Source organism: Toxorhynchites rutilus, chromosome 2 (genome assembly GCF_029784135.1).
Source record: "Toxorhynchites rutilus septentrionalis strain SRP chromosome 2, ASM2978413v1, whole genome shotgun sequence".
Classification (NCBI taxonomy): domain Eukaryota; kingdom Metazoa; phylum Arthropoda; class Insecta; order Diptera; family Culicidae; genus Toxorhynchites; species Toxorhynchites rutilus.
The window spans coordinates 179572985-179717163 of NC_073745.1; the positions used below are offsets into that span (position 1 = coordinate 179572985).

Sequence of the window (144179 nt, forward strand, 5' to 3'; positions counted from 1 at the left end):
GAGCTAAATTTTCACTCCGGATTCATGAGTTCATATCATGAATTCATCTCCATGCAGGTTGATCCTTCTTCGTATATTCCCAACCGTGTTTGTTTCCCTGACTACATCAATTCCTCTGTGCATTTTGATCTGTCCTGAAGCAAGATATCCATGGATATTCAGATTACCAACGATCGAGGATCGCTCCAACGATCTTCGATGAAAAGTATGGGGGTATCAATTGTGATAATATGTACTTTACTGATGGGTCCACTATAAACGAGTCCACAGGATTAGGAGTGTTCAACGAATGTTTTAGCACCTCACACAGTCTTCAGAATCCTTGCTCAGTGTATATTGCTGAATTGGCAGCAATTCATTGGGCGTCGCCTCACGACCTGTTGAACACTATTACATTGTAACGGATAGTCTTAGCTCTGTCGAAGCTATCCGTTCAGTGAGGCCGGAAAAGCACTCGCCGTACTTCCTTGAGAGAATACGAGAAATTTTGAGTGCTTTATCCAGACGCTGTTATGTCATTACCTTTATCTGGGTCCCTTCACATTGCTCCATTCCGGGTAATGAGAGGGCTGACTCATTAGCAAAGGTAGGTGCAATTGAAGGCGATATTTATCAGCGTCAAATCGCCTTCAATGAATTTTATTCTTTAGTCCGCAAAAATACCATCGCTAACTGGCAACGCAAGTGGAATGAAGATGAATTGGGCCGGTGGTTTCACTCGATTATCCCTAAGGTTAGCCTCAAACCGTGGTTCAAAAGTCTGGACTTGAGTCGGGACTTTATTCGCACCTTCTCCCGACTCATGTCCAATCACTGTTCGTTAGATGCACTACTCTTCCGTTTCAATCTTGCCAGCAGCAATATCTGCGTTTGTGGCCAAGGTTATCACGACATCGAGCACATTGTTTGGTCGTGCGAGGTGTATCTGGTCGCCAGATCGAATTTAAAAAACTCCCTTCGGGCCCGAGGAAGACAGCCCAATGTGCCGGTGAGAGATATGTTGGCTCGGTTAGACCTTGATTACATGTCCCATATATATGTTTTCCTTAAAGCTATAGATCTTCGTGTGTGATTGCCCCTACATCCTTATACCCTCCTTTCCTTCCTTTGCGGGTAATTCGTCCCCTTGCTATAAATAGTAGAATAAGTTGAAATGTAAATACACTATAGATATACGAATAGATTTATAAATTGAGTGTTCATCAACATTGTTACAATTTCCTTATATCCCATCCTTCTCCTAAAAATATGTCACCCTCCTAAACTCGAGTACACCGCGAGTAATCGGTTTTCCACCTTACTAACCATAGATGTAAGAAAATTGTTTATATATATAGTTTTAAAATTATATTTAAGAATTCGGCTCCTTTAAACTTAAGTAACTGAGCCTGGAAAAATAAACGAACTGAAAAAAATTCTGGCTAGGTTCGCCTAGTTAAGAAGTGAGATAAGTCTGCCAAAAAAATATTCTCAAATGGGGATCAACACTAGGGTAGGAGCCTACCTGTTGGTCTCAAATGTTCCTATCTCACGCCTCCACGAAGATCATATGACGACATTTTTAGATCGGGCGTGAACTGGAAACACACACCTGGTCTTGGCTCCGAGAACGGGTGTCGAAAGTGGCTAAGTGAGGGGGTGCGAGCGAGTCAGAGCGCTATATCTCTCCCGGGGAAGGCCTCCCAGGTCATGGAGGCCTTGCCAACCCGCTGTCTCCCGGGCAAAGGAGATACACCCAGAAAATGGAGCTACGTTCACGAAGAATACTCAGAATGCGATCGCCCGAGGAGGGTCCCCGAACTGGAGCTGGTCCTGGAACGGGCGTAAGAGCGAGCGGCCAGCGGCTGGAGGGCGATGTGCAAGAGCGGGCCACCAGCCGGGTTCAACCCGAAGAGCTACCGCCACACGGAAACAGCAGCCATCGACATCACCAACGAAACGCTGCGCCTACGAGGCGTGTTGCGACTGTCAGACGACAGTCGTCCACACTTGTGGGTACTACTAGGCGACGGATCATGTGGACACACGAAATGAACGAATTCGTGATCCGCGCCTATTACATCTGCACTGCTTTGGAGACGGACATGAGCGGTCGCCCTCGAATACTCGCAATGTTCGAGGAAGCGTATCCAGAGTTCGTCGGGAGGCTTGACCAAAACGCGATGAACGCGAGGCGTAGAGCGATTGTACGCAACAATATGCTCTCCCAAACGCAAGTCGACGAGATCAAGCAGCAGGTGCAGAGAGAACTAAGCTCCAGAACAAGCAGAGCAAGCGATGTGTCGAGACGAAGTTCAGTACGGCTGAGCAATTCATTCGCGAGTGGGGCACGCGAATCAGCACCAGTGGAGGCCACAGTACAACAACCCTCTGAGCCGGAAGATCCACAGCCAGATCAACAACTACTACGCGATCTGGTCTTCCATTACGATGAGGCGATCTCACAGTTCCGCGACACGGACCCTTTGTCGCGCCCCAGGATCCCAAAGTTGCAGCATTCCCGCAGGCTGACAAGTGCAGTAAAGCTCATGAACGAGCACGTTCTTCCGCTGCACTTGGTTGATGCTGAGAACATGGAGGAGCTGCAACTGAAAGTTTACTGTGCTGCTGTGGCGACCGCCAAAAGTTTAGGATACCGTATTAGGCCAAGAGGCGGACTGCTCCAACATCTCCGTGAAAGGCGTGAGCCTCCATGGCGGAGGAGATTGGAGCAACGGATCCTAAACAAGCGCGCCGCAATTGGAAGACTGATGGCGTACAAAAGAGGCAGCAGATCGGTGAAATTATGTCGCCAAGTTGCTGTGATCGTGCGGCCTACTGAACTTCGCCAGCTGGGAGCTCACCAGCTGACGGAAAAACTCGACACACTGGTACAGCAATTGAGCGTCCTTACAAAACGGCTGAAACGTTACTCTGACTCTGCAAAGCGCCAGGAACAAAATCGGATGTTCAGAGATAACGAGAAAGCGTTCTACGACCACATTAGCGACTACCGCGAAGGTTTGCCAGATATTAGCGATGTGACGAACTTCTGGGCTGGTATTTGGGAGACCCCAGTAGAACATCGCGACGGGCAAATGTGGTTAAGACGGGAGGAGGAGAGTTGTGGTGAAATTGGAGAGATGCCAGCTATAATCGTCGGAGAGAACGATGTCCGCGAGGCCTCGCGGTACCTGAGGAACTGGGCAGCACCGGGCCCCGATGGTGTCCAGAACTTTTGGCACAAGAAGCTGACCGTCGCACATCCAAAGATAGCTGAGTGCTTCAACAAGGTGCTACGTGACCCACACAACCTTCCTGAATTCGCCACCCGTGGCGTCACCTTCCTCCTCCCGAAAGACAGCAACACATTGAACCCATCAAAGTACAGACCGATAACGTGCCTATCGAGTCTGTACAAAATACTGAGCAGCATAATTACCGCCAAAGTTTCTGCTCACTGCGAACAGCATCACATCATCGCAGAAGAGCAGAAAGGATGCAGGAAAAATACGCATGGCTGCAAAGACCAGGCCATCATCGACGCAGCCATAGTCGGCCAGGCGGTATATAACCAGCGGAACCTAAGTATGGCCTACATCGATTACAGGAAGGCTTATGACTCCATACCTCACTCGTTTCTCGTCCGGGCATTGTTACACGTACTGCGTGCTGGGTCGCGCAGTGAGAAATTGAACAAACTGTTGTGCTGTGCTGTGCTGGGGGGGGGGGGGGGGCTTTTCCAAAACATGCTACTTTGCATTCCAGGACATGGTGCACAGCTTATACCGCTAGCAGAGACACCTCGTTCGATCGGGGCAACTTGGGACACCGTAATCAGTACCAGTGCCGGGTGTGGGTCGGATTCCGATGGGGGGTGATCCGGGAACATATTTCTTGGACTTAGAATATTGTTCGGACTTAGAATTTTTTCGACTTATGACCTCGTTTCTGGGACTTAGCCGTAGAACCAGATGTAATGCGTGTTGCATAGTGCCTAAGTGCCTAAGGTGTTGGTTGTTTCAATAGTTGGTTACTTGTTTCAATAGTTAACATTTTTTGAATAGTTGAACTTTTTTCCAACAGTTTCAGTTTTCCCGTAGGTAAAGATGATGATGTGTGACCAATGTGTGAATGTGTTGTTTTTTTTTTTTCAATAGTCATGTACGCGCCGTTGTCGATGTAATACTGCGGGTGAGAAATAAAACAAACTGTTGTGCTGTGCTGTGCTTGATGTTGGCTTGGTGTTATTGTATTATCGAATTGGACTTAATACCAGTGCCGGGCCGATGCACACACTGCGTACTGCGAGTGCTGGCTCGCGCAGTGAGAAATTAAACAAACTGTTGCGCTGTTGTGTTGTGTGCGCTGTGTGGGGGAGACTTTTCATCACACTTGACACGCGCATTCTTACCCTCGATGTTGCCTTGGTGTTATTGTGTTATCGAATTGGGCTTAATACCAGTGCCGGACCGATGCACATACTGCGTACTGCGAGTGCTGGCTTGCGCAGTGACAAATTAAACAAACTTATGCGCTGTTGTGTTGTGTGCGCTGTGCGGGGGACTTTTCCAACACTTGACACTTTGCATTCCGGGACGTGGACGCTTTCCGGGTCTTGGTGTTATTGCCGACGGGGCAGCGTTATACACATTTCGTACTGCGAGTGCTGGCTTGCGCAGTGAGAAATTCAACAAACCGTTGCGCTGTTGTGTTGTGTGCGCTGTGCGGGGGACTTTTCCAACACTTGACACTTTGCATTCCGGGACGTGGACGCGTTCTGGGACTTAGTGTTATTGTCGGCGGGGCAGTGTTTTACACATTGCGTACTGCGGGGGTTGGCTCGCGCAGCGCTGTTGTGTGCTGTATGCTGGGGGGACTTGGACGCTTTCTGGGACTTAGTGTTATTGTCGGCGGGGCAGTGTTTTACACATTGCGTACTGCGGGGGTTGGCTCGCGCAGCGCTGTTGTGTGCTGTATGCTGGGGGACTTGGACGCTTTCTGGGACTTAGTGTTATTGTCGGCGGGGCAGTGTTTTACACATTGCGTACTGCGGGGGTTGGCTCGCGCAGTGCTGTTGTGTGCTGTATGCTGGGGAGACTTGGACGCTTTCTGGGACTTAGTGTTATTGTCGGCGGGGCAGTGTTTTACACATTGCGTACTGCGGGTGCTGGTGTGCGGGTGTTGTGCACTTGAGACTTGTCATTCCAGGACATGGAATGGTTTCACACACACACGCGGTTGCATACTACCAGGCGCAGGATGAAATAAAAAAAAAGGAAAGTAATATCCAGCGAGGGGAATGGCTTCACACACGCACTTGGTGTTATAGCATTATCGTACTTATCGCCGATGCTGCGTACTGCGGGCGTTGGCTCGCGCAGACTGTTGTGTGCTGTGTTGTGCTGGGGGACAACACTTGACAGTTGTTATTCCCGGCCATGGGATGATTTCACACACACGCACGATTGCATACTACCAGGCGCAATGCGATTTAATGAAAAAAGAGAGAAGCCGCCAGCGCGGGCAGCACTAAGCTACCACGGTGGGCCTTCTCTCTTACGGGACACGACGCACCCGCCCATCACATAGCGCATCGCAAGGGCAATACTGCACAAGCTACTGTGCCGCGCCGATGCTGATGGGGCATTGTTACACGTACTGCGTGCTGGGTCGCGCAGTGAGAAATTGAACAAACTGTTGTGCTGTGCTGTGCTGGGGGGGGGGGACTTTTCCAAAACATGCTACTTTGCATTCCAGGACATGGTGCACAGCTTATACCGCTAGCAGAGACACCTCGTTCGATCGGGGCAACTTGGGACACCGTAATCAGTACCAGTGCCGGGTGTGGGTCGGATTCCGATGGGGGGTGATCCGGGAACATATTTCTTGGACTTAGAATATTGTTCGGACTTAGAATTTTTTCGACTTATGACCTCGTTTCTGGGACTTAGCCGTAGAACCAGATGTAATGCGTGTTGCATAGTGCCTAAGTGCCTAAGGTGTTGGTTGTTTCAATAGTTGGTTACTTGTTTCAATAGTTAACATTTTTTGAATAGTTGAACTTTTTTCCAACAGTTTCAGTTTTCCCGTAGGTAAAGATGATGATGTGTGACCAATGTGTGAATGTGTTGTTTTTTTTTTTTCAATAGTCATGTACGCGCCGTTGTCGATGTAATACTGCGGGTGAGAAATAAAACAAACTGTTGTGCTGTGCTGTGCTTGATGTTGGCTTGGTGTTATTGTATTATCGAATTGGACTTAATACCAGTGCCGGGCCGATGCACACACTGCGTACTGCGAGTGCTGGCTCGCGCAGTGAGAAATTAAACAAACTGTTGCGCTGTTGTGTTGTGTGCGCTGTGTGGGGGAGACTTTTCATCACACTTGACACGCGCATTCTTACCCTCGATGTTGCCTTGGTGTTATTGTGTTATCGAATTGGGCTTAATACCAGTGCCGGACCGATGCACATACTGCGTACTGCGAGTGCTGGCTTGCGCAGTGACAAATTAAACAAACTTATGCGCTGTTGTGTTGTGTGCGCTGTGCGGGGGACTTTTCCAACACTTGACACTTTGCATTCCGGGACGTGGACGCTTTCCGGGTCTTGGTGTTATTGCCGACGGGGCAGCGTTATACACATTTCGTACTGCGAGTGCTGGCTTGCGCAGTGAGAAATTCAACAAACCGTTGCGCTGTTGTGTTGTGTGCGCTGTGCGGGGGACTTTTCCAACACTTGACACTTTGCATTCCGGGACGTGGACGCGTTCTGGGACTTAGTGTTATTGTCGGCGGGGCAGTGTTTTACACATTGCGTACTGCGGGGGTTGGCTCGCGCAGCGCTGTTGTGTGCTGTATGCTGGGGGGACTTGGACGCTTTCTGGGACTTAGTGTTATTGTCGGCAGGGCAGTGTTTTACACATTGCGTACTGCGGGGGTTGGCTCGCGCAGCGCTGTTGTGTGCTGTATGCTGGGGGGACTTGGACGCTTTCTGGGACTTAGTGTTATTGTCGGCGGGGCAGTGTTTTACACATTGCGTACTGCGGGGGTTGGCTCGCGCAGCGCTGTTGTGTGCTGTATGCTGGGGGACTTGGACGCTTTCTGGGACTTAGTGTTATTGTCGGCGGGGCAGTGTTTTACACATTGCGTACTGCGGGGGTTGGCTCGCGCAGTGCTGTTGTGTGCTGTATGCTGGGGAGACTTGGACGCTTTCTGGGACTTAGTGTTATTGTCGGCGGGGCAGTGTTTTACACATTGCGTACTGCGGGTGCTGGTGTGCGGGTGTTGTGCACTTGAGACTTGTCATTCCAGGACATGGAATGGTTTCACACACACACACGCGGTTGCATACTACCAGGCGCAGGATGAAATAAAAAAAAAGGAAAGTAATATCCAGCGAGGGGAATGGCTTCACACACGCACTTGGTGTTATAGCATTATCGTACTTATCGCCGATGCTGCGTACTGCGGGCGTTGGCTCGCGCAGACTGTTGTGTGCTGTGTTGTGCTGGGGGACAACACTTGACAGTTGTTATTCCCGGCCATGGGATGATTTCACACACACGCACGATTGCATACTACCAGGCGCAATGCGATTTAATGAAAAAAGAGAGAAGCCGCCAGCGCGGGCAGCACTAAGCTACCACGGTGGGACTTCTCTCTTACGGGACACGACGCACCCGCCCATCACATAGCGCATCGCAAGGGCAATACTGCACAAGCTACTGTGCCGCGCCGATGCTGATGGGGCATTGTTACACGTACTGCGTGCTGGGTCGCGCAGTGAGAAATTGAACAAACTGTTGTGCTGTGCTGTGCTGGGGGGGGGGGACTTTTCCAAAACATGCTACTTTGCATTCCAGGACATGGTGCACAGCTTATACCGCTAGCAGAGACACCTCGTTCGATCGGGGCAACTTGGGACACCGTAATCAGTACCAGTGCCGGGTGTGGGTCGGATTCCGATGGGGGGTGATCCGGGAACATATTTCTTGGACTTAGAATATTGTTCGGACTTAGAATTTTTTCGACTTATGACCTCGTTTCTGGGACTTAGCCGTAGAACCAGATGTAATGAGTGTTGCATAGATTAAGGCGCAGGGGAATTTAATAAAAAAGAGAGAAGCCCCACACATTAAGGGGGGCTTCTCTCTTTTTTATTGGACGATACACAACACATAACATACATGACATAACACTGACCTAGAAGCAGTATTTACCACCGTATTTTATGACCCGCTTCCACCTCGCAGGTAGGGAATCTATGCCTCTGGCATAGAACGTAGGAGGCTTGCTATCGAAGAACTCTTTTAGGAATGCGCTCATCTCATCCTTAGTCCTGAAGAGTTTATTCCTAAGCTTATTACTCAATGACCTGAATAAATGGTAGTCCGATGGACTGATGTCTGGTGAGTAAGGAGGATGGTTCAATATGTTAAATCCCAGGCTCCTCGCCTTATCTATCGTTTCATGTGCCCTATGGCACGGAGCGTTATCGTGTAGTAGGGGTACCGGCCTATGTTTACTCACTCCCAGTATACCAGCCACCTTTTCCAGCTGCTTCTGATATCCTTTACGGTTAACAGATACACCCTTGTCTAGCAATTCCCAGTGTATAATGCCTCGTCGATCCCAAAACACACAGAGCATGTTCCACTTGCGATTCATCCTGTCTTTGGCGATTGTCTTCGGCATGGCGCCTTTTACGATCCAATGTATGCCTCTGTGAGGCGCAAACATGGGTATCTTAGATTCATCACAAGTGACCAAATTATCGAGCATACCCTGGTCTCGTTCACTTTGTCTGAGTAGTCGTTGGGCTAGTTTCACCCGCTTTGCAAGGTTGACTGGGTCTAGCTTGTGTGGGTGGTATCCCATTCTTTTTGGCACATAGTTTAGTTTATGCAACGTTCGCATAACAGTCGCTGCCGAACAGTTGTATTTCTGGGCCATAGACCTCGTAGATTGCTGGCTGTTTTGTTTCACATCAGCAAGCAGTGTTGCTGTGTTATCGATTGCCTTCGGACGGCCTTTGCGTGGACGATCCGCGCAGTTCCTGTCGGTATCGAACCTTTTGTACCACATCGTAACCGCTCTACGAGTAACAGTTTGTCCATATGTGGAATTCAATGCCAAGAGGGTGTCCGACACTGAATCACCCATGTCGTAGTGGTGCAAGATGAACATTCTTGTTTCAGTTCTAGATAGTCTTATGGTTTGTATATCATATTGACTAGCATCTATCGGCTCTAGGACAACTCTGAGTTCTTTCAGAGAGTCTAATTGGATCGTCTGCTGTGTATCAAACGACTCTATGTCTACAGAAGGGGACTGGGGTAGTTGCTCTAGCATCACTCTGGATGACGATGCTAGTGGTTCCCATGATACTGATAAGGGTGGCGTTGCTAAGGGGTGGTCAGACCATTGCTGCTCACTATTCGATTCCATGTGTAGTGGGTCTTGTGTCATTTCGGATGACGATGGCGATGCTAATGGGTGGTCAGACCATTGCTGCTCGCTCTTCGATTCTTCGTACAGTGGGTCTTGTGTCATTTCGGATGGCGATGACGGTGCTAATGGGTGGTCAGACCACTGCTGCTCGCTCTTCGATTCTTCATCCGGATTTATATCTATAACCGGAGAAGGGGATAGCGATGAGGACGAGGACGAGGACGAGGACGAGGACGATGATGATGAGGACGATGATGACGATGAGGACGACGATGCCACTGAGTTCACACAACAAGGACACTTCTTAGGGTGATGAATACGCTTCGATCTTCGCATTGGGTTGGTTTTGCTTTTCATGTGGTTCCCACGAGTCGCTAGGGAAAATATATGGTCGACTGTGGACTACCCTGCCATACCACAGCAAGGGCAACATTACTGTGAGGTTTGCCCCGGTACCCCACAGGGTCCGTTCGCGGCTTCATATTTGTATCGCCCCTTCCACCATTCAGCTATCGGCACGGATCGTATACACACCTTAAGCTTTGGGGCCCGAGTGCCCCCTTCTCTGTCTGCATACGACCTAAGGTCCCACCGAGGTTGGTTACTCGATCTTTCCGAAGGTTGCTCGTATCCCAGTCGGTACCACGGGGAGGTAGAGATAGGAGTTGCTGAATCATAGGCTACCATCATAAATGGATCATCATAATGAGTTATATGTTCGCTGTATTCAGTCATTTACCGACCACTGTTTAGTATATACATGTGGCCCCGAAAGCAGTGCATAAGTATTGATCCATCCTTTCCAAAACTTTTGCAACACACCAATATGGGAAAAAATCGACCCTAAAATTTCAAAAATTTACCCTATACAAAAAACACTCTATGCCAAATATCAGCTAAATCGGACTTAAGGGAGAGTGGCGCAAAGCGGTCAAAGTTTGAGTTTTTTGAAAATCGAAAAATCATCCAAGGGGGGAGTAAAAGAAATCGGGGTTTTCGAAAAAAAATTTGATGCCAAATGTCTTAAAATTGGAAGAAACGTTGAGCAACTGTCTTAATGCGCATGGCAGGAGAGCTTGCCCAAATATGTGTGGAGTAGCTGGTTGCCAGTATCGTCACCATCCACTGCTGCACTGCTTATCAGAACAACAACTTCTGTTTCGTATCCTACCAGCAACTATTCATGGACCACGACAATCAGTTACGGTTTACGCATTCCTGGACGACGGCTCGTCAATTACATTGGTGGAAGAGGCGTTGACGAAGGAGCTAGACCTCATAGGGGAGAAGGCGCCGCTGTGTTTGACGTGGACGGGTAAAGTGACACGTATGGAAACCGACTCTCAAAAGTTGCAATTGATAGTGTCACGTGTAGACAGCGCCAAGAAACAGGCTCTCCGCGACGTTCGTACGGTGAAAAAGCTAGCTTTACCGGGAAAATCATTGTGCGTCGAGGAGTATACTGAAAAATATCGCCACCTGAGAGGACTACCATTGGCGGGATATAAGAATGCGGTTCCACAACTTCTGATTGGTCTCATCAACCTTAACCTGACAGTACCTCTAAATGTCAAGAAAGGGAATAGCAGCAACCCAGTGGCTGTGAAAACTCGCTTAGGATGGTGTATTTATGGAGGATATGGAACCTCATCGGTGCATTCTGTAAAATTTCATGCACGCAGCTGCGGTAGTGACGAAAACCGTTGATTTAGTAATCCATTGTTTTTCTTCAATTAACAATAAACCCTATTCGCTATCCAACTCTTGACGAGTAAAGTTCAGTGTCGGTATTGTGCGTTGCCACTTTTGCTATTGTGCTATTGGTACGAGTGAAGGTCATTGCTGTCCGCTTTCGACCTGACCTTTTGTGAAGTGGAACGAAGGAACAAAGGAAGCAGCGCTCTTGCAGCGAGCCGGATTGCGGCTGTTGAATTGATTCGGCATAACGGGATCGCCATCGCGTGACTGTCGCAAACGGGATTCATCATCACGTGGCTGCGTAAGCTATTCTTGCGCTATTGTGTTGTCTCCGTAGCGCGTAGCCTCTGTCTCTCCCTGATTAGGGCAGTAGAGCGCATTATTGGAACAACTTATATATTAAGGTACACATATTTATTATTAATATTATTATTCAATTCATTTGTTCATTGTTTGATATTATTATCATAATTTTTTTTTTTAAGATTATTGTTAAAATCAATAATAATTTAGAAATAAGACAGAAATTTTTGTAAAATGGAGAATAGTGGAGGATCTCCAGAGATGGAGATCTCCGATAATGAATCTCATACAAGATCTGGGAAAAAACATAAACGAGTCCCTCATAAGGAAGATAATTCTTCTGGGGACGAATCCGCTCATCCTACCAAGCCCCCCTCTAAGAAAATTGCAAGCCTCCCTTCTCAACCCACTGTTACTTCCACTCCCCCTCTCCCATCATCGATTTCGCTTCCCCCTTCTGATGCTTCCGATCCAACCCAATCCTCGTCCTCGTCCTCATCCTCATCCTCGTCCTCGTCCTCGTCTTCCCCCTCTGTTGTCTCCGCTCCACGTGTCAGAGTTTATCCAGAAGATGCACCTGGAACTGGCCCTTGGGTTGTTTTCCTCCGGCCAAAACCGAAAGATCTGGCCAGATACACTTCTGTATCTGAAATTCACAGGGTTAGACCGAACAAATTGCGAGTTGTCGTGAATGAACGGAAACACGCAAACGAGATTGTTGCTGATCAACATTTCACTCTCGAATATCGAACATTTATACCCTCCCATAACGTAGAAATTGAGGGGGTGATAACTGAAACGGGTCTGACGAGCGAACAAATAAAAGCTGAAGGAAAAGGCAAGTTCAAGAAGCTCCCCTCAATGGAAGTGAAAATCTTGGACTGTCGCCAACTCGGGAAACTTTCCCATGATGGGGACCAAACTAAATTTACGCCGTCCGACTCGTTTCGAGTCACCTTTGCTGGTGCCGCCCTCCCTGACTACGTTATGGTGGACAAATTGAGACTACCTGTGCGACTCTTCGTGCCAAAGCCCATGACTTGCAACAAATGCAAGTCAGTTGGTCACACTTCGGATTATTGTGCCAACAAGGAGCGCTGTGCCACTTGCGGAGAGCAACATGAGGGGAAATCCTGCAGTGCGACTGAGCATAAATGTCCATATTGCGGGGGATCCCCACACGAGCTCTCAGTTTGTGAAAATTACAAGAGTCGCTGGGAGAAACAGAAGCGCTCTTTGAAGGAACGCTCGAAACGCACTTTTGCGGATATTTTAAAGGGCGCTTCTCCACTGGCCCAACAACAACAACCAATCAACACACAAAATGTCTTCGCCACGTTGCCCGTTGACGAAATAGAAGCGGACACAGCTAACGGGGGCATACCGTTCATTTTCCAAGGGAATCCCCGGCGCAAAAATGTGACCACTCCCAAAGTTCAAGGACAAGCCCCTCCGGTGATAAGGGGGGTTAGCATGCCTAAAAAATCGAGTGCAGCGGACAAGCAAAATCAGGTTCCTCCTGGTTTCCGTGGGAATAATTCACCTTCGAATGGCCCAGCACTCGAGGGGATATCAAAAACCCCAACTGTCCCTGTTATTCCGTCCAGTTCAACTTCCCAATCGGGATTTATAAAGTTGTCTGACCTTTTGGACCAAATCTTCAAGTGTTTTAATGTTTCCGACTCCATCAGAACCCTTGTCATCTCAATGCTTCCAGTATTAAAGACAATTTTGCAGCAATTGATGCAAACATGGCCCCTCCTTGCAATGATTATCTCTCTTGATGTCTAATTCAAATAGAGAGGTCGGAGATATCACTGTTTTACAGTGGAATTGTCGTAGTCTTATCCCTAAATTGAATACATTCAAAATTTTAATTCATAACTACAATTGTGATGTTTTTGCTCTGTCCGAAACTTGGCTTTCTTCGCGAGATGATATCTCTTTCCACGATTTTAATATTATACGCTTGGACCGTGATGATAGATACGGAGGGGTGCTTTTGGGGATCAATAAGTGCCACTCATTTTTTCGAATTGACCTTCCACCTATTGGAGGGATCGAAGCTGTTGCTTGTCATGCAAACATCAGAGGCAAAGACCTCTGTATTGTCAGCTTGTATTGGCCTCCGAGAGCTGCGGTTAGCCGCAAACAACTTGATGACATGTGCTCACTCCTTCCTGAGCCACGATTGATCTTGGGAGACTTCAACTCTCACGGAACTGCCTGGGGGGAACAGTACGACGACAATCGTTCATCGTTGATATATGACCTTTGTAACAGCTTCAATATGACCGTTTTGAACACTGGGGAAACAACACGTGTACCTAAACCTCCTGCTAACCCAAGTGCTCTTGACCTCTCGCTTTGCTCGAATTCACTATCGTTAGGTTGCAAGTGGAATGTAATTCAGGATCCCAACGGTAGTGATCACATGCCAAACAAAATTTCCATCACCAATGGGTCAAATTCTTCTGAATCTATAAACATGGCATATGAACTCACAAGACACATTGACTGGAATAAATATTCGGACGCGATTGCTCTAGCCATCAGTTCCAGAGATGGTTTACCTCCATTGGAGGAGTATAACTTCCTTTCTCGTTTGATCTATGACAGCGCGGTTCGCGCTCAAACGAAACCCATCCCAGGTTCCACCATTTCCCGAAGGCCTCCCAATCTATGGTGGGATAGCCAATGTTCCAAGCTTTATGTAGAAAAATCGAATGCATTTAAAGCTTTTCGGAAACGTGAAACCCCTGAAAATTTTCAAACGTATTTAGCCCTTGAAGATCAATTTAAAAACTTAATCAAAGGGAAAAAACGTGCTTATTGGCGAAATTTCGTGGGAGGTTTGTCACGAGAAACGTCAATGAAAAACTTATGGAAAGTGGCTCGAAACATGAGAAATCGCTCTTCAACGAATGAAAGCGAAGAATATTCACATCGATGGATTTTTAATTTTGCACGGAAGGTTTGTCCTGATTCCGCTCCTGTGCAAAAAATTGTTCGAGATATACCACAAGGTAGGTGCGATCTTGATTCCGAGTTTTCGATGGTAGAATTCTCTCTTGCTCTGCTCTCATGTAACAATTCTGCTCCGGGATCGGATAGAATTAAGTTCAACTTGCTGAAAAACCTCCCTGATGTGGCGAAACATCGCTTGTTGAATTTATTCAATCGGTTTCTGGAGAATAATATTGTTCCAGATGATTGGAGACAAGTACGAGTTATAGCTATTCAAAAACCCGGAAAACCCGCGTCCGACTTTAATTCGTACCGCCCAATAGCAATGCTGTCTTGTATACGGAAATTGTTGGAGAAAATGATCTTGTTTCGCCTTGATCGATGGGTTGAACTTCTATGTAAGCGACATCGAGAATTGCCTTACACAAAATTGCAGCCTAAGACAACTTGCAGATGATGGAGTGGTGTCTGTCGTAGGACCAAACGAATCCGACCTGCAAGGACCCTTACAAGATACTATGAACAATTTTTCAACCTGGGTCATTGGGCTAGGGATCGAATTCTCCACGGAGAAAACAGAGATGGTGGTTTTTTCTAGGAAGCATAGACCAGCAAAACCAAAGCTTCAACTTTTGGGTAAACCGATCACTCATGCTATGTCATTCAAGTATCTTGGGGTCTGGTTCGACTCCAAATGTACTTACTTTGCCAACAAAGAATAAACTTTCTCCGTACAATTACCGGCACCTGGTGGGGAGCCCACCCAGAAGATCTTATAATGTTGTATCGAACAACTATTCTCTCAGTGTTGGAGTATGGCAGTTTCTGTTTTCAATCAGCTGCCAAAACACACCTCATAAACTCGAGCGAATTCAGTATCTTTGTCTCCGTATCGCGTTGGGATGTATGCCCTCAACGCATACCATGAGTCTCGAGGTTTTGGCAGGCCTACTCCCACTAAAAGATCGCTTCAATTTATTATCTCTTCGGTTCTTCATCCGGTGTAAGGTCATGAACCCATTGGTGATCGGAAATTTTGAGCAGCTGATCGAGCTAAATTTTCACTCCGGATTCATGAGTTCATATCATGAATTCATCTCCATGCAGGTTGATCCTTCTTCGTATATTCCCAACCGTGTTTGTTTCCCTGACTACATCAATTCCTCTGTGCATTTTGATCTGTCCTGAAGCAAGATATCCATGGATATTCAGATTACCAACGATCGAGGATCGCTCCAACGATCTTCGATGAAAAGTATGGGGGTATCAATTGTGATAATATGTACTTTACTGATGGGTCCACTATAAACGAGTCCACAGGATTAGGAGTGTTCAACGAATGTTTTAGCACCTCACACAGTCTTCAGAATCCTTGCTCAGTGTATATTGCTGAATTGGCAGCAATTCATTGGGCGTCGCCTCACGACCTGTTGAACACTATTACATTGTAACGGATAGTCTTAGCTCTGTCGAAGCTATCCGTTCAGTGAGGCCGGAAAAGCACTCGCCGTACTTCCTTGAGAGAATACGAGAAATTTTGAGTGCTTTATCCAGACGCTGTTATGTCATTACCTTTATCTGGGTCCCTTCACATTGCTCCATTCCGGGTAATGAGAGGGCTGACTCATTAGCAAAGGTAGGTGCAATTGAAGGCGATATTTATCAGCGTCAAATCGCCTTCAATGAATTTTATTCTTTAGTCCGCAAAAATACCATCGCTAACTGGCAACGCAAGTGGAATGAAGATGAATTGGGCCGGTGGTTTCACTCGATTATCCCTAAGGTTAGCCTCAAACCGTGGTTCAAAAGTCTGGACTTGAGTCGGGACTTTATTCGCACCTTCTCCCGACTCATGTCCAATCACTGTTCGTTAGATGCACTACTCTTCCGTTTCAATCTTGCCAGCAGCAATATCTGCGTTTGTGGCCAAGGTTATCACGACATCGAGCACATTGTTTGGTCGTGCGAGGTGTATCTGGTCGCCAGATCGAATTTAAAAAACTCCCTTCGGGCCCGAGGAAGACAGCCCAATGTGCCGGTGAGAGATATGTTGGCTCGGTTAGACCTTGATTACATGTCCCATATATATGTTTTCCTTAAAGCTATAGATCTTCGTGTGTGATTGCCCCTACATCCTTATACCCTCCTTTCCTTCCTTTGCGGGTAATTCGTCCCCTTGCTATAAATAGTAGAATAAGTTGAAATGTAAATACACTATAGATATACGAATAGATTTATAAATTGAGTGTTCATCAACATTGTTACAATTTCCTTATATCCCATCCTTCTCCTAAAAATATGTCACCCTCCTAAACTCGAGTACACCGCGAGTAATCGGTTTTCCACCTTACTAACCATAGATGTAAGAAAATTGTTTATATATATAGTTTTAAAATTATATTTAAGAATTCGGCTCCTTTAAACTTAAGTAACTGAGCCTGGAAAAATAAACGAACTGAAAAAAATTCTGGCTAGGTTCGCCTAGTTAAGAAGTGAGATAAGTCTGCCAAAAAAATATTCTCAAATGGGGATCAACACTAGGGTAGGAGCCTACCTGTTGGTCTCAAATGTTCCTATCTCACGCCTCCACGAAGATCATATGACGACATTTTTAGATCGGGCGTGAACTGGAAACACACACCTGGTCTTGGCTCCGAGAACGGGTGTCGAAAGTGGCTAAGTGAGGGGGTGCGAGCGAGTCAGAGCGCTATATCTCTCCCGGGGAAGGCCTCCCAGGTCATGGAGGCCTTGCCAACCCGCTGTCTCCCGGGCAAAGGAGATACACCCAGAAAATGGAGCTACGTTCACGAAGAATACTCAGAATGCGATCGCCCGAGGAGGGTCCCCGAACTGGAGCTGGTCCTGGAACGGGCGTAAGAGCGAGCGGCCAGCGGCTGGAGGGCGATGTGCAAGAGCGGGCCACCAGCCGGGTTCAACCCGAAGAGCTACCGCCACACGGAAACAGCAGCCATCGACATCACCAACGAAACGCTGCGCCTACGAGGCGTGTTGCGACTGTCAGACGACAGTCGTCCACACTTGTGGGTACTACTAGGCGACGGATCATGTGGACACACGAAATGAACGAATTCGTGATCCGCGCCTATTACATCTGCACTGCTTTGGAGACGGACATGAGCGGTCGCCCTCGAATACTCGCAATGTTCGAGGAAGCGTATCCAGAGTTCGTCGGGAGGCTTGACCAAAACGCGATGAACGCGAGGCGTAGAGCGATTGTACGCAACAATATGCTCTCCCAAACGCAAGTCGACGAGATCAAGCAGCAGGTGCAGAGAGAACTAAGCTCCAGAACAAGCAGAGCAAGCGATGTGTCGAGACGAAGTTCAGTACGGCTGAGCAATTCATTCGCGAGTGGGGCACGCGAATCAGCACCAGTGGAGGCCACAGTACAACAACCCTCTGAGCCGGAAGATCCACAGCCAGATCAACAACTACTACGCGATCTGGTCTTCCATTACGATGAGGCGATCTCACAGTTCCGCGACACGGACCCTTTGTCGCGCCCCAGGATCCCAAAGTTGCAGCATTCCCGCAGGCTGACAAGTGCAGTAAAGCTCATGAACGAGCACGTTCTTCCGCTGCACTTGGTTGATGCTGAGAACATGGAGGAGCTGCAACTGAAAGTTTACTGTGCTGCTGTGGCGACCGCCAAAAGTTTAGGATACCGTATTAGGCCAAGAGGCGGACTGCTCCAACATCTCCGTGAAAGGCGTGAGCCTCCATGGCGGAGGAGATTGGAGCAACGGATCCTAAACAAGCGCGCCGCAATTGGAAGACTGATGGCGTACAAAAGAGGCAGCAGATCGGTGAAATTATGTCGCCAAGTTGCTGTGATCGTGCGGCCTACTGAACTTCGCCAGCTGGGAGCTCACCAGCTGACGGAAAAACTCGACACACTGGTACAGCAATTGAGCGTCCTTACAAAACGGCTGAAACGTTACTCTGACTCTGCAAAGCGCCAGGAATAAAATCGGATGTTCAGAGATAACGAGAAAGCGTTCTACGACCACATTAGCGACTACCGCGAAGGTTTGCCAGATATTAGCGATGTGACGAACTTCTGGGCTGGTATTTGGGAGACCCCAGTAGAACATCGCGACGGGCAAATGTGGTTAAGACGGGAGGAGGAGAGTTGTGGTGAAATTGGAGAGATGCCAGCTATAATCGTCGGAGAGAACGATGTCCGCGAGGCCTCGCGGTACCTGAGGAACTGGGCAGCACCGGGCCCCGATGGTGTCCAGAACTTTTGGCACAAGAAGCTGACCGTCGCACATCCAAAGATAGCTGAGTGCTTCAACAAGGTGCTACGTGACCCACACAACCTTCCTGAATTCGCCACCCGTGGCGTCACCTTCCTCCTCCCGAAAGACAGCAACACATTGAACCCATCAAAGTACAGACCGATAACGTGCCTATCGAGTCTGTACAAAATACTGAGCAGCATAATTACCGCCAAAGTTTCTGCTCACTGCGAACAGCATCACATCATCGCAGAAGAGCAGAAAGGATGCAGGAAAAATACGCATGGCTGCAAAGACCAGGCCATCATCGACGCAGCCATAGTCGGCCAGGCGGTATATAACCAGCGGAACCTAAGTATGGCCTACATCGATTACAGGAAGGCTTATGACTCCATACCTCACTCGTTTCTCGTCCGGGTATTGGAGCTCTACAAAATTGATCCCGTCGTCGTTAGCTTCCTGCAGCATGCGATGAGGCAGTGGAGTACGTCTCTGCACCTCAGTGATGGGGAAAATGTGTTGCAGTCTAGAACGCTGCAGATAAAGTGGGGGATATTCCAAGGCGACTCTTTCAGCCCGCTTTGGTTTTGTCTGGCACTGAACCCCCTCAGTAGGACGCTCAATAGAAACGGTCATGGCTATAAAATAAGGTATGGCGACGGCGCCCACGAAGAAGTGACCCATACCTTCTACATGGATGATCTCAAGGTCTACGCTGATTCACGTCAGCGTCTAGGTGTAGCTATCCGGGTTGTCGAAGACATAAGCAGGGACATCTGCATGGAGTTCGGCCTTGACAAGTGCCGCTGTGTCCATCTGCTGAAAGGGCAGCTTACCGAATCCGGAGGTTACGAGGTCTATGACGGCGAGTTCATAAGAGACATGGTTCGTGGCGAATCCTATAAATATCTTGGATTCCGACAGCTCACCGGGATTCGCCACTCCGACATCAAGACGGAGCTGCGAGACAAGTTCTTGAGTCGAGTGAACTGTGTCCTGAGGACTTTCCTCAACGCGGGGAACAAGGTACGCGCGATCAACACATTCGCGGTTCCCCTGCTGACCTTCAGTTTTGGTGTAGTCAAATGGAGCAAAACTGACCTAGAGGACCTTGAGAGGAGGATGAGGAAAGCATTTAAAGAGGCCGGAATGCACCATCCTCAATCGGCACTGGAGAGAGTTTCACTGCCACGCAAAGAAGGGGGACTTGGAATAGTCGACATATCTGCACTGTGTGTTGCCCAGGTACGACAACTGCGCGAGTACTTCGCAGAACGCGCCAACCAAAACGCGCTATACCGGGCTGTCTGCGCCGCCGACAGAGGATACAGCGCTCTGCACTTGGCGCAAGCGGAGTACCAACTCAACTGCAATCTGCAGACAGTGGAGGAGAAGATTGCAGCTTGGAAGCAGAAGGCAGTGCATGGTGCCCACCCCCATCAACTGGATCGGCCACACGTCGACAAGGCCGCATCTAATCTGTGGCTAACGCGTGGTGAACTCTCTTCAGTAGTAGAAGCCGACATGATAGCCATCCAGGACAGGATAATGCCGACGAGAAACTGCAGGCGGTACGTCTGGCATCAAGACGTTGATGACATTTGCCGGATGTGCCATCAACCAGGTGAAAACATAGAGCACATTATGGGAGGCTGTCCCGTTTTGGCCAACGCAGCCTACACCGAGCGCCACAACAACGTGGCCCGTATTGTTCATCGACAACTGGCGCTCCAATGTGCTCTACTGGAAGACAACGTACCAAACTACCGGTACCTGCCTGCACCTGTCCTGGAAAATGACCGTTTCAAGCTGTACTGGGATCGCACTGTTCTGACCGACCTCTCAATCCACCACAACCGTCCAGATATAATGGTTTACGACAAGAGCGACCGCAAAGTCACCATCATCGATGTCGCTATTCCACTGAACCAGAATCTGGAGGAGACCCACGGTCGCAAAATCTGCAAGTACCGACCATTGGCCGTGGAGCTCAAGGAACTGTGGGGGCTAAGGGAGGTCCCAAGAATTGTTCCAGTCGTTCTCTCTGGAACTGGAATTGTCCCGAAGACACTTCTGGAAGCGCTAAAGGTGGAGAAGGAATTGGCCGGCATCCAAAAGTCGGTCATCCTTAGCACCTGCGCGATTGTCCGACCAATTTCTCGGTCAGGACTGAAACAGCACGAGCATGCAGATACGTGCATTCCGCAGAGCCTAGTCCCCCTTTGGCATTCAGAAGCCCGGGGGCAGGTGAAAATTCTGGCTAGGTTCGCCTAGTTAAGAAGTGAGATAAGTCTGCCAAAAAAAAAACAATGTTCCTCATTGGGTACGATATCATCGCTGCGGAGAACTATCTTTTTTGTGTATTGATTAAATTATTTATTAAACTAGTGAATGAATGAAACTATTTACGAATTCAATTGCAAACAAATCCCAATTTAAGTCAATTCACATAATCGAGCCAAAGCGTTGCATTTGTACTCGCTTTTGTAGACCGTGTTAGCAAAACGAATTTCGGAGTATAAAAATACATGAGGGTATAAAAGTATTGTCGACTTGAATGTATCTACAATTGCGATTTTCCCAATTTCTTGGTTTTGGAATCTGAATTGGGAAAACAAATTCCGGTTTGCAAAAATGCAAGCGAGTACAAAAGTGCCCGTAGTTTGCATCTATTTTGCAATGCCAATTTCCCCTGGCTCCATGGTTTTGAAGTCTGTATTAGGGAAACATTACGATTTGCAGAAACGCAAGCGAGTACAAAAGTACCCGAAGCTCGCATCTATTTTGTAATGTCGATTTCCCCAGTCTTCATGATTTTGAAGTCTGTGTTAGGGAGACATCTAACCATTCCAGCGATCATTTATTCGTTTTCAATAGCCTATTTTGAAAAAAAATAGTGATGGGTGCCCGAGCCACCACGGACCAGATTTTCACGATACGACAGGTTCTGCAGAAAAGTCGCGAGTTAAACGTAGCCTTTTCATCGACTTCAAATCAGCCTATGATACAGTCGATCGGGACAAGCTATGGCAAATTATGCACGAACACGGTTTTCCGGATAAACTGACACGAATGATCCAGGCGACGATGGACTGAGTAATGTGTGTGGTTCGAGTATCGGGGATCTTCTCGAGTCCCTTCGAATCTCGGAGAGGGCTACGGCAAGGTGATGGGCTTTCCTGTTTGCTATTTAATATCGCTTTAGAAGATGTGATCAGAAGAGCGGGGATAGACACGAGTGGCACGATTTTCCGAAAGTCAGTTCAGCTTTACGGCTTCGCAGACGACATTGACATTGTGACACGAAACTTTGAGACGATGAAGGAGACCTACATCAGACTGAAGACTGAGGCCAGTAGGATTGGACTTGTCATCAATACGTCGAAGACAAAATACATGCGAGGAAGAGGCTCCAAGGAGATAAATGTTAGCCTCCCACCAAGAGTTCAGATTGGCGGTGACGAAATCGAAGTGGTAGATGAATTCGTGTACTTGGGCTCACTGGTGACCGCCGATAATGACACCAGCAGAGAAATACAAAGACGCATTATGGCAGGAAATCGTGCTTACTTTGGACTCCGGAAGACGCGATGGTCGAGTAAAATTCGCCGCATCACGAAGCTAACCGTCTATAAAACACTGATTAGACCGGTAGTCCTCTACGGCCACGAGACGTGGGTTATGCTCGCGGAGCACCAGCGCGCCCTTAGTGTATTCAAACGGAAGGTGTTGCGCACCATCTACGGTGGAGTGCAGATGGATGACGGAATATGGAGAAGGCGAACAAACCATGAGCTGCACCAATTGCTGGGAGAACCACCCATCGATCATACCGCGAAAATCGGCCGGCTGCGTTGGGCTGGGCACGTCGTTAGAATGTCGGACGATAGCCCAGTGAAAATGGTCCTCGACAACGACCCAATAGGAACGAGGAGAAGAGGTGCGCGGGCAAGATGGCTCGGCCAAGTAGAAGCCGACTTGCGGATCCTACACAGACTGCATGGCTGGCGACAAACAGCTATGGACCGAGGTGAATGGAGACGACTTTTGTGTACAGCACAGGCCACTGGGGCCTTTTGCTGATTAAGTAAGTAAGTAAGTTTTGAAAGCAATTTTAGGCCTAGTGATACAAGTTTTTGGATCAAAAACTAACAAGCAAGCGTAGACATTTTATCTCTCGAATGAAGTGTTTATCATACCATTTCGTTCAGTTGTTTACGAGCTATTAACGCTCAAATTCTCGTTCTCCGGCGTAACGCTTTCGTTTTCGAAACTTTGAACTTACACCCCAGTATAGAAATGAAAGACGTAGTCCTACGTCAAAAAGAGCTAAATGTATGTGATGACGATGCACTCGTCTTTACCGCACTCGAAGGACTTCTTCGCTAGATGATACTAGCAACCGAAAAGCACGTAGTCCAAAGAACTTGTGCACAACGCACAATAGATCACACGCGAAAGGGACAATGTCCAGTGTCATCGACCGACCAACGAAATGAAGAGACCGTACTGTGATATTGAACGTATATTTGGTAAAAGAGGATCAAGCTTTACAAAGATGCTGCTTATATAGAGGACACTATCGGCTATCGGTCAGTTCTCGTTCTTCTGATTCTCTCTAGCTCTCAATCTCTAATCTATTGAATCTGGATTGAAGCATAAAATTCCAGTCCGTTTCATTTCGAACGGTATCACGGGAATTCAAATGAGGATTATTCTACAATTTTATGGCTAATTCTAACATTCCGGCCACCTTAAAATATGAGGTATTTCAACAAATCTTAATTCTATTATTTACAAAATTGCATTCGTTGTTTCTTTCGCTGTAACACTTCGTTCTCCGGGTGCCAAGGGTTCGGCAACGTGTGATTTGGATGACGTAATGGATCGCCATAATCCTCGTGTTGATTCAGCAGTGAATGTGGAATGGTGAACCTCGACGAAGACCGAGAAGCAAGAAAACACCAGGTAGATCTTTCAAGACAAATATATTACATTGGACTTGCAATTACCTGTGCAAAGCGCAGGTGCGCATCGAGCAAGTTCTCCCTTGAAGGGTTGCTCTACCTGGTTATGCGGATAATGTTGATTTCGATGACGGAAGTAGAGCGATTCGTGCCACGGGACGGACGACTTCTGTAGCTGATGCTGTGCGGAGTGTCACCACTCGAACAATGCCATCTTTTCCTGGATGAAGCTTGACGACTTTCCCCAGCGGCCAATTTGCTGGCGGAACGTTGTCCTCTTTGATGATGACGACGGCACCGATTTCGACGGTGACTGGAGGATTTCAACCCTTTGTTGCACGAGATTGAAGCTGTTGTAGGGTACTCAGGGTACTCAGACTCTGGGTACCAGCGGGACCAGATCACCTGCAGACGTTGCTGGGTCAGATCCCAATGATCCAAGCGATTATCGACAGTATCCTTCCAGTTAGGATCCGGAACTGCTTGTAGACTGCTTCCAACAAGAAAGTGTCCTGGCGTCAGGACTTCTAGGTCGGATGGGTCCTCAGGTATCGGAGTGAACGGGCGAGAATTGAGGCACATCTCGACTTGTGCCAACAATGTCAACAGGTCTTCGTAAGCGAGATTGACGTTTCCCACGGTCTTTAGAAGGTGCGTCTTCGCCGATTTGTCGGCAGCCTCCCAAAGACCACCGAAGTGTGGTGCTCGGGGCGGAATAAACTTCCAAACGATCTCATTTTCGGAGCACCAATCGAAAATTTGATCACGGTCAACAGCTTCCACCTTCAGCATACGGTAAATCCTGTTAAAGGCATGAGAAGCTCCTTTGAATGCAGTTGCATTGTCGGAATGGAGCTCGACAACTTTCCCTCGGCGAGCGACTAGACGACGGAGCGCAGCTAGGAACGCTGGAGTCGACAAATCGCTCACTAGCTCGATGTGGACAGCCTTGGTTGAAAAGCAGACGAATATGGCCACGTAGACTTTTGTAGGACCACGATTTCGAACTGCTGACTTGACGTAGAAAGGCCCACAGTAGTCGACACCGCACACGGAAAAAGGACGCGTTGGCGAAACTCGCGATACCAGGAGATCGGCTGTGCTCTGCTGGACTAGAGTGGACTTGGAACGGAAACAAGTGTGGCATTGGTGGAAGACGGCTTTTACTAGATTTCTACCGCCCAGAATCCAAAATTTCTGGCGGAGTGTGGCTAGCAGGAGTTGCGGACCTGCGTGCAGTAGCTTCAAGTGGTAACTGCTAGCCAACAGAGCAGACAGCGGGTGTTTAGAGGACAGTACGATCGGGTGTTTAATTGCATCGGACAATGCGGAGTTACCAATGCGACCACCGACCCGGAGGATTCCATATTGATCAACGAACGGATTCAGCCATTTGAGCGACGATGATTTTGAAACACGTTCGCCGTTTGCTAGATCGTTGAGCTCCTCAGTGAAAATCTGGCGCTGAGACAGGCAGCACAGTGATTGTTCGGCGTGTTGAAGCTCCTTGGTGGAAAGTCGTGGTATGGATGAGATATTATCTCCTTGAAGAACGATAAGTTCGGTGAACAGAGGATCGGATTTGCGTTGTTTGGAACGATCCTTCAAGTATTGTAGGTAGCGTATACAAAACGCTACGACTCGGCGTAGTTTCCCGTACATGGAATAGCGTGCGAACAAATTTTCGCTGAAATCAGTTTGTGTGATGAGTGGACAATGGAGCTACTTTTGACTTCGATGTCAACAAAAGTACTGTAATCCCTCTCTGCGATTCCGTGCGAACGTAGCAGCATGTGCCGTAGGCACTTGTCGAAGCATCGGCAAAGAAATGCAGCTGAATATTGCTGACTCCAGAAGCCAGCACCAACCGAGGAATACGGATATCGTCGAGAACGTGAAGAGTAGTGTGGAAGAGCTTCCACTCAGCTTGAAGTTTCTCTGATAGAGGTGAGTCCCATTCACAAGTAATACCATCGCGCTTCAATGTCCACAACCGTTGCATGAAAAGCTTCGCTTTGGTTGTCGTTGGACCCAACAGTCCCAATGGGTCGAATATTTGAGCGATGTATGACATCACTTTTCGCTTGGTGAGAATGGCAGCAGGGAGAGGCAATTCGACCTTGAATCGAAGCGAATCGGCGGTTGGTTCCCAAAGCAAGCCGAGTGTGGAAATTATCTGCTCATTCTGCAAATCGTGGAGAGGCTGAATGGCTCGATCTTCCGGTGGAACATCCTCTAGGACCACCTGGACGTTTGATGCCCACTTCTTGAACGTGAATCCAGCGGAGTTAAGCATAGCGGTGATTTCTTTTCGCAGGGTGATGGCAGATTCTACGTTCGATGCTCCTGACAGTAGATCGTCGACGTAGAAATCTTCAATAACAGCTTCGACAGCAGTCGGATATAAATGCTCGTGATCTTTCGCGATCTGCTGAAGTGTCTTCGTTGCCAAGTATGGAGCACTTGCTGTTCCGTAGGTGACGGTCTGTAGTTCGTAGGTGAGAATCGGATCGGTGAGATTCCTACGATACCGTATGCGAAGGAACGGTAAATCGGCAGAGTGATGCAATACTTGCCGATACATTTTTTCAACATCTGCTAAGGACCGTATCGTTAATTATGGGTACGCTCAAAACACAGCTTTATTTCAAATATTGCATTTATTTTTCAGTTCTGATATCAAAATATTGTATCTTATGAATGAAAGAAAGGAGTAACAGTAAAAAATAATCAAGATTCTGATTTTCGCGCCAATGATCGCACCTGCTTCTTGATGTCCCTCATTAGGTTCTGGACAACCGTCTCATCGACTTGTTTGCTCACATTTATCCAATCCTTTTTGAACTGCTCAAGGTCATCGGCTGCCTTGTCCTTCTTCCGCAGTCGTCCCTTCATCAAAGCCCAAAATTTTTCAATAGGTCTTATTTGCGGACAATTTGGAGGATTCATCTCCTTTTCCACAAAATCGACATTATTCTCCCGATACCAATCCAAGGTCAAACGTGCATAGTGGCATGATGCCAAATCAGGCCAAAATAGTGTCGGACCAGTGTGCTTTCGGATGAGCGGTAACACACGCTTTTGGAGACATTCTTTCCGGTAAATTTCACCATTCATATTCCCGAGAGTGAAGAAAGGAGATGATTTCATGCCACATTGACAAACAGCTTGCCAAACCAGCACTTTCTTACCGAATTTTTCGCAAAAAATTGACTTCTCCGCGTTCGGGACATCTGTTCCTTGCTTTACAGTGTAAAACTGTGCCCCAGGAAGAGTTTTGTAGTCCAGTTTGACGTAGGTTTCATCATCCATGACGATGCACAGTTCGCGTTTGCTTAAAATCCCATCGTAAAGCTTACGGGCACGGGTTTTCACGGAACTTGCCTGAATTTGGCTGCGTTTGGGACATTTTTGCTTTCTATATGCCTTCAGTGAGTTACGTTCTTTGGCACGTTGAACCATACCGATTGATGTTCCACACTTTTTTGCGCAATCCCGTATCGATAATTCCTTTTTTCTTTCAAATTGCCTGCAAATCTTTTTATCCAAGTTTGGCTTGGATGGCCCAGGTTTTCTGCCGCGACCGGGTAGATCCTTCAATGTATTATACATACCAAATCGCTTGATAGCGTTTTGGACCGCATGGACGCTTACTCCTTCCGCCTTCGCCAATTTTCTCATTGATATTCCTGTTTCGGAGCAGTATCTGGTCACAATGGATTTTCGTTTTTCTTCTGTTAGCCCTCTCATGATTGCACTTTTAGGAAAAAACGATCTTTTAACAATGCTAACTGAACGCTAACTGTGTCAACAACAGGAGAAAAATAAACAGCTGTCAAAACAAGCTATAGTCTTTTTCAGACGGAGACTCTAAGGCGTACCCATAAATAACGATACGGTCCTTACGATGGCGACAATTCTTGTCCGAAACCTCAAATATATTGAGTAGAGGTCTTGCTGAACCACGGGTCCAACAAGGAGCGTGTCGTTCAAAGAATATCCCGACGAAGTCTTGCATGACGCGTTGAATACTACCCTGATTTTTGTGGATGACTGGGATTCCTTCAATACGACGTGATGAGGAATGTAGCAGTGCTGAATATGATCATTTACAGGCTCTTTCACCTTCTGCATATGTCCAAGCAACAAACACTCCTCCATAAAACGGTGATTTGAGTCCTTGGTTGCAGGATCTCGTTCGAGGCGACGTTCCAAACTCAGGAATCGTCTGTCAGCAATTGATTTTGATTCTCCAAGGATGACTGAAGGATCTTCAACTCTCGGTAGACGCACGATGTACCTCCCAGACGAATCACGCGTTGTCGTTGCAGCATACAGCTCTTCGCAACGACTTTCTTCGGTGGAATGAACCGGAGCTGATGGAATTGTTTCCATTTCCCAGAATTTTCTTAATGTAGCCTCTAGTCGATCATCTGCCGTGGAAAGAAAACAGAACCGTGGAATACAGGTAGCCGTGCGAGATGCGGGACCAGTGACCGCCCAACCAAAAGATGTTTCGACTACCCAAGGAAGATTTTCGCCAAGATATATCTTCCTACCCGTGTGAAGTTCCCAGTAGCTTTCGCTGCCGATGACCATATCGACACTTCCAGGAACATTGAATAAAGGATCTGCTAGCATAACATTCGGCATCTTCCATGCCGAAATGTCAATCGGAATAGTTGGCAACTCGACTGAGGGCTGCTTCAGGACCAGAAATTGTAGTTTCATCGAGCATACTTGATCTTCTGACTCGATGGTTGCAGTAATTGCACTGTTGATTGGCTTCGATGTCCACCGATTCAAATGGTTTCTTGGCATCCCCTTCGAGTGATTGAATAAGATACTGCAATTTTGCAACGGTAGGAATGTCAGCATTTGCATGAACCATTGACGAAAATGTGTCCCGGAATGAAATCCAACGAGAGAAGTCACCGTTGAATTTTGGCAAATCTATTTGTGGTAGGCGGAGTTGAAAATTTGACGCGAATTGTTGTGGACCCTGCAACGAATTGTTCAAAGTTTCGTTCAGATCCCCTGTGCGCTTTGCAAGAAGAAACCCCTTCGTTTTACAGAACCGTTGTTCGAAGTCCACTCGTTCCTCAATGTGCTCATCAAGTGACTCCGGTTTGTCATATTTTTCGATGATATCCTGACATTCCATGAAATTAACATACAACCGATCTAGGGAATCCAACCATACACTCAGCTCACAAGCATCGCGCTCGTGATTATATTCACGCACAAATGTGTCCAACGCATTGCGAATCGCAATAAGTCCCTTATGCTGGACTAATCGCTCAGCTAACTGCTTCTCTGGTTTTGCGGACATCCCGAATGAAAGCGAAGCGGAAACGGCAGTAATCAGATGAAAGCGAAAATCCTTCCCAACGTGAACTAACCGTTTCTACGCGAAACCGTACCGGACGAGGGTGATACACAATCGAAACGTGTCAATCCTTCCCGAACCGGTGTATAAACCCCTTCGCGACGTATCAATCGAACGGAAGTGGGTCGTCTTAGTATCGAAATCGGACTCCTTCCCGTCGCGAACGTACCCACTTTACGCGGTTTCGCAAATCGAGGGCGCGAGCGGTTTTCCACTCGATATGCGACCGTCAACCACCAGCCACAATAGCCTTTGGCTACCCACTTTCTTACGTTCTAAGAATTGCTACTGCCAACCACAAATATATAACTTGGAACAAACTCACCGGGATCAATCCAATGGGATGAGTGCTTGTATAAAGGAACAGCGTATTGGCGTCAAGTTGTCCTAATGGCGTCCAGTTGGCGTGTAAGATGGCGTTCAGTTCTGTTCCAAGCCACGCCACCAAGCGTCCAAAATGGCAGCGGCGTCGTTCTTCAGAAAGGTCAATCACTTCACAACAATGGCTACTATCCGCGATGGCCAGTCACAATGGCTGTCTTCTCCATTTAACAGATTAACACCTGTCTTCGTGCAATCTCACGTGCGAAATTCTTGGCCACACAAAGTACACACACTAATTATTTGCCGACGGTGAATTTGTACCGTATTTCGAACGTAATGCTTACTATACCCGCGATCAAAATAATGGTAGCAGCGATAGTCACTATCGTTCACCCAGTTCACCGTCACACCAAGATCAGTAATTAATGATCTTATGATCGAATTTTGCTTCCCACGAATACCGGCATCCAGCAAAATGTCCAGCGGCAGCGAATGCTGGTTTAAGGTGGCATGTACAGTGAGTTGCTTCGGTATCGCGCCAGCAGCAAGGCGACTCCGAACTTGGTTGATATGCGAGCGTAGCATTCGGCGATCTTCGACCCACACGTTGTACATAACGTCTCCGATCTTCTCGACGACGACACCAGGAGCCCACTTCCAACCGGTACGACCATGTAGTTTGGCGTACACGGTCTCGTTTCGGTTGAAGGACCTCGGTTGCTTGCGGTCATCGTCGGTTGGCACTGGGACACGTACCGGTGGTGAACGCAGAAGCTCGAGTCACGTTCGGATTTTGCGACCAAACATGATCTCAGATGGCGACTTCTGATCCGGCAGAGCACGACTGGGCGTGCTTCGGTACGTCAGCAAGAAGACATCCAGTGCTTCTTCAATGGATCCTCTACCCTCTCGGATTTTCTTGACGGCTCGCTTGAAGGTATCCACGAATCGTTCCGCCTGGCTATTTGATTGTGGATGGAACGGTGCTGTCGTGAGGCGCTCAATGCCATTGGAAGCGCAGAAATCGACGAATTCGGCGCTGGTAAACTGGGTACCGTTGTCACTGACCAAGGTTACGGGCATACCCAGCCGTGCGAACAACCCACGCAAGATGCTGATGGTCGCAGCAGAGGTGATGCGGGTCGTTCGGATGATCCCGGGCCACCACTTAGAGAACGAATCGATAGCGAGCAGGTAGTAGTCGCCTTCGATTGGACCGGCGAAGTCGACGTGAACGCGTTGCCACGGAGCGGTCGATTTGGGCCACGGTACCGGTGGAGAGTGAGGAGGTGATCGAGCTACAAACGCACACTGCTGGCATGCCTTGACGAAGCTGACGATGTCGGCATCCAACGTAGGCCAGTACACGTAGCTCCTAGCGATGGCTTTCATTCGCTGCATGCCCGGATGGCCACGGTGCAGCTGTTCGAGGCACCGTTTCCGATGCAACGACGGGATGACGAGTCGTTCGGCAAACAAAATACACCCATCCACCACAGAGAGCGATTCCTGCCTTGATTGGAACCGGCGAGGTTCTGACCCATCGAGTGTTGACTGGGGCCAGCCGTTCTGAACGTAGCGGTGGACTTGACGGAGCAGCGGATCTACTTGGGTGCTTTGCGCAACGACTCTGAAATTGAGAGGCAACACTTTAACCGTATTAGTTACCACTGACCTAATATCCTCTTCCAGATTGAGACTCGCGATGCGTAGTCCTCTTCAGGCTTGATGTGCTGGTCGATCAACCGGGAGAGCAGGTCTGCGTTGCCGAACTTCTCAGTGGACACGTACTCGATCTCAAAGTCGTAGAGCAGCAAGTTGTTCCCTTCTTAGAGCCGAAGATACGAAGCAGCGGGCGATGATCGGTTTGCAAACGGAAGTGCCGTCCGAAGAGCATTTTGTGGAACTTCGTGACGGCGAAGATGATGGCCAGACCTTCGCGATCGGGCTGACTGTAGCCCTGTTCTGCCTTCGATTGTCGAGCGGGTAGCGTAGCATGCGCATGTTGGGGACGAACTTGCCGTAGTAGTTGATGGCCCCCAAAAACGATCGCACACCGGATACATCGGCTGGAGGCGGCAGCTTGGTGATCGTCTCGATTTTCGCCGGATCTGGTCGCAACCCGCGACTGTCGACGATGTGCCCCAAGTATCGGATTTGCTGCTTGCGAAACGAACACTTGTCAACACGAATCGTGAATCCGAAATCTTGGATTCGCTTCAGTACACCCCGTAGATTGAGGTCGTGCTCCTCTTCAGTTTCTCCGCCGACGATGACGTAATCGAGGTAGCCAGAAGTGCCCTTCAGTCCGGCTAACATTGTGTCGATGAGCTGCTGAAATGCGCCAGGCGCGATCTTCAAACCCGGCGGCAGACGGTTGTAGAGGTAGAGACCACGATGCGTATTGATCGTCAGCAAACTACGGTACTGCTCGTCAACTTCCACCTGTAAGAAGGCGTCGGACAAATCTATCTGGCTGAAGATCTTACACTTAGCCAGCTTGGCGAAGATGTCATCCGGAAGTGGAAGTGGATACTGCTGTGATTGGAGAGCTGCATTCAGACCCGTTGAGTAGTCTCCGCAAATCCTGATGGAGCCATTGGACTTGCGGACTACGACGAACGGAGCGGCCCACTCCGAATAATCGACCGGGGTGATGATGTCCAATTTCTCTAACCGGTCGAGCTCGCGATCAACGGTATCATACATAGCGTAAGCTACCGGACGCTTCGGACAGAAGACGGGTCGAACGTTTTCTTTCAACTCCAACTTCACTTTTGTTCTGGTGCACAAGCCGAGCTTCTCGCTGAAGACCTCTGGAAAAGACGACTTGAGTGCACCTGTCGACACTGGCGTTCCAGACACGTGGCAGCAGAAGGTGTCCATAGGGACGGCCCAAAGGTTGAAACTGTCGACCAAATCGAATCCGAGTAACTGCAGCTGCTTCTCGGTTACACGGATGAGCTCACGTCGTGTACTGCTTCTGATGGTGACGTCGCACTCGAACTCCCCATCGAGCGATAGTATGTTGCCAGATGCCGTCTTCGCCTTCACCGCTGCTGACGATAACGCAGGACTGCCAATGCTCCGCCAAATCTTCCTGCTAATGACGGTGATGTCTGAGGCGGTGTCAAGTTGCAGGCGAATCTTTGTTCCGGAAAAGCCCACGGAGACATATCTGCGTCGTTGCTGCACACTGCACACATCGATGACCACCACATTGGCGGACACTGGTTGCTTCCTGCGCCTCCTGAACGTAGTGGAATCCTCCGCAAAACCAACATGGCGAATTTGGTTACCTGTCGGTGTCACTGGAAGGACGTTTCGGTGACTCACGGTCACGCTTTTCGTACCGCTTCCCACCAAATTTTCTTATCGCTTGTACTTGGTCGTACGTGGACGGAGATTCGATCATGGCGCTGTCGTGCTTCAGGTTTTACAGCCGCTGGCACTCCTCCGAAAGTTGCTCCAACGTCACGTCATTTCTCTCTTCTATTTTCGTGAGGAGGCGGGTGCGAATTTCGACGTCGTTCTCCGATTTTAAACCACACACGTAGACCAAGCACATGAATTGCTCCTCCAAGAGCTTACCCAGCTCAAACTCCACGCAAGCCTTGTTTACGCGGCAAGCGAATGCCACATGGTCCTCTGCAGGATTTTTCGCTATCTGCAGGCATCGGTAGCGACGGCTGATCACCGATTCTTTTGCTCCGAACAGGCTCTTGAGCTTGGCCACTGTTTCCAGGAAGCTAAAATTTTTCGGAAGTTTAGGCAGAATGTAACTCACATACCGTTCGTGCTCCGATGCACCCAGCTTTCGCAAAAGAAGACGAACTTTTGCTTCACCGTCCAATCTAGCAGCATCCTTCTCGAAGAGATCGTCATATCTCGAGTACCAAGCCGCAAACGTCACGTTGGAGTCGGCCTCGAACCGGAATTCCTTGATGTTGCCGGCCAAAGAGTCAAGGATCTGTTCCGGATTCGGTGGTACCTGCACGTTGATTGACGATGCGATCGTACGGAGAAAGCGTTCATGCTTCTCATCACTTTGCTGCTGCTGTTGAATCAGCTGGGTCATAATCTCTCGGTGCTGCTGCTGTATCATTTGCAAAATTTGCACGAACACATCGCTACCGACCTGTGCTTGCGGTTGGTGGGGCGGGAAGGGCGCGTACTGCTGTTGCTGGGCGGCAGAGACGGGAATAAACTGCTGCTGATAGTGGACCGCCGGCACGGGGATAATCGGCTGGTTTTGTTGCCGTTGATTGTTTATCACACCCGTGGGGTCAACACTATTCTGCCCGTCGTCGTTGCTCGCCATCGCACTTTCACTCCACTTTCTTTTCTTACGCGCGGGGGGCGAAATGTTCAGTGTGTTTTTCCGACGGTGAAAAACAACACACACTCGCGATTACTCGTCGCCACTTTTGTACCGCGAAACCCTGGACTTGCACTGGGACAATATCACGACAGGGTTAATGAAACGCGCACGGTACAATAATTAAAAACGTTATTCCCGACATGACTAAACGATACATTTCACTATGGACGATAAACAATGACTCTGTCCACAACAATAACAATGTAAACAACAACAAGTGACAACCACATTAAAAACACATATATGCGCATCTCCAGCATCGCTCAGTGACAGTCATGCTGTCGCACGCGAGCCCTGCGGTCTGAGCTGCGTCGGATGAATAACGTATCCGAGCGCGGCAAAATAGGGTTGTCCACAACAAGGAGTATTAGGCAAAGGTTATGCACACCGGGCAACTGAGAAAGAGGAACATCAAGGAGATGTTCTATCAAATTTTGATTTCTCCTCGTGATCGATCGTTTCTCCTCGCAGCGTTTTTTTGTGGCGCGGCAACCCATCGGAAACATCCACAACTTTCCTGATGGACGTCGCTACATTCGGCTCGACAAGTTCACCAGCCTCAGCGCAATACGTAAAGAACAGGAACGCGAGCGAATTCGTTGGACTTTATCCTCGAGCGGTGGAGGCAATTCTGTCTAACCATTATGCGGACGATAATTTAGACAGCTTCCCGTCTACAGAAGAAGCTATCCAAGTATTGAAACAGGTAAGAATGATTCATTCAAAGGCTGGATTCGACCTAACAGCATGACAGTCGAATGTGCTGCGTGGCCTAGGTGAGAACGGAGCAACAATGAAGGAACATATTTTTCTCGACAAAACTAAGCAGTATGAACGTGTTCTCGGGATGCTTTGGCGAATTGAATTGAATTGAATTCGTTGCCAATGATGAACGTCCGACAAAAAGACAGGTTTTAAGGTACTTAATGAGCTTCTTTGATCCCCTGGTCTACTTAGTTGTTTGCTGATCCACGGCAATATTATACTGCAGGAAATATGGCGCGTTGGTATACAGTGGGATCAACAACTCACGACGGATACTTGGCAACGCTGGCGAAAATGGTTCGAGGCACTCAGGACTATCGACAGTATTCGCCTACCTCGATGTTACTTTCACGAAGCAAACAACCAACGCTATGATCACCTGGAGCTGCATATATTTGTCGACGCAAGCGAAGCTGCATACGCTGCTTTAGCGTACTTCCGCGTGGCTAATCCGGATGGACAGCACAGTGTACACTGGTTGCTGCTAAAACCAGGGTAGCACCACTCAAACCATTATCAATAACCAGACTAGAGTTACAGGCAGCGGTGTTAGGAGTACGCCGGATGCAATACGTATTGGTGAGTCATTCGGTCAATGTGTCACAACGCTACCTTTGGAGTGACTCGACGACGGTTCTAGCCTGGATCCACGCTGACCCACAGAAATATAAACAATATGTGGCCTGTAGAATCGGAGAAATTCTATCAGTTTCAGAAGTTAATGAGTGGAGATGGGTCCCATCGAAACTGAACCCAGCTGGTCTTGCTACCAAACAGTTTAAGAGTCTTCCTCTGAATGAAGAGAACATTTGGTTCAAAGGACCTTACTTCCTACGTCATAAGGTAGAATAATGCGAAAAATGATCAACGACATACGGAAGAGGAGCTACGAATGAATCCGATGCATAGTGATGTTCCAGTGGTTACACCTGTCGTTGATTTTGAACGTTTTTCACGGTACACCCGACTATTGCGAACATTCGCATTTGTCGTGCGTTTCATCAACAAATGCCGTAAGGAAAACGAAATTATATCCAGTAACTTAAATCAAATGGAGCTAATTCATGCGCAGAATTACTTGTTCAAAATGGTACAGTGGAATGCATATACGGAGGAAATGTTGACACTGTCTGGCCTGAAGCGACAGTCAAGTGAAATGCCGAGAGTGAGCGAACGAAGCACTCTATATCAACTTTGTCCCTTTTTGGACGAGAATGGCATATAACGCGTAGACGGGCGTATAGGGGCAGCGCCTCATACAGATATCGAGATGAAATTTCCGCTAATTCTCCCGAGGAAACATCGAATAACATATTTAATAATATAAGATTATCATAGGTCCCTGAAACACGGTAATATAGAGGCAGTGGTGAATGAAATCCGTCAGCGGTTTCACATTGAGCAGCTCCTGCCTGTCGTTAGACAAGGTCGGTAGGAGTAGTGTAAAGAGGTCGATCGCTCTCTTCACCTGTCTCACGATAAGAGCTGTACACTTGGAGGTCGCGTTCAATATGTCCACAGAGTCATGTATCAAGTGCGTTCGGAGATTCGTTTGCCGTCGAGGCTCACAGGTTGAAATTTATTTGGACAATGGTACTAATTTTGTCGGAGCGGGAAGGGATTTAACGTAGCAAATAGCAGAGGGTACAGCAGGCACGTTTACTGGAACGAATACTAAGTGGTTGTTCATCCCCCCAGCCACGCCACACATGGAAGACAGCGATGGAGGCTGCTTACAACAATGATCCAAAACCTAACGACGAAGGAAGGGAGCTCAAGTGGCGCCCGACAGCCTTCAGTGCCGGTCATAAACGAAACGCGCGCGTTGTCGAGCTCATGGAGTATGATTCAGCAGCAGCTGGATAAGTTCTGAAGACGTTGGATTGAGGATTTAGCTAAGGATTTCCCAACATTGACGAAACGGACAAAGTGATTTGCCGCTTGCTTCTGTGCAATAATGGTGCATAATGGTTGGAGTCGGATGTGATATACCGTTCCGTGGAAGTCGGCTTCCGATAGATGCCATATTTTAGAATATTGTCCTCTTTTCTTGTCACTATTAGGTCCAAGAAAGGGAGTTTTCCATGTGTTTTAATGTGTTTTTTGACGTAGAACTACGTCTTTCAGGAAAGGTGCCAAATCAGAAAACAGGCCACGTTTTTATGAAATAAAGTTAACGTTAATAACTATTCTCACTGTGAACGAATTTTCATGTTTGCATACCAATCGAATCGGAAATTCTCTAAGATTTGTTTGAACTGTTATACATTACAATTCGCTAATCTCCAAACGTTTTCAATTCATGAAAACTGGAAGAACATCCTTTTTTCTCATGCATTTGTTCTACCGATTTGTGTGCTGACCCTACCCGTATTTCGAATGCTTATAACTCGAACATTTCTTACCAGATCGGAAAGATGTTTGCATCAATTGATAGGAAAAATTTCTCTGTCTGTCACAATTAATAAAATATTATTTTTCATGAGATGAACAATTGAATAACTGTAAAATGTCAAGTGTTATTCAAACGCCCTAACTGCCAAGTTTTGATTGGCCCGATTCACACTTTCCCCAACACAGACTTTAAAATCGATGTACCTGTGGAAATCCGCTCTGCAAATATTCCCACCGAGCTGTGTTTCCCTAACACCGACTTCAAAATAAATGTGCCTGGGGGAATCCGCTTTGTCCAAATATGCAAGTCGGGGGTATTTTTTCCCACTGAGCTGTGTTTCCCTAACACGGATTTCAAAATTAATGTGCCTGGGGGAATCCGCTTTGCAAATACATGCAAGTCGGGGGTATTTTTGGTGTTGAGTACTTTTGTTCCCCTCTTGTCGTTGTACAGACCGGAATATTTTTGCTTAAAACGTACTTTTAAACTGAGAAGCCTGGGAAAATCGTCATTTCAGATACTAGAGGTGAATGAACTTTCACGGTTCGAGAACTACGTAAACATTAGATGTGTAATAATTTCAGAGGGGAATGTAAAATACAATGATATTTTGACAATTCTTCCGTTCACATATTTTGGTAGTCCTAGGCATCATATCAAACGTAAAAGGACGTTCATCAAATTTATTTGTAACGAAGAACATAATCTATTACAAAAATTTCGATACATTCTAAAATAATATTCGAAGGGGTAAACAAGTGGATTGCATAATATAAATGCGTAGTTCTACGTCGAAAATATGCGGTCGTGTCCTAGATACAACCCCTTACAATTTTGAATAGTGTAAGTTTTACCTTCCTTTGAAACAAGAGGAATAATCGTAACACGATATGTAACAAAAAACTTGCCGAAACTGGGAGTTAATACTTTTACTAAGTAACGGCTCGAAATCAAGCCGGAACTTAGTGAAAGTGTGGATAGCACCAATTACCGATGTTTCTTGCTTCAAGCTATATATCTATAGCTATAGATGGAATTATTCACGTGAAAAAAGGTGTAAACGGGTGAGAATAAATATGATACACTTATTCGAGGTATATATAACTTGAATAAATTCACCATATGTAAACGCTTGTGAATTTCTCACTGGAGAGAAATCACTAAATTTGGATGCAATTCTACTTCAGGTGAATAAATTCACCGAAAATATGAATATATTCATTATAGAAGTTCGCGCTAGTGTAAACGGTTGATGCGATTTCTATAATCTCATCATATTTCTTCACATGAATATATCACTAGTCTAAACCCACCCTAAGGCACGTATTTGCCATCGTTTACTATGTAATCCTGATTTAGAAAACGCCGAAGTCCAGAATCAAAATAATTGGTCTGTCTAACGACTTAAGGTAGTAGCCCGGTGTGACGACCGAAATTTCGACGTTTTTTCATATTTTTTTTCTAACAAGAAAATAAAATGCGAACGTTCTAAATTTTTGACATGTTTTTATTAGTGTTGTAAAATATGTTTTTTTGACGTAGGACTACGTCCAACCGGAAGATATAGGGGGTGAAATGGAAATCTAGGCACTGAACTAGTAGGAAAAAATGATTTGGAACGCTTATAACTCGAGCATTTCTCAATAGATCGCAAAGGTTTTTGCATCAATTGATAGGAAATATATCTACGCATCTATCATAACGAATAACATTTCATTTTTCTTGAGATAAATAATTGAATAATTGTGAAATATCAAGCATTGTCAAAATGCACTATGTGCCCATTTTTGATGGTATACAGTGCGTTGGTATACAGTGGGATCAACAACTCACGACGGATACTTGGCAACGCTGGCAAAAATGGTTCGAAGCACTCAGGACTATCGACAGTATTCGCCTACCTCGATGTTACTTTCACGAAGCAAACAACCAACGCTATGATCACCTGGAGCTGCATATATTTGTCGACGCAAGCGAAGCAGCATACGCTGCTTTAGCGTACTTCCGCGTGGCTAATCCGGATGGACAGCACAGTGTACACTGGTTGCTGCTAAAACCAGGGTAGCACCACTCAAACCATTATCAATAACCAGACTAGAGTTACAGGCAGCGGTGTTAGGAGTACGCCTGATGCAATACGTATTGGTGAGTCATTCGGTCAATGTGTCACAACGCTACCTTTGGAGTGACTCGACGACGGTTCTAGCCTGGATCCACGCTGACCCACAGAAATATAAACAATATGTGGCCTGTAGAATCGGAGAAATTATATCAGTTTCAGAAGTTAATGAGTGGAGATGGGTCCCATCGAAACTGAAGAAAATATAATGCGATCGTTCTAAATTTTTGACATGTTTTTATTAGTGTTGTAAAATATGCTTTCGACGTAGGACTACGTCTTTCATTTCTATACCGGGGTGTTAATTCAAAGTTTCGAAAACGAAAGCGTTACGCCGGAGACCGAGATTTTGAGTGTTAATAGTTCCTAAACAACTGAACGAAATGGTATGATAAACACTCCATTCGAAAGATAAAATGTCTACGCGTTCTATACTTTTTACTTTCTGATCCAAAAACTTGTTTCAATAGTCTTAAATTTGCTTTCAAAACAGACTATTGAAATCACCAATCGGTATATAAGCGAGCGCCGCTCGGAAATCCACTCAGTTCTAATTGAACAGCGATTGGAGCATGTTGTCGCTGTTGTGGTGAAGCTCTTCATTTATCATGAAAGCGCGGATGAACGGTGCCACCAAGAGCCTGTTTGTGCACCTTAGGCCAGAAGGGAATCCATCAGGAGGAGAGTGATGCCACAAACGGTTCCCCGGGAAGATCTCGAAGCAGCCGCTACACACACACACACACATACACGCGCGGAATTCTTTCCGTTTGGATGCCATTCAGCATCGAGAAAGATCCGGAAAATAATCTGCCAGTTCCTCTGGGAATTTAAAATTACATTCATGTGAAAGAGTTTATTTGAATGTTTTCTATCCATGTAACACTGTGACCAAATATTTTTCAATCAAGTGCTATTAACAGATGGTTATCGAGTTAGCATTAGCCACTGGTGGGTTTTGTGATGTTTGAATCAATCGCAATTAACAGGATAGCTTCTGAAGGTTATTGAAACGCAAGCAGTTTGTTTGAAACTGTGAGGAGCACAGAGAAGCCGATCCTTCAGGAGAAGAGAAGGTGACCATCGAAGCAGCCGCTACACACACACATACACGCACGGAATTCTTTCCGTTTGGATGCCATTCAGCATCGAGAAAGATCCGGAAAATAATCTGCCAGTTCCTCTAGGAATTTAAAATTACATTCATGTGAAAGAGTTTATTTGAATGTTTTCTATCCATGTAACACTGTGACCAAATACATTTGGTTTTGTGATTTTTCAATCAATCGCAATTAACAAGATAGCTTCTGAAGATTATTCTTCCCCATCAGTAGGATATTTCCGTATCCAATATTGGATGCATAAAACCTTGTGCCTCCAACGTAACGCTCTCGTTTTCGAAGTTCTCCAAATATTCATTCATTCAGAATGAATTCAGATTCAACTTCAAACAAATGATCTCTAAATCAACGGTAGTCCTACGTCACCCTTGCGGTTATACCATAGATATAACCCACTTCCTGTTTTTTGACGTAGGACTACGTCTAACCGGAAGATATAGGGGGTGAAATGGAAATCTAGGCACTGAACTAGTAGGAAAAAATGATTTGGAACGCTTATAACTCGAGCATTTCTCAATAGATCGCAAAGGTTTTTGCATCAATTGATAGGAAATATATCTACGCATCTATCATAACGAATAACATTTCATTTTTCTTGAGATAAATAATTGAATAATTGTGAAATATCAAGCATTGTCAAAATGCACTATGTGCCCATTTTTGATTGGTCCATTTTGTGCTCCTCAAATCGTACCGACCAAAACGGGCAACCAGAGCAGCAGCGAAATAGAATGAAGCACGATTGGAAAGGAAAAAGAAAAAAATGAACGAAACATTGGTCGCAGTCTCATACATGCGTAATTCTCGAGCCTGCTTAAAAATCCCCGCTCCGCTGCAGTAACGATCATTCTCATTCAAACCGTACACCACATCGGTTCGCATCCCAACACATTAACAAACCAACCCAAGCAGCCATGTCTGGACATGGTAAAGGAGGAAAAGTGAAGGGAAAGGCAAAATCCCGCTCGAACCGTGTTGATCTGGAGTTCCCCGCAAGGGTAGCTAGGCCGAGCGCATTAGTACCAGTGCACCAGTCCACCTAGCCGGCGTTATATAGTTTCGGCCGCCGAAGTGATCGAGTTAGCTGGCAAAGCTGCTCTCGACGATAAGAAAACCCGCATTCGGAACAGAACACATTCAGTTCGGTGGACATCAAGACATCAAGATGCAGCGAGTGGCTAGTGGCAAACGCAATCGCAAAACGGCATCAGGTAGCAGAAGAAAAAAGTTTGTTCTTTATACAAACTGCTTTGGTGGCAAATCCGGAACAAGGCGGCATCGAGGGCGTTCGAAATGGTTTTTTTTTCAAAACCACGAGTACTAAGTTTTCTAAATTGGAACCATTCCATAAAACAAGGCGCTTTTCAGGGCCATTAAACCTTCCAAAAAAGAGTTTAGGAAATACAGTTCAATGCTTTCTAAAACATTATACAAAATAATAATAAAACACAAGTTGGCAGCGCATGTGGAGTGGAGATGAGTTCGGTCGTTGGTTACACACGATTATCCCTAAGGTCTCGACGAGGGCATGGTTCAAGGGATGGAATGTAGGTCGTGATTTCATTCGCGTGATATCTCGGCTTATGTCCAATCACTACAACCTAAACGCGCATCTCTATCGCATTGGGCTCGCAGCAAACAATCTTTGTGATTGTGGCGATGGCTACCACGACATTGAGCATGTTGTCTGGTCGTGTATCCGGTTCCATGCTGCTCGCTCTCAGCTCTCTAGAGCACTGAGAGCACAAGGCAGACAATCGGATATCCCCGTCCGGGATATCTTAGGTAGCCGTGATCCTGATCTTCTGCTTCATCTATACCTGTTCCTCAGAAACGCCGATGTCAACGTTTAATGATGTTTCCTTCGTTGTGTCCCCGTTTCATATCCTTCCTATCCGATCGATAAACTTTTACTTAGTCGCGGCAATACATACACACACTCTTTACAGATACACGGGCCAAAGGTTGTGCAGTCCACTGAACATTCAACAAGAGCCAAAGGTTGTACCGCTCATGACAACTCTACACGAACTGAAGATTGCACCGGCTAGTGACCATTCTATCCTGGATTCCTCGAGTCGAGAAAGACGCACCACGCTAGATATGAGGTTAAGACTAGGGGGGCGTTGCTGATTAATGGTCAGCTGCATCCCAATAGGAAGTATCCCGTGTCGGGCACACGTACAGAGCATTGGAGACAGCAACATCCGAATTACGAAAACACTTGTAATACTAACCTCGAGCCAACCGCGAGTAATCGGTTACATATTACTAACATAGATAATAAGAAAATTTGTATTGAACTCCCGGCCCCGTGAGGCTAACGCCATATGAGCCTTTATAAAAATATATATTTTGGAAAAAAAAAAACACAAATTGATTTTTTCATAATTTGTTTGCCAGGATCTCATGAGTATGTGAATTTAACAGTTGTTCTGAGCTTATTGATAGTTGGGGACTGATTATTCAATTTTCACCAATTCTTAAATTGTTTCCAGATTGAAAGTACAGTAATTTACAATTAGTTCGACATTTAGCTAATTGGAAGGATATGTAATGCGACTTATTTAGTTGGACATTTTTGTAAACATAGAGTTCGGGGTCCAAATTATGACCCCACATTGAAAGTCGACACTGTACCACTGTCATCGCAAATGTTCAATTACAGGTTAAAATCGCCTCCAATGCGACACTGAGTGGCGCTTCGGCACGTCGCATTGAATGTAATTTACTGTACAACATGTCACAAAGCTGGATGGGAAGAAATTTTCCAACTGTGAAAGCTGTGGCGAGTGGCAACAAATCGTTAAACAGGAAGGTTTAGCCGAACAAGATGGGTATATCGAGTGATAACAAAACAATAAACTCTTTAGATTGAAGATAATTTTGTGATCCTGAAAAGGACCCTTTTTAGCCTGCATGTGAATCCAACGAGCGAACAAATCGTAATGAATGTATTTTTTTGCCATCGCTCCCTTTTAACGCTCATTCGTTCGTCTCGTTGGACTCGACCCTCTGGCTGAGTCTGCCGATTTGTCTCTATCCTGTGAGTGTGTACCGCTAGAGTATAAAACACGCGGACCCTAAAAAAATATCTTATTTTCTTTCAAACCGTAAACCCGTGTGGTTGTACGGTATCGGCATCGTGGACGTAACAAAGGATGACAAGTTAAGGGAAGGCAAAGTCCCACTCGAACTGTGCAGGTGTGCAGTTCACCGTAGGTGTATCCGCCAATTGCTCAGCAAGGGTAGCTAGGCCGAGCGCGTTAGTACCAGTGCACCAGCCCACCTAGCCAGCGTTATATAGTTTCGGCCGCCGAAGTGATCGAGTTGGCTGGTGAAGCTGCTCGCGACGATAAGAAAAACCCGCATTCAGAACAGAACACATCAAGACAACAACAGGCAGTTGCAACGAGTGGCGAGTGGCAAACGCAATCGCAAAACGGCATCAGGTAGCAGAAGAAAAAAGTTTGTTCTTGTCCAACTAAAGGGTGGGTCACATCAAATTGCATCACGGAAAAAACGCTGTAGAAATTCGCCCAGTAGACCGACCCTTTTGAAAATTTTAGACAGTAAAATAAAAACTATTAAACAACTTTTGGCATTTTCTTTTTATTCATACTTCGAGCCCAAGCCCGTATGCTCGCACCTTCCTCTTTACCCCGTCCATAAGGTTCTGTACAACGTCAGGTTGTAGTTTTTTTTGAACAGAAATCCATTTTCTCTTGAAGTCCGCCTCCGATTTGACAACTTTTGGGTTCTTCCGGAGGGCCTGCTTCATAATCGCCCAATATTTCTCCTTTTCATTTCCTTTGGCACGAAGGTGACCCCGTTGGCTTCGTTGGCTTTAACAAACTGCTTTGGTGGCAAATCCAGAACAAGGCGGCATCGAGGGCGTTCGAAATGGTTTTTTTTAAACCACGAGTACTAAGTTTTCTAAATTGGAACCATTCCATAAAACAAGGCGCTTTTCAGGGCCATGAAACCTTCCAAAAAAGAGTTTAGGAAATACAGTTCAATGCTTTCTAAAACAATATCCAAAATAATAATAAAACACAAATTGATTTTTTCATAATTTGTTTGCTAGGATATGATGAGTATGTGAATTTGGCAGTTGTTCTGAGCTTATTGATTTTCACCAATTCTTAAATTGCTTCTAGATTGAAAGTACAGTAATTTACACTTATCTCGACATTTAGCTAATTGGACGGACCTGTAATGCGACATATTTATTTAGTTGGACATTTTTGTAAACATAGAGTTCGGGGTCCAAATTAAGACCCCACATTGAAAGTCGACACTGTACCACTGTCATCGCAAATGTTCAATTACAGGTTAAAATTACCTCCAATCCGATACTGAGTGGTGGTAATGCGACGTGCCATTGAATGTAATTTACTGTAAAATATGTCACAAGCTGGATGGGAAGAAATTTTCCAACTTTGAAAGCTGTGGCGAGTGGCAAATGCAATCACTAAACAGAAAGGTTTAGCCGAACAAGATGGGGATATCGAGTGATAACAAAACAATAAACTCTTTAGATTGAAGATAATTTTGTGATCCTGAAAAGGACCCTTTTTAGCCTGCATGTGAATCCAACGAGCGAACAAATCGTAATGAATGTATTTTTTTGCCATCGCTCCCTTTAGCGCTCATTCGTTCGTCTCGTTGGACCCGCCCCTTTGGCTGAGTCTGCCGATTTGTCTCTATCCTGTGAGTGTGTACCGCTAGAGTATAAAACACGCGGACCCCAAAAAAATATCTTATTTTCTTTCAAACCGTAAACCCGTGTGGTTGTACTGCATCGGCATCGTGGACGTAACAAAGGAGGACAAGTTAAGGGAAAGGCAAAGTCTCACTCGAACCGTGCAGGTCTCAGTGCTCTAGAGAGCTGAGATCGAGCAGCATGGGACCGGATACACGACCAGACAACATGCTCGATGTCGTGGTAGCCATCGCCACAATCACAAAGATTGTTTGCTGCGAGCCCAATGCGATAGAGATGCGCGTTTAGGTTGTAGTGATTGGACATGAGCCGAGATATCACGCGAATGAAATCACGACCTACATTCAATCCCTTAAACCAAGCACTCGTCGAAACCTTAGGGATAATCGTGTGTAACCAACGACCGAACTCATCTTCACTCCACATGCGCTGCCAACTAACGAGTGTGTCCTGACGTGGAATGTGAAAAAATTCATTATAGGCAATTTTCCTTTCAAAAAGTGTGCCTTCTGAAGCGCCCACCTTAGCTAGCGAGTCCGCTTTCTCATTCCCCGGAATCGAGCAATGAGAGGGAACCCATGCTAAGGTAATCTTGAATAATTTTTCGACCAAAACACTCAATAGATGTCTTATTCTTGTTAGGAAATAAGATGAGCGTTTATCAACTTTCATTGAGCGTATTGCCTCTATTGAGCAGAGACTGTCTGAAAAAATAAAATAATGGTCGATGGGCAGTGTTTCAATGATCCCAAGAGTATAGTATATCGCACCCATTTCTGCGACATACACGGAACAAGGATCTTTGAGTTTGAAAGAGGCACTGGAATTTTCATTGAAGATGCCGAAGCCAGTGGACCCGTTTATGTATTATGTCAGTAAAGAACATTTTATCAGATCCAACTTTCCCATATTTTTCCGAAAATATCGACGGAATAACATTGGAGCGTAGGTGATCTGGTATTCCATGGATTTTTTGTCTCATGGACAGATCAAAAATGACAGAGGAATTGCAAAAGTATGGGAAGCAAACTTGGTTGGAGATGCCTGGTGAAGGGTGCACGTCGTGGGTAAGGTACTCATGGTATAAAGACATAAAACTTGACTGAGGAGTCAGTTGGAGTAGATTTTCGAAGTTATCAATCACCAATGGATTCATGATCTTGCAACGGATGAGAAATCTGTAGGATAATTCTGTGAACCGAAGAGTAAGCGGGGGTACTCCTGCCAAAACTTCGAGACTCATCGTATGTGTCGAATGCAAACACCCCATGGCTATACGCAAGCAACGATATTGTATCCTCTCCAGCTTGAGAATATGAATCTTGGCAGCTGATCGGAAGCAAAAACTGCCATATTCTAACACTGACAATATCGTTGTTTTGTACAACTGAATGAGGTCTCCTGGATGGGCACCCCACCATGTTCCGGTTATTGTTTGGAGAAAATTTATTCTTTGCTGGCATTTCTGTTTCAAATACGCAATGTGTCTCCCCCAGGTACATTTAAAATCAAAATATACACCCAGGTATTTGAAAAACATAGAGTGTTGGATCGTTTTGCCGGATAGGTAAAGCTGGAATTGGGCGGGTTCGTGCTTCCTAGAAAAAACGACCATTTCAGTTTTCTCCGTAGAGAATTCGATACCCAGCTTGAGGGCCCACGTGAACAGATTGTTCATGGTATCTTGCAACGACTTTTGCAGAGCGACGGGATTAGTACCCGTGATGGAAATAACTCCATCGTCTGCAAGTTGTCTCAGCGTGCAGTCTCTAGTTAGACAATCATCCATATCATTGACGTAAAAACTGTACAAGAGGGGGCTTAGGCAGGAGCCTTGCGGTAGGCCCATAAAACTGTAACGAGAAGATTTTGAGTTGCCATGAGAGAAATTCATGTGCTTTTCTGACAGAGCGCATGAATTTCTCTCATGGCAACTCAAAATCTTCTCGTTACAGTTTTATGGGCCTACCGCAAGGCTCCTGCCTAAGCCTAATTTGTTTTTAATATTTGACGTTAGAGTGGAGTCCTTGGAAAGAAGATGAGCTGGTTCGGGGAAGCACATAGCCTTCCGAAGTTATCTCAAATAAAAAATTCAAAAGATTATTATTCTGCACACTTTATTTTAATGAACTTACTTATAATATACATAAAACAAAAAAAAACAAAACAAAATGGCGGACTCGTGAAAAAGTTCTCAAAATCTATTTTTTTTGATGAATTGTTTAAGTAAAATAGTTTATTATTGAATGTTTCAAAGGTTACGTATTTAGATATGTGTGTCTAGAATAACGTGTAAAATTTTCAGCCAAATCGATTGAATAGTTCTGAGTCAGTGCTTCTCCGAAAACATGGTTTTGAGAAAAACGCGCGTTTAAAGTTTTGTCACACGCTTTCATACACACTACGGCGCGCTCTCTTATATTAGCTATAACTTTGAAAATATTTAAAATTTCGGTCTGAATTTTTTGAGTATATTTTTAAGATGTTTTTCTTCCGAAAAATGTAAAAAAAAAACGATTTTTTGAACCCGTCACACCGGGCTACTACCTTAAGTACTAAATAATCGATTGAAGCTAAATTATCTTCCGCTTTCCTCAGGCAGTAGCGTTATTCGCATACAAAAATATATACAGTAGGGTGACAATATGACAATAGCAGTGCTCCCATGGTCGAGTGGTTAGCGTCCCACATTATTATCACGACGGAGGTTCGGGTTCGACTAGTCGGGGGAATTTTTCGTCAAAGAAATTTCTTCCGACTTGCACTGTGGTCACGCGTTTGCCACTCAGAACACATGTAAGGCGTGTTGTTTGGCATAGAAATCTCAATTAATTACTCATAAAAATGAAGCCATAATACTACGCTGAGACGGCGAAGTTCCTCTAGGAACGTTAGTGCCATTTAAGAAGAAGAAGAAGAATAAACCGTACAGTGGGGCAGTCGATATGAGGTTTCCATCGTTGTGTTGTTAATAATAGCACAAATAGTCCGAAGTTTTTCTTCACAAGCAGTAGAGTATTTGTGGAATCTTCATCATTTGTAATTGTTGCGCGCACATAGTTATTATATAATAACACACAGAGATTATCAATTGAAAAACCGTATTGACGGGTTGAAACGTACACCCAAAAGAGCATCCAAATTTCGCTCTCTTCCTTTCTCTCTGTTTATTTACATTTCAGTTGCTGGATAGACAAACAATGTGAGGGAAAACAACATTATTCCCATCCACGAACGAGAAACTACTACTTTTTGCAGACTACATTACGTTTCCGTCTTACCCTCACCACAACTGTTCATTCCATTCGCATCATGAATAAATTTTCAAATTGTCGGTCTGAATTTGTTCCAGTAACAATATTGGAAACCCATTTTTTGTGATACATTTGACCGATTAATTCTAAAAACAGCATGTCGAATAACTCAAAAACTACATTAAAGATCCAGAAAACATGTTTTTCAAGATTGATGATTTCATTTCTTCTCAACCTGCCCATTCTACACTGAATAAAAAAATTGAATAACTTCGTTATGGAAAATACAAAGAGAAATCTAGGCGACCATATTTTCATCCAGATGTTTTTTTATAATACTGATGCTTCTTGTCTATGAAAATGATAGTTGTCAGTGTTACGTGAGATTAATCAGATGATCGGCGCAATTTTTTAGGTTTCCGATGTTCGTCACCGTCACCGTGATGGACCGACTTTTTTGTAATTCTGTTATATCAAATTAAAGTGATTGATAAGTTTTAAAAAATGTAGCAATACATATATGAGTAAATATTTGATCAAATTTACAAGCGAACTCCTAATAAAACCATCTGTATCGTGTGCTCCAAAAGTTACACTGGCATTCAACCTGAACTATTCAATTTTCTACTTTTTAAACATTCTCAATGAATACCCTATGATGATACTCTCTTTTTTTTCTTGACTTATGTTTCTGAAAATAATTTTGAACAATATCATATTGTATCAGAGATGCTAAGTCACAGGAAAACACCCTGTTCACATATCTAGCATAATTCAATGCTCAACAGATGATAGTGAGCATCAGGAGATTTCTCTCGCATAAATCTATGTGTACTCCTTATCAGATTATTGCGTTAAGTTCACAACAGGATCGAAGGGTAAATTGTTCGGTTGTCGGTTCATAGTGAATATATTTGCTAAATAACATATTCAGATTAGTGAACGTTTTGTTTTACATCGCACGTAAGTTTTATCAACCATTGGCAATTATCTAATATTATAAAAAAACATTTAAGATGAAAACAGTGAAAAGCTCATGTACACAGATCCACTCAGTGACCCGTGTAATAGTATTTACAGGGGAATGTGTATTTCATGTTCGCTTTGTATCGAAAAAGATATCCTTATTCGCTAAGGATCCATATCAATGCTCCGCATATTTTCTACTTTTGGCTTGCAAAAGAAAAACGCCCACTGAAATTTTCTTTGTCCTGTTTGTTGTTCACACAGTTCGGATTTTCAGCGTGACTGTCAGTATCAGCATCTGTAGTTCACTTTCCCGCGAGTGAAATGATACTGGTTCGTGTGAAAGACACGCGATGTTTCCTGAAAACTGAATTCGCCTTTCACTGCAATGTTCTCGAAAATGTTTAGCAGATTTTTTAGCTTTGCCGCAAAAATATATGAATTGAAATAAAAAGTCAATTATTTAATTGGTAGCTGCCCTATTCGGATTTTTTTGTTTATATTTTTTTAGTATGATATTGCCGTTCTGTTAATTTACAATCTACATCCTCTATTTTCAGAAAACCTGCCGTCGAGTCGAATATTATTCACATGTTTTCTTAAGTGAGCAAATGTAGATTTTTCTGACGGTATCAACCGACATTCAGTCGACGCGAAATCTGAAGCTAAAGTAAGCGAAAGATATATCAAGTTTTCGAGTATTAAACGGTGACCAGTCAAGCACCTGTTGGAATGGATGGTGCTGTTGTAAGTCCCATGCCGGAAGCTCCTCTGGCAAGAATTAATTTTGAGAAAACACCACCTGAGAGTCCAAACAATTATGATGGACTTCCACCGCTTGCTGAAAAGTAAGTAGGAAACATTTTAAAACACAAGAAATCATTCGAACATATATAAGCTTTCAAAGAACGCTGGAAAAGTGAATGAGGCGTTTTCTTATTTTCTAATAATTACTGTTGCTATATGGTAGACGTAGGACTACGTCTATTTTTGAAGGGGTGACTACTCCATCGACGGTTGATGCGGCCACATTGGTAATGGTTGTGTGAAATTGACAAAGTTGGAATAAATGGCAATAATGATGTGAATCCGTTTTTTTTTTGTTCGCACGTTATCACTAGTTAAAAGAAGGTATTTGGCATTCATGATGATGTTGCAAGGTGCTCTGAATAATTGAATCACTAATGTACGATGTCGACATCTCAAAGGTTTTAATATTTTTGACGTAGGATTACGTCTATCATTTCTGTGCCGGGTATAAGTTTAAAATTTCGAAGCCTAGAACATTACACTTGGAATGCACGGTTTTGAACGTTAATACCTCTTTGCAGGCTGAACAGAGTGGTATGATAATCACTTCATCCAAAAGATAAAATGTCTAAGAGTTATATGCTTGTTACTTATTGACCAGAAAACTTGTTTCAATAGCGGAAATCGGTGTAGCAGATACATGCAAACCGGTGGGTAGTTTTGTACCTGCGTGTATTTTTGCGAACTGCAATGTGTTTCTCCAACTCAGACTTCAAGACCAAGGAGCCTGGGGAAATCGTATTGCAAAATAAATGCAAACCGACGAGACTTATATACCCGCATGCATTTTTGCACTCCGGAATGTGTTTTCCTAACACGGACTACAAAAGCGGGTACGAATCCAACACTTTGACTCGGTTATTCAATACTGCATTGGAATATTCTAAGCACACCGTTTGATGATTGGGCTAAATGTTGATAATCATTTGCTGCAATAACGTCGATTGATTCAACAATATGCGTTCAACGTGTATGTCAAAATCCAAAACTGAGTGCCTGAAGTTCATCATATCAAGCAAATTTGCGGTTCTAGAAGTACGGATTCTTGGGAGACTCAATAATTTCAGAGGAAAATGTGAAATATATCATCATGCCATGCGTTCAAACCACATTTCGCCGTTCGACATATCTCACTTTCAATTCGTATGGAACGTCAATTCCTTGCTTTTGGATGTAACCTGTGGCTTTGAGTCGTTTAGAAACAGCTTGTTGAGTTACTCCCAACGATTCCTGTCTGTCACAAGCTCTCTGTGTTCAATCTTTTTCGCTTGACCCGGACGCATTCTGTTCTAACACTAGCATCACCATTTTTAAAATCGCCCAAACTATTCCCTACAAATCCGATGGTACAGAGTCACCATTAACTCCATCAACATCAGCTACACTTCTCTTCCAATTGAAAAAGAAAATCAAAACTTTCCGCAAATGGTGCTTATTATTTATTTATTTATTTATTTATTTATTTATTTACAATGATACTACATCCCATGAAGAGATTGAATTTTATTCCTTTTCAAGCTTCGCAAGCAAGTTCATGCTTCGTGCCAATGAAGAACAACCGGTCGAATTAGGGATTTGTACATGGTACACTTCGTACGGGGTACGGGGTGCGAAGCCCATAGTAGACGCGACTTCCATTGACTATGCGTCTTTGAATTCCACGGCTGTTGTTGTCAGTTGTTATCAACGAGTCAAGTTAGACAAACCTTGAGCCACCTCGAGCTCGTCGCCGTCGATCACGATACTACTACCAAGAAGAATTATGTTGCGATCAGTCCCTCCTGTATTTGTATTTAGTAAAGGGTGTGTCACATCAAATTGCATCACGGAAAAAACGCTGTAGAAATTTAATTTTTAGGAATTATATCTTCAGCTTTCGCTTATAATCAGATAAGAGTGTATAGATCACGTTGGCCATGCTTCACTGTCAATTTTTGGTAAATTTGGAAAAATGTCGTCGAACGTCGAAGCCAACGGGGCCACCTTCGTGCCAAAGGAAATGAACCCGCCCAACGCGCCGGAGCTTCGCCCAATAAAGAAATATTGGGCGATTATGAAGCAGGCCCTCCGGAAGAACCCAAAAGTTGTCAAATCGGAGGCGGACTTCAAGACAACCTGACGTTGTACAGAACCTTATGGACGGGGTAAAGAGGAAGGTGCAAGCATACGGGCTTGGGCTCGAAGTATGAATAAAAAGAAAATGCCAAAAGTTGTTTAATAGTTTTTATTTTACTGTCTAAAATTTTCAAAAGGATCGGTCAACTGGGCGAATTTCTACAGCGTTTTTTCCGTGATGCAATTTGATGTGACACACCCTTTATTAGAAGCATTGATCCCAAGCCCAATCAGCCCTGCTTCGTGTTTCAGTCGGGCACGAATGCGGCTTCATAACTTCCCACAAATCTGATCTTCCTTAACTTCACCCATCGTCAAGGGTGGTGAGTCGTCGTTGTTCACTGCACCGATGTAATCCTCTTTAACGTCGTCTTGGTCTGTTTGCATGCTGTTCAGGTGTTCATCGTAACGCTGCCTTTCGATCAACTCGCGTTGATTCATCAATATGCCTTCTTCCTTTTTTTTTCCAAAATATATATTTTTATCAAGGTTCATATGGCGTTAGCCTGACGGGGCCGGAGTTCAATATTTTGACAGTTTTTCTTATTATCTATGTTAGTAATATGTAACCGATTACTCGCGGTCGGCTCGAGGTTAGTATTACAAGTGTTCTTGTAATTGGGATGTTGCTGTCTCCAATGCTCTGTACGTGTGCCCGACACGGGATACTTCCTATTGGGATGCAGCTGACCATTAATCAGCAACGCCCCCCTAGTATGTACCCCATATCTAGCGTGGTGCGTCTTCTCGACTCGAGGAATCCAGGATAGAATGGTCACTGGCCGGCGCAATCATCAGCTCGTGTAGAGTTGTCATGAGCGGTACAACCTTTGGCTCTTGTTGAATCATCAGTGGACTACACAACATTTGGCCCGTGTATCTGTAAAGAGTGTGTGTATGTATTGCCGCGACTAAGTAAAAGTTTATAGATCGGATAGGAGGGATATGAAACAGGGACACAACTTCCTTGTTTCTTCCTTGTTCCTGCATATTTTGGACCGCGGCCATAGTCTTTGTGCAAAGCGTTCGCGATTCTTGAGAACGATAAAGCAGCTCGATCTTCCCATGCTCTTTCTCTATCCGACGGCGCTTTTGACGTAGGATTACGTCTTTCGGGAACATATTGGGGTACAAATTGAAAATCGAAAATAGAGCACATCGTGAAAATTGTCCAATTTCAAACGCTTATTGCTAAGCCATTTCCTGATGAATTGATGAAATTTTTGCGTCAATCGATTTCGGCACTCTATAACAATTTTTTACATTGAAGAAAATAATATATGTCATGAAAATAACTATCGAACAATTGAAGAATCTCAACCTCTATCCTAACGGAAATACCCACTTCTGATTGGTCGAAATTGACGACACATGCGACAGGTCCCTAACAGAGACATCAAAACCAAGCTGCATGAGGGAAATCGACATTGCAAATACATCAAAGTAGGGGGAACATTTGTTCCTACCGAAATGTGTTCCCCAACAGACATCAAAGTCAAGCTGCCTGGGGGAAATCGGCATTGCGAATAGATGCAAGTCAGAGGCATTTTTGTATTGCAAGTAGGGTGAGTGATACGATAAATTCTAGCAAATAAAATTTAAATTTGGAACTTTAATGTTGGTTGCTTCATGAAATTTCATATCAATGACCGTATTGTGAAAAATTTAGCCGAGTGTAAGTGTAAAATTGTATATGGTAGGAGTTGTGTTAAAAATGACTTCATATATGAAACGATTTATTTCAATTTTCATAAATAAAAACCAATGTATGTTCCGCTCGAGAACGAGTCATTTGGTTTAAGCTGTCTATTTTGTTGTGTTCATTTCACCCAAGGAAAATTTATATGGCGAGAAAAATTGGAAAGGCGAAGAAATATTAGAAAAAAAGATTTCCCATATGATCTACATATAGTATTTGGTGTTGTTAGTCCAATTAAAATTCGCATTGGGTTGAATAAACACTCATAAAGTAAGAATTATAAAATAAAATTACCTTTTCCATTTCAAATATGTTTTCTCTATATTTAAGTAACATGTTTTGATGTAAGTGATGTAACTGATGAGAAAAATTAATAATTTTCACAGGAGACATCTCGTATAGGATCACACATGGCGGTTTTCATCATAGATCGTTCGACTTCGGTGTCTTTTACATCATACGCACCATCCAACGACTGTTCACCATTCTTCTGTCATCATCACTCGGTAAACACTGGTGGAGTGAACAAACAATACCCAACAACCAAACAAAACGGCAATTTTCAGGGCCACCAAATCATTATCAAAGAGTTTAACGATGTAATTCTTCAAACATATCCAAAATCAACAGATAGCCTAACGGAATCCTACGTCAACTATGCGGTCGTGTCTCAGACACAATCCTCCTGTGACTTTTTTTCGAAAGAGATGTGTTTGTAGCCTTCACTTCATGGCTACGCGTGCTGCATCCTTCTCGCTAAGAAGCACTCCGCATACGCCATCAAACCATTCGTTCCAGTGTGCTTCGAAACCTTTCGATTGGCTCCCGCTCGTCCCATTTGCACCAATGAATGTATGAGACGGGTCACCATATCAAAATAACGCAATTTCGACCAAAACCAGCATCGCATTAACATTACTAAAGAGCTCTGTCCGCGATAACCCAAATAGGCTTCATAGGGTCAAAACTATGGAAGAAATGTAAGAATAGGAATTGGAATAGACAAAAATCGAAGACGAGTCAAAACATGTGCAAGCAAAGCAGCTGTCAAAATTCAACTGAAAATTCAAAATGATCGAACTTTTTGGCACAAGTAAGAGACATGAGTGCTCCCGTGGCCGAGTGGTTAGCGTCCCACACTATCATGCCGGGGGTTCGGGTTCGATTCCCGTTCTGGCCGGGGGATTTTTCGTCAAAGGATTTTTTCCGGCTTGCACTGTGGTCACGCGTATTCTAGAGCTTGCCACTCCAGAGTTTATTTGAGGCGTGTTATTCGGCATAGAAATCTCAAACAAGTATTACTAATAAAAATGACGCAAGTAATGCTACGTTGAGAAGGCAAAAGTTCCACTGGAACGTTAGAGCCATCCAAGAAGAAGAAGAGACATGAGTACCAACATAGTGCCACAAAAAAAATCGAAAATCAAATTAAATGTGAAATATTGATTCATAATGACATAATAAATTAATTTCTATTAGCCGAAAAACGGATGATTTTCCTACAGCAGTAACATTTTGTACATAGTGTCTACACTTTTCAGCATAATTATTCGCATATTGATGTTATACACAAAATATATCATTAATGTTATTTCATTATTCAGATAATAACAACACAAATAATGCATCCGTGGAAAAAGCTACACCTTTATGTTTCTGAAGATGTGATACATACACAAAGGTATCTTCAATAGCGTGTAGTTGCTATGCTTGAGCACAATCAAATATCATATGAAGAAACAGGAACCAGAGCGGTTCCTTTAGTATTGGAACTTTCATGTATGTACGGACTGCTCATTCCACACGCGAGAAGCAGGTTGGTGGTAAAATGTGTTAGATTCGTTAATTGAGTTGGCGCGAGATGATGATTGAATTCAAAACGTTGAACAGAGAGATCTCATATTAAGAGTTTTATCTTATGCTGAAGTGAATTGGAAAATATGGTTGTTGTTTCGTTATTTTGCAGTTATTTAGTGATTTCAAAACCTGAAAACTCAAACGTTAGTTGAACGCAACAAGTAGTTCCATGTGCTCCTCTCTACACGTTAAAAGTGAATCGAAGAAAGTGGTGTTTCTAGTTACACAGACTTGTTGAAGCCCGATAGTATCACTCGAAAATGGCCAGAAACACCCCTGCAACGTGAGATATTTGTATAATTTCTATTTGATATTTATAAGTTTAAAATAATTTCAAAGTGATTGTTCTGATCTTGCTGATAGTGTTATCGCACGATGTGCCTTGAATGCAATTCTTACAAAATGCAATGTTTCGTATGTGATACCGGAAGGAGGCGAAGAAAAAATAATTTGTTGTAGAAAAGAGTGCGACTTCTTCAAATGGCAATGATCATTTGAAAACGGATCTCTATAGCGCCGATGTGATTTTCAAGTTTGAGGCTTTCTAATGACTGGACTTTCTTTCTGGCTCTCTTCCGTGGCTCATATCGAACAGACCATTCAGATCGAGTGAAAAAGTGTCCACGGTTACATGTTAGTATTAAAATCTGGATTGTTATTCATCATTAATATATCCAAATATAAGACAACATATATAATGATAAAAGTATTCCAATTCGCGATAAAATTACTTCAGTTGTGAATAATGTGATCATGACGATCCACCACTGAATGTAACTGTCCCAGCAATATATAAATTAATCTTAATTAGAGATAATTCTTATTGTTCTGAGCTTCGTATCACTTAAATAGGTATGGGTACATTCTATTTGCTCTTTGTCTGGCGGTCTTGTTTTTATTTCGGAAAATAGAAGCATGGTCACTAGGTGTCATATTTATATATAATGCGAAAAGGGTGGAAGTAATTGAAAGAGTAGTTTCAAGATATTTTTTGTCTTTGTTGTCGTATTTTTCTTAGTAAAGTAACGTTATCGATTGCCTTAGATACATTATGCCTTGATTGTTATACAGGACAATCACGATTCTCTATTGAATAGCTCACATGAATCCGAAATCCTCTGTCTGTGAATCTTGAATGATTCGAACAGATCAGCATGCTACACATGTACCGCTCATGGATACTTAAAATAACCTGATCCCTGAAAGCTGGGGAAGCAAGATTGTACATAATTCTTTATGGTTCTATCTTTTCTGTCGAAAATGTTGAAAATCTGATGTACAGGTACGAGTATGTACCGAGGATGTAACGCTTGTTCGCAGTTTTCAGTTTCGCCCAGGCATCGGTGAACACCTGAAGCTTCCGCATGTTCTCTGTTGTTACGCCCACGTCTCACACGCATAGAACATCACAGATTTTACGTATTAGTTGAAAATTATGATTTTAGTGCGTTAACTTATCTGATTCGATCTCCATGTCTCACGTAAACTCAGATCTCGCTTTCTTGATAGGCGCGTATGTCAGTGTTTGTGCCACCATATGACGCTATTTGACTACCAAGATACTGGAATTGGAAGTATTGACCGTGTTAACGCCCAGAGCATTCGTCTGTCAGGTTGTTGAATTTACTCTACATGTCAGAGCGCCGTTGTTATAGTGAAGCAATTTTTTTTGTTATCCCTTTATGTTTTATTTTAGGCTCATTAGCATTTTAGCTGTAACAGAGCCGAATTTTAATCGTGTACATGTCACATGTTTATCATATCTATAATTAGCACATTACATAGTTGCCATTTTTCGGGGTTAGAGTATTCCCTTCTATACCATTGCATATGGTACACATTTTTACACAGTAGCCATTTAGGTGTAAGAGTTTTCTATTTGTTCTTCCATTATCCAGTTAGACCGGACAGCGGAGACAGTTGATTGATCATTGTTGAGTTATTTATAGAACAGCAGCCCGATGTTTCTTGCAGAGCAGAGCAGTTGTATGGATGAATCGATCTAATTTCGACCGTGGATCGATCTCCATCGCTGATGATTGTTACGTGGACGTAGTTATTCTGTAACAACACAAAGATGGTCAAATGAGGGCCCTGAGTTTTGAACTCACGATCGATCGCTTACTAAGTGAACGCGCAACCAATGTGGCTACGGAGACCCCCAAATAGTGAAGCAATATCGTCAGCAAAAATGAAGTCATCGAGGTGCTTCATTTTTATGGGCTAACAGTCCACGGTCAACGGCACCAACCATGATCTCGTCGATAACTATGAATACCAGTAGCGGTGAAAGTAAACATCCTTGTCTCACACCAGGTACAACACGGTTTGAGTCAAATAGGATTACATTGTGTAGAAATATACGCGCAAAAGTATAATAATGTGCCAATATGAATTGGAGTATTTTTCCTGGAACTCTCTTGCGTCTCGAAGTGCCCTAGAGGTTTGCGTGGTTGAGACGGTCAACCGCTAACCAAAAAAAACAGGGACTTCTGGAATTCGTTGATCTGTTTGACAATGACGCGCAGTGTAGCATCGATCTTCTCCTGGATTCTATTTAGGATAACTTTGCACATTACTGTATGAACAATACCTAGAAGCATTATGTCTCGCCAATTGCTGCATACAGTCTCCCTTCTCCTTTCTTCAATTCTGCTTGATGCCCTGCATCCAGTCGGCCAGAAAATCGTGGTGCCCAAGATATTATAGAATAAATTATGCAACATTTGCGCAACCAAACAGGATGCTTAAAGACGACCCAACACTCACCGGAAGGCTTTGAGCATCTCGGTTCGGTCAATCAATCAATATATCCTACAACAATGGAGCCTCCCCGAAGATGCAGATGATTTGTTTCACTGAAAGAGGCTCTTGCCGAGGCGTCTGTGGGCGGTGGACGTTCGAGCCAGCGTTTTAGTATTATTTATTTACTAATCTTCGAACTTGATCGTATAAACAGATTATCTTATTATATTCTTGAATACGTTCTTGGAAATGTTAAAATTAATATCAGTAAACACTTTGTTGAAACGACAACAACAGACATCAAACAGGTTGTTCTGTCCAAAGATTGTACAACACATTGGTAGACGGAGGAAAGCTACACGCCGCTTTGTTCTGGCCGGAATATTTATGTTAATGTTTCCCAACAGTATCGAGCAGTCCACGTTGTTGTTAAAGATGTCGAAAACAAATAGCCGCTGCAACAGAATCCGCCTACTAGCCAAACTCGGAAGGTGTTTCAGAGCACATCGTTACTCGTACGGTGGCAGCCGAAAAGAATCAACAAGTAACAAGCAAAGTGCATATCGACAAAAGTTTCGTTGAATCCGCTCTATCCGGTTCACCTGTACGGCATGAAGCATTGTTTGTTTACTATGACACAAAGCAGTAAGATCATCACCTGGTCTTATAGAAGTTGAACAGCGTGTATATGTCACCTTCAGTTTCACTAGTGAAAGGACGATCACGGCTTTCAATTGAAAGTTTCATTCTATATGATTTCTCCAAACTGGATTTTCCCGGACCGCCTTTAAAAAAAGTGGAATTAAAAGCTGCATATGGGGGCATATTAAGGTAATATTATATTATCAGGCATGTAGCGTAATCGGCACGGCACGTTTCAGGCAAGAAAAATATTATTGCGTGTGTTTCAAATGTGTATGCGTATATATAGCCGAATGGCTCCGGGCATACACAGCACACTTCAGACAAATGCATGAAGGAATTCTCGAAAAGAATATTTTGCCGGTGCCGGGCACGAACTACACGGTCGAGTAGCACCATACATACAAGTCAAACGTCGAAGTTCGTGGTATGGGTGCGTTCGTCGCTCTTCGGTACGACATCGGTTCAATCACCAGTAGCTACGCTTGGCTCTATTTGGTCAACGCGAATTTACTCTCCCGCTACGAAAACAAATTTCTCCGCTTCGTCTGCACTGCCGGACCGTACAGAGAAGTTGCTATGCCTGATAATATGAATACATCATGTATTTGTCTGTCCGTGTCCGTATGTGCCGTTTACGCTACGTGCTAGATAATATAAAACGACCTTCAGTCTTACAACCAGCGCAGACAACTGATTACGCCTGCTGGCATACTGCTCATTCTTTCACATCGTCATTTTCATTAGTTTCAGTGAATACGGTTCGAGCTCCAACGAAATTTTCATTCGAAATTCATTTTCATTTTTCATTTTTCATTAATTTTTATTTGAGTTTAGCTTCAGTATGAAGAATGAAACGAGACTGTACGAAGATGAACTTATATTCGCTTTATTGAGCGTGAAGAGAGAGAGAGAGAGTAGCACTATTTCCAGCCTGGATGAGTTTGCATGAAATGGAGAGGCGACAGGCTCATTATTGAGTGGCGATATGTTAATTGAAGTGAAATTGTAAGGCCTTGGTTCTCATATTATCAACAAGAGTTTTAAGCAAGAGTTTAAATGTGTAAAACAAATTTGGCTCCAAATTAATGAACAAAATAACACAGATGAGTAATTCCTACACTTTTGTTTATTTTTAAAACGTCGATTTATGTTTTATGTTATGAATTTATGTTTTTCTTCTTCTTCTTATATGACACAAACGTTCCTAGAAGAACTTTGCGGTCTAAACGTAGTATTACTTGCGTCATTTTTATTAGTACTTAGTTCAGATTTCCATGTCAAATAACACGCCTTGAATCTAGAATACGCGTGACCACAGTGCAAGTCGAAGAAAATTTCTTTTACGAAAAATTACCCCGACCAGAACGAGAATCGAATTCGAACTCACATCATGTTAGGTTTGACGCTAACCATTCGGCCACGGGAGCCATACCAGGCATACTAATACTAAAAAAAAGCGTTACATATACAGGCCGGACTCGATTATATGTGATTCGATTATATACAATTTTGGACTTGATTATATACAGTTTGGAAAAAAATATTTTGTTTTATATTTCAAATAAGACTTATTTCAAGAAGAAATTTAACCTTTCAACGTTAAGGTGTAATTTAAGTGGCTATTACATGTACAGTGGGGTAAAAAAAGACGGGTGGGTAATGTCGGGGATATAACAAGAGAGACGTAGGACTACACCAATGTTATTTTATAGCGGCGGCGAAAGAGGATTTTTCATGATAATAGAATACGCAGTATTATAATGACAGCAGAGATGAAGGTGTGTTCCAAGTTTCTTTACAAACATGTCAAATTGAATGAAACCATTTAAAAAAGTAGTTGGCTATTTTGTTACTGCGGACGCCATTTTGTGGTGGCGGCCATTTTGGATTTGAATTTTTCATAAATAACTGTGTTCTACTAGTCAAGTCCTTCATTTGATACCCTTATTGATGGAGTTTTGAGGAAATGTTTAATCCGCCATTTCGCAGCGGCCGGATGCTCAAAATCACGAAATACGCAGTTTTATAATGGTGTGTAAAGGTGTGTTCCAAATTTCAGATCAATCGGTCAACAGGATGGGGGTCAAGTTTCTATAAATGTGGTACAGCGCTAAAGACAAACCGGTTACATACAAACATGTTACAGCAGAATATAACCGTTTAAAAACTCCAGCTTTCTATCAAATCGAGGGTGATTAGTCTCTCTTTCACCCGGCGTGACGCTTGCACCGCTGTTAACACACTTCGATAAGCGATTAGGCTAAAAAAAAGAACCAACGTTTTCGCGTTCAGAATCGCTCTTCGGTGTCTTTCCTGCTTGGCGTCCGATGATAGAATGTGGCCAAGCAGGTTAGGTTAGGTTTTTGATTATAGAGACTTTAAACTTTTTCAGTTCATTCGTCTCTAGCCTTGTGAAAGGCCCTTGGAAAACTTTGCTCTACTCCTGCACTACACCTCCACCCTCATTGCCTTGAGAAAGGCACTCGATCCCTCGTCGTCCAGCTCGTCCAGCAACGATGGTATCAAGTCGCCGTCCACACAAAGAATTATGTGGCCAAGCACCACCATCGCTCTCTTTATATAGCCATATTGTTAACGTTGTAGCGACTGCCTATATTTATTTATAATCTCTTTCTCGTCCTCCACCTTCGCCTTGACCCGTACCCGTGGTTGCTTGCATGAATAGCTGTTTGGTGCGGGAGCGCAGATAAAATGTATGGGAAAGTAGGGATTTCTTTCTTTAATTGTTCATCAATTTGAACTTTATATGAGCTGAAAAACCAATGTATAAAATATAAACAATTGCTGAAAATATTTCCTATCAATGTGTGTATTTGGAAAATCCATTCAATAATTGAAGAGTTATTAACGTTCAAAAACTGAACACTTTTTCACATCGAATTGTTGAAATGGACCCCTATATTGAACGGTAAGACGCAGTCCTACGTCAAAATCGTGATTTTAGAAGATTTTGCTTGAATTTTCACCAGAAATTGTTTATATCGATATTGCAGCCGAATAAAGAAAGATAGAAGCTGGTTGTCAATGAACAAATTGTAGCGCAGAATTTAATTGATAGAAACAATCTAGTTTAGAATAATTTTTGGGATGAAATTAATAAAAACACATTAAAAATTACTAACTTTTAAGTTTTTTACTTCCAAAATGTTATTAAAATCCACTAATTTAGATGTTCCACTACTATATCCTGTACTAGATTCTCTCATCTTTCAAATGAGAGCAACAGAATCGTCTTCCGTAGCGTACTTTGTGATGTAGATCCAGTTTTAGGCAACAGAGTCCGAAAAAAAAGTTCTATAACTCTGTCATTGTTGAAATTCAAACATATGCGTAGAAGGATTTTTCTATTACTGTGGTGTTCAACCTTTTTTCAGTGGGGCCACAAACACATGTTAGGCATGGTGTCGCGGGTCGCAAAAGAAAAAAAATGAACTACGAAATTATAACCGGCAAGAAACAAACATTATAAAAATTTAAGAATGAAACCCTCTAGTACTAACATTTGGTAGCACTGACAAGGCCCAATGTATGAATACTTTAACTGGGTGAGGGACGCGAGACTTCATCAATATTTATAGATTTTTGTGTATGAGTTCTAAATATGGCCCATCAGATGGGCCAACCTAAAGAGCCGACCGGGCCACATGCGGCCCGCGGGCCGTAGGTTGAGTATCACTACTCTATTACCTCCTGAGAGAATCTGGATAAATTTTTTTTTTCATGTGGAAAAGGTGTTTTCTGATTTTAAGGAGATGAATCCAAAAAAAATCCTCTGTTATATTCAAAAAACAAAAAATACATGCAAAAAAACAATGAAAAATATTTTTTTTGGCTCGGTTATATACAGGATTCGATTATATACAGTGAAAAGAAATCAGAAACTGTATACAATCGAGTCCACGCTGTACCCATCTTTCCGAAGTCAGCGAAATCAGAGCAATTCTCTCTCAACATTCGTTAATTTGATTATGTACAGTGAATGATTGAACCTTTTCTATTCGTCTAAATTTGCAGACGCTATGATGACGAGAACGACCGAGTATGGAATTGCGGAGCGTGGTTCGAATACATATTGGTGGTGGTGTTATCTTCCCTGTTATTGATAGCAGCATCGATACTGACAATTTTCTGGATAATATACTATCGTAAAGGTTTTAACATGCAAGATCCGAAGCTACAATTTAATTTACATCCAGTCTTGATGGTTGGCGGCTACATCACGTTGTCCGGATTTTGTAAGTATCAAAATTTTATTCTCACAATTTACAACTGCGTTAACAAATATGTCCTTCCCAAATTCAGCCATCCTGTTATACCGCATTTGCCGTTGTTGCTCTCATTTGATCGTCAAATTGTGCCACACATTTTTCCATGCGTGTTCGATTCCATGTATAGTAATTGGATGCCTAATCGTTTGGGACTCCCACAATCAAACTCAAGTACCTCATTTCTACTCACTCCATTCATGGCTTGGCTGCATTACCATGGGTTTATTCGTGCTGCAGTTTATGTTGGGATTTTTTAGGTAATTTGCTTGTGCTTGCATCATGAGATTAATCTAATTATTACAACCATCGACTTGTCTTTCAGTTTCCTCATTCTGTTATGCTGTGAGAATGCCACCTATAAGTTCAGATCAACAATGGTTCCAATTCACGCAAGCTTCGGGGTTGTCACATTTATGTTGGCGGTCGCTACAGCTGTCACTGGTTTGACTGAAAAGGCCATATTTGAGCTAGGGTAAGAAACTTTGTATATTATTTGTTTCTCAGTTGTGTTTGATTTCATATATCGCGTATTTCGAATCACAAGCTTATAGAAATGATTTTTTGACGTAGAACTACGTCTTTCAGGAAGGGTGCCAAATCAGCAAACAGGTCACGTTTTTGTGAAATAAAGTTAACGTTAATAACTATTTTCACAGCGAAAAAATTCTGACACTTTGCACACCAATGAAATCGGAAATTCTCTAAGATTCGTTTGATATACTATACAGTACAATCCACTAATGCCTAAACAGTTAAAATCAATGAAACCTGGAAGCATTTTATTTTCCCATACATTTGTTCTGCCGATTTGTGTGCATTCCCGAACAGAGTTGTTCATAACGAGCAACATATTTGTTTCAAATAAGCCATCCGCTATTTAGAGGCGAATGAACTGCAAAGTTTAAAGCCTATTAAAACAAAGAACCAACCAACCATCCGCTATTTGAAGCCACACTACTTCTCGTTTGTTGGTCATTGAAGCAACATGGTTGCCGCAGAGCGTCGAGCGGGAGAAGATTGTTTTCTTGTAGGGTGAAGGAGGAGTATGGAATAGAGTTTCTTTCCACGAGGGCCCTTCTCAGAGCAAGAGGCGGGAACCAAAAATAGTATAGAATGAAAACACAGATGCGAGTGAGCTGGCATAACACAACGAGTGGATATCATTCATGCCTAATGATGATTTCACACACATACACACACAGCTCGATACAAGGAGGGGAAGCCCTCTGTATCGAAGTGTGCTACGACAAAGAAGAGCAGCATACGAGAATTTGCTAGTGCGGATATGGAAAAGTATCCAGAATTTTGGAATAAAGATATACAGTGCATTTATTTAGATAAACGTATTTTTTATGAAAGTATGCTTTCAAATACCAGCAGGGTAACATTACTGTTGCATGTTTAGGGGTTCGATCACATCTCAAGCGGAATATAGGAGCAAAAGGGTTCATAGTTTGTGATCGATATCTGAGTGGGAAGGAGAATATCTGATGAGAATTGAACCAAATAAACGAGAAGAAACGAGAATAGCTTTCAGCTCTACTCCACTCTTTCGAGTCTACTGAAGTAATAAAAAATTAAATAGGTAAATATTACAAAAAATTCGATGCATTCTAAAATAATATCCGAAGTGATAAACAAGTAAATTGAATATAATGATTCCGTAGATCTTCATCGAAAACTGCGGTCGTGTCCTAGATACAACCCATTACAATTTTATCACTGCATGACGTGTTAAGACTTTACACAAATTAGGAACATCTGCCGCACGACAAATAACTTTATGAATGAAATAACAAATCTACATCGATGTGCCGGGACAAAAGAAAAATCGCTTTTCCGATTTTTTGACGTAGAACTACGTCTAACACTACTATATGAGGTTAAAATGAAAATCTAAACACTGACTTCTTCTTCTTAAATGGCACTAATATTACTGAAGAAATTTCTCCGTCTCAACGTAGTATTACTTGCGTCATTTTTACCAGTACTTAGTTGAGATTTCTATGTCAAATAACACGCCTTGAATGCATTTTGAGTGGCAAGCTCTAGAATACGCGTGACCACAGTACAAGTCGGAGGAAATTTCTTTGACGAAAAAATCCCCCGACCAGAACGGGAATCGAACCCGAACCATCGGCATGTTAGGTGTAACGCTAACCACTCGGCCACGGGAGCACACTGAACAAATAGGAAATAATGAAAGATTCCGATCGCTCATAGTTCGACCATTTCTTAATAAATCGCAAATATGTTAGCATCAATTGATTGGAAATATTTCTACACATCTATCACAATAAAGACCATTATATATGTATTTTACATGAACTATTCGTAAAAACCGCAACTATTGAATAATTGTAAAATGTAAATGTAAAATTCCACGTCATTATTATATATAAATAAATCTCTAATTTATGCTCGTCAAATTGAACCAACCAAAATAGGCAACTAGAGTAACAGCAGAATACATCAATACGAGAAGCGAAACATTGCATCGTATGCCCCACCCCTATGTGATTCTCCAGCTCGTGAATTTGGATAACTTTCGCTACTGCGAAAGTTTTGCTTATTTTATGACCGGAAGGCGCTTCACATCGGGAGAGCCGGTAGCAGAGCCGAATTAGCATCAGTAACAGCAGCAGCGGAGTTTCAAATTCTCAGTAAAATTACATCTGGTTTCATTCTCCCGTTTGTCAAGCAGAAGGAGTAATCCAACGAACCAAGGAGTAATCCAACGAATCAAGGAGTAATCCAAGGAACGATCCAACGCGCACATTGATGAAATTTTGTTCGCCACGACCCTTTTTGTAGCCACCAATTTTTTACTGAAGAGTTACACTGTCGGACAAAACATTAAGACCACTGCTCAAGCAAAAAAAAAGAAAGTGACAAAACTTTGAGAAAAAATAATCCAGTTCAGTGCTTTGTAACATCAGTTCATAATTACCTAAAGCGATGACTATGCCATTACTAAAATAAAGTTTAACTGCAGAAAACAAAATCAGCCAAATGTCAATTGACAGGGCCATTGTAGGCTCTGCGCCTGCTCATCTGAGGGACCCCGCGCCCTTAACAATGAACTGGTTTGAGTACAGGAAAGGGCGCGTCCATGAATGGGGCAACTACCGTCGCTCAAAAGGATAGGGCATAATTGTGCTCGGCCTGTCGGCATTGTTCCCTTTTGTCCGTTTTATGTGGTCTTTCTTTCTGTTCGTGACCGTGACCGGAAGTAGAAGTGCGCGTCGTGTAAAGTAAATGTTTCAATTTAAATATGTAGATAATTGTAGTTTTCAGTAATGTTAAGTGTTGTTTGTTTATTAGGTTTCGTATTAGGTCCACGTTGTTGATAATTGTGGACGTCGTTAGAACTTAAAAAGTAAAAAAGAAAAGGTAATTGGAGAAATGATTCAAATGGGGACGCCACGGTGATTATCGTCAGCTGGTCAGGTCCGACCAGTGGGCCTTTTCTTTATTATCTACAGTCGAGGACGCAGAAGATCGAAGAGGCCACGACAGGAAGAGGCCCTACGGAAGGGACTATCAGCATCGCTCCTTCAGATGCTTCAGCGTCAGCATCGGGACCTTCCGGGGACTTTCATCGCCTATTCCCTGCCCCATCAGTCTCCGTTGAACTGTCCGAGAACTCACGGACAAGTTCAGTTCGTCCCGGATCGTTTTCGAAACTTTGAAGGGATCTTTCTTGGAGGCTCGCTTTATGGCAGAGTCATTCTTCGCGTTCGTTTTCCTTGGGCGTTCAGGCGTTTCGAATTTTTTGCGATCGTGGAGGGCATTAACCACGAAGGTTTCGGATCGTTCCAAGCACTCTGCGATTTCGCGTTAACTGCTGTCTGCCTTGGACATTTTGCGGATACCATCCGCTGTGTTTTCGTGCAATTATGCACGCGACTCATTTTTCGTCGACTGCAACTAGAATTCGAGAAGTAAAATACTTCTTGTTTACATGATAATTACTTACCAGGATCCGAAAAACACAAAATACCACCAAACACAATAAATTTTCTTCAAATAATAGGATGAAGCTCGAAAGAGACGAAACGAGGAACTGACCCTAAATTTTGTCGCGTCATTTTAGTTGTGAAGTATGCTTAAAACGCGATTTTATTAATTTTATTGATGAATGACTATGGTTTCAACTACAGATGTCTTCGGACAATGCAAATAAATTATTATAAATAGATTGAATGGGATTAGATTGTTTTTTCTCAAAATTTTGTCACTTTCTTTTTTTTTGCTTGAGCAGCCTTAGAGCCCCTTAGAGAGACGGATGGAGAGTCTTACCATCATAGAAACATTTATTGCACCCTAAAACCTCAATATGCCCAATTTGGTTTCATTTGCTTGATTAATTCTCGAGTAATGCAGAAATGTGTGTTTCATAAGTATGGAAGCCCCCCCCCACTTAGAGAAGAGGGAAGAGTATCTAACCACCGTAAAAACATTTATTGCACCCTAAAACCTCCACGTGCCAGATTTGGTTATTTGGTTTCATTTGCTTGATTAATTCTCGAGGAATGCAGAAATTTGTGTTTCATTGGTATGGCAGCCCCCCTTAGAGAGGGGGGTGGAGAGTCTAACCATCATAGAAACATTTATTGCACTCTAAAACCTCCATATGCTTAATTTAGTTCCATTTGCTTGATAAGCTCTCGAGTAATGCAGAAATTTGTGTTTCATTTGTATGGCAGCCCCCCTTAGAGAGGGGGGTGGATTGTCTAACCACCATAGAGACATTTATTGCACCCTAAAACCTCAATATGCCTAATTTAGCCTAATTTGCTTAAATAATTCTCGAGTAATGCAGAAATTTGTGTTTCATTTGTATGGTAGCTGAAAATAAATTTATATTATAATGACAATTTTTCAGAAGTAATTGGAAATTTATAGTAATAGTAGGGTAAATTATCTTGGTTTGTCCGATTTAGGGTGTTTTCACTCAACTAGTAAATGCAAATCGATTTTTCTTCATGAAAATCACATATAGTCAAGACGAGTTTGGTTTTGTTGAATAGCCCCAAGTCTCTAGTTGCTAATACTAAAATCCGGTTTTAGAAATCACCATTTTTGAATGAAAACATTCGAATTTTCAAGTAGATATTTGCATTTCTCATTGCTTGAGTTTACTGCCATCATATTGATCCATTCATAATTTAGGCTTTCTTCAGAATATTGCCTTTTATTGGGCATTTTAAAAGTGTTACCCAATGGGGTACACATGTGATGGAGCAGTAGGCAGGGTATATTTGGATTGGTAAACAAAATACGGTGTTGTCATTATTTGCATTCAATATAGAATGTATTGGGTTGGGGAAAAAGAAATGTCGTATATTTTCAATATATAGCAACACTTAAACATATCTTGTGTTGTACTTATCACATCGTATACGGCTATTTAAAGGGACACTCTGTGCTACAAGTGTCATTTTGACAGTGTTGTGATTGTCCTTTTCAGTCTCAAATAATAGCACGTCAAAGATGGAGTCCACCAAGCAAGAAATTCGCCATATTTTACGTTTTTACTACCTGCGAGGTAAAACTGTAACGAAGGCGGCCGAAAAAAATCGTGTATTTTATGGACCCGATACTGTAGCGATTCGCACAGCACAGCGTTGGTTTGATCGATTTCGTTCTGGTGTAGTGACTGTCGAAAATACACCCCGTACTGGTAGGCCAATCGTCGTGGAAACCGATAAAATCGTTGAAATCATCCAAGTTCATCACCAGTCACCATCTTCTTCATTTTTGAAGAAGATGGTGACTGGTGATGAAAAGTGGATCACGTACGACAAGCTAAAGCGAAAAAAGTCGTGGTCGAAGCGCGGTGAGCCGGCCCAAACCATCGCCAAGCTCGGATTGACGGCCAGGAAGGGTTTTCTGTGTGTTTGGTGGGATTGGAAGGGAATCATCCACTATGAGCTGCTCAACTATGGCCAGACCCTCAACTCGGTTCTCTACTGTGAGCAGCTTGACCGTTTGAAGCAGGTGATTGACCAGAAGTCGCCAGAAATGATCAATAGGAATGGTGTTGTTTTTCACCAGGACAACACTGGGCCTCACACATCTTTGATGACCCGCCAGAAGCTACGGGAGCTCGGATAGGATGTTCTATCACACACACCGTATAGTCCGGACCTGGCTCCAAGTGATTATCATCTCTTCTGGTCCATGCAAAACGCTCTTGGTGATACTAAGTTGGTCTCAAAAGAGGCTTGCGAAAACTGGCTGTCTGAGTTTTTTGCAAATAAGGAGGGGGGGGGGGGGCTAAATGGCAACAAGTTTGCGAACAGGGGCTGCCATACAAATGAAACACAAATTTCTGCATTACTCGAGAATTAATCAAGCAAATGAAACCAAATTAGGCATATGTAGGTTTTGGGGTGCAATAAATATTTCTATGGTGATTAAACATTCCTCCCCTCTCTCTGAGGAGGGTGGGGACGGAAGGGCTGCCGTACAAATGAAGCATACATTTCTGCATAATTCAAGAACTAATCAAGCAAACGGAACCAAATTTGGCAAGTGTAGGTTTTAGGGTGCAAGAAACATTTCTAAGGTGGTTCAACACTCCTCCTACCTATCTAAGCGGGTCTGCCATAGAAATGAAACACAAATTTCTGCATAACTCGATCAATTAATCAAGCAAATGGAACCAAACTTGGCATATGAAGGTTTTAGGGAGCAATAAGAGTTTTTATGGTGGTTTGACACTCCTTTGCCCTCTTTAAAGAGAGGGTGGCTGAGGTTGCTGAACAACTCGAGAACTAATCAAACGAATGGAATCAAACTTAGCATATAAAGGTTTTAGGCATCGATAAACGTTTCTATGATAGTTCGACACTCCTCCCGCCTCTCTAAAGAGGGGCTTTCATACAAAATGAAACACAAACTTCTGCATCACTCGAGAACTAATCAAGCAAATGGAGCCAAATTTGGGATGTGAGGGTTTTTGTGTACGAGAAATGTTTCTATGATGGTATGACACCCATTACTCCTCTGGAATGGAGAGGAGGTCCCATAAAAATAATGCACATATTTCAACCAAACATAATCCAATCAAACATGACCATTAAAAATTTTCGGAAGTTAGGAAAATTCGAAAAATTCAATTCGCATGTGTTCTACAATTACATATTGACAAGCGTTGTTAGTCCAATTGATGTTTGCGCTAACAAAATTGATCTTCGTTCGAAAGTGAAAATGGATATTAGTGTGATAAAAAGCACTCCTATATCGTCTTCTGTCTATATAAATAAAAATGGATCGCCGAATGTGTTTATAAGAGCCAACCTCGCGAAAGGCATTGTCCGATTTAGGGCTGTCTTCATTTTATCATATTTTCGGTATCAAACATTTATTCCATGTAACGGAGAAACATGTTATTTGCAAGTGGATGAAAAATCTTGCACGAGAATTGTGTCTGAAAATAATCTAATATTGTAATGTCAAGTTTTGGTAGAGGTACTGAAATTTTATAGTAAACAGAATTTCAAAGGGTAGATTAGAAGATCAATCAATGAACAGCTCTGCGATTGGACCCATGAACGTGCGCTTAGTAAGAAAACGTGAATGTGATAAGGACCAATGAATTTTAGGCGGGACGAAGTTTGCCGGGTCAGCTAGTAAAGTATGAAACTACTGTAAATCATGAAAAAGACAATTTCATTGATATGTTTTGAAACATTCGAATACCTGATTCGACACAGGTGCGCTGAACTAGAGCATTTAAAAAAGTAGACAAACCATGATCATATTTTCGACTGGACAAACCAAAATCATTTACCTTTAATGGTAAGGGTCAATTAGAAGACCAATCAATGGCGAGTTCTACGATTGAATCTATGAACATGCGCTTAGTAAGAAAATGTGAATGTTCGCAAAAAATCACATTTTGATTATTTTTAGCAGAAGATGATTACAGCAAAAATACTGCATAGTCCAAAAATAATTTATCTGTAACTGTTAGGTTGAACATGCTTTAAGTATTTCAAGTGAAACGAATAATTACAATAATTAATCTATAACCTCGATGTGGTTATAAGGTCTCAATCCAAGTTTATTTTTTATTTTTCCAGAGATAGTTACACTCAAACCATAGAAGAAGGACTTGTGATCAACTCCATCGGAGTGATACTGACAGGACTTGGCATCATCATTCCATTTGCAGTACGGCGTTCCAACTCTCCTGCAAACTATAAAGTGTATGTTACAGAACGTATTTAAGCTATCAGTGAATAAAATTTCGCTTGTGGGCCTGTGTGCCAAAATATTATGAAATTGAACTTCAGATGTAGCGAATTATAGTAATGTAAAACATGTAGTTGCGATACATTTCAATATTGAGTTTAAAATATGAAACAATCATCGACCACTTCAGAACGAAACAAAGTAATACATATAATGAACATCTCAAATAAGGTAATATGTAGGACCTAGCTTACACATGTATTTAGACACGAAATGCATAATGTTATCTAAAATAATGTAGTTCAACACAATACATGAGATTAACTTTATTCGTTGTTTATTGAGGTTCAATGTTTTTAACACATGATGGTATTTTTTTATATTAAACATTTTTTACATTCTGTTATACGCATCGTTCGAGTTTCGAAAATAAGAAGAGGATTTTCATTGGTTCAATAAGCAATAAACTAAATGATAACTCTTTCCATCGATATATACAGGTGATCTATGAATAACATAAAATAAAATATACAATGAACTCGCAAAATATACTAGCATAAACATAATTCACTGATGTTTTGAGATTGCAGAGCCGGCGAAAGTCGAAACACCAGAAATTCTTGATTTCCCCATTTCAAAACATTCAGGGCCTTATTCCCGTATCCACGTACACTTACGTTCCCCCTACGCTTACATCTCACTTCACTTTGTTGTACTCATTCCCGTTTCGTGAAGTGTAAAAATGAACTTCGTGTAGAAAATGGAGTGGATACCAAAATGACCCTGTGTTCATTTCCAATGTCGTTTCTAATGGCGCGTTTACATTAGGGAGATCTATAGCTATAGATGAATTTATTCACACGAAAATAGATATAAACGGGTGAGAACATATATGATACACTTGCTCAAGGTATATATAATCACTATGAATAGAATAAATTCAGGCATATGTAAACGCTGGTGAATTTCTCACTGGTGAGAAATCTCTAAAGTTGGATGCAGTTCTACTTCAGGTGAATAAATTCACCGAAAATATGTATATATTCAGTATACAAGTTCGCGCTAGTGTAAACGGTTGATGCGATTTCTATAAATCTCATCATATTTCTTCACATGAATATATCACTAGTCTATATCCACCGTAAGAGAAACGTCAGTTGTATTTTGTTTTGTTTATCCTCGAGTTGTGTTGATACACCCAGAAAATGGATTACTAAAAAAAAGCTTCCAAATCCTTTGTAATGCAAACAGTAGAATGTACATATTTTCTGTAAATATTACCAATCGTTTGTAAAATGAATGTCAGATGCAATACACATCCCTACCAACGATTGATTCATTTTACTTACTATACTTCGCGGTATTAGTAACTTTTACGATTGTCATTACAGGCAACCGCGAAGAAAATGTAAATATAACTTTATTAGCCTACCTACCGAGTTGTTAATTGAGTTGCACGGCACTACTTTCCGATATTGATTTCTTCACAGAAGAAGGACGTATTATCTCAGATTCGAGACAGGTAAGTAATGTTCGTGAAAATTAATTCAATTTATGTTCTTTAATTAATATTGATACATATTGGATAGCAATGATGTGTGCTCGTCTGCTGCGGGAGAATGCGAAGACATTACTTCAATAATAAATAATCTGGATACTTCGATACACAAAACGAGCCCTGTCGAGTCCTAGTTCTACCTTTATCCTGTTGGATTTGGTCAAGGACAACTTCATAAACGTTTTGCAGACGATTGTGATCGGTGGTTCAATCAATTGGATGTTTTCCGGATTCGTCACGACGCAGGTTCCGTATCCACTGACTCTGCGCGTTAAGTCAATGTTGTAACGGGGCGTTGAGCTAGCCTCACTTAATGCCGCCTGGGTTTCGTCAGCTTCGTGATATCTCCCGAATGTGTTTGGCTGAGAAGTAATTACACGCTGGTCCTTGGAGAATTGAGTAATCTGTCGTAGCTATTCGTAGTAATAATTGTATATTTTTTCCTAATTTGTAGCCATGGATCAGATCCAATCGATGCAGGATCAGCTGTCGATAGTTCAGATAGTTCAATAAATAATTTAAATAGTTTAGATAGTTCAATAAATGAATAAAGATGCATACAAAAGCTCAATAAATTCATAACAGTATATGCATAAAGGTTGGGTTAACATAACGGGCCTGATTCTCGAATGCACTTCACGGTGGAAACGGAATGAAATATATCCGCGATGACAACGGTACGGTGTCGGCATCTGGATATGAAATTAGTTTCCCACTAAAACTCATCATTATAATATCAAATTATCTTCAGATGAAATTTTTGTATGAGGTTATTATATCACATGAAGAAAACAAAGTTTTCCACTCACATTGAATACCAGTTTGATACGAAGAAGTTAATTTTCATCAATGATTTTTTATTTAAAATGTGCTCATTCTGCCTGAAAACTCATTATTATCTTCGACACTTCACTAACTCGTAAAACGTATTTCAATGGCGTACCGTTTTTTTCGTTTCCACCGTGAAGTGTATTCGAGAATCAGGCCCAACATGTTTTGGGTATATGTTAAACCAATGTTGAATCGACTGCTTATACTGGGTTATATTGGCAGATTTTACATTTGTTTACCATTGTTATCGCGTAATATGTACGAAGAATTCGTATTGCAAAAATTTACTAAATATTGGTAATATTTACCAAAAAGCTCGTCATATATACCAACTTTTCTGGAGAGTGTATGATCGGCGATTATGATGAGCACGAGGAATCGCTGTTTACCCAAAACAAGACGGGTCTATGGTACTAGGTGAGGCCGTTTCGTCACTAAGTTGGTTAGGTGAGCGGTATATGAAAACAGTACGGAAGAAAGCAGAAGGGGAATTATTTCCTTGAAGCGTAAAAGAGACAGACTGATCACGAGTGAGCTTGGGCGCAAGCGTATTGTGTTTTGTTTACAAACAAAACACAGTAGACTTCCAAGATGGCTGAAGAGTGGTTTTAGCAAGTTGGCCCACCTTAGGATATACTTCTACGCGCCTTGACCCAAAAGAGAGCGTGAAGTGTAAACCAGAATAACATCGGTGGATGAACTCGGTGTATTGATAATGCATTCTACCAAAAGTTTACAGTGGCGTGTAATCAGAATAAGGTTGTACTCACTACACATTGTTTTCACGTGTAGTGTATTCGGGAATAAGGCCCTCAATGTTTCTCCCGATTTTTCCTATCGTACATTCGTTACTCCACTTGAATTTGAATGGAACAAATCCCGAATTCGATTGAATTCAATGCATGCTTTCAATTTACTTCCGGGTAAACGAATACATGGCAATCTGAATATTACAAACACATTTCATCAGAATCGGTAATGACGGAATGGAACTGAATGGAATGACGCAAGTTTCAGTTGCTTTACGACCAGTCTTGATCCAATGCACAGTTTCGATTGATTGAGGTGAGCATTTTCAGTCGTCATTCTTGTGATGACAATCCTTGTTATTTCTTTATTGAGGCTCAATGTCTTTACAACATGACCTGACTAACAATATTTCTTCAATTCACTCGGTTCGTGGCTATCTATCTCCAATTTCGCGAGCACTCATGGCTCATGGATCAATACCTGGTCTAATTACCTTGCTCGGTGCGCTCCTCGTCGTTTCGCGACCATCGTCTTCTGGCCTTCTGGCCTTCTTGCAAGCTGTCTTGTTCAGCGTATTCTTGCAGCTTATCATTATAGTTCATAGTTGTGCGGCAATCGTGCAACATGTCCAGCTTTGTTCATTTTCCAAAGAGCGTGAGTGCGTGGTTTATCCTTCGTCTCTTAATAAACTTAATAAACTCGAGCATTGTCCATGTTGTGTGCCCCTGAGCTCCTTTAACGATCATCGGGAGAGAAGATGACTCGTGGTTTCCTGATTCTCGTCGATCTTCGTTGAGCTGCTCTAGTTGATGCTGTTCTGTCGGTGTCATGGTTAGCTCTCGGGGTGATGAACCGATCGCATTCATTATTAGACGATTCTTGGACTGGTGGTGATTGTTCCTGTCTACCGGGTTCCATAGGCACGTTGATTGGTGATAATTCGGATGATAATCGTGGCCTGTAGGGGTCAGGTTTTTCCCTCATGTAAGGACCACTTGCCTACAAATCAGGTATATGGTTCTGGAGCTGATCAACATGTCGTTTACACTTGTTGCCGTTATAGTCAACCTCATAATGCAAGTCTGGTAGGCGAGCAGAGATTACCCCAGGAACCCACTTATCCATCCTTGGGTTGAAAGATCGAAAGTATACTGGTTGAGACACTAAATTCACGGAAGGATGAATTCAATTTACTTTTCTGTTGTTGATCCATACTTGTAGTGGGGTCTACGGGCAACAATAGATCCTAGCGCATCCGAATATTACGACCCAAAAACAGTTGACATGGAGGTTGACCTGTAGTAGAGTGAGGCGCTCTCCTGTACTGACGAAGAAATGTCTTCAAGTTTTGTTGTATACTGCTTCTCGTTGTATCCATAGCTTTGAGGACACTTTTCACCGTCTGCACACTACGTTCGGCTTGCCCATTCGTTGATGGATGATATGGAGCAGTCAATTTATGATACTTAACGCCTACCATCCGAAGATATGTTTTGAACTCAGTAAATGTAAAGTTGGTACCGTTATCGGAAACGACTGTAACAGGAACTCCGTGTGCTGCAAAAAGTTAATCTAGGAGGGCAATCATAGCACTCGACTTCATAGTGGTGGTAATCTTCACTTCAATCCACTTACTGTAAGCATCCGTGATTATGAGCAGCATCACTTCCAGGAGAGGCCCAGCAAAATCTATATGAATGCGCTCCCACGGCACTTTCGGATATTTCCATACGTGGTCCCGAAATTTTGGAGGATCGTTCGCGTATTTAGCATATTCATGACAATTTTTCGCAGCCCGCTCGATGTCTGCATCTATTCCGGGCCAATATACAAATGATCGCGCCAGCCCCTTCATTTTCACTTTTCCCAGGTGTCCCACGTGTAAATCCTTCAGAACAGTTTCTTGTAGCGAACGGGGTACGATCACTCGGTGCTCATACACTAGACAGCCAGCACCAATTCGATAGTTGATTTCTGGAGATTTGAAGCCCACACGTTCCAACGTTTGACTATCTTCTAGAGCACGAACAATTCTTCCCAAAATATCATCCTTTCGCGTTTCTCGCGCGATGCGTTGTGCGTGAATTGGTAGTTGCTGCCGGATCATACCGCATCAATACCTGCGGCGAAATTAACGCACTTTTGATTTCTTCGTACGCTGCATCTGCATTTGTGTTCCATTTGAAGTTCTCCTGGAGCAACATGTCTCGGAGGGGTTTGTCTCGTGTGGAGAGATTGGGAATAAAATCACTATAATAAGTTGCCTTGCACAAAAACATCAGGAACTCATCAGCGTTCGATGGTTTTTTCGTATCACGTATTGCTTCAATATGTCTGTCGGACTTGTGCACCCCGGCCGCATCAATCTTATGTCCCAGGAACTCAACAGCAGGTGCTCCGAACACACACTTGGATCGATTTAAGTGAAGTACATTGGTCCATAACCTATCCAACGTTTTCTCCAGCACATTTAGCATTTCCTCTAAGTTAACCGCATGAATTAAAAGGTCGTCGTAGAAGTTCACAACATTCGGAAGTCCTTGTAGAACCGTTTCCACTCGCCATTGCCAAATTGCAGGAATATTCGCTGCGCCGTATACAGCTCGTGTAGGGCGAATCAATCCATGCGTAGGTGTGTTCAGTGTAAGAGCATGACTGAAATCTTCATCAACCGTCAAGTGAGAATAAGCATCGGTTATATCGAGGTGACACAAAATAGTTACACCTTTCATTCTGTGGAAAAGATAATCTGCGCGAGGAATTGGGTGCTCGTCAGTAACAATTTTTCTTGGCGACGACATGAGTAGTCGATGCCCATTCAGACGGTTCAACACGCTTGTAAAGTCCGGAAGTAATATTTTTATCTATTTCCTTTGCGTACGCGTCCCGTAAAGCGAATGGAATTTCCCGTGCTTTTGAGAATACTGGAGATGCTCCTGGAAGTCCTACCCAGCGATACATTCACTGGCAACCGGCCAATGCAGTGGATCTTATGCCGCGTGTAACTAGCAAACTGTCTTTCTGACTTTTGTAGTCGAAAACTACCTTTAATACTGCGAAGAGTGCGCAAGCTGATAATTGCACACGGAACTCCAGTGTCTAACTCCATCTTCAGAACATGCCCGTCAATCTCCACATCTTGCATCTTGCTACCTAGCGATCCAACTGACGAGACAATATCGACTTTCTGCAAAGCCTCCGTATAATGGGACCCCTCCTCTGATAGAGGACACAGCTTTTCTTTCACTTGGGCTGTCTTTGATCTGCACACTTTCGACAGGTGTCCCTTTCTGCTGCAAGTAAAACAAACAACATCAACACAAATTTTCAGTTTTTCCGTTCGTGGCGGCCTCCGCATCCATGACATATCGGAGAACGATCATTGTTACTCGAACTTCGACGAACTTGTCCCCGTTTTACGCTCGTAGACACATAACCTAGTTTGTTCGTTGCCTCGGCTGTTCCTACCGGGACTGCGACTTCTACAAATGTCTTGTGAGTTGCTTCCATTGTATGTGCAACTTTGTACGCAGTGTCGAAGGTGTCTGGATTTTTCGCAATAATTTAATCATACATACTACGCGATTCCAAACCGAAGAGTAGCTGCTCAATTAACATACGATCCAAAAAATTTTCCGCATTCGCAATGGGCAGCAGTCTGTCGTAGTCTTAACGCAAAACTCGCTATGCTCTCTCCCGGCTCCTGACGCAGTTGACGGAATTTAATGCTTTCCGCATACTTGTTTTTCGCCCGGTCAAAGTGTCCCACCAATGTTGTTTTTATTTCCGCATACGACAGCTCCTCCGTTTGCTTTGGACCGATGAGAAACTTGAGCGCGTTGTTCAGCTCAATTCCCATATGAACTCGAGCATACGCTGCATGGTCTGCCTCTCTGATTCTGCTGATTCTGCTCCACCGATGAGCACCCCGATGAGCCATCCGCTGTCCTGTATCCTCCGATTGAAAACGCTGCTGTCTGAACTTGCTGCCTGAACTTCTTCCACTGCTGTTTTCAGCGCATTGGCGAAAACAGTGCTGAGGTTTTGTAGCACATCTGCTGAAATGGACATTTTATCCTACTTCTAACACCACTGTTAAATACTGGGTTTTCATAAATGTTCTTTTTATTCAGTTTAAAGTACAATATAAATTCACTGCCTATTCATTCGAGTCACATGTTTTTATCTGTGGGTACAAAAAGAGATGAAAATAATAAATGTCAAAAGAGTCAAGTGTAGCCAGGGTGTATTTATTTGGCCGTTAAACATAGCAGATTGCAGGCTGACAAGATGACGGAAAATGTACCGAGTGTTCAGCCTACTTGATCGCTAAACTGATGATGCGTGTGATGCGCTCGGAGCGCTAACGTTGACTCGAATCACTACCTGGTGATAGTGAATATGCGCCCAAAACTCGTAGTTGTGAACAACATTCGGTACCGACGCCCGCCTCGCTTGAATCTCGAGCAGCTGAAGCAGCCTGGTGTCGCCGGAAACTACGTGCATTCGCTAGAAGCTACGCTGCCAGAAGAGGACAAGCTGAACGAAGCCTCTCTCGAGGAATGTTGGAACACCATGAAAACGGCCATCAACAGCGTAGAGAACATACTCGGGCACGTGGGACCTATTCAGCGGAACAAGTGGTTTGACGATGAATGTAGGAGGGTGATGGATGAGGAGAACGCTGCGCGTTCGGCTAAGTTGTGCAGTGCCACTCGTCAGAATGTGGAGAGACATCGACAGAAGGAGATGCAGCGTACCCAAATCTTCCGAGAGAAAAAGCGCTGCCTGGAGGAGGTGGAGTATGCAGAGTTGGAGGAGGTGCGAGCTCCAACGATAAGCGAAGTTAAGGATGCTATCAACCAGCTGAAAAACAATAAATCGGCTGGGAAGGATGGCATCGGAGTGGAGCTTATTAAGATGGACCCGGAGAAGCTGGCCATTCGTCTGCACCGGCTGATTGTGAGAATTTGGGATGCAGAGCAACTGCCGGAGGAGTGGAAGGATGGGGTTATCTGCCCGATCTACAAAAAGGGCGACAAGCTGGACTGTGAGAACTATCGTCACCGTCCTCAATGCTGCCTAAAAAGTGCTATCCCAAATTATTTTCCGCCGACTATCACCAATTGCGAACAGATTTGTGGGAAGTTATCAGGCCGGCTTCGTTGAAGGACGGTCAACGACGGATCAAATTTTTACGTTGCGGCAGATCCTCCAGAAAGGCCGTGAATACATACTCCCCACGCACCATCTGTTCATCGATTTCAAAGCAGCGTATGATACCATCGACCACGAAGAGCTATGGAAAATTATGGACGAGAACGGCTTTCCCGGGAAGATAATTAGGAGAACCTGCGAGTACTTGGAGTTTTCGAAAGACGAGTACTGAGAACGATCTTCGGCGGCGTACAGGAGACCGGAGTATGGAGGCAAAGAGTGAACCATTAACCCTCATAGCTCTTCGGGGAACCCAGTATTGAAATTCTTTCGAACGAAAAAAATGATTGAACTGCGAAAACTTAAAAGGGATTTTTTTTATCATTGGGGATTTTTCGGCCACTGACTTGTAATATAGTTGTTTTCTTGCGTAGTTTCTCGTAGTTTTCTTGACGGTGGTGTAGTGGGATACTTTTACGGGAGACGACGAAATGTGTGGTCTAACAAAGTCATTTATAATCCTCATCATGGGGTTTCCGGGAGATGTTTTAGCTCTCAAATTGTTAGAGTAATGTCAAAACTTTTTACCAATAAATATTTGCTCTGAACGATTTACCTAATCCATCCTAGATATTTCTCTTCCGATGACGTTTGATATCGATCAAGTTTTGCAAGTATCAGTCCTGTTCGCTTGTATTTTCAAGCAAGCAAACCTATCTGCAGACGCAATCCACTCCTACTTTCACAGGTGGAACATCCTTTCCCTTCCTATTTTTGTATACCGTTCCATTGATTGAAATAAATGTTATAAAAATGTGTTTTTTCATGTTTTTTACTGAAATTAAAACATGCATAAAAGAAGAACATTTTTATCGATGCGGGTATAATGGACATGGAGGGGGGGGAGAGGTGTGGTAACATGGACATGTCCATAATATACGAAGCGTAGAAGTTTATCGCTCACGAGAGGAATAATTCCGCTCTCTCTCAGTGTTTGTGCGTCCAGTAACCGAAATAGAACAAAAAGAGAAAGCAATATGAAAAAGAGTTCAACATTCTTCCCTTCACTTTCCATAATGCATTGGATGTAATTATGCATGTGACTGTCCATTTAAACCCTACCAGTGCAATTATTTCAATCATCTAAATTTACCACTTACGAATGAATTTATTTTTCCGTACATACCTAAATATTGTCGCTTCTCTGTCAACTCACAAACCGAAATATAACCATCATCGAATTCAATTTTGCAATTAAACCATTCAAAATGCTTGATATCGAAGCCGCAAAAATTACATCCACACGCGGAATCATGTTTGATTGTCGGTTTTTGTTTCCCTATTCCACTTTTGATCAGTATTCATTGTCATAGGTTGGTTTAAATATTCTAGAATAGCATGTAGAAAGGGAATACCATGAAACCAGAAATTTAAAATTCATAATGCAACTATACAAATCAACCACCTGTCCATCATACCCCCACTGTCCGTCTTACACGCGGTTCCCCTATCCATCGCAGCATTTCTCATGATGATGTGTAGAAACATGGACTTATGGGGTTTCTCAATCAAACGAATATTTGCAATTCCGGGGGTTCGTTCCCTTTTTCTGAAATTTTGATAGTCGATGTAGGCCAATCAATTTTAGTAAAAGTGGCGTTTATGGGGTTTCTAAAACAAACGATTCAATTATAGCATCAATGCACCATTTTATTCACTGATTATAGTTTTCAATGGCATAATTCTCTTTATCTGGTGTAAGTTCCCAACCTGTTCTTTTGCCATGCCGGTCAAAAATTCCATTACACAGAATCCTCATCATGCCCTGTTTGACCTGTTGACCTAGAGGTAAATGCTATATCATCATGGATATATTCTGGTTAACTTGTTTGGTATTTCTCCAATGTATTGTTGTGTTACGTTTAGTAGTCGCATTTCGTATAACAGATATATCACACAGTATAGAATGTAAATCAATATTTCAATGAAATCAAAATAAAGAAGGTGAAACACATATATGTTGAAAATGTGTGACATAACTTGTATAGTCTCATGAAATATACGAATAAATCTCCAAAATTGGTAATATTTCAGCAAAGCTTTCATAACGAAAAGATCGGCAACGGAAAGTCAATTCTCTGACTGTTTTGCCCACAATAGTAAAATATAAATGTATGAACACCCGTCCGCATCTGCCGTTTCATAAGCGATCACAAACACCAATCAAAGTAAAAAGTAAACAAATATGAAATAGCATAAGAAATGCGCTAACTGCATGAGGCGAAAGCCAAGTCTGCTGAACTAGTTGTGGACAAGTCGTCATGTCGTTAATACACATTACACGTTCTCTTGCGAGGTGAATATGGATCGATGAAATATTTTGTTGCAATTCAATGTGTTGATTCTGAGCAATAAATGATCTTTACGTAACTGGTGACGCTTCAGCGCTTCAGATTCAATACAAAGAAACTGGCTAAAATTTGAACTGTGACCCTAGTAATAAATTATCCACCGCCTTTAGAAACAATATTAAACGAACTTGTTGGCCACGTGTCTGACCAGTAGTTGAGCCATAAATGCAAAGCTATCGTACGAGTTTAAAAGCTCCAAGTGAATTGTTGTTTGCTTCACTATTGCAAAATTGTGCGTTTGATTGACAATGAAATTGCAACCATCGGTCCAAGTTTGTACCGTTCTACTTTTCATCATTGGAAAATCAACGTTAATTCAGTCATCAGGTCTAGGAAGATGTCCCAATTACCCATCGATGCCAAAGTTCAATATCACAAGGGTAAGATTTACTGTACTTATACAGAGCTATCCAATTCGTGTTAAGAAAATTAGGAAAGGTAACACCAAAATTAATTCAGAGTAATATTCCTTTTTATAGTCAATTGGCATCATCATGTTAAAAAAATATATGGGATATGGGAAACTTTCCGAGCAATAAAGCCGAAACTAGTCGTAACGCGCGAAACATAGCCACAGGATAATCATCACTTTTGCATAACTTTCTTAAATTCTTCATAGTTCTTAGCTTATTAAAAGAGTTACCTGAAACCTGAAACAAAACAAATTACAAACTGAACGCCATCAAGGTATGGCAAAAAATGATGTCAACACATAGAACTATGCTTTTCGAACTACGAAATGGATAATCCTGTACACAAATATGTGGGTGCTCATGAAAGAAATATAAGAGAAATGTATTTTGTATTATAATTACGATTAACAATACCAGTATACAGCCATATAATTGAGTTGAATGAATTCCCAACATTTGCGATGGCGATCTTTCATTCAATAGATTCAACTAACGTATAATTCTTTTCGCTGTTTGGTTTTTCGGCGCACTGTTTTAGACAAATGTCAAAATTCGGGATTAAATTGAAAATACTTTTTTTTCGATGTCAATGACTTAAAATGCAAAAAACCTCGAGATCTGGTGTCGGAAAACCTTCTGGGACCGACAATGTACATTGTGTTTATTGGTCCAAAAAATGTCCGAATTACCTACTAATCACTAATCACTATTTCTCGGTTTAATTCAGCTTAATCAGATTGTATGGTTGAGATTTAGGGGAAATGCGGGTAATACGAACAGTGGGAGTCATATGGTTGATTTCTATACTTACATTTTGAATTTCAAATTTCTGTTTATGAGAACATGTTCTACATGTGATTCTGTAATATTGAATCCACCATATGGCAATGAATACTGACTAAAAGTTGAAAAAGTAAACAAAAACTGAAAATCATACGTGATTCCGCGTGTGGATATAATTTTAGCGGCTTCGATATAAAACATTTTGAGTGGTTTAATATCAAAATAATAGGTATGTATGGCAAAGTATATTCATTTGCGAGTGGAAAATTAAAATTATAAAAAAAACTGGTGGGGCGAAATACACAGTGATGATTTGAGATCACATCCAATATACGAAGGAAAGTGATGGAAACAGTACACTTAGAAAAATCCTCTGTCGAAAACTACCAAAGACATTTGGTAATTCAAAATTAGTAGAATGTACAAATTTTTTGTACATATTGTCAACAAACCCGCATCACTACCAGAGATTAGTATATTTTACTCGATAACATTAGTAAGCTTGGATATTGCCATATCTGAAAACTGGTGAGAAAAGCGCGTATTAACCATTTTCATTGTTCCCATAAGGCAATACGGAGGTATAATAAGGATATAATTCTGATAGGTGCATTTTCGGCGAGAAAGTGTAGCCGATATTGGGCTTCCGAATCATGGTTCTGCTTGACATATGTGTTTATTAGTACGGTCGAAAATGACTATGGATTGGTAGTATTTAACAAAAAATTCGTTATATTTACTAATTTTTTCTCTCAGTGTATTCAACTCTTTTTTCTCTCGCTTTCTCTGAATGTCTGTCAGTTATTGGACAAACAAACGATGTGAGAGAGAGCGATTAATTCTCTCGCGAGCGATACCACGTGGACAGTAAAAGCACGGTTTCAGATAACCCTTCCCCCTCCGTGGACAAGCGTGGACATTCCTGATACCCTTCCCCCTCTTGTCCACGTGGACATCCCTCTATTTTTAGAGAGAATAATTGAATTTTCTATGTTTTATTCCATATTTTTATTGGTAAAAATATGAGCTATTACTATTAAATGGCTTGTTGTCATTTTTCTATTGTTTACCGAGCGCGGGAAGCTCTTTAGGTTTTTGCCGCTGAAGTCCATATTAAAATATTACTTATGGATAATCTAATCTAGTACATTTTTATTAAAAACCGGCGCACGTTTGCTGAGTTTTTTGAGTTTTCAAACTTATAGATGTATTCAAACAGATTCATCATACCTATTAAGATTAGTTTATTAATGTAGAATATTTTCTCTTCTAAGCATAATTTACACTACAAAAAACTTGGTTGGGTAGCACATGGCGGCTACAATGAACCTGGAGATCCATTCAATCAAATGTTTTTGGTCAAATAATATGTAACCCATCCATTGCAGCGTTTTATGAACCATTATTCACCAGGTGCTAATGAACGGTGGTTTTAGATATCTGTAATGAATCTGTATTGCTGAATCGAAACCCGCATATACAAAAATAAAGTCGTATTTTGAATACATTCGACAAAAAAAATTATAGGTACAGAGTTTAAAGTCGAAATTTTTTTTTGGAATAACGTGAAAAATCAACGCATGAATATAGGATATACGTAATTTGAAGCTTGAATTTTCAACACAAACGCGTGAAAACTGAAGTTAATAATCGTTTATTTCCAGGGTACGCATAGCATTTTGTACTTCTGGCTCAATTTGCGATGGTGTGCTTCTATAATTTACTCAAAACTTTCTTTGATTGGCTAAAAAGAATGATTAAAAGTATCATTATATTCACAGGGGTTTTGAGGAAATACTAGGCTCAAAATATTGTGCTAACATTGGAATACTTGCAATATTTGCAAAACTACAGATGACTTTCTAAAACACTGTAGCAAAATTGTTTTTGGCACTTTTTGAAACGCAAAAAAAAAATATTTAAAATTTCGTTCGTATTTTTATTGAATCATCGAAATTACTCTGCACACAATTTATTTAAATTTTCCAAACTGCAGCGCGTTCATCATTTATTGAATTAATAATCATCGAAGACGATGGAGCACTTTTTCATTCAAACTAAATGAAATTTGTATTGAAAGGTTCTACAGGCAAGCTCTTGGAATCCAATGAAAACTGCTTGATAAGGTAAATTGGAATTTCTGTTGACTTATTCAGCTAAAAGTCCCGGAAAATCTTGAAATAACAGAAAGAGGATGGGTTTTTATTTGTTCCTATATTTTTATTCACTACATTCACATACACCAAGATAACAATGTGTCCGTAATATATTCCAAAACTTGAAGCTTTGAAATGTTGAAGTTGAAGATTTGGAATGATGTATGTTGGTTTTCCACGAAGTTACAGCATTTCAAAACCACTTAAAATTTTCAACTTAACACTCTGTTCCTCCAATTTCTTTGTCGAGTATCTCGAGTTCTCTTCTAACAATGGAAATAAATCGATCGCTCTCAGTTCATATGAATGACTTTCAGAATACACATTTCAGGGAAGAAATTTCGCCATATGAAAAACACGAATGTTTGATGCACTCAAGCAGCTCAACCCTTTTTTAAAAAAACACAGAATGCAGAGAATACAGAGAAAGTTCAAAAATTCTTGAAAATACAGCTTGAAAATATATCGTGTCCACGTGGATATTATCTAAACCCCCTCCTCCCCCACCATGGACAACCGTGGACATTTTCGCGACCCCTCCCCCTCCCTAAAGTTGTCCACGTGGTATGTGGACAGCCCCGCATCGACTAAAATTATCTACTTTTCGGTCTGTTTTAATTTCAGTAAAAACATTTCAAAAAACGTTTTTGTAATATATTTGGCCGATTAATCCAAAAAAACAGTATCTTGAATTGCAAGAAATTGCATTTAAGTTTGAAGTTTTTTTTAACATGTCCGTATTACCCTCATCTCCCATACTATTTTTATTCTCTACCCTCCGTTTTTAATACGTTAATGCGTAATAATCAGTATAAAAAACAGGAAGTGGGTTATATCTATGGTATAACCGCAAGGGTCACGTAGGACTATCGTTGATTTAGAGATCATTTGTATGAAGTTGAATCTGAATTCATTCTGAATGAATGAATATTTGGAAAACTTCGAAAACGAGAGCGTTACGTTGGAGGCACAAGGTTTTATGCATCCAATATTGGATACGGAAATATCCTAGAGGCGAATGAACTGCAAAGTTTAAAGCCTCTTAAAAACAAAGAAACAAACAAACAAATATCCTACTGATGGGGAAGAATAATCTTCAGAAGCTATCCTGTTGATTGCGATTGATTGAAAAACCACAAAACCAAATGTATTTGGTCACAGTGTTACATGGATAGAAAACATTCAATTAAACTCTTTCACATGAATATATTTTGAAAATTCCCAAAGGAACTGGCAGATTATTTTCAGTAACGATTAGATATTTCCACATTTTCCTCGATACTGGAAGCCCACCAGTGGTTAATGCCAACTCGATAACCACCTGTTAATAGCACTTGATTGAAACATATTTGGTCACAGTGTTACATGGATAGAAAAAATTCAATTAAACTCTTTCACATGAATATATTTTGAAAATTCCCAGAGGAACTGGCAGATTATTTTCAGTAACGATTAGTTATTTCCACATTTTCCTCGATACTGGAAGCCCACCAGTGGTTAATGCCAACTCGATAACCACCTGTTAATAGCACTTGATTGAAACATATTTGGTCACAGTGTAACATGGATAGAAAACATTCAATTAAACTCTTTCACATGAATATATTTTGAAAATTCCCAAAGGAACTGGCAGATTATTTTCAGTAACGATTAGATATTTCCACATTTTCCTCGATACTGGAAGCCCACCAATGGTTAATGCCAACTCGATAACCACCTGTTAATAGCACTTGATTGAAACATATTTGGTCACAGTGTTACATGGATAGAAAACATTCAATTAAACTCTTTCACATGAATATATTTTGAAAATTCCCAGAGGAACTGGCAGATTATTTTCAGTAACGATTAGTTATTTCCACATTTTCCTCGATACTGGAAGCCCACCAGTGGTTAATACCAACTCGATAACCACCTGTTAATAGCACTTGATTGAAACATATTTGGTCACAGTGTTACATGGATAGAAAACATTCAATTAAACTCTTTCACATGAATATATTTTGAAAATTCCCAAAGGAACTGGCAGATTATTTTCCAGCAATGATTAGATCTTTCCGGAACTTTCTCGATGCTGAATGGCATCCTAACGAAAAGAGTTCTGCGCGTGTATGTGTCGATCCTTCGCCGTCCACCTCCTCCAGCACGTTAGGCAACGATGTTGTCTTGTCGATGTCCTCACGAAAAATGAATGTGTCTCACCACCAGAATATCGCTTAAGTATGCTTTTTGTGTGTGATTGAATCGAGAGAAGGTGTGGTTTACAATGGCAATTTGGAAGGCAAACTAGAGGGGAATGAACTCTCTGAGCTCGGAACTTTCGGCGACTGAGCAATAATCGATTGCGGGCGCATACAATATTGGATACGGAAATATTCTACTGATGGGGAAGAATAATCTTCTGAAGCTATCCTGTTAATTGCGATTGATTGAAAAACCACAAAACCAAATGTATTTGGTCACAGTGTTACATGGATAGAAAACATTCAATTAAACTCTTTCACATGAATATATTTTGAAAATTCCCAGAGGAACTGGCAGATTATTTTCAGTAACGATTAGATATTTCCACATTTTCCTCGATACTGGAAGCCCACCAGTGGTTAATGCCAACTCGATAACCACCTGTTAATAGCACTTGATTGAAACATATTTGGTACAGTGTTACATGGATAGAAAACATTCAATTAAACTCTTTCACATGAATATATTTTGAAAATTCCCAGAGGAACTGGCAGATTATTTTCAGTAACGATTAGATATTTCCACATTTTCCTCGATACTGGAAGCCCACCAGTGGTTAATGCCAACTCGATAACCACCTGTTAATAGCACTTGATTGAAACATATTTGGTCACAGTGTTACATGGATAGAAAACATTCAATTAAACTCTTTCACATGAATATATTTTGAAAATTCCCAGAGGAACTGGCAGATTATTTTCAGTAACGATTAGATATTTCCACATATTCCTCGATACTGGAAGCCCACCAGTGGTTAATGCCAACTCGATAACCACCTGTTAATAGCACTTGATTGAAACATATTTGGTCACAGTGTTACATGGATAGAAAACATTCAATTAAACTCTTTCACATGAATATATTTTGAAAATTCCCAGAGGAACTGGCAGATTATTTTCAGTAACGATTAGTTATTTCCACATTTTCCTCGATACTGGAAGCCCACCAGTGGTTAATACCAACTCGATAACCACCTGTTAATAGCACTTGATTGAAACATATTTGGTCACAGTGTTACATGGATAGAAAACATTCAATTAAACTCTTTCACATGAATATATTTTGAAAATTCCCAAAGGAACTGGCAGATTATTTTCCAGCAATGATTAGATCTTTCCGGAACTTTCTCGATGCTGAATGGCATCCTAACGGAAAGAGTTCTGCGCGTGTATGTGTCGATCCTTCGCCGTCCACCTCCTCCAGCACGTTAGGCAACGATGTTGTCTTGTCGATGTTCTCACGAAAAATGAATGTGTCTCACCACCAGAATATCGCTTAAGTATGCTTTTTGTGTGTGATTGAATCGAGAGAAGGTGTGGTTTACGATGGCAATTTGGAAGGCAAACTAGAGGGGAATGAACTCTCTGAGCTCGGAACTTTCGGCGACTGAGCAATAATCGATTGCGGGCGCATACAATATTGGATACGGAAATATCCTACTGATGGGGAAGAATAATCTTCTGAAGCTATCCTGTTAATTGCGATTGATTGAAAAACCACAAAACCAAATGTATTTGGTCACAGTGTTACATGGATAGAAAACATTCAATTAAACTCTTTCACATGAATATATTTTGAAAATTTCCAAAGGAACTGGCAGATTATTTTCAGTAACGATTAGATATTTCCACATTTTCCTCGATACTGGAAGCCCACCAATGGTTAATGCCAACTCGATAACCACCTGTTAATAGCACTTGATTGAAACATATTTGGTCACAGTGTTACATGGATAGAAAACATTCAATTAATCTCTTTCACATGAATATATTTTGAAAATTCCCAGAGGAACTGGCAGATTATTTTCAGTAACGATTAGTTATTTCCACATTTTCCTCGATACTGGAAGCCCACCAGTGGTTAATACCAACTCGATAACCACCTGTTAATAGCACTTGATTGAAACATATTTGGTCACAGTGTTACATTGATAGAAAACATTCAATTAAACTCTTTCACATGAATATATTTTGAAAATTCCCAAAGGAACTGGCAGATTATTTTCCAGCAATGATTAGATCTTTCCGGAACTTTCTCGATGCTGAATGGCATCCTAACGAAAAGAGTTCTGCGCGTGTATGTGTCGATCCTTCGCCGTCCACCTCCTCCAGCACGTTAGGCAACGATGTTGTCTTGTCGATGTCCTCACGAAAAATGAATGTGTCTCACCACCAGAATATCGCTTAAGTATGCTTTTTGTGTGTGATTGAATCGAGAGAAGGTGTGGTTTACAATGGCAATTTGGAAGGCAAACTAGAGGGGAATGAACTCTCTGAGCTCGGAACTTTCGGCGACTGAGCAATAATCGATTGCGGGCGCATACAATATTGGATACGGAAATATCCTACTGATGGGGAAGAATAATCTTCTGAAGCTATCCTGTTAATTGCGATTGATTGAAAAACCACAAAACCAAATGTATTTGGTCACAGTGTTACATGGATAGAAAACATTCAATTAAACTCTTTCACATGAATATATTTTGAAAATTCCCAAAGGAACTGGCAGATTATTTTCAGTAACGATTAGATATTTCCACATTTTCCTCGATGCTGGAAGCCCACCAATGGTTAATGCCAACTCGATAACCACCTGTTAATAGCACTTGATTGAAACATATTTGGTCACAGTGTTATATGGATAGAAAACATTCAATTAAACTCTTTCACGTGAATATATTTTGAAAATTCCCAGAGGAACTGGCAGATTATTTTCAGTAACGATTAGTTATTTCCACATTTTCCTCGATACTGGAAGCCCACCAGTGGTTAATGCCAACTCGATAACCACCTGTTAATAGCACTTGATTGAAACATATTTGGTCACAGTGTTACATGGATAGAAAACATTCAATTAAACTCTTTCACATGAATATATTTTGAAAATTCCCAGAGGAACTGGCAGATTATTTTCAGTAACGATTAGATATTTCCACATATTCCTCGATACTGGAAGCCCACCAGTGGTTAATGCCAACTCGATAATCACCTGTTAATAGCACTTGATTGAAACATATTTGGTCACAGTGTAACATGGATAGAAAACATTCAATTAAACTCTTTCACATGAATATATTTTGAAAATTCCCAAAGGAACTGGCAGATTATTTTCAGTAACGATTAGATATTTCCACATTTTCCTCGATACTGGAAGCCCACCAGTGGTTAATGCCAACTCGATAACCACCTGTTAATAGCACTTGATTGAAACATATTTGGTCACAGTGTAACATGGATAGAAAACATTCAATTAAACTCTTTCACATGAATATATTTTGAAAATTCCCAGAGGAACTGGCAGATTATTTTCAGTAACGATTAGATATTTCCACATTTTCCTCGATACTGGAAGCCCACCAGTGGTTAATGCCAACTCGATAACCACCTGTTAATAGCCGCGCGTGTATGTGTATGTAGCGATGTCTTCCCAGGGAACCGTTTGTGGCATCACTAACCTCCTGATAGATTCCCTTCTGGCCTAGGGTGCACAAACAGGCTCTTGGTGACACCGTTCATCCGCGCTTTCATGATAAATAAAGAGCTTCACCGCAACAGCGACAACATGCTCCAATCGCTGTTCAATTAGAACAGAGTGGATTTCCGAGCGCCGCTCGCTTATATACCGATTGGTGATTTCAATAGCCTGTTTTGAAAGCAATTTTAAGACTATTGAAACAAGTTTTTGGATCAAAAAGTAACAAGTATATAACGCGTAGACATTTTATCTTTCGAATGAAGTGTTTATCATACCATTTCGTTCAGTTGTTTAGGAGCTATTAACGCTCAAAATCTCGGTCTCCGGCGTATCGCTTTCGTTTTCGAAACTTTGATTTTACACCCCGGTATAGAAATGAAAGACGTAGTCCTACGTCAATACAATAAAAAAATATTCAGTTCAGCTTCCGGTTGATCGATTCCGACTCGTCGGGCGAATCGTCATTCATCCTATCCTCTTTTGTGGCTAACTTCTGACTACCTAGCTCGTTCGCCATAGACAAAAACAGGTGGTAGTCACTTGGTGCAAGGTCCGGACTATACGACGGATGCAGAAGAACCTCCCATCCGAGCTCCCGGAGCTTCTGGCGCGTCACCAAAGAAGTGTGTGGCCTGGCGTTGTCCTGATGGAAGACAATGCGGCCTCTGTTTATCAAAGATGGCCTCTTCTTCATGAGTGCTACCTTCAAGCGGTCCAGTTGTTGGCAGTACAGGTCCGAATTGAGCGTTTGGCCATAGGGAAGCAGCTCATAATAGATTATTCCTTGACAATCCCACCAAACACACAGCAGAACCTTCCTGGCCGTTAATGAGGGCTTGGCCACCGTCTGAGCCGCTTCAGCGGGCTTCAACCACGACCGTTTGCGCTTCACGTCACGACCCACTTTTCATCGCCAGTCACCATCCGCTTCAGAAACGGGTCGATTTTGTTGCGATTCAGCAGCGATTCACATTCGTCGATACAGTCAAAGATGTTTTTTGCGTCAACGTGTGTGGCACCCATACATCGAGCTTCTTTGTGAATCCAAGCTTCTTCAAATGGTTAATAACGGTTTGATGACTTATCCCCAGCTCTTGGCCGATGCTACGGCTGCTACTATGCCGGTCTTTCTCGGCTAATTCAGCGATTTAGTCGCACGAATTATTATTCCAGAAATCGAGACGAGCAGGCGAGCGCTCGTCTCGTTTGTTTTCATATTCCAGAAGCCGAGCTCGACTAAAAACAGACGAGTAGCTCGTCTTGTTCGACGACCGTTTGGCCGCGCTCGACAATGAATCAATCGAATCGTCTAGTTTGTTCATACATTGCTTATGCAATACTAGTTTAGCCGTGAAACCATTTTTGAAGATAAAGGCGGAGCAGAGGAATACCGATGCTTTTAATCAACAAGGTGAACAAACACATCAAACAAACTAGACGATTTGACTGATTCATTGACGAGCGCGGCCAAACGGTCGACGGTCGTCGAACCAGACGAGCTACTCGTCTGATTTTGGTCGAGCTCGGCTTCTGGCGCTCGCCTGCTCGTCTCGTTTTCTGGAATAGGGCCCTATATTATGCAATCCACTTGTTTACCACTTCGAATATTATTTTAGAATGCATCGAAATGTTTGTAATAGATTATGGGCCCTATTCCAGAAAACGAGACGAGGAGACGAGCACTTGTCTCGTTTGTTTTCATATTCCAGAAGCCGAGCTGACTAAAAACAGACGAGTAGCTCGTCTGGTTCGACGACCGTTTGGCCGCGCTCGTCAATGAATCAATCGAATCGTCTAGTTTGTTTGATGTGTTTGTTCACCTTATTGATTGAATGCATCGGTATTCTTCTGCTCCGCTTTATCTTCAAAAATTGTTTCACGGCTAAACTAGTATTGAATAAGCAATGTATGTTTTCAAATTCAATTCAGTAATTGCAAGATTTTACAGATTTTCAAATGGGCCTATTCCAAACAACACAACTAAATGTAATCATTGAACTCATATCCAGGGATGCTAGATGACTGTTTTGAATATATTAACACGGCACGAAAAGGGTCTTCACATATTGAACGAAAATGAGTAATTCAAAACAACTACTTTATTGGAAATGCATATATAGATTTAAAATTTTTCTTGATAAATCGTTAATTGGGTGAACAAACATTGCCCCCAATAAATCCATAATAGCAAAACGTCTGAGTGATGAAACCATATGCTCGAGGAAAAATATCAATGAAACCAAAAGATATATGAAACTTATTCCTTTTTGTTATGTTTTTAAAATATTTTGGCACTGAGAAAAGAGTATCGATAGAACAATTTTAAAACTGTTTGTTGTTTTTCTCAAAACAAAAACATGTCTTCTCATCTGACATCACTGATCATACCGAGAAAAACTGACTGAAGTCTCTCCAGTCCACCAAATAAAACATTTCAATGAAACTCGTGTACTGGAATGGGATATTTTGCTCGTCTCGACAGTGACTGAAGCCGAGACGAGACGAATTGCTCGTCTCGTTTTATGGAATAGGGCCCTATGTTCTTCGTTACAAATAAATTTCATGAACGTCCTTTTATGTTTCATTGCCCAGGACTACCAAAATATGTGAATGGAAAAAATTTCAAACGATCATTGTATTTTACATTTCCCTCTGAAATTATTGCACATCTCATGTTTACATAATTCTCGAACCGCGAAAGTTCATTCACCTCTAGTATCTGGAATGACGATTGTCCCAGGCTTTTCAGTTCAAAAGTACGTTTTAGGGAAACATATTCCGGTACTCAATACCAAAAACTACCCCCGATTTGCATGTATTTGCAAAGCGGATTCCCCCAGGCACATTAATTTAGAAGTCCGTGTTAGGAAAACACAGCTCAGTGGGAAAAAATACCCCCGACTTGCATGTTTTGACAAAGCGGATTTCCCCAGGCACATTGATTTTGACGTCCGTGTTAGGGAAACACAGCTCGGTGGGAACAAGAATACTCCCGACTTGCATGTATATTTGCAAAGCGGATTTCCACAGGTACATCGATTTTGAAGTCTGTGTTGGGGAAACCGTAAATCGGGCCAATCAAAACTTGGCAGTTAGGGCGTCTAGATAACGCTTGACATTTTACAGTTATTCAATTGTTCATCTCATGAAAAATAACATTTCATTAATTGTGATTGACGCTTTCCGATCTGTTAAGAAATGTTCGAGTTATAAGCATTCGAAATACGGGTAGGGTTGGCACACAAATCGGCAGAACAAATGTATGGGAAAAAAGGAAGTTCTTCCAGTTTTCATGAATTCAAACCGTTTAGAGATCAGCGAATTGTTATGTATAGCATATCAAACAAATCTTAGAGAATTTCCGATTCGATTGGTATGTGACCTGACCTGTGTAATTCTGAAGATTCGTCAGATGAAGAGAACAACAAACAAGAAGAAGATGTGAAATCACGAGTGCTCTGAAGAGAGCCATGCAGATTCCATGATTTTGTGGAGAAACCTTACTTTGTTCTGAGCAGAAACGATCAGTGTCTTTATACACGCGGCGTAGGCAAGGATATGTTGATTATAGTACTTTATGTCGAGGATATTTTTCTGGAGGGTTCACCGCTGAAGGTACTGGATGGTGTGAAGAGAAAACTCGCGATGGCAAATATGGAGGCGATCTGACGTAGTAGTAGGGTAACACGGGGTGATTTGGACCACCCCTTTATCTAAAAAATTACGGCTCAACTTGGATTTTCTATAATGTCATTTCCTTCTATTGTTGAACCGTATGTACCTAAAGTAAAAAAACTTTGGTAGAATTCACAAGTAGAGGGAAACGGTAGCATAAATACAGCAAGTACTTTGAGCGTAAAAAAATGTGAGTTTTACGATCGTGGTTTTAAGGTGTTTCCAGCTGAATAAACAAACTTTTCGTGTATTGTGTAGTAAAGTTCTGTTCGCCTACAGAAGAGGAACAATTTGATGTAACGAAACTGTAAGTTTGATAACAATAAATGAAATTAACTGCATTTTAATTTTTGAGTGTTGTGTGGGGTGACATGGACACGTTTCTGTGGGGTGAATTGGTCCTACAGGTTTGAGACTTTTCTTTGGTCTAATTGATTCCAGATGCCGCTGAATTACAAGAAGAGGATGGACTGACAACATTTGAAGAAGAAGGAGCTTGAAAGAGCAACGCAGGCCATCGAGAACGGATTTTCTTTGACCAAGCATCAAAAGTGTTTGAAAATGCTCGACCAACAGTGAAAAGATTCATGGAGAATTCGAGATGGTGTCAATCCAACTTTTCTGGTCTGGAATCTGGCCAAGACACCTGGTATCGATCCCAAAACATTGTTACTGATTGTAACATTATCCCAAAATACTTTACATAAACATTTTTACAAAATATTTTTTTCAATGAAACACTCACTGGACCAAATCACCCCGCATCAAATTTCAATGTCCAAAAATCATCTCTTTTATTTTATGATATATTTGGTAGATTGAAGCTTTATATAATGATTAAACATTATTTATCGAGAGAAAACAAGTGTAGCTCAGTATACAATGTGACATTTTTTATTTAGACCGTATTGGTTTGGAAATATTAGGCGATTTGCTTAGGTGGTCCAAATCCCCCCCCTTTTCCCCTAACATCCGTACCTCTCACGCTAAAAGTCACTAGTTCAATTCTCACTCCCGACATTCTTACAAAAATGGAAGTAAAAGTGACGAGCCAGCCGAAAGAGTTACACTATAATCACTATAATACAGAAAAAAATGAAATTGAAATGACCGACAATTATGAGATCCGAAAGTTTCTCAAGATATGTATCAATTGTGATGTGATGCAGGAGTGGTGAAAATTAGTCAGCGTAGACATTTCGAAGGACAACTAAAATGCTTTGGGATAACAAAGTGTAATCTCGTTTCGACGCTGATCAAAAATTGTTTGCGTCTGAAGGAGAAACGACGAAACCATAACATGAGTTAGTTGGTTGTTATATGAGAGCATCCTGGTTCCCAGAATAAAATAGCGCCCGAAAACAACTGCAACAGAAACAACCGCTCAGAAAAAGTGTAAGGTCACACGTAGGCTACAAATATTCTGACCCGGAATAATATCATAGGGATCATTGAAACATTGCCCATCGACCACTATTTTATTTTTTTCAGACAGTCTCAGCTCAATAGAGCAATCCGCTCAATGAAGGTTGATAAACGCTCATCTTATTTCCTAACTAGAATAAGACAACTATTGAGTGTTTTGGTCGAAAAATTATTCAAAATTACCTTAGCATGGGTTCCCTCTCATTGTTCGATTCCGGGGAATGAGAAAGCGGACTCGCTAGCTAAGGTGGGCGCTTTAGAAGGCACACTTTTTGAAAGGCAAATTGCTTATAATGAATTTTTCCACATTCCTCGTCAGTACACGCTCGTAAGTTGGCAGCGCATGTGGAGTGGAGATGAGTTCGGTCGTTGGTTACACACGATTATCCCTAAGGTCTCGACGAGTGCATGGTTCAAGGGATTGAATGTAGGTCGTGATTTCATTCGCGTGATATCTCGGCTTATGTCCAATCACTACAACCTAAACGCGCATCTCTATCGCATTGGGCTCGCAGCAAACAATCTTTGTGATTGTGGCGATGGCTACCACGACATCGAGCATGTTGTCTGGTCGTGTATCCGGTTCCATACTGCACTGAGAGCACAAGGCAGACAATCGGAGATCCCCGTCCGGGATATCTTAGGTAGCCGTGATCCTGATCTTCTGCTTCATCTATACCTGTTCCTCAGGAACGCCGATGTCAACGTTTAATGATGTTTCCTTCGTTGTGTCCCCGTTTTATATCCCTCCTATCCGATCGATAAACTTTTACTTAGTCGCGGCAATACATACACACACTCTTTACAGATACACGGGCCAAAGGTTGTGCAGTCCACTGATGATTCAACAAGAGCCAAAGGTTGTACCGCTCATGACAACTCTACATGAACTGATGATTGCGCCGGTTAGTGACCATTCTATCCTGGATTCCTCGAGTCGAGAAAGACGCACCACGCTAGATATGAGGTACAGACTAGGGGGGCGTTGCTGATTGAGGGTCAGCTGCATCCCAATAGGAAGTATCCCGTGTCAGGCACACGTACAGAGCATTGGAGACAGCAACATCACAATTACGAAAACACTTGTAATACTAACCTCGAGCCAACCGCGAGTAATCGGTTACATATTACTCACATAGATAATAAGAAAAATTGTCAAAGTATTGAACTCCCGGCCCCGTGAGGCTAACGCCATATGAGCCTTGATAAAAATATATATTTTGGAAAAAAAAAATATCAATGTTATAACATGATCTGTGATACCGTTCGCGAGTATATAAGTTATGATTTTGCGCACTAAATATTCAAACAAAATTACCTATATTAGGAAATTTCTACATTTGAACTTCGTTTCAGTACATTATAGCGTACGAAGGAAATCTGCCTGCACACCATGTCGATACTCATAGATTAAAATAATGTATTTTACACATTCCAGTTCCTTGGAAAATGGTACGAGGTGGAAAGATCTTTCTATTTGCCCGAAATCGCATCGGGCTGTACTACACTAACGTTTGAAAATACGACTCGAAATAACCCAGAGGATAAATTTCAACTGGAAATTGTCGTAAAAACAGTCAATAGATGGTGAGTATTATATTGTTTATGATTGAATTAGTTTCCGGTTCAACCGGTACACTAGTTTATACATTGTGACTACCTGAGCCTACATGAGGCGCAAGGAACTTCTTCCAAATATAACGATAGAGTTTTCGTGTCTATTTAAAAAAAAGACCCGTAAACCTCTCAATGTTTGACTACGTATTACCCATTCAGTAATGTCTCATGAGATTATTTCTGCTAAAAATGCTGATACCAAACAGGAAAAAAATTGATTTGGAACTCAAAAAATGTACAATTTCAGGACGGGCAACCCATCTGTAAGCATATGTGAAGCGTTCACAGAGAACGATAAATCCTCTATCATGTCAGTACAGGTTGGCATACCATTATGCTATGAATACAATGTTCTAATACAATAAATCTGATTTCAGCTAAAATCAACATTACCAAGTGCTATAGCAAGGTTTTTGCCTGGTTCAGGACAGTATCAGGTGTTATACACAAATTTCGAGAATTTTGCCATTCTGTGGTCATGTTCCAGTTTTCTCGCTGTCCATACAGGTAATTTCATTGACTCGTATTGATGTTTTTGCTGCGAATAGATTTTGACGGTTTACATGCCAATCGGATTGATTTTTACTAAGTTTATCTATATGTTACTATTTCAGGGGCAATTAATAGTTACTAGTAGCTGGAATGAAGAAGTTGTCTTCAATAATAATATTCGCTTCTTAGTAAAACATACTTATTACATACTTAGTGAAAAATACTTATTAAAAATAATATTACGAATTTTTATATATTCTTCCAATGATAGGGAAGAACATAATATAATAATCTTTGTTTCTTAGCGCTGTCCAAGACTAGTTCAATTCCTTTACTAACCAAATACGATAATCGATAGTTAACATAGCGCTGCCCAAGACTAGTCCAATTCCTTTACTAAACAAATACGACAATCGAGGTTATGAGTTCGTTTGATATAGAATAATCCCCAATGATGGTACCTTCAGTTCGATAAGACGAGCGAGTAAGGGTAAGATGAACATGTGATTTTTGACGTAGGACTACGTCTTTCATTTCTATACCGGGGTGTAAAATCAAAGTTTCGAAAACGAAAGCGTTACGCCGGAGACCGAGATTTTGAGCGTTAATAGCTCCTAAACAACTGAACGAAATGGTATGATAAACACTTCATTCGAAAGATAAAATGTCTACGCGTTCTATACTTGTTACTTTTTGATCCAAAAACTTGTTTCAATAGTCTTAAAATTGCTTTCAAAACAGGCTATTGAAATCACCAATCGGTATATAAGCGAGCGCCGCTCGGAAATCCACTCAGTTCTAATTGAACAGTGATTGGAGCATGTTGTTGCTGTTGTGGTGAAGCTCTTCGTTTATCATGAAAGCGCGGATGAACGGTGTCACCAAGAGCCTGTTTGTGCACCCTAGGCCAGAAGGGAATCCATCAGGAGGAGAGTGATGCCACAAACGGCTCCCCGGGAAGACATCGCTACACACACATACACGCGCGGAATTCTTTCCGTTTGGATGCCATTCAGCATCGAGAAATTTCCGGAAAGATCTAATCATTTCTGGAAAATAATCTGCCAGTTCATCTGGGAATTTAAAAATACATTCATGTGAAAGAGTTTATTTAAATGTTTTCTATCCATGTAACACTGTGACCAAATACATTTGGTTTTGTGATTTTTCAATCAATCGCAATTAACAGGATAGCTTCTGAAGATTATTCTTCCCCATCAGTAGGATATTTCCGTATCCAATATTGTATGCGCCCGCAATCGATTATTGCTCAGTCGCCGAAAGCTCCGAGCTCAGAGAGTTCATTCCCCTCTAGTTTGCCTTCCTAATTACCATCGTAAACCACACCTTCTCTCGATTCAATCACACACAAAAAGCATACTTAAGCGATATTCTGGTGGTGAGACACATTCATTTTTCGTGAGGACATCGACAAGACAACATCGTTGCCTAACTTGCTGGAGGAGGTGGACGGCGAAGCATCGACACATACACGCGCAGAATTCTTTCCGTTTGGATGCCATTCAGCATCGAGAAATTTCCGGACAAATCTAATCATTGCTGGAAAACAATCAGCCAGTTCCTCATAGAATTTAAAAATACATTCATGTGAAAGAGTTTGTTTGAATGTTTTCTATCCATGTAACACTGTGACCAAATATTTTTCAATCAAGTACTATTAACAGGTGGTTATCGAGTTAGTATTAACCACTGGTGGGCTTCCAGTATCGAGGAAAATGTGGAAATATCTAATCGTTGCTGGAAAATAATCTGCCAGTTCCCCTTGGAATTGAAAATTGCATTCAAGCGAAAGAGTTTATTTTAATGTTTTCTATCCATAAAATATCCATATAATACATTTGGGTTTGTGATTTGTCAATCAAGTACAGTTAGCAGGTTAGCTTCTGAAGATTATTCTTCAGAACAAGGTTTTTCGTATCCTATATTGCCTATATTGGATGCATAAAACCTTGTGCCTCCAACGTAACGCTCTCGTTTTCGAAGTCCCCCAAATATTCATTTATTCATTCATTCAGAATGGATTTAGATTCAACTTCAAACAAATGATCTCTAAATCAACGATAGTCCTACGTCACCTTTGCGGTTATACCATAGATATAACCCACTTCCTGTTTTTTTATTCAAAATATATATTTTTATTAAGGCTCGTTGTGGTTGTGGTTCTGCGGTTTTATTGTTGTTTTGAGTAGTTAACTATTAAATTATAGTTAATGTAGATAAGTACATCTCCTACTTTTTTTCCTTCAATTATTTAACTCAACTCAACGTTGTAAAATGAAAACCTAAACACAGAACATGCAGTAAAAATATGAAAGATTTCGTATGCTTGTAACTCGAACATGTTTACTGGATCGGAAAGATGTTTGCATCAATTGATAGGGAATATTCCTACGCATGAATCGCAATTAATAGAACTTTATTTTTCATTAGATAAATAATTGAAAAACAGTAAAATGTTAGGCGTTATCTAAACACCCTAACTGCCTCGTTTTGATTGGCCCGATTTACGGCTTCCCCAACACAGCCATCAAAACCAATCAACATTGGGGAAATCGGCATTGCAAACACTTTAGACTTCAAAACAAAGCAGCGTTTGGGAAATTGGCATTGCAAATACATGTAACTCGGGGGCATTTTTGTTTCTACTGAAATAAGTTTCCCTAACACAGACTTCAAACCCATGGAGCATGGGCAATTGGTATTGCAAATCAATGCAAGTCGACGGTATTTTTTGTTTCGACTAAAATATTTTCCCCTAACACAGATTTTAAATCCAAGGAGCGTGGGGAAATCGGCTTTGTAAATAAATGCAAACTGCGAGTACTTTTGTACTCGCTTGGCTTTGTGCAGACTGGAATATGTTACCCTATCACGGTCTTCTAAACTTGGGAATCAGGGGAAATCGTGCAGACACTGGAGGCGAATGAACTTTCAAGTTTAATGCCTCTGTAGTATGAAAAGTAGAAGTTGAAGTTGTTGATTCATGCAAGCCGGGGGTGCTTCTGCACCTGCATTTTTTTTGCACTCCGAAAAGTGTTTTACTAGGATTACAAAAGCGGGTACGAAAAAAACGTTCTGGCTCGGTTATTCAAGATTGCATTGAAAGATATGCCTTCATATCTTCTGCTCACTGAGCTTCTACGCATACCATTTGATGATTAGGCAAAATTTTTATAATCATTTGCTGCGAAAACGCCTATTGATTAAACAATATGTGTTCGACGTACATGTCAAAATCGATACAGAGTACCTGAAGTTAATCAAATCAAGCAAAATCGCGCTTCGAGAAGTACGTATACATGAGAGATGCAAACTGCAGAGGGAGATGTAAAAACAAACAAAATCGTCTGATAATTCTTCCGTTCACATATTTTGTCCTAGGCATCATACCAAACGTAAAAGGACTGTCATTAAATTTACTTGTAACGAAGTACAAAATCTATCACAATGCATGAATTGACCTTACATGGCATTTGTTCAATCTTTTTACTCACAAAGCAAATTTAATTCAATTGAATTCGGAAATTGTTTCATTCAATCAAAAATTTTATCAATACAAACAAATGATTGCTAAGCTAAGGTAGTCCCACGCCAACCTTGCGGTTATATCATAGATATAACCCACACATTTTTTTACTATGTTACCTTATAAACTTTTCAGCCGAACTGTTATATAACTTATTAACTTAAGTCTAATTAACTTAGTAGTACATAACAATATTTAATTAAAAAAAAATATTCCTTCGTTGCCTCGTCGGTATTATCCCTGTCTGGAACAGCGCCTGTGGTGGGTCGTAACAACTACATCGCCATGTGATGTATCATCGGTATCTTTTGGTAGTGAGTGCCTCCTTGCTATTTTTATAACCCCTTTACTGCCGTTCTACGCATAGTTGTTCCATGTTACTTTTTGACAATTTTCATTTTTCTCCATAAAACGATGTTTTTATGCCTAGTCTACCGAAAAAAAACCAAAAAAAGTTATAGTCTGTTCCCAGCTTTTTAAAAAACAACATCCAGCTCAATTGTTCCATGTTGATGTTCTATTCATAACTGTCCCACCATATATTTTATGTAGATCCACATCGAATCTGAACTGATTGATTCGAATTCGAATTCGCACAAGAAATTTATGTCACGTTTTCAGCAGGGTTAATGCACTCATTTCTGGTTTGGAAGAACGAACTAATTCTCGAACAAATTAAAAAAAGTCTAATAGAACACGTGTACACCTACACCAATTTTGTTATTAATAATCTATTGGAAAAACACAAAAAAAAACTTATTGCTTGTTCCCAGTATTTCAAAAAAACAACATCATCATTGTCCCATGTTGATATTCTAGGCATAGCTGTCCCACCATGAATTTTTAAGCCTGTAACCAAGATTGATTGATTCAAATGAGGGGATTTTTTACGAAAATTTGTTATTTTTCGACTTTCCAGACAGAGTTTGATAAAAGTGGAAAGTGTGGACAAAGCCACTTCACGTATCTTATTACCTATTCGACTTACCTCCACCATATGCTCATTTCTCCAGAATCCCAAGGATCTCTAACTTGACGTTTTTTTATTTCAATAAAAACATTGGAAAACTTTTTTTTAAACATCTGACCGCTTAGTTCGAAAAACAATATACCCAATTGCAAGAATATATATTTTGGATTTGGAAAACATGAGATTCCAGAGATAAGTTATATGCGCATTACCCCAGTTATCCTACATTTGCTGGAAAACATTCCCCTCTATTCCGCGCGCTGAATGTCGTGAGATGGATCAATTCTCAGTATTCCCGAAATCAAAAATATTGCATCCTGCTCTATTACAGACAGTTTTATATCTGCGTTAGAACGATACATATCTCACAAGTGCTTTTTTGTCTTTTCAGATCAGATATGGTTGCTCGGACGTGAAAGAGATTACCCAGCTGAAACACGAAAGAAGATATACAGTGCGCTAACTCAGCTTAGTTTAGATCCAGAAAGACTTTTCATTTCAAAAAATGACAATTGTCTAATATAATAATAGAATATAATTTCTGTTCTTTCGAATGAGATTTAAGTAATGGTTATGAGATTATGATAAACAATAAATAAAGTCACCTTTAATAATTTTCGTTTTGAATTATTGTACAACGAAGGAATTCCACAACAAAAACTAATACATAGATATACTATTTATGGATACTAATTACTCGGGCCGAAGATTGTACTGACCGGTGACCGACAATCTTCCGACAATAGCCGATGATTGTGCCGACCGATGACAATTCTACACGGGCTGAAGATTGTACCGACCAACGACCATTCTACCCTGGATTCCTCGAGTCAAAAGAGACGCACCACGCTAGGTAAAGGGCATTGGCTAAGGGGGCGTTAATGGTCAGCTGCATTCCAATAGGAAGTACCCCGTGTCGTCCAAAGTTATAAATTTTGGATTCCCGCTCCTTACACAAAGACTTAGGTCCACTAATTGGCTAACTTTGGAACGGAGCATCGTACAAACCTGGGATCAAAACTACAGTAAAAAAGACATCCCAGAGAACATTGTAGGCCGAATTTTTTGTTCAAGTTTTCATAGTGTCGATACTATATGCTTCTCACTATTCAAACGTGTAACACAGAGCTAGGAACAAAAGTATGCGAGAGGTCGATTATTACACATAATAATCAAGTTTCAACTCTAGAGTAATCTATAGATTACATTTCCACATGTTCAACAACTACATTTTTACGAGCAACCAAGTATTGCTCCTCATCATTGAATCAGCGTTCGGTTCAGCAAACTAACGCACCAAACAAATGAGTAATGGGATGAGCCCGAATAGTTGACATTGAAATGCCTGATCATCGAGGTATGACCGTAAAACTTTATGCTTAATTAAATTGAATATTATCTCTTACACTGTATTTATATCACCCAATCGATTGGTTTTAGAGGAGTTCCCTCGGTTACCCTCTCAGGTTTCCCAAATGTTTTTCTCCGCCATTGCGATTGGGGTTTTATAAAGAATACGCATGATGGATAACGGCAAATATCGCTGGGTCGATTAATTTCAGAGCATTTCTCTCGGCTACCTTCTCAGGTTTCCCAAAGCCCCCGTCGCCGTATTTAAGGTTTTTTTTTATTCAAATTCAACGCGTGTCGAGTAACGGAATATATAACCAGTCCGGTTGATCTTGGAGGATTTCTCTTGGTTACCTTATCAGGTTTCCTACAGTTAACTCTCCGCCGTAGCGATTGAATTTTGATAAAAATACGTGCGATAAAGAATGGAATATATATTAGGCTGTCAAAAAAGTCCTGCGGTATTTCCGCGAGGTGTCGTTGTAAGCGCGTAGTTCTAGTTGTATTCATTGTATCGAGTCATACTATAGCTTGTTGGAAAGGTATTTTAATATAATTTTAATATTTAATATAGGCGCTATAATATAGTCCTTGACAGTGTTTTGTTTGGTTAAGTCGTTCGTGAGTTATAGTGTCGCAAATGTGGAGCAAAATAAAGAGAAAATCCGACATATTTTACAGTACTACTATGACAAAGGCAAAAATGCATCTCAAGCTGCCAATAAAATTTGTGCAGTTTATGGACCCGATACAGTTTCCATTTCCACCGCACAACGATGGTTTCAACGTTTTCGTTCTGGTGTAGAGGTAGTCGAAGATGCGCCACGCTCCGGAAGGCCTGTCGTCGAAAATTGCGACAAAATTGCTGAATTCGCCGAGAAAGACCGGCATAGTAGCAGCCGTAGCATCGGCCAAGAGCTGGGGATAAGTCATCAAACCGTTATTAACCATTTGAAGAAGCTTGGATTCACAAAGAAGCTCGATGTATGGGGGCCACACACGTTGACGCAAAAAACATCTTTGACTGTATCGACGCATGTGAATCGCTGCTGAATCGCAACAAAATCGACCCGTTTCTGAAGCGGATGGTGACTGGCGATGAAAAGTGGGTCACTTACGACAACATGAAGCGCAAACGGTCGTGGTCGAAGCCCGCTGAAGCGGCTCAGACGGTGGCCAAGCCCTCATTAACGGCCAGGAAGGTTCTGCTGTGTGTTTGGTGGGATTGTCAAGGAATAATCTATTATGAGTTGCTTCCCTATGGCCAAACGCTCAATTCGGACCTGTACTGCCAACAACTTGACCGCTTGAAGGTAGCACTCATGAAAAAGAGGCCATCTTTGATAAACAGAGGCCGCATTGTCTTCCACCAGGACAACGCCAGGCCACACACTTCTTTGGTGACGCGCCAGAAGCTCCGGGAGCTCGGATGGGAGGTTCTTCTGCATCCGTCGTATAGTCCGGACCTTGCACCAAGTGACTACCACCTGTTTTTGTCCATGGCGAACGAGCTAGGTAGTCAGAAATTAGCCACAAAAGAGGCCTGTGAAAATTGGTTATCCGAGTTTTTTTTGCCAATAAGGAAGCGAGCTTCTATAACAGGGGTATTATGAAGTTGGCATCTCGTTAGGAACAAGTCATCGACCAAAACGGCGCATATTTGACTTAAAACAGATGATTGTAACTAATTTTATGAACAAATGAAAATTCAAAAAAAAATACCGCAGGACTTTTTTGACTGCCTAATATATGGTTTTGCTATTAGATGGAATATAGAGACATTTATATAGAACATATAAATGGTCTTCCTTTTCAGGATACCTAAAGATAATCTACGCGGCAGTGGCACATAAGACTTTCAGATTTTCGTTTCGTCGAGTGGTCGATAACTCGCGATTATTTAAATCACATCACTTACTTGAATTCATCATATCAGCGCGTTGCATTTCCTTCCACCAAGTACCAAACGACCAAACGACTTACTCCGGCAGCGAAATTGAAAATACTGCCAGGCTCACAGGCTCACACTAAGTGCACCCATGGCCGAGTGGTTAGCGTCTCACATTATCATGCCGGGTGTTCAGGTTCGATTCCCGCTCTGGCCGGGGGATTTTTCGTCAGAGAAATTTCCTTCGACTTACACTGTGGTCACGCGTATTCTAGAGATTGTCCCTCGGAATACATTCAAGGCGTGTTATTTGGCTTAAGAAATCTCAACTAAGTATTGAAAAATGACGCTAGTTAATGCATACGTTGAGACGGCAAAAGTTCCACAGGGAACGTTAACGCCATTCAAGAAGAAGCCAGGCTCACAAATACATTTCAGGTTGCGTTTTCTCCCAATAATGCGCGAAAAAAATCATTACTAGACACTGTTTTCGCTCACGATTTTTTACCACTTGTACAAAACTCGTTAAACTTCTACTAAGAATATTCATTTGATACGGATAATTTGATTTTCATTGATAATTTTGTCCTTGAAGATGTATATATTTTTCTCGCCGAAGAGAAAGGGTCATTTTCTACAGCAATAAAAAGATGTTTCTAATGTTGCTTATTTATATATTTCAACCTAATTTGCTCTGCAGAATATTATTCTTTCATTTAAGGTGAAGGTAGAAGCTAGCCACAAATGGCTGCCACAATGGCGCTCAATTCTTTCATCTCCCTCCCTCACCCCTCGCCCGAAAATCAATTATTTTGCGAAACAGTGTGAAGAAAATGATTGTTTTCGCACACTTCCCATCAAGTAATATCAACCAAACTCTAATCGATTACTCACAAGACATTAAATTTTCCTCTGCTGTCTCACTGTATAGTGAAAAACGTCGGAAAACTCGAGTTAGTGCTATGAAAGTTAAATTTTCATTTTTCAATTTTCGGCAATGGTTATTTTTTCGACACTGATGCCAGATAACATCATCGAAACAGCTATAAAAACCACTCAATAAAATGTTATTCCTGATATCAATACAAATATTATTTTTACGTTTGATGGATCTATAATGTAAGTTTTAGCAACTTTAACATAGAGTAAGAAAATTGTACTGCTGAGCTCGGAACACTACCACGGCTGAATATGCTTCCAAAAACAGTAAACGGAAAAGTATTACATTCAATCAAAATGCCTCGGCCAGCGAAGAGAAGGGTTAAGGCTCTCCAACGTGAATATGTGAAAATAATACGATCAACGAAGGAAAATATTAAGGAATTATCAACATCGAGTTACTATGCGGAAGAACTTGTTAATACCAAAAAATCCCCAATTCGCATGTGTTATAAATTTGCTCATGTAACGCTCGCGTATAATCAGAATTTTACTTATGCAAATGCACCTTCTATATATATTTTTATTTGCAATTGTTCATCGGAACATATCGTTCATACATGTTACTTTAGTATTGAATTGTAATTTTTTTTCAAATGTATTCAAAGACTCGTGTCAATGAAGCCCCACAGTCTGATAAGTGAATTGATCTATTTACGTGTTCTTTTCTCTTCTCTCACAAACACTATTAACCCATTTTTACACGCGGTTTTACCTATACAACAACAATGGCTAGCTTCCACCTTCACCTTAAGCCAAGTAAAATATATGAACGATATGTTCCGATGAACAATTGCAAATAAATAAATAAATATATATATATATATATATATATATTGTTGATCACAGCGACAATGAAACAAAATTCGATGAACTTCTATCTCTAGGTGGTTTATTTTAATGAACAGAAGTTATAAAATTCCTGTGTATAAATAAGATAGTTAAGCTAGGCTAATTAATTATAATTTCAAATTTACTTTTAGTGTTTTTCGCTGGATTAACCTTGTATATAAATGTGCGTTTTGTTATTTTGTGAGCGGTTTCGGTACAGAAGAACTTGTTTGTCTATATATATCTGTTTAGTTGTAGGAATATATCATAAATTACGTTTAGGATTATGCTTTAGTTTCAAGTTATTTTCTCACCTATTTTTCCGAAATGCAGAAAAGATGGCGGTATGCTAGTATCAACACTAGAGTTTATAGATTTTACATTGCTATTTTGAAGTTTAAGTTCATTCATAGGTTAATAATCAAACTTATTTACTATTTCACGTATTTCTCACCTTTCTAGTCTTAGTATAGCAAATAAGATAGATAATAAGATAAATTGTATATAAATTCACTAATTTTAAGAAGTAGTTTCAACGTAGTTTTAAGGAGTTAGCTATTTCGATTGTTTCCTGATGTTTACTTTTGACTTTCTTTGTGTTTTTATATGTGTTTGTAAATCGGGCTCAACGATGAACGATCAACGATGATTACCACATCTCCAACTGTAATTGGTTTTACTGGTGTGAGCCATTTGGTCCTACGAGTTATCGTAGGCAGATAGTCGCGAACCCACTGCTTCCAGAATAAGTCCGCTAGAATTTGTGATTGCTTCCAGCTGTTCCTAAGCAAGACAGGGCTGTCATTCAGAGGAACCCAAGATCTCAGGCCATTAGCTGACCCCACTAGGAAGTGGTTGGGCGTCAACACCGGCGAATCGTCGCCATCAATTGGAATGTTGGTCAGAGGACGAGAATTGATAATATTTTCGATTTCCAGCAATGCGTTTTCCAGTACTTCGTGTGTCAACAGCCTGCTAGACTTTAATCGACCAAGGTTCTGCTTGACACTCCGGATCAGACGCTCCCACGCTCCACCCATGTGGGGCGTGACAGGAGGGTTGAAAAACCACTCGGTGTGACTCGAGGTGAACTCCTTCAATAGTGCATCGTGATCAAGGTTTTCTATTGCACTCTGCAACTCTTTGCTTGCAGCTCGGAAATTAGTTCCACGGTCGCTGTAGATCGCCGCCGGAATACCCCTCCTAGCCATGATGTTGTGAATGGCCATTATGCAGGAATCAGTAGTCAGTGTATGAGCGATCTGCAGGTGAATGGCATGAGTGGTTAAGCAGGTGGCGAGAACCCCCCACCGTTTCTCGGTTCGTCTTCCAATCGACACCAATATTGGACCGAAATAGTCCACACCCGTGTGAGTGAATGGACGAGCGAAGGCAGCTAGACGAGCAGGAGGAATTTCTGGAGGTTGTGGTTTTGCGAGAAGGATTTTACACTGTTGGCAGTCTTTCCGCATTTTTCGGTATGTTGTCTTCAGATGAGGAATACGGTAGCGTTGGAGTATTTCGTTCATCGCTGTCTCGTGATTCTGATGGTTGAATCGCTCATGTATGGCGGAGATAACGAGGCGGGTTACAGGATGGTCGCGGGGAAGTATCACCGGTTCAAATGCATCTCGATCGACGAACGCACAGGCATTCGTTCGTCCTTTGACTCTAAGAACTTCATTCTCATCCAGAAAGGCACACCACTGGTAGAGCAGGCTAGATCTGGGAATGCTTTTAGCTGAACTCTTCAGCAAACGGTTCTTCTCGAAGATAGCTATTTCCTCTGCGAAAACGGCGGACTGAGCACAGCGAAACAGATGGTTTTCCGCGTCTATAAAGTCTTGTCGTTGCAGTTGCCCGAGTACTCGTTGTTTTCCGTAGCAACTAAGCTTTAGGTTGCGAATGTAGCGCATCACATAGGCCGTTACGCGTAGAAGAATGATCCATTTGGAATAATTCTGGGGACAAATTGGCGAACCCCTGGGTCGAGTATGAACGAGGAGATGCGGTCGAAGCTCCTCATTGGTGGTTCTTCCAGGAAATGGATTCTCAGGCCAGTTTCCTTTTTTGAGCAAAAGGAACTCCGGTCCACGGAACCAGCGACTGTTACTAGCCAAGTAAGGCGCTCGCTTCCACTTCGTTCCTTCATCAGCTACGTTGTGTTTTGTCGGAATCCATCGCCACTCGAATATCTCTGTCGTTTCGAGTATCTCGCTGACCCGAAATGCAACGAACTGAGTATACCGTCTGTGATCCGAACGGAGCCAACAGAGTACGTCTTTGGAATCTGTCCAGAACGTCTGCTGCGTAACGTGGATTGAGAGCGATTTTGAAATAGTATCTGCAAGCCGCACGCCTATAACTGCCGCTTGCAATTCGGATCGAGGAATCGATAAAAATTTGAGTGGAGAAACTCTTGTTTTGGCACTTACTAGCGAACATTGAACAGTATCGCCATTCTCGAATCGTAAATATACCGCCGCAGCAAAGCCGTTCTCACTTGCATCAACGAATGTATGCATTTGTACATCGGTACCGGCTTCTGCGGGTGTTAGCACTCGGTAGCAGCGTGGTATTTCAACGGTTGTTATCTGCGGAAAAATGGCCAGCCATGACAGCCACTTGTCGTACTGCAAGTCCTCGATCGGATCATCCCACCCAACAGACGTTCTCCAGATCTCCTGCAGTAAAACTTTCAGGAACATCATAACGTGTGCAATGAGTCCCAATGGATCGAAGACCATCATTAGGGTGCGTAACACTTCTCTTTTCATTGGTCGACGGTGTCCTGAGATGATTTCTCTATCATATCGTGCGGAAGGTGAAGGTGAAGGTGAAGGTGAAGCAGTCTTTCGAAGTATCCCACCACATACCAAGGACTTTTTCGGTTGCGCATTCGTCTCCGATATCAAGGTTCTTCTCATTCGCTATTTCCTCACTAACCGCTGCCAGAACGCTACTAGAATTAGATATCCAGTTCCGCATTTCGAACCCAGCTGCTGCGTGGATCTTTTTGACGTCTTGTACAAGCTGGATTCCTTTCTCCACAGACTCCACGCTCACAAGCATATCGTCCACATAATGTCGGTTGACTATAGCGTCGACAGCTTCGGGATGATCTCGTTCGAACCTCTTGGCATTTCTGTTCTTTACGTATTGTGCGGTACTCGGCGAACAGCAGGCACCGAAGGTCATCAACTGTACTACGTAGATGTTCGGCTCCGTAGCATGATCATTGTCTTTCCAGAAGAAGCGTAAGCAGTGCTGGTCCTCAATTCTCATCATCACCTGGTGAAACATCTCGCGGATTTCACCATACACTGCTATCCGAAACTCTCGGAACTGCACCAACACGGATAGAAGAGATGTCAGCTGGTCAGGACCTTTCAGCAAGAAACTATTGAGGGACAATCCGTGGACGGTGGCTGCTGCGTCCCAAACGAGCCTAATCTTACCCGGTTTGTTTGGGTTGACGACCGGGAAAATCGGAAGGTACCACACACGAGGCCTTGGCGATTGCAACTCTTCAACGGTTAACTTCCTTACGTAGCCTTTGCTAACGTGGTCATCAATTTTTGCCCTTATCATCTCGGCTAGAACAGGATCCTTCCTCATACGATTGTCTAGACACCTCCACCGCTTCAGCGCCATCGATTCACTATCCGGAAGTCGGACGTCATCATACTTCCAGAGGAGCCCGGATTCATATCGGTCAGCTATACGTCGAGTAAGCGTATCCAGGAGCATTTGTGCTCGTTGGTCTTAATGTGACACCAGCAATTTGTCTGGTTTTATGAGTCCAAGACTGTCGAGTGAGAAGTACGTTTTCACCATCTTATGTAGGTCATCGTCTGGATGCCGGTTGCACTCGCATGTTTGTACGTTGTGGTAGTTCACGTATCGCTCAGCCTTCTTTGTGGCGGTACAATTACCAAAGAGCATCCACCCTAACCTTGTTTTGACAGCGATTGGCTCGTTGTCCCCTCCTTCTCGACTTTTGATGGCATGTCCCAGTCTAGCATGGTCCATCGTAGTACGACTCGAGAGGTAATTTTGCCAGATATGGGTACTTTCTCTGGATCTCCGCAAGCAGTAATGTTTGAGGACGAATTTGCAAAGAGGACATAGTGTAGACACCAGACAGATCATATTTTTTCGAACTATGCACGCCTGATATCTGCAGGTTTATCTTCTGCGACTCTTTCTCCATTTTCTGCGTACAGCCGGTCCACTTCAAGCATAACGATTTTGTCGGTCCTTGCACACCCAACTCATCGGACAGACTCTGCTCCATTAGCGTGAGCTCGGACCCATCATCAACGAACGCGTATGTGCGTATCGTCTTCTTTGGTCCATACAGCGTGACAGGAACAATTCTGAATAGTATGTCCGACTGACCTTGGTGAACATTGCAACTTTGATTGGTTTTCCTCGTTTCTGTTTGTGCGGTACTAGGAGGTGTTGGCTTCGACGCTATACTTCTTGAGATTTCATGTTTTTGCGTGTTATGAAGCAGCGGATGATGCAGGAATTCGCATCCGTACATTCCTCACGGTTTGGACTGTTTACAAGACCCATTATGTTTTCGCAAGCATTTCCGGCATAACTTGCACTCCTTGATGGTTGCCCACTTGGAATCGTAGCTAAATTCCTGGAATCTCTTGCACTTTGCTACAGAGGGGCAAGTACCTTTGCAAACTGTACATTGATCCCTAACGACTACACCGGATGATTTTGTTTTGAACGAAGCTTCGGTAGATCTTGTACTGGGGGATCCCTCCTCGGAATGAAAATTCAGAAAGCCATCCTTCTTGCCTCCCCGAACACGCTGCTCGCTACTGCTACTGATCATGACGGCGCTGGCATCTTCCGCGGTTGTATATAGCCACGCGCTGAAATCGATGAGCGTTGGACTCTGTTTCCCACGAGAATATCTTGCCCAGTCCATTTTGAGTGACGATGGGAGCCGTTCTACCAGCTCGTACCTGAGTGATGAATTGTACACAAAGTCGCCAACTTCACATGCCTGAATCGTAGCAACGATATTTTCTACCGTGAGCGCGAAATTCACAACTGTTTCCAGTTTCTCCATGTTCGGTGGAGGTAGTGAGCGAACCTTCCGAATTATTGCTTAGCCTCCGGTCTCCCATAGAGCATCTTCAGCGTCGACATCCCCCCGGCTACGTTAGTTGGATGGAGTAGTCGACACCTCACTGCCTCCAGCGCCTTTCCCTTCAAGCATTTCCGCAGGCGTAGCATGTTCTCTTCGTTCGAGAACCCACACATTTGGGTTGAGGAGTTAAACATCGAAAAGAACAGTGGCCAGTCTTCTGGATTCCCACTGAACTCTGGTAAGTCCTTGGAAACAGCTTGGCGTGTGGCAAGCTGACTTCGATTCAATACACACACCATTTCGTCATTAACTGTCGCTGCGGGTGGTGCAGCCAGAGATGGTCGATGAACTGGAGTTGAACGCTGTGCGGGAATGAAATCGTTGCCATCTACCAATGTGCCTGGATTCATCGAAGGAGTGATCGATGGTCGATTTCCAGTGGTACTAAGGTGGTGCGTGTGTGTACGCTGCGACGGTTGATCCTGTTGACCCAGAGGAATCGATGGTCGGATATTGGGCTGAGTGAGATTTGGAGCGGGGTGCTCCTGTGACTGCTTCGCGTTGTTCGATGCATGTCCATTCGTCTCCTCTTCCACTAAACCGGAATCGTCCTCTTCACCATGGCGTTCGGTTTCTTCGACCCATTCCTGAATCTTAGACATTTTTTCCAAATCACTGACGACAGTTGACGTATCGTTAACGCAATCCTTCAGGATCACATACTTTTTCTCCAAATACTTTTTCTCCAATTGAAACTCGTCATTGAGTTTTTGAAGCTCTAACTCTCTCAATCTCTTTGCTTCACTCCTGCCTGAACATGCCTTACTTTTTGGACATTCCAAGGGCACATCCTTTTTAGCCGGCTCGGTTTGTCCTTGCTGCTGCTCTTCTGGAGTGTTATGAATGCTCTGCTCTGTGTTGATACTAGTGGGGGGATTAGTCACTACTGGCCCTGAATCCTTCGCTGTATTGCAGATGGGACAGATCCAGGTAACGTTCGCAACATCATCTGTAACTTCCACACATTCGTAGTGGAACCACTGTTCACAACCATCACACTGTACCATCTTATCCCGCTCATTACATAATCGACAATGAAAATCTTGTTTCTTTCGGACAACGCGTATGAGGTTTCGCCTCGTGTCGGACACTGACGGAGCTGACTTTGAGCTTCCACCAATAACAATGGAACTTAGCACTTTCGGTTTGGATGATTGAGCCTTAATTACTTTAGAATTTACCTGCGTTCCGCTAGGAGGGGGAACTATGCTGACGGAGTTTTTGGTTGCTAACGTTTCAACGACACCTGCGTTACCTGAGGCTACGTCATCCGTCGTAGGTAATGCGACGCTTACCCGTCCAGAGTTGGTTGATTTCTTCGACATCTCGGGGTTGATGTAAAAGAATTTTATAATATGTTGATCACAGCGACAATGAAACAAAATTCGATGAACTTCTATCTCTAGGTGGTTTATTTTAATGAACAGAAGTTATAAAATTCCTGTGTATAAATTAAGATAGTTAAGCTAGGCTAATTAATTATAATTTCAAATTTACTTTTAGTGTTTTTCGCTGGATTAACCTTGTATATAAATGTGCGTTTTGTTATTTTGTGAGCGGTTTCGGTACAGAAGAACTTGTTTGTCTATATATATATTGGGCTGTTTCAAAAGTTTATGATTTGCTCAGCATCTACTATCCTACACGCGAATGATATGTCCACCCATACCTATCATCGCTCACGCACCGTGTTACAGTCGAATACGACCCATCCACATGCTTATCTTATGTCTAGCATAAGGCATCTCAAGTGTTGAGAAAGTTCGTGCACCTCGAGGAAGGTTCTTTTGAAACAAATCAATAGAAGCCATCCTATGCGCGATCAGTGTGACTACCCGCACATATCATCGCTCACGCACCGTGTTACAGTCGAATACGACCCATCCACATGCTTATCTTATGTCTAGCATGAGGCATCTCAAGTGTTGAGAAAGTTCGTGCACCTCGAGGAAGGTTCTTTTGAAACAAATCAATAGAAGCCATCCTATGCGCGATCAGTGTGACTACCCGCACATATCATCGCTCACGCACCACGTTGCAGTCGAATGTGACCCATCCACATGCCTATCTTATGTCTAGCATAAGGCATCTCAAGTGTTGAGAAAGTTCGTGCCCCTCGAGGAAGGTTCTTTTGAAACAAATCAATAGAAGCCATCCTATGCGCGATGAGTGTGACTACCCGCACATATCATCGCTCACGCACCACGTTGCAGTCGAATGTGACCCATCCACATGCCTATCTTATGTCTAGCATAAGGCATCTCAAGTGTTGAGAAAGTTCGTGCACCTCGAGGAAGGTTCTTTTGAAACAAATCAATAGAAGCCATCCTATGCGCGATCAGTGTGACTACCCGCACATATCATCGCTCACGCACCACGTTGCAGTCGAATGTGACCCATCCACATGCCTATCTTATGTCTAGCATAAGGCATCTCAAGTGTTGAGAAAGTTCGTGCACCTCGAGGAAGGTTCTTTTGAAACAAATCAATAGAAGCCATCCTATGCGCGATCAGTGTGACTACCCGCACATATCATCGCTCACGCACCACGTTGCAGTCGAATGTGACCCATCCACATGCCTTCAGGCATCCGAAAATTTTTTAATAAAAAAAAGAGAAGTCACCACATGCAGCACTAAGCTGCAGTAGGACTTCTCTTCTAACCACAACAACCGTACACGTACCCCATCCACATGCCTATCTCCGACACTCGGCATGGACCTTCAAGCGCCCGAAAATGTTTTAATAAAAAAAAGAGAAGTCACCACATGCAGCACTAAGCTGCAGTAGGACTTCTCTTCTAACCACAACAACCGTACACGTACCCCATCCACATGCCTATCTCCGACACTCGGCATGGACCTTCAAGCGCCCGAAAATGTTTAAATAAAAAAAAGACGGGTGGGTAATGTCGGGGACATAACCGGAGTGACGTAGGACTATACAAAGGGGACAGCTTTTATACTCTAGCGGTACACACTCACAGGATAGAGACAAATCGGCAGACTCAGCCAAAGGGGCGGGTCCAACGAGACGAACGAATGAGCGTTAAAAGGGAGCGATGGCAAAAAAAAAATACATTCCACTCCGACCGTCGACAGAGACGGACGTGTTTGGAGCTCCATTCATTACCTGATTTTTAAAAAAGCTATTAATTTCTCTTTTCAGATTGTCTACCTGCGATTCATCAACTACCTGTCTGCCCTTGAGGACTACAACAATGGGGAAAACCCGGTCAACCAACCCAGGCATACCACATGGCACCAACAAACGACATCGATCGGACACCGGCAAGGAGCCAATATTAGAAAGGAACCGCTATGCTTTATTGGATGGCCATACCGAGGAGGAACCAACTACCAGGGAAGTAAATGTTGAGAAAAAGGTGAAAGTACCACCTTATTTTACAACATCGAGAGATATAGGAACTTTGAGGTCTGAACTGCTGGCGCTGAAATTGCAGCCAGTTTTTAAAATATGCAGCATCGGGATTAAAATCACTAGTCCCAACCTGGAGCAATATAAAATAATTGGATCATACCTGAAATCAAAAAATCATGAGTTTTACACTCACGATACGCCGTCTGAAAAACAGGAAGTGGGTTATATCTATGGTATAACCGCAAGGGTGACGTAGGACTATCGTTGATTTAGAGATAATTTGTATGAAGTTGAATCTGAATTCATTCTGAATGAATGAATATTTGGAGAACTTTGAAAACGAGAGCGTTACGTTGGAGGCACAAGGTTTTATGCATCCAATATTTGATACGGAAATATCCTACTGATGGGGAAGAATAATCTTCAGAAGCTATCCTGTTGATTGCGATTGATTGAAAAACCACAAAACCAAATGTATTTGGTCACAGTGTTACATGGATAGAAAACATTCAATTAAACTCTTTCACATGAATATATTTTGAAAATTCCCAAAGGAACTGGCAGATTATTTTCAGTAACGATTAGATATTTCCACATTTTCCTCGATACTGGAAGCCCACCAGTGGTTAATGCCAACTCGATAACCACCTGTTAATAGCACTTGATTGAAACATATTTGGTCACAGTGTTACATGGATAGAAAACATTCAATTAAACTCTTTCACATGAATATATTTTGAAAATTCCCAGAGGAACTGGCAGATTATTCTCAGTAACGATTAGTTATTTCCACATTTTCCTCGATACTGGAAGCCCACCAGTGGTTAATGCCAACTCGATAACCACCTGTTAATAGCACTTGATTAAAACATATTTGGTCACAGTGTTACATGGATAGAAAACATTCAATTAAATTCATTCACATGAATATATTTTGAAAATTCCCAAAGGAACTGGCAGATTATTTTCAGTAACGATTAGATATTTCCACATTTTCCTCGATACTGGAAGCCCACCAGTGGTTAATGCCAACTCGATAACCACCTGTTAATAGCCGCGCGTGTATGTGTGTGTAGCGATGTCTTCCCAGGGAACCGTTTGTGGCATCACTCTCCTCCTGATAGATTCCCTTCTGGCCTAGGGTGCACAAACAGGCTCTTGGTGACACCGTTCATCCGCGCTTTCATGATAAATAAAGAGCTTCACCGCAACAGCGACAACATGCTCCAATCGCTGTTCAATTAGAACTGAGTGGATTTCCGAGCGCCGCTCGCTTATATACCGATTGGTGATTTCAATAGCCTGTTTTGAAAGCAATTTTAAGACTATTGAAACAAGTTTTTGGATCAAAAAGTAACAAGTATATAACGCGTAGACATTTTATCTTTCGAATGAAGTGTTTATCATACCATTTCGTTCAGTTGTTTAGGAGCTATTAACGCTCAAAATCTCGGTCTCCGGCGTAACGCTTTCGTTTTCGAAACTTTAATTTTACACCCCGGTATAGAAATGAAAGACGTAGTCCTACGTCAAAACCATTTAAGGTGGTGTTGCGAGGTCTTCCTGCTATTGAGTTGGAGGATATTAAAAAAGATCTGGAACAATCATACAATGTTCAGCCGTTGGCTGTATATCGGATGACTCGGCATAAGACACCAGACAATGGGTATTCCAATGTTTTGTACCTGATCCACTTCAAGAAAGGATCAGCCAACATAACTCGCCTAAGAGAAATCAGTGAGATCTTCAACATCTCGGTACAATGGGACCGATACAAACCTCAACATCGGGATGTAACGCAATGTTCAAATTGCCTTGGTTTTGGACACGGAACAAGAAACTGTCACATGAAAACTCGTTGTGGCAAGTGTGCTGCTGACCACTTAACAAGCACTTGCAGCCTTCCAGAGGAAGAACCACGCAAGTGCGTTAACTGTGGCGAAAGTCACCAAGCCACCAGCCATAGCTGCACAAAACGTACGGATTTTAAACGTATCCGGAAGCAAGCTACTGATAAAACACAGAATAGGAAGAAGGTTCCAGAACTTACTGACAAGGAGTTCCCTCCAATGGTTTCTCGCACGATTCCTGTTCTTCCTCCTCTTCCACTTCCTACAGGTCGTCCCCAAACGGCCTCTTCTAGCGAAAAGCCAAAAAAGGAGCAACCGAGCTATAGTAAGGTTGCAGCTATTGGTTTACCACCTACACCAAAACCTTCACCTCATTCCTCTTCTACTGAGGAGCTTTATAGCATGCAGGAACTTGCAACCCTGTTTCTTGAACTAGATCGACAGACTAGAAGTTGTCGCAACCAATAGGAACAAGTGCAAGTCATGCTACACTTTTATCGGTCATCTCTCAGGCTAATTAATTGGAATGCCTGCTCTCTCAAGAGTAAGGTCATCGAATACACTGACTTCTTAGTGACAAACAGCATCGACGTAGCTATATTACCGAGACGCATCTTAAACCGAATGTTAACCTTCGGGTTCCGAATTATCGTCTATTGAGAATGGATCGTACTAGTTCTGGTGGAGGAGGTGTTGCCCTAGCCATCAGAAATAACATCAGATATCGACTTTTGCCGTGCCTGAAACTCAACATCATCGAAGCTATAGGAGCGGAAATCACAACATCGATTGGGCCTATTATCGTGATTGCGGTCTACTATCCCAAGCAGACGTCAATCAGAGATGGCTCGGCGTTGCTTCTTAAAAACGATATCATCAAGCTAACACGAAGGCAGTCGAAATACGTTATCGGCGGGGACATTAATGCTCGACATCAGTCCTGGGGAAACCAAAGGAGGAATCAAAATGGAGTGACTCTAAACGATGATCTACAGTGTGGGCACTACAGGATTCTTAGTCCAGCAACCCCCACTCGAATTTCTCGTTCTGGAGTACATTCCATCATTGATTTCTTCATTACCAACATGGATCGCCACATCGGTGATCCTATTGCCCTTAACGAGTTGAGTTCGGATCACTTCCCAGTGATGGTTGAATTGGGAGTGAATGTCGTAGTCAGGAGGCCACAATGTAGACGAGACTATCATCGTGCGAATTGGGTGGAATTCCAGCAGCTTATCGACAACAATATTGATCTCGATCAGCCTCTTGAATCTCCCGAAGATATCGAAACAACAGTCAGCTATATTCAAACTGCAGTTATTGAGGCTCGCCAAAACCACATCCCAGAAACGATTCAGGTGAGTGACTCTGTTCAAATTGATCCAATTACTAAACATTTGATTAGACTTCGGAACCTCTATCGAAGACAGTACCAACGTACTGGTATTCGAGAGAGGAAACGACAGTATAATCAGTTAACCAAGGTTATCCAGACCAGAATGATTGATCTCCGTAACAAAAAATTCGCAAAAGATATAAGTAAACTTCCGAATAAATCCAAGCCATTTTGGAGGCTCGCTAAAATTCTAATCCTATTCCTCCTCTTCTACAACCTGACAATTCAGAACGATTGATAACACCTGCCGAAAAGGCTAATGCAATTGGCAACCATTTCGCTAGTTCACACAATCTTGTCCAGAACATTACAAGTCCATTTGAAGCTTCGGCGAATGATACTGTAAGGGCTATTGACAATATTCATTCTGTACCTCAAGAGAATGAAATCATCTCGACTGCAGAGGTTATCTCGGTTATACGCTCGTTGAAAAATATGAAGGCCCCCGGCTTCGATAGTATATTTAACATTGAGTTGAAACATCTTAGTAACAACTTATATGAAATTATGACTTCTGTCTTCAACAGATGTCTATCACTTGGCTACTTCCCCTCGAGTTGGAAGTTGGCAAAAGTGATCCCGATACTAAAACCCGGAAAAGATCCTTCTTCTTCAAAGAGCTATCGACCAATTAGCCTTCTCCCACCATTTTCGAAAGTATTCGAAAAAATTATATTAACGCGCATTCTTGCTTTTGCAGATGAGCACAATATATTTTTGGATGAGCAGTTTGGATTCCGAAAAGGCCACTCTACCATTCACCAGCTTCGTAGAGTATACAACATAATCAAACGAAACAAGTCAGTTTCAAAATCATCTGCCATGGCACTTCTTGATGTTGAAAAAGCATTTGATAATGTTTGGCATAATGGTCTCATTTACAAGCTTCAGAACTTTGGTTTTCCTACATACTTGATAAAAATTATCAAAAATTATCTTTCTGATAGAGCGTTTAATGTTTCTATAAACAATATTTCATCGGAGAAATTCATTGTGAATGCAGGTGTTCCTCAAGGATCCATCTTGGGACCAATTCTTTTCAATATCTACACTTCAGATATTCCCGCACTCCCATCTGATGGGAAACTGTCACTATTTGCAGATAACACTGCCATCATTTACAAGGGCAGAAGTATCACAGAACTAAGATCTAAACTTCAAAGAGGGTTAGACGCTTTGTCTGGATATTTCAATAATTGGAAAATATGCATAAATGCCGCAAAGACACAAGTTATATTGTTTCCCCACAAGAACACTCCAAAGCTTGTTCCTCCTCAAAATATGACAGTCAGTTTTAATGGCAATAGTATTGAATGGTCTTCAGAAGTAGTGTATCTGGGTCTAACTTTCGATGGAAAGCTTACCTTCAGAGCACACATTGACAAAACAGACACAAGATGCAACATTTTAATCAGGTCATTGTATCCCCTGATCAATAGATACTCTCGATTATCTCTAACGAATAAACTTGCAGTATACAAACAAATAATATTTCCAGTTATCGCATATGCGATGCCCGTTTGGGAGTGCTGTGCTCCAACACACAAATTAAAACTTCAACGCATACAAAACAAAATTCTTCGTATGATTCTAAACTCTCCACCCAGAACGCGAAATTCGGAGATACATCAGCTGGCCGGGATTAAAACATTGGATGAAACTATCAATAGTAATTGCATGAAATTTGAACAGAGTTGCGCTCTCTCAACACACGGAATAATACAAAATCTGTATGATTATGCTACCTGACTTTATAGTCGTTACCTTTCAAGGTAACGGCTTTGGGTTTGGGTAGATATATTTATTTCCAGTTAGATAAGTAGTGTAAGTTGGGATAATGTAAATAATTTGGGGAGGGTATCTTATAAGTTAGATTTAGGTAAAAAAAAAAGTAACAAAAAACTAGAAAAGTTTAGGCATGATTTTACAATAGGAATATGAAACAATCGAATAATGTGTATGATACAAATCATTACAAAACTTGACATTGCAACTTAAAGATGTAGAACCCTAGGTTGATCACTTGATATGTAGTACTTTATTATAATGTAAACCAAATTAAGAAATAAAAAGAATTTAAGTGAAAAAAAAATACATTCATTACGATTTGTTCGCTCGTTGGATTCACATACAGACTAAAAAGGGTCCTTTTCAGGATCACAAAAAGTCTAAAGAGTTTATTGTTTTGTTATCACTCGATATCCCCATCTTGTTCGGCTAAACCTTCCTGTTTAGCGATTTGTTGTCACTCGCCACAGCTTTCACAGTTGGAAAATTTCTTCCCATCCAGCTTGTGACATATTTTACAGTAAATTACATTCAATGGCACGTCGCATTACCACCACTCAGTGCCGGATTGGAGGTAATTTTAACCTGTAATTGAACATTTGCGATGACAGTGGTACAGTGTCGACTTTCAATGTGGGGTCATAATTTGGATCTCTATGTTTACAAAAATGTCCAACTAAATAAGTCGCATTACATGTCCGTCCAATTAGCTAAATGTCGAACTAATTGTAGATTACTGTACTTTAAATCTGGAAACAATTTAAGAATTGGTGAAAATTGAATAATCAGGAAAGTCCCCAACTATCAATAAGCTCAGAACAACTGCCAAATTCACATACTCATCAAATCCTGGCAAACAACTTATGAAAACATCAATTTGTGTTTTATTATTATTTTGGATAATGTTTTAGAAAGCATTGAACTTTATTTCCTAAACTCTTTTTTGGAAGGTTTAATGGCCCTGAAAAGCGCCTTGTTTTATGGAATGGTTCCAATTTAGAAAACTTAGTACTCGTGGTTTTGAAAAAAACCATTTCGAACGCCCTCGATGCCGCCTTGTTCTGGATTTGCCACCAAAGCAGTTTGTATAAAGAACAAACTTTTTTCTTCTGCTACCTGATGCCGTTTTGCGATTGCGTTTGCCACTCGCCATTCGCTGCAACTGCCTGTTGTCTTGATGTCCGCCGAACCGAATGTGTTCTGTTCCGAATGCAGGTTTTCTTATCGTCGCGAGCAGCTTTGCCATCTAACTCGATCACTCCGGCGGCCGAAACTATATAACGCCGGCTAGGTGGACTGGTACACAGGTACTAACGCGCTCGACCTAGCAACCTTTTCCGGTGCAATTGGCGGATACACCTACGGGAAATTGCAGACCACCACGGTTCGAGCGGGATTTTGCCTTTCCCTTCTCTTTTCCTCCTTTGTTGAGTACACGATGCCGATGCCGTACAACCACGCGGGTTTACGGTTTGAAAGAAAATAAGATATTTTTTTGGGGTCCGCATGTTTTATACTCTAGCGGTACACACTCACAGGATAGAGACAAATCGGCAGACTCAGCCAAAGGGGCGGGTCCAACGAGACGAACGAATGAGCGCTAAAGGGAGCGATGGCAAAAAAATACATTCATTACGATTTGTTCGCTCGTTGGATTCACATACAAACTAAAAAGGGTCCTTTTCAGGATCACAAAAAGTCTAAAGAGTTTATTGTTTTGTTATCACTCGATATCCCCATCTTGTTCGGCTAAACCTTCCTGTTTAGCGATTTGTTGTCACTCGCCACAGCTTTCACAGTTGGAAAATTTCTTCCCATCCAGCTTGTGACATATTTTACAGTAAATTACATTCAATGGCACGTCGCATTACCACCACTCAGTGCCGGATTGAAGGTAATTTTAACCTGTAATTGAACATTTGCGATGACAGTGGTACAGTGTCGACTTTCACTGTGGGGTCATAATTTGGATCTCTATGTTTACAAAAATGTCCAACTAAATAAGTCGCATTACATGTCCGTCCAATTAGCTAAATGTCGAACTAATTGTAGATTACTGTACTATAAATCTGGAAACAATTTAAGAATTGGTGAAAATTGAATAATCAGGAAAGTCCCCAACTATCAATAAGCTCAGAACAACTGCCAAATTCACATACTCATCAGATCCTGGCAAACAAATTATGAAAACATCAATTTGTGTTTTATTATTATTTTGGATAATGTTTTAGAAAGCATTGAACTTTATTTCCTAAACTCTTTTTTGGAAGGTTTAATGGCCCTGAAAAGCGCCTTGTTTTATGGAATGGTTCCAATTTAGAAAACTTAGTACTCGTGGTTTTGAAAAAAACCATTTCGAACGCCCTCGAAGCCGCCTTGTTCTGGATTTGCCACCAAAGCAGTTTGTATAAAGAACAAACTTTTTTTCTTCTGCTACCTGATGCCGTTTTGCGATTGCGTTTGCCACTCGCCACTCGCTGCAACTGCCTGTTGTCTTGATGTCCACCGAACCGAATGTGTTCTGTTCCGAATGCAGGTTTTCTTATCGTCGCGAGCAGCTTTGCCAGCTAACTCGATCACTTCGGCGGCCGAAGCTATATAACGCCGGCTAGGTGGACTGGTGCACTGGTACTAACGCGCTCGGCCTAGCTACCCTTGCGGGGAACTCCAGATCAACACGAGCGGGAACTCTAGATCAAGGTTCGAGCGGGATTTTGCCTTTCCCTTCACTTTTCCTCCTTTGCCATATCCAACCATGGCTGCTTGTGTTGGTTTGTTGATGTGAGGTGATGCGAAACGATGTGGTGTACGGTTCGGATGAGAATGATCGTTACGGCAGCGGAGAGGGGATTTTTAAGCTGACTGGCTGGCTCGAGAATTACGCATGTGTGAGACTGCGACCAATGTTTCCCTCATTTTTTTATTTTTCCTTTCCAATTGTACTTCATTCTATTTCGCTGCTGCTCTGGTTGCCCGTTTTGGTCGGTACGATTTGAGGAGCACAAAATGGACCAATCAAAAATGGGCACATAGTGTATTTGGACAATGCTTGATATTTCACAATTATTCAATTATTTATCTCAAGAAAAATGAAATGTTATTCGTTATGATAGATGCGTAGATATATTTCCTATCAATTGATGCAAAAACCTTTGCGATCTATTGAGAAATGCTCGAGTTATAAGCGTTCCAAATCTTGCATTTTTTCCTACTTGTTCAGTGCCTAGATTTCCAATTCACCCCCTATATCTTCCGGTTAGACGTAGTCCTACGTCAAAAAAGAGAACTCACCACATGCAGCACTAAGCTACAGTAGGACTTCTCTTTTGAACACAACAACCGTACACGTACAAGGCCAACCTCCAAGCATGGGTAGTCTGAGAGGATCGAAATGTACACCTCTCTGCAACTCGCAACTCCCAGCCTGTAAACCTATCGTTTGTAGGAGGTCTCAGGTGTCCAGGTGCCACGCAACACGGTGGACACGCAAACGCGCATCACCTCTACGTGCTGGGCTCATCCCTTTTCACTCGCAGCTACTCAGGGAATCCTTGTTAGTTTCTTTTCCTCCCCTATAGTAATATGCTTAAATTGAGGGGGTAGTCACACATCATTTGAGGCCTATAATTACTATCTCATGTATGGAGAAGATGGAACACACAAAGACTTTCATCTTGGGACGTGTGTTCATCAAGCCGTGCGCCGGGGCCTTCGCACGTTTGACTATCTTCAATGTTTTTCCACCACTGAAGGCCGAAAAACACCATTACGCATATGCGCTACCTAAGCAGCGCATATAGTTAAATTGGTAAATATAGGCACTCAAAAATGTGTACATCGCACAATGATTGTACGATGTGCAATATGCGTTCAACTTGTCGGTGTTCATGTGTCCTGCAGTTCACATTCTGACGCGCAATTTGCTGCGGTCTTCATCGATCCACGAGCCGAGTGATCCCCTGCCTAGGGTTTGTTGTATATGGATTTATTGAAATTGAAACACGGGTTGAAATTTGAAACACACACTCGGAGAGTACGTTCGCATGTAAACATACGATGTACAGGCCACTCCTGGGTTCTTAGAACCCATCGCACTTGCAGAATGAACATCACGCCGGATTTCATCACTTGGGACGTATTTTTGTCATCATTGGTCCAAAGACCGTGTGATCGGCTTAACCTTTAGCTTTTTCGAACCGCTACGGTGTGGCTTATGTTTTGAGACTTTCCCAAACGACTGGTCTGGTAGTTTCGAGCCGCGCACACACTGCAAGGTATGGCCCCTACAATAGGATGAAAGTTCGAAGGCCCCGGCCCTTCATCCAAGTAGTAATACCTTTAGTGCAGTAAGGAATGGGAATCCCATCATCGATCCAAAGACCGAGACGATCAACCCTTTCCTTCCATTTCGGATGTGGTCGGATGTTGGGGGAGAGTCTCCCAACCTGACTCTTCAGGCAAGTATGCATTTTATGATCGCTCGTATCTGCCTGACTTCGTTCAAATTTCCAGCCAATTTATATGGACTGATCAGCTCGATGATGAGCTTCGATTACTGGGACGCACGATTAACGGCATCATGGAAGCCCCTAACCCGTCCAACTCAGTCGAGCCTTGTAGCCAGCGTCAGATTAGCCGTCCCGGTCCTGTTGTTGAGTCTGGGGAAGGGGTCTTCCAACGTGCCACTCTAGGCGGGTACGATTCAATCAAGCACCATTCGCAACCTGATCTGCCTCTCATTTCTAGGGGCAACGACACGACTTCCAATGTTATGTGGCTGTATTATCAGAATGTACGCGGCCTGAGGACGAAAATTGACGATCTCTATGTAGCAGTATGCGATTGTAATTACGACGTCATCATGTTGACTGAATCCGGACTTGACGACAGCATCAACTCCATACAGCTATTCGGAGCTGAATTTAACGTTTTCCGTTGTGACCGTAGTCCTTCCAACAGTTCCAAGTCCAGATTTGGTGGTGTCCTTATCGCAGTAGCTCGTCACTTCTCTGCTGTATCGGTTCAAACGAGGAATGGAAACTCTTTGGAACAGATTTGTGTCTCCACTACCATACGTGGGAAAAGGATATTACTTTGCGCAGTATACATTCCTCCCGACCGCAGTCGTGACGTGGGGGTTTATGATTCCCATTTGGCTTCTGTGCGTGAGCTGTGTGACCGTGCGTCTTCTGATGACACCGTATTGGTATGTGGCGATTACAATCAGCCTCATATTGCATGGGAATTACATGCTAACTCTGTTGTTGATCTGAATCCGTCTTTGACCTCTGCGGCGAGTGCTGTTCTATTGGATGGAATCACCTTCCTCGGTCTCCAGCAGCGCAACTTCATTCGTAATTTTCGTGGCCGAACACTGGATCTGGTTTTTTGTGCTCCCGATATTAACATCGCTATCAACGAATCTGTATCGCCACTGCTAGCGGTGGATTTGCACCATCCTCCGTTAGTATTATCGTTATCGGATACAAGAGGAGCAGTGTTGGCCGTTGAGGATAGGAACGAAGGCGAACAAGCGTTGAATTACGCAAAAATTAATTTCGCTGCATTTAACGAGTTTCTGAGTAGCTACAATTGGAACGCTCTTGGTCAGGACGTTAACGACATGGCGACGCGTTTTTGCGAAATTGTTTGCAGCTGGCTCGTGACGAATACCCCACGAAGGAAACCTCCAATGTCTCCAGCTTGGAGCACTCCACTTCTTCGCATTCTACGGCGCGACAAAAATTCTTGCCAACGTAAATTACGCCGTCGACGAACTGTTGAAACCATGCACAACTTTCAACTCGCTAGCAGTGTATACCGACGCCTTAACCGTGCCCTCTACAAATCATACGTGCTTCGTGTCCAGACAAACCTGCGTAGAAATCCAAAGAGCTTCTGGAAGTTTGTCAATTCCAAGCGAAAAACAGCAGATATCCCGTCTAAGGTGTTCTCGGGCGCTCAGGAATCGTCCTCCGTTTCTGAAATGTGCGATTTATTTTCAAAACACTTTGCATCGGTGTTTGTCGCTGAGGCAGCCACCCCGTCAGAAGCCGAGAGAGCTGCAGCTAACATTCCAGAGAGTTTAATAGACTTGGGACCATTCGTCGTTACCCCACAGATGGTTGAGAAGGGCGTAAAAAATTGAAACGTTCAACAGTTCCTGGCCCAGATGGCGTTCCAGCTATAGTTTTTTGCCGCTGTGCTACATCTTTGGCTTTACCGCTCTCCCGTATTTACACAGCTTCGCTGAGTCAAGGGGTTTTTCCAGATGTGTGGAAGCATTCCTTTATGTTTCCCGTGTTTAAGAAAGGTGATAAGTGTAACGTGGCTAACTATCGTGGCATAACCAGTTTATCTGCCGCCTCCAAGCTTTTTGAGTTGATCGTGAACGATGCTGTCTTTTTCAAAGTTAAGCATTATATCTCACCAGTACAACATGGCTTTATGACAGGACGCTCGGTTAGCACCAATCTCCTCGATTTTTCGTCGTTTTGTATCAACCGTCTAGAGGAACGCGCTCAAGTTGATGCTATCTACACCGACATAAAAGCCGCTTTCGATCGAATTGACCATCGCATCCTACTGAGAAAACTAGCCCGTCTTGGTGCTTCCGACGAATTCATCAACTGGCTGAGATCATACCTGTCTGGAAGAACGCTCCGTGTCAAGCTCCTGTCTCACACTTCATCTCCGTTTGCTGTTTCTTCGGGTGTTCCGCAAGGCAGCAATCTTGGACCACTGCTGTTCGCGATCTTCTATAACGATGTGTCGCTTATTCTAGCATGTGACTGTGTGTCGATATATGCACACGACTTGAAAATCTATCTAGCCATCGAAACCCTCGAGGATTGCCGACGGTTACAGAGCCTGCTTGACCAGTTTGTGAGTTGGTGTCGCCTGAACAAACTAACTATCAGTATAAATAAATGTGTCATCATGAGTTTCCATCGAAAAAGACAACCAACTATATTCGACTACACGATCGATGATATTATCTTGGAGAGAGTCAGTCAGGTCAATGACTTGGGCGTAACTCTCGACCCTAAGCTCACATTCGACGCACACCGATCTGCATTGATATCCAAGGCCAATCGTCAGCTTGGGTTTATTTCGAGAATCTCTAGGGACTTTACTGATCCCTACTGCCTGAAATCTCTCTTCTGCTCGCTTATTCGGCCGATTCTTGAAACCGCATCTGTAGTATGGAGCCCGTACCAACACATGTGGATCGTCAGGATTGAACGGATTCAAAAATGGTTCATCCGTAGAGCGCTTAGGAATCTGCCTTGGCGTGACCCGCGGAACCTGCCGTCATATACAGCTAGATGTCGCTTACTGAACTTGAATACTCTTGAGCGTCGTAGGCGTATTCAGCAAGCCACCTTCGTTGCCAAACTTCTTTGTGGTGAAATCGATGCGCCTAACTTGCTCGAGAAGATGAACTTTCGCGCTCCCAGTAGAATTCTACGATCCTCGTTTTTGCTGCAACCGCTTGCACATCGTTCATCGTATGGTCAACATGAGCCGGTCACGGAAATGATCAGAACCTTTTCATCCGTAGAGCAGTTTTATGACTTTGGAGAATCATCACTACGCTTCAGAAACCGAATTGAGAATCCCGATGTGTTTAATGTTATGTTTTAATGTTATGTTTATGTTCGACTATTATACTAATTTTTGTTCATTAAGACGATTTTGTCAGATGAATGTTATATCTAAACAAATAAACAAATAATAATAATAAACAAATTTCCACCTCACTAGTATGGGGACTCGCCAGGGGGCATCTGTACGTTCATATGCGCACATGCGAAGTACGAGACACCGCACCTAGTCCAACAGATGAGAGGATGGCGTTCATTTTGAGACCTTCTATAACGCCGGGTCTAGTAGTTTCAAGCCGCGCACACACTGCAAGGTATGGCCCCTACAATAGGATGAAAGTTCGGAGGCCCCGGCCCTTCATCCAAGTAGTAATACCTTTAGTGCAGTAAGGAATGGGAATCCCATCATCGATCCAAAGACCGAGACGATCAACCCTTTCCTTCCATTTCCACCTCACTAGTATGGGGACTCGCCAGGGGGCATCTGTACGTTCATATGCGCACATGCGAAGTACGAGACACCGCACCTAGTCCAACAGATGAAAGGATGGCGTTCATTTTGAAACCTTCTATAACGCCGGGTCTAGTAGTTTCGAGCCGCGCACACACTGCAAGGTATGGCCCCTACAATAGGATGAAAGTTCGAAGGCCCCGGCCCTTCATCCAAGTAGTAATACCTTTAGTGCAGTAAGGAATGGGAATCCCATCATCGATCCAAAGACCGAGACGATCAACCCTTTCCTTCCATTTCCACCTCACTAGTATGGGGACTCGCCAGGGGGCATCTGTACGTTCATATGCGCACATGCGAAGTACGAGACACCGCACCTAGTCCAACAGATGAGAGGATGGCGTTCATTTTGAGACCTTCTATAACGCCGGGTCTAGTAGTTTCGAGCCGCTCACACACTGCAAGGTATGGCCCCTACAATAGGATGAAAGTTCGAAGGCCCCGGCCCTTCATCCAAGTAGTAATACCTTTAGTGCAGTAAGGGAGTGTAAATCCTTTTATCGATCTGAAGACCGAGATGAAAGGGTTTGTTGTATGAATTGAAACATAACGGACTCGCCAGGAGAGCATTTTTAATGGGAACGTACGTTCGCACAACAAAGGTACGAGTACGGCGCCACTCCTAGTCCTCGCAAAACAACCACTGGGCAACGCGTGTCTATGTACCAAGACCCCAACGCGTTCGGTCTTCTGTTCGACAAAGGTCATCATAAGACGTAATAATGATCCTTCCGCAGGTTCACCTACGGAAACCTTGTTACGACTTTTATTTCCTCTAAATAACCAGGCTCGGTCAACTTCAGCGTGTCAAATGCAGCCCTCGAGGAGCCAGCAAATTACTCGCCTCCAAAGGCCTCACCTAATAATTCATCGGTAGTAGCGACGGGCGGTGTGTACAAAGGGCTGGGACGTAATCAACGCTGGCTAGTGACCAGCACTTACTGGGAATTCCAAGTTCATATGGACCGTTTCAGTCCATAATCCCGACTACGTGGGCATTTCAGTAATTTCCCGTTCCTCTCGGAATAGGGTACACGCTGCTGCCCACATTGTAGCGCGCGTGCAGTCCAGAACATCTTAGGGCATCACGGACCTGTTATCGCTCAATCTCACCTTGCTTAACACTAGTTGTTCCATTAAGCAGAAGTCAACCTCGATGAGTTGACGTGTCATCAGGTCATACTACACTGCGCCAGCGAGCGCGCGCGGAAGCCGACCCGAAAGCCAACCCCACACGCACACATCACAACCGGACGACAGCTTCTACGTCTGACTGCTGATAGCGTTCTAGTTAATTTGATTGAGTCACGTTCGTTATCGGAATTAACCAGACAAATCAATCCACGAACTAAGAACGGCCATGCACCACTATCCTTAGTTTTGAGAAAGAGCTATTAATCTGTCTTACCTCAATAAGTTCGGACCTGGTAAGTTTTCCCGTGTTGAGTCAAATTAAGCCGCAGGCTCCACTCCTGGTGGTGCCCTTCCGTCAATTCCTTTAAGTTTTAACTTTGCAACCATACTTCCCCCGGAACCTGATTTTGGTTTCCCGGAAGCCACTGAGAGCACCATACAGTAGCGTCTCCCAATTGCTAATTGGCATAGTTTACGGTTAGAACTAGGGCGGTATCTAATCGCCTTCGATCCTCTAACTTTCGTTCTTGATTAATGAAAGCATCCATGGCAAATGCTTTCGCTTTAGTTAGTCTTACGACGGTCTACGAATTTCACCTCTCGCGCCGTAGTACTAATGCCCCCAACTACTTCTGTTAATCATTACCTCCGGATCCGGTTACAAACCAATGAATATTAGGACCGAGGTGTGTGTGTGTATATCTTGTTTATTAGGCTTTAACATTTGTTCTACAGTAACTAGCTGCTCTGTCATTCGCCTAAGTTTATCTCTTTTACATTATTCCCTATATTCCCTATACTCCTGTTCACCATCACTTTGAGCGGGCGTTTTTTGCTCTGTTCACTCTTTTTCATTTTTTGAGTATTCGTGATATGGTGGGCCTATCTCTAGTCCCTAACTTAGATCATATTAGTCAAATTACAGTCTCTTATGAAATCACACGTTCTTTTTATGTTCTCAGTGCTATTTTTCAGAATTATTTGGATGTTGTCTCCTAGTCCATGTTTCCGTCTTTCAGTGTCGTACTTTCTACACTCCACAAGGATATGTTCTACTGTTAAAGCTGTTCCACAAGTTCCGCACGTGGGTCCATCTTGGTGTCTCTGGCTCATGATTGAGCTGTGCGTCATCCAGGTGTGGCCTATCCTGAGCCTAGTAAGCAACTTCTGGTCCCTAGGGTTGTCTGCTTCGGTCCATTTTTCTACGCTGCATTTAATTTTCCTGAGTTTCTGTTCTCTGCAGTGGAACCAGGTTTTGTTCCATTCGTCCTTTATTGCTTCTTTGATCCACCTGATGGCATCTTCCTTAGGTATGGTTCTGTCTTCAAGTGGCTTGGATCGACCTTCGTTGGCCAAAACGTCAGCTTTCTCGTTGCCTTCAATCCCAGTATGGCCGGGAATCCATGTAAACCTTATACTCTTTTCCCAAGCTGTTGCTTTGGCCTGCTTCAGCCATGGGTGGTCGCAGTTTCCGCTTTCTAGCCCAGCCAGACAGCTTGCCGAGTCCGTGAATATTATTGAACCTTCTCTGGCAGCCTGGGTTGCCTTATGGAGAGCATATGCCTCAGCGGAGAATATGCTACACTGTTTTGGTAGTCTACCGTTTATGCACACGTTTGTGTTGGGGATCGTTATACCATACCCCACATCATTTTTTGTTTTCGAACCATCAGTGTATACTAGGCTTCTTCCTGGGTAATTGTATGTGTACATTCTGAAATTTGTTTTTGCGACGTTATTTGGGCATCCTGCCTTAGTATTGGCTTTTATTGTCCAATCAATAATTGGACATTGGTGTACCCATGTTCTTTGTTTGGTTGGTACACTTGTTACGGTTTGAGGTAGTTCTTGATTTGTAAGCTGTTTAAAGCTGAAGTTTGCTCTTTCCAATAGAGGGAGGGTTTCCCATTGGTCTGATGTAAGCCTGTCTTTCAGTTGATATGCTTTTGTACAAATGTTTCTAGTGATTTGGTATTTGAGAGGGAGCTCTCCACATTCGGCATAAATTGATAGTACTGGACTGGTGCAAAAAGCACCTGATGCTATTCTGATTCCTTCGTTGTATACAGATTCTAGAGCTTTAGTAGCTTTATCGCCTACTCTTGAGTACAGCTCAGCTCCATGTAATATTTTGGCTAATATTGTAGCGTTTACTACCTTTATTAGGGTACATCTGTTGCTAGGTTTGAACCTTCCTGCTATTATTTTCATTACTCTTATATAACCTTGTGTTGTTCTCTTAACGTCTTCGAAGTGTTGTCTGAAGGTTAATTTTGAATCTATTGTTACTCCCAGTACTTTCATTTTTCTATCTTGGGGGATTATGCATTCTCCCAGATGGAGCGAGGGGGCCTTTCTATGGTGTCGTCTTCTGCATATATGTACTAGTTTTGATTTCTGGGGATTAATCTTGAATCCCCTTTCATCGGCCCAACATTGTATGTGGTTGATCGCTCTTTGAGTTTTCCTTCTATTCCAGCCTGGCGTTTCACCGTAGTTAATAAGTGTAATGTCATCTGCGTATACCACCAGAGACACGTTATTTGGTACCCTTTCGAAGAGGGACTCCATAGCTATTAAAAATAACGTTGTTGACATGACTGAACCTTGCGGTATGCCGTTTTGTAGGGTTCTAGATGAGCTCAATGCTCCTTTGCAAAACACTTTAATTTTCCTATCGGTCAGGAAGTCTTTAACGAAGCTCAGAATGCGACCGTCAAAACCCCATACTTTCATTTGCTTTAAGATTGGTAGTCTCCACGTCCTATCAAAAGCTTTGGACAGGTCCAGCGAGACCATGTCTAGGTGGGCATTTTGCCTTGTGGCTGTATTAATTATACTCTCGACGTGTGCTAGGTAGGTGGTTGTACTTTTGCCTCTTCTAAAAGCATGTTGTCTTTCGTTTAACAGGTTTCTGTACTCTAGCTCATCAATGAGTCTTCTGTTGACCATTCTTTCTAATGTTTTTCCCACACAACTAAGGAGGGTTATAGGTCCATATCCATCTGGGTTCATGGTGTTGCTACCTACTTTGGGAATGGGTATGATAATACCTTCTTTCCATTTTCTTGGTATTTTGCCGGTATGCCATACTTCGTTAAGTGTTTTTAATAGTATAGCTTTACCCTTAATTGGAAGATTTTGTAGTAGTGGATAGGTTATATTATCTTCACCTGGGGATTTTCATGTGGCACTGTTCAGTGCCCATAGGAGTTCTTTCATGTCGAAGCTTCTGTTGTAAATTTCATTATTTTCACTTATTTTTATATCCACTGTTTTCTCCTCGTTCTTTTTGAAGTTTCTGAAGGAGGTCTCGTGGACCTCATCTGACGATACTTTAGTGAAGTGCTTGGCAAGTTCTTCTGTTATGATGTTATTGTCATCTGTTATTTTTTGGTCAATATTCATTATTATTCTCTCACATTTGTATTCTCCTTTACATGCTCTAACTTTAGCCCACATGCTGGAGCTGCTTGTGTTTGGGAAGATCCCTGCTAGGTATTCCTCCCAGCTCTTTTTTCTTGCCGCCTTTATTATGGTTCTTGCTTTTGCTCTCTCTATTCTGAACTTTTTCGCGTTTTTCTGGTATTCAGGTGAGGAGAGGTTGGAGTTCTTCAACTTCCTGAGTGCCTTTTTACGGCTTTTTATGGCTTGGTGTACTTCGCTGGTCCACCATGGGACCTCTCTCTTTGGCTTGTAGCCAGTTGTTTTCCTCATGCTTTTGCTAGCCGCAGTTGTTCTGATATCTGTTAGTCCCATGGAGTCTATACTTTCTATACCTGTTAAGGCACGTTCGATTTCACTCTCATATTTGTTCCAGTTAGCTGCTTCTGTTACCCATCTTTTCCTTCTTGTGGGAAGTACTGTTGTTTGGCCATGTTTTTGTAGTAAAATAGGGAAGTGGTCGCTTCCTCTTGTGTCTTCGTCAGTTCTCCATAAATAGCTGTTGGGCAAATTATGCGAGGCTATCATCAGGTCTATTGCCGATGGTTTACCAGAGGTTGGGTGCATCCTAGTCGGATTACCTTCGTTTAGTATTTTCCATCGATATTTATCTGTCTCCTCAAGGAGGAGATTGCCTCTTGTATCGTTTTTGTATGATCCCCAATTTTCGTTGTGGGCATTGAAATCGCCCACTAGTATGTACGGTTGTGGGAGTTGTCTCGCAATGTGTGTTATTTCTGCAATTATGGCCCTTTCATATTCGATGTTTGTATAGTGTGGCGATATGTATATGTTTGCGATCGTAAGTTTTAGTGGGAGGTGTATAGTTACTGCTACGACTTGCACCTTATCGATCCCACTTACATCTATCCACTTATGAGGTGCGTCGTGGAGTACTCCCAATGCAACCCCGTTTTTGTTTGGGTGACTGTGATCATTGTATATTTTCCAGTCATATTGACCACCTAGTACATTTTGCGGTATTTTGGGTACCATTGTTTCTTGAAGTGCAATGATGGATGGATAGTGTTCGTTTACTAGTAGCTGTAGCTCGTGTAGTCTGCCTCGGAAGCCAAAGATGTTCCATTGTAGTATTAGTGTTTCGTTTGTGAATTTGTGATAGCTCATTATGGAATATTAAAAGTTTCACTATAGCTCCGTTGTGTCACTTTGTGACATTTCGGAATCGGAAAAGTTTCCGCTTTTCTTGTTTTTCCTTGACGGAGGCGAGGAGTCAGAGGATCTTTTCTCTTTCCTCTTTTTTTGTTTTTTGTTCACCTTGTTATTAGGTTCGCTCGTTCTCATGCCCTCATGAGCGCTATGGCTGGTTGAAGGTTTTATCAGATCGGCTTCGTTTTGAACAATTTTGTTTATCATGTTGTTCTTCTGCATCTCTGTAATGATTGATTTCAATTCTTCTATCTGTTGCTTCAGTTCTTGGATCTGGGCCTTAAGAGCGTTATTCTCGTTTATGACCTCATTGTTTACCACCAATCTTTGCTGAACTTGGCTTTTGGCTACATTAGCGTAACTTTTTGTTTGTCTTTGTGTGTTTACGTACGTTCTTTTTGCTTCCCCATATGGTATGTTTCTTGATACTTTAATTTTTAGTATATCGTTCTCTCGTTTGTAAAATGGGCAGTTTCTGTCGCCAGGCCCATGATTCCCTTTACAATTGATGCAATATGGTGGTTCTTCACAAGATGCGTTTATATGGTCTTTCGAGCATTTTTTGCACCTTGCTTCTTCTCTTTGGCATTTCTTCTGTGTATGCCCATATTTGTAGCATTTAAAGCATTGCATTGGTTTCGGGAAATAGTGTCTAGTTTTAAGTCTTAGTAGACCACATTTCAGATGCTCCGGAGGCTCTGATCTATTGATCGTAATGATAAGAAGAGGCGTGTTAACCGTTTCTCTCTTTTCGTTTTTCCTAGTGATTCTGTGTACGTTTAGCACACCTTGGTCTGCTAGCTCAACTTGTATCTCTTTCGTTTCCATTTCCATCATTTCTTCGCTGTAGACCACACATTTTGAAATGTTCAGGTTCTTGTGGTATTCTACTTTTATCTTTTCTCCGTTTACTAAGCTTTTAAGCATTAGTAGCTTTTCCGCGTTTCTGTTGTTCTCTAGAACAATCAGAAAGCTTGTGTCTCTTTTTATGTACTTTATTTCTAATATGTCTTTTGTTAGTTTTGATAGTGTTTTTGATATCAAGAAGGGGTTTCTTGTTATCTTTCCATCGGTTTTTTCTGCCGTAAGGCTGAGGTAAGTTTTACCTCCTACTCCGCTCATCGTCGATACAGTTTTTTGTTTTGGTTGGTTTTGTTTATTGTTCTCCATGTGATTCCCACGAGTCGCTAGGGAAAGGTGGGGTCCTCCGCGTCAGTGCCCTGCTGTAACACGGTAAGGGCTGCATACTGTGGGGTGCGCCCCGGTGCCCCACAGGCTCCGTTAACGGCTTCTCATTTATATCGCCCCTTCCACCACTCAGCTCTCGGCACGGGTCGCATCACACCTTAACTTTTGGGGCCCGTTTTCCCCCTTCCTTGTCTGCGTACGACCAAAGGTCCCACCGGGGTTGGTTACCCGATCTTTCCTAAGGTTGCTCATACCCCAGCCGGTACCTCGGGGAGGTAAGGATAGGAGTTCCAGGGCGGAAGCTGAAGGGCCAATAATTGGCACTGGATTGCGCTGTACCCTGGCTTTACCAGCCATTAGGACCGAGGTGTGTGTGTGTGTATATCTTGTTTATTAGGCTTTAACATTTGTTCTACAGTAACTAGCTGCTCTGTCATTCGCCTAAGTTTATCTCTTTTACATTATTCCCTATATTCCCTATACTCCTGTTCACCATCACTTTGAGCGGGCGTTTTTTGCTCTGTTCACTCTTTTTCATTTTTTGAGTATTCGTGATATGGTGGGCCTATCTCTAGTCCCTAACTTAGATCATATTAGTCAAATTACAGTCTCTTATGAAATCACACGTTCTTTTTATGTTCTCAGTGCTATTTTTCAGAATTATTTGGATGTTGTCTCCTAGTCCATGTTTCCGTCTTTCAGTGTCGTACTTTCTACACTCCACAAGGATATGTTCTACTGTTAAAGCTGTTCCACAAGTTTCGCACGTGGGTCCATCTTGGTGTCTCTGGCTCATGATTGAGCTGTGCGTCATCCAGGTGTGGCCTATCCTGAGCCTAGTAAGCAACTTCTGGTCCCTAGGGTTGTCTGCTTCGGTCCATTTTTCTACGCTGCATTTAATTTTCCTGAGTTTCTGTTCTCTGCAGTGGAACCAGGTTTTGTTCCATTCGTCCTTTATTGCTTCTTTGATCCACCTGATGGCATCTTCCTTAGGTATGGTTCTGTCTTCAAGTGGCTTGGATCGACCTTCGTTGGCCAAAACGTCAGCTTTCTCGTTGCCTTCAATCCCAGTATGGCCGGGAATCCATGTAAACCTTATACCTTTTTCCCAAGCTGTTGCTTTGGCCTGCTTCAGCCATGGGTGGTCGCAGTTTCCGCTTTCTAGCCCAGCCAGACAGCTTGCCGAGTCCGTGAATATTATTGAACCTTCTCTGGCAGCCTGGGTTGCCTTATGGAGAGCATATGCCTCAGCGGAGAATATGCTACACTGTTTTGGTAGTCTACCGTTTATGCACACGTTTGTGTTGGGGATCGTTATACCATACCCCACATCATTTTTTGTTTTCGAACCATCAGTGTATATTAGGCTTCTTCCTGGGTAATTGTATGTGTACATTCTGAAATTCGTTTTTGCGACGTTATTTGGGCATCCTGCCTTAGTATTGGCTTTTATTGTCCAATCAATAATTGGACATTGTTGTACCCATGTTCTTTGTTTGGTTGGTACACTTGTTACGGTTTGAGGTAGATCTTGATTTGTAAGCTGTTTAAAGCTGAAGTTTGCTCTTTCCAATAGAGGGAGGGTTTCCCATTGGTCTGATGTAAGCCTGTCTTTCAGTTGATATGCTTTTGTACAAATGTTTCTAGTGATTTGGTATTTGAGAGGGAGCTCTCCACATTCGGCATAAATTGATAGTACTGGGCTGGTGCAAAAAGCACCTGATGCTATTCTGATTCCTTCGTTGTATACAGATTCTAGAGCTTTAGTAGCTTTATCGCCTACTCTTGAGTACAGCTCAGCTCCATGTAATATTTTGGCTAATATTGTAGCGTTTACTACCTTTATTAGGGTACATCTGTTGCTAGGTTTGAACCTTCCTGCTATTATTTTCATTACTCTTATATAACCTTGTGTTGTTCTCTTAACGTCTTCGAAGTGTTGTCTGAAGGTTAATTTTGAATCTATTGTTACTCCCAGTACTTTCATTTTTCTATCTTGGGGGATTATGCATTCTCCCAGATGGAGCGAGGGGGCCTTTCTATGGTGTCGTCTTCTGCATATATGTACTAGTTTTGATTTCTGGGGATTAATCTTGAATCCCCTTTCATCGGCCCAACATTGTATGTGGTTGATCGCTCTTTGAGTTATCCTTCTATTCCAGCCTGGCGTTTCACCGTAGTTAATAAGTGTAATGTCATCTGCGTATACCACCAGAGACACGTTATTTGGTACCCTTTCGAAGAGGGACTCCATAGCTATTAAAAATAGCGTTGTTGACATGACTGAACCTTGCGGTATGCCGTTTTGTAGGGTTCTAGATGAGCTCAATGCTCCTTTGCAAAACACTTTAATTTTCCTATCGGTCAGGAAGTCTTTAACGAAGCTCAGAATGCGACCGTCAAAACCCCATACTTTCATTTGCTTTAAGATTGGTAGTCTCCACGTCCTATCGAAAGCTTTGGACAGGTCCAGCGAGACCATGTCTAGGTGGGCATTTTGCCTTGTGGCTGTATTAATTATACTCTCGACGTGTGCTAGGTAGGTGGTTGTACTTTTGCCTCTTCTAAAAGCATGTTGTCTTTCGTCTAACAGGTTTCTGTACTCTAGCTCATCAATGAGTCTTCTGTTGACCATTCTTTCTAATGTTTTTCCCACACAACTAAGGAGGGTTATAGGTCTATATCCATCTGGGTTCATGGTGTTGCTACCTACTTTGGGAATGGGTATGATAATACCTTCTTTCCATTTTCTTGGTATTTTGCCGGTATGCCATACTTCGTTAAGTGTTTTTAGTAGTATAGCTTTACCCTTAATTGGAAGATTTTGTAGTAGTGGATAGGTTATATTATCTTCACCTGGAGATTTTCCTGTGGCACTGTTCAGTGCCCATAGGAGTTCTTTCATGTCGAAGCTTCTGTTGTAAATTTCATTATTTTCACTTATTTTTATATCCACTGTTTTCTCCTCGTTCTCTTTGAAGTTTCTGAAGGAGGTCTCGTAGACCTCATCTGACGATACTTTAGTGAAGTGCTTGGCAAGTTCTTCTGTTATGATGTTATTGTCATCTGTTATTTTTTGGTCAATATTCATTATTATTCTCTCACATTTGTATTCTCCTTTACATGCTCTAACTTTAGCCCACATGCTGGAGCTGCTTGTGTTTGGGGAGATCCCTGCTAGGTATTCCTCCCAGCTCTTTTTTCTTGCCGCCTTTATTATGGTTCTTGCTTTTGCTCTCTCTATTCTGAACTTTTTCGCGTTTTCCTGGTATTCAGGTGAGGAAGGGTTGGAGTTCTTCAACTTCCTGAGTGCCTTTTTACGGCTTTTTATGGCTTGGTGTACTTCGCTGGTCCACCATGGGACCTCTCTCTTTGGCTTGTAGCCGGTTGTTTTCCTCATGCTTTTGCTAGCCGCAGTTGTTATGATATCTGTTAGTCCCATGGGGTCTATACTTTCTATACCTGTTAAGGCACGTTCGATTTCACTCTCATATTTGTTCCAGTTAGCTGCTTCTGTTACCCATCTTTTCCTTCTTGTAGGAAGTACTATTGTTTGGCCATGTTTTTGTAGTAAAATAGGGAAGTGGTCGCTTCCTCTTGTGTCTTCATCAGTTCTCCATAAATAGCTGTTGGGCAAATTATGCGAGGCTATCATCAGGTCTATTGCCGATGGTTTACCAGAGGTTGGGTGCATCCTAGTCGGATTACCTTCGTTTAGTATTTTCCATCGATGTTTATCTGTCTCCTCAAGGAGGAGATTGCCTCTTGTATCGTTTTTGTATGATCCCCAATTTTCGTTGTGGGCATTGAAATCGCCCACTAGTATGTACGGTTGTGGGAGTTGTCTCGCAATGTGTGTTATTTCTGCAATTATGGCCCTTTCATATTCGATGTTTGTATAGTGTGGCGATATGTATATGTTTGCGATCGTAAGTTTTAGTGGGAGGTGTATAGTTACTGCTACGACTTGCACCTTATCGATCCCACTTACATCTATCCACTTATGAGGTGCGTCGTGGAGTACTCCCAATGCAACCCCGTTTTTGTTTGGGTGACTGTGATCGTTGTATATTTTCCAGTCATATTGACCACCTAGTACATTTTGCGGTATTTTGGGTACCATTGTTTCTTGAAGTGCAATGATGGATGGATAGTGTTCGTTTACTAGTAGCTGTAGCTCGTGTAGTCTGCCTCGGAAGCCAAAGATGTTCCATTGTAGTATTAGTGTTTCGTTTGTGAATTTGTGATAGCTCATTATGGAATATTAAAAGTTTCACTATAGCTCCGTTGTGTCACTTTGTGACATTTCGGAATCGGAAAAGTTTCCGCTTTTCTTGTTTTTCCTTGACGGAGGCGAGGAGTCAGAGGATCTTTTCTCTTTCCTCTTTTTTTGTTTTTTGTTTGCTTTGTTATTAGGTTCGCTCGTTCTCATGCCCTCATGAGCGCTATGGCTGGTTGAAGGTTTTATCAGATCGGCTTCGTTTTGAACAATTTTGTTTATCATGTTGTTCTTCTGCATCTCTGTAATGATTGATTTCAATTCTTCTATCTGTTGCTTCAGTTCTTGGATCTGGGCCTTAAGAGCGTTATTCTCGTTTATGACCTCATTGTTTACCACCAATCTTTGCTGAACTTGGCTTTTGGCTACATCAGCGTAACTTTTTGTTTGTCTTTGTGTGTTTACGTACGTTCTTTTTGCTTCCCCATATGGTATGTTTCTTGATACTTTAATTTTTAGTATATCGTTCTCTCGTTTGTAAAATGGGCAGTTTCTGTCGCCAGGCCCATGATTCCCTTTGCAATTGATGCAATATGGTGGTTCTTCACAAGATGCGTTGATATGGTCTTTCGAGCATTTTTTGCACCTTGCTTCTTCTCTTTGGCATTTCTTCTGTGTATGCCCATATTTGTAGCATTTAAAGCATTGCATTGGTTTCGGGAAATAGTGTCTAGTTTTAAGTCTTAGTAGACCACATTTCAGATGCTCCGGAGGCTCTGATCTATTGATCGTAATGATAAGAAGAGGCGTGTTAACCGTTTCTCTCTTTTCGTTTTTCCTAGTGATTCTGTGTACGTTTAGCACACCTTGGTCTGCTAGCTCAACTTGTATCTCTTTCGTTTCCATTTCCATCATTTCTTCGCTGTAGACCACACATTTTGAGATGTTCAGGTTCTTGTGGTATTCTACTTTTATCTTTTCTCCGTTTACTAAGCTTTTAAGCATTAGTAGCTTTTCCGCGTTTCTGTTGTTCTCTAGAACAATCAGAAAGCTTGTGTCTCTTTTTATGTACTTTATTTCTAATATGTCTTTCGTTAGTTTGGATAGCGTTTTTGATATCAAGAAGGGGTTTCTTGTTATCTTTCCATCGGTTTTTTCTGCCGTAAGGCTGAGGTAAGTTTTACCTCCTACTCCGCTCATCGTCGATACAGTTTTTTGTTTTGGTTGGTTTTGTTTATTGTTCTCCATGTGATTCCCACGAGTCGCTAGGGAAAGGTGGGGTCCTCCGCGTCAGTGCCCTGCTGTAACACGGTAAGGGCTGCATACTGTGGGGTGCGCCCCGGTGCCCCACAGGCTCCGTTAACGGCTTCTCATTTATATCGCCCCTTCCACCACTCAGCTCTCGGCACGGGTCGCATCACACCTTAACTTTTGGGGCCCGTTTTCCCCCTTCCTTGTCTGCGTACGACCAAAGGTCCCACCGGGGTTGGTTACCCGATCTTTCCTAAGGTTGCTCATACCCCAGCCGGTACCTCGGGGAGGTAAGGATAGGAGTTCCAGGGCGGAAGCTGAAGGGCCAATAATTGGCACTGGATTGCGCTGTACCCTGGCTTTACCAGCCAGGACCGAGGTCATATTCCATTATTCCATGCAAGATCATTCTCGGCGCTCACCGTCGAGGTTACCCCCTTCCGATGGATGGTTCGACCCTACCGACAGTAACTTGACCCCACCCGTACGGCATCGTACTACCGAACATCCATACAAGCTTCGCAAGTTATGCCTCAAACTTTTCACTCACCAACTTTCCCCACAATAGTGTAAAACATGGTCATACCAACGTTGCCTCGGCATGGGTATATACCGCACTGGGGGCATCGTTATAGGGGTGCCTTGGATAGACTTGTACCACTAGCCGAGACACCATGCTGGGAAGGGAAATGTTCACGCACCGCAATCGGTACCAGTGCCGGGTGTCGGTCATATTCCGATGGGGGGTAACCCTACTATTGAACTCGTACTTGTACTTGGGCCGTGCCTAAGGTGTTGGTTGTTTCAATAGTTGGTTACTTGTTTCAATAGTTGACATTTTTTCAATAGTTGAACTTTTTTCCAACAGTTTCTTTACCCGTAGGTAAAGATGATGATGTGTGACCGATGTGTGAATGTGTTTTTTTTTCAATAGTCATGTACGCGCCGTTGTCGATGTAATACTGCGGGTGAGAAATAAAACAAAATGTTGTGCTGTGCTGTGCTGTGCTTGATGTTGGCTTGGTGTTATTGTATTATCGAATTGGACTTAATACCAGTGCCGGACCGATGCACACACTGTGTACTGCGAGTGCTGGCTCGCGCAGTGAGAAATAAAACAAACTGTTGCGTTGTTGTGTTGTGTGCGCTGTGTGGGGGAGACTTTTCATCACACTTGACACGCGCATTCTTACCCTCGATGTTGCCTTGGTGTTATTGTATTATCGAGTTGGACTTAATACCAGTGCCGGACCGATGCACATACTGCGTACTGCGGGCGTTGGCTCGCGCTGTGACAAATTAAACAAACTGTTGCACTGTTTTGTTGTGCGCTGTGTGAGGGACTTATGCAACACTTGACACTTTGCATTCCGGGACGTGGACGCGTTCTGGGTCTTAGTGTTATTGTCGACGGAGCAGTGTTATACACATTGCGTACTGCGGGTGCTGGCTTGCGCAGTGAGAAATTCAACAAATTGTTGCGCTGTTGTGTTGTGTGCGCTGTGTGGGGGACTTTTCCAACACTTGACACTTTGCATTCCGGGACGTGGAGACGCGTTCTGGGTCTTAGTGTTATTGTCGACGGGGCAGTGTTATACACATTGCGTACTGCGGGTGCTGGTGTGCGGGTGTTGTGCACTTGAGACTTGTCATTCCAGGACATGGAATAGATTCACACACACGTACGATTGCATACTACCAGGCGCAAAGCGCTTTAATGAAAAAAGAGAGAAGCCGCCAGCGCGGGCAGCACTAAGCTACCACGATGGGACTTCTCTCTTACGGGACACGACGCATTAGCCCATCACATAGCGCATCGCAAGGGTAAGACTGCGCAAGCTACTGTGTCGCACCGATGCTGATGGGGCATTGTTACACGTACTGCGTGTTGGCTTGCGCAGTGAGAAATTAAACAAACTGTTGTGTGCTGTATGCTGGGGGGACTTGGACGCTTTCTGGGACTTGGTGTTATTGCCGACGGGGCACACACTGCGTAGTGCGGGTGCTGGCTCGTACAGAGCTGTTGTGTGCTGTGTTGTGCTGGGGGAACTTTTCCAACACATGACACTTGTTATTCCAGGACATGGAATGATTTCACACACACGTACGATTGCAT

General features: G+C 42.5%; 7 protein-coding genes and 1 non-coding gene across 11 annotated transcripts; 3 read left to right on the plus strand and 5 right to left on the minus strand.

Moving 5' to 3' along the window:
* Positions 1-23725: 23725 nt before the first annotated feature.
* On the minus strand, positions 23726-25291 carry LOC129766445 (uncharacterized). Its single transcript, XM_055766976.1, has one exon. The coding sequence runs from the start codon at positions 25289-25291 to the stop codon at positions 23726-23728; it is 1566 nt and encodes a 521-aa protein (XP_055622951.1).
* Positions 25292-32778: 7487 nt separating this feature from the next.
* On the minus strand, positions 32779-33663 carry LOC129766446 (uncharacterized). The gene has a single exon (XM_055766977.1). The coding sequence runs from the start codon at positions 33661-33663 to the stop codon at positions 32779-32781; it is 885 nt and encodes a 294-aa protein (XP_055622952.1).
* A 15231-nt stretch (positions 33664-48894) lies between these two features.
* Positions 48895-72865, plus strand: LOC129764779 (plasma membrane ascorbate-dependent reductase CYBRD1). Of its 4 annotated transcripts, none has more exons than XR_008741229.1 (7): positions 48895-49066; positions 49630-49917; positions 62976-63196; positions 63264-63486; positions 63552-63701; positions 71323-72704; positions 72826-72865. XR_008741229.1 is itself a non-coding variant. In XM_055764257.1 (6 exons), exons 2-6 carry the CDS (start codon positions 49802-49804, stop codon positions 71468-71470), a joined length of 858 nt encoding a protein of 285 aa, XP_055620232.1. In that variant the 5' UTR covers positions 48895-49066; positions 49630-49801; the 3' UTR covers positions 71471-72865. The 4 variants fall into 4 exon arrangements, 1 of the variants encoding a protein (XP_055620232.1); XR_008741230.1 differs by having other exon boundaries at positions 71323-72691; XM_055764257.1 differs by having other exon boundaries at positions 71323-72865.
* A 2954-nt stretch (positions 72866-75819) lies between these two features.
* Positions 75820-77305, minus strand: LOC129766447 (uncharacterized protein K02A2.6-like). The gene is made up of 3 exons (XM_055766978.1): positions 76694-77305; positions 76209-76623; positions 75820-76130 (listed from the first exon to the last, which is right to left on the minus strand). Exons 1-3 carry the CDS (start codon positions 77303-77305, stop codon positions 75820-75822), a joined length of 1338 nt encoding a protein of 445 aa, XP_055622953.1.
* A 4740-nt stretch (positions 77306-82045) lies between these two features.
* On the plus strand, positions 82046-103538 carry LOC129770535 (apolipoprotein D-like). The gene is made up of 5 exons (XM_055773431.1): positions 82046-82521; positions 97750-97898; positions 98176-98248; positions 98306-98435; positions 103329-103538. The coding sequence occupies exons 1-5, from the start codon at positions 82390-82392 to the stop codon at positions 103460-103462; spliced, it is 618 nt and encodes a 205-aa protein (XP_055629406.1). The 5' UTR covers positions 82046-82389; the 3' UTR covers positions 103463-103538.
* Positions 103539-108547: 5009 nt separating this feature from the next.
* Positions 108548-110692, minus strand: LOC129766448 (uncharacterized). The gene has a single exon (XM_055766979.1). It carries the CDS (start codon positions 110690-110692, stop codon positions 108548-108550), a length of 2145 nt encoding a protein of 714 aa, XP_055622954.1.
* A 14663-nt stretch (positions 110693-125355) lies between these two features.
* Positions 125356-125510, minus strand: LOC129772139 (5.8S ribosomal RNA). Its single transcript, XR_008742572.1, has one exon. It is a non-coding gene; the product is annotated as a 5.8S ribosomal RNA (ribosomal RNA).
* Positions 125511-126118: 608 nt separating this feature from the next.
* Positions 126119-127687, plus strand: LOC129766449 (uncharacterized). Its single transcript, XM_055766980.1, has one exon. The coding sequence runs from the start codon at positions 126119-126121 to the stop codon at positions 127685-127687; it is 1569 nt and encodes a 522-aa protein (XP_055622955.1).
* Positions 127688-144179: the final 16492 nt, after the last annotated feature.

Excerpts from the sequence above, each read along its gene's own strand:
- LOC129770535 (XM_055773431.1), top strand. The coding sequence starts at position 82,390 with ATGAAATTGCAACCATCGGTCCAAGTTTGTACCGTTCTACTTTTCATC. Across the intron at positions 82,522-97,749 it reads CAAAGTTCAATATCACAAGG|TTCCTTGGAAAATGGTACGA; the intron begins GTAAGATTTACT and ends TACACATTCCAG. Across the intron at positions 98,249-98,305 it reads CCTCTATCATGTCAGTACAG|CTAAAATCAACATTACCAAG; the intron begins GTTGGCATACCA and ends ATCTGATTTCAG.
- LOC129766446 (XM_055766977.1), bottom strand. The coding sequence starts at position 33,663 with ATGGCGAGCAACGACGACGGGCAGAATAGTGTTGACCCCACGGGTGTG.
- LOC129766449 (XM_055766980.1), top strand. The coding sequence starts at position 126,119 with ATGGAAGCCCCTAACCCGTCCAACTCAGTCGAGCCTTGTAGCCAGCGT.
- LOC129766445 (XM_055766976.1), bottom strand. The coding sequence starts at position 25,291 with ATGTACGGGAAACTACGCCGAGTCGTAGCGTTTTGTATACGCTACCTA.
- LOC129764779 (XM_055764257.1), top strand. The coding sequence starts at position 49,802 with ATGGATGGTGCTGTTGTAAGTCCCATGCCGGAAGCTCCTCTGGCAAGA. Across the intron at positions 49,918-62,975 it reads CTTCCACCGCTTGCTGAAAA|ACGCTATGATGACGAGAACG; the intron begins GTAAGTAGGAAA and ends CTAAATTTGCAG. Across the intron at positions 63,197-63,263 it reads CATCACGTTGTCCGGATTTT|CCATCCTGTTATACCGCATT; the intron begins GTAAGTATCAAA and ends TCCCAAATTCAG.
- LOC129766448 (XM_055766979.1), bottom strand. The coding sequence starts at position 110,692 with ATGGTCTTCGATCCATTGGGACTCATTGCACACGTTATGATGTTCCTG.
- LOC129766447 (XM_055766978.1), bottom strand. The coding sequence starts at position 77,305 with ATGAAAGGTGTAACTATTTTGTGTCACCTCGATATAACCGATGCTTAT. Across the intron at positions 76,624-76,693 it reads GTGCGTTAATTTCGCCGCAG|GATGATATTTTGGGAAGAAT; the intron begins GTATTGATGCGG and ends GAAACGCGAAAG. Across the intron at positions 76,131-76,208 it reads CATAATCACGGATGCTTACA|CACACGGAGTTCCTGTTACA; the intron begins GTAAGTGGATTG and ends AACTTTTTGCAG.